Raw genomic sequence first — 144,179 nt, 5'->3', positions numbered from 1 at the left:
GCAGATTCATGAGAACGGAAAAAATTACACATTTATGTCAAGTGACAGCTTCTCTACAAAGGAAGTTGTTCAACAGAAAAAGTTGTCTTAATGTACTTAAAATAAAAACTGATGAAACTTCCTGTAACACGGCTGGGTGTGGACCCACTGCTCCTGGGGCCGGGCTGACCCTGGAGTGGCGTGACTAAGCAACTAACTGGTTTTCACTAGAGTCTCTGGTGGCGAGGATAGTCTTGGCCGCAGGTAGTCGCCAGGTACCACTCCTGATCTCTGCAGGACAAAGCAGGGTTAAATTCCTGCAGAGACCGGCCACGCCCCCTAAGGCCAAATGGAAAACACCATGCTGTTGCAGCTGTGCAGAGGAGAGCTGCAAGAGGCAAACCTCAGCGAGCCGACCTGATGGGAGGAGACGCCGAACGCTGACGATGGAGAGTAGGACGACGCTGAGGAGGCACGTGAGTTACTGCTGTGACAGCACCCCCCTGACGCCCCACTGTTCTCTAGGCCAACCCGACGGAGAAACTGCTCAAAAATCACAGGGGGGAAGAGGGGGGAGAACGATGTTGTCGGCAGGCTCCCAAGACCTTTCCTCAGGACCGAAACCCCTCCAATCAACTAGACAGGCAGGTGTGGAGAAATGCTGCACAGTGAAAATGGTTTAAAAAGTAGAAGTGTCTATTTTTATCAATTAACAAAATACAAAGTGAATGAACACAATACATCATCAAAGCATCAATTCTTCTGGATGCACTTATACAGTTTTGAAGGAACTCGACAGGGAGATTGTTCTCAACATCTTGGAGATCTAACCACAGATCCTATGTAGGCTTTCACAAAACCTTCTGTCTCTTCATGTAATCCCAGACAAACTTGATGTTGAGATCAGGGCTCTGTGGGGACAGATCATCACTTCCAGGACTCCTTTTTCTTCTTTATGCCATTTACAGTTCTTAATGACATTGGCTGTATATTTGTGGTCGTTTTGCTGCTGCAGAATAATGTTGGAGGCAATCAGACGCCTCCCTGATGGAATTGTATGATGGAGTCCTTAATGCTGAAAAATACAGGCAGATAATTAGCCATCAATCCTGACTAAATCCCTAACTCCATTTGCTAAATTGCATGGACCATCCACTGTGCTTCACTTGGCAATCAACCTCTGCCTTAACGAGACACGCGTTCCCACAGTGCAGAGCAAATTCACACCACCTCCATACTGCGCAGCACAGCAATCAGGCAGTCTTCAAATTAATATGCCTTGAAGATCGCAGTCATACAGCTGAAGAGTTGTGGACAGCTCTCCAGGCTCAGTTTCAGCAATAGCTGTCTCCGCTGAACCTGGAGCCAGGGAAGGCCATGTACGATAACGGTGCCAACCTGTTTGCGGCTCTGCGCCAAGGCGAACCCACACACGTGCTTTGCATGGCTCACGTCCTCAACCTGGTGGTACAGCGATTTCTCCGCCACTATCCCGGCCTGGATGAGCTGCTTTAGAAAGTCCGGAAGCTGTGTGCTCACCTCCGCCGTTCGCACCCCTCATGTCATCGACTTGCATTGATACAGAGGTCTTTCTCCATGACAGTTAACAGGTTGATAGTGATGTGCCAACGCGGTGGAATTCCACTCTGCACATGTTGCAGCGACTGTGGCAGCAGCAACGAGCCCTGACGCAGTATGTCATGTCGTATAGCCTGTGCCAACGCAGTACGGACGTGGGGCGTATCACGTTTACGGAGTGGGAACAGATTAAGGACCTCTGCACCCTTCTGCACAGTTTTGAATTGGCTATTATTAACCCCTTTACCCCCAGGGTGGTTTGCACTTTAATGACCAGGCCAATGTTTACAATTCTGACCACTGTCACTTTAGGAGGAAATTACTCTGAAATGCTTCAACGGATCCCGCTGATTATGAGAGACTGTTTTTTCGTGACATATTGTACTTCATGATAGTGGTAAAATTTCTTCAATATCACTTGCGTTTATTTGTGAAAAAATTGGAAATTTGGCGAAAATTTAGAAAATTTCACAATTTTCAAAATTTTAATTTTTATTCCGTTAAATCAGAGAGATATGTTACACAAAATAGTTAATAAATTACATTTCCCACATGTCTACTTTACATCAGCATAATTTTAGAACCAAAATTTTTTTTTATTAGTGCGCTATAAGGGTTAAAATTTGATCAGTGATTTTTTTTAGTTCCACAAGGGTAAGAGGAGAAAATGGAACCTAAAAACTGTTGTGCAATTTCTCCTGAGTGCGCCAATACCCCATATGTGGGGAAAATACACTGTTTGGGCGCACGTCAGGGTTCAGAAGGGAAGGAGCACTGTGTGACTTTTTGAACGCAAAATTGCCTGGAATCAAGAGCGGACGGCATGTCACATTTCGGGAGTCCCCGTCTCATGCTGCACATAACACATCTGCATCTCTGGCTGCTGTGGGCATAAAAGGGGACAAACTTATGGTGTGGCACCCATGCTCCCCTGACCTCAACCCCATTGAGAACCTCTGGAGCATCATCAAAAGGAGTGTCTATGATGGCGGGAGGCAGTTCACATCTAAGCAACAGCTCTGGGAGGGTATTCTGTCCTCATGCAAAACAATTGAAGCAGAAACCATCCAAAACCTGACAAATTCAATGGACGAGAGAGTTCAGAAGCTCCTTTCGAACAAGGGGTCCTATGTGCAAATGTAACATCACCTAGAATAAAGTTTTGAGTTGAAAACTGTTTGATTTTAGTTTGTAATAACCTGCTAATGCTTATAATTTCAAAAATGACCATTTTTTTGTTCTTTATTAAAATGAAAAGGTTGAAAACTCTGCTATGCATAATCATTTGGAACATGCATTTTGAGTGCAGTTTGAGTGTTTTATTTTTTTAAAAATATACTGTTATCATAGGCAGTTTGTACAAAAACCTTTCAATTGTACTCTAATAGTTATTTGACTGGAAAATTACAATGACTGCAATTCATATAGGTAATTTAGGAAAATCTAAGAAAATATTATTTGCATAATAATTTGGAACACAGTGTATTCGGAGAGCTATAACTTTTTTATTTTTCGGACAATGTTGCTGTGTGGTGGCTTGTGTTTTTGCGGGACAAGATGACGTTTTTAGCGGTACCATTTTTATTTACATTCGTCTTTTTGATCGCGTCTTATTTCATTTTTTGTTTGGCGGTATGATGATAAAGCATTATTTTTTGCTTCGTTTTTTTTTTTTTTTTCTATGTTCACTAAAGGGGTTAACTAGTGGGACAGTTTTATAGGTCAGGTCATTCCGGACGCAGCGCTGCCAAATATGTGTACTTTTATTGGTTTATTTTTTTTTTCATAATAAATAAATATTAGGGGTTCAATATATTTTTATTTTTTGGGGATTATTTTTTTCTTTTTCATATTTTTACAATTTTTTTTAATTTTTTTAATTTTTTTCACTTTTCTACTTTTTTTTTTTACTTTTACACATTGTCCCACTATGGGACTTTCACTTTTTGCAGCCTGATCGGCTGCATGGCATAGGGAGCAGCAGCTCTCTTTGTCATGCAGCCTGTCAGCGCTGCACACCGGGGAGACATTACTTTGGTCGCGCACTGCGCATGACCAAAGGAACGTCCTGCCTCCTGGTGACCCGGATGTTGTCATGATGACATCGGATCGTCATGGCAACATCCGGAAGCCGCCGCAGACATCGCTGGACGCCGTCAGGAGAGGCGAGTATATCGATCACCTCCCCCCTTGCCACCGCAATGTGCCGGGTGTCAGCTGTGCACATAGCACCGGGTGTCAGCTGTGACAATCAGCTGACACCCGGCGGCGATCGCCCCGCTTGTGTGCGGGCGCGATCGCAGCGCGCGTAATAATACGTAGCTGGTCCATAAGTCCCAGGGCACAGCTACGTACTATTACTGACAAGGTCGGAAAGGGGTTAAAATAGTTAGCGCTGACGATGCCATCTTCAGCATCACTATTCCGGTCATACACATGCTGGAGCAGAATTTGAATAGTGTGCAGCACGAGGTGGTTGTCCCAGAAGAAGAGGAGGATGCGGAAGGGATAAGAATGTCCCAAAGTTCCAGACTATCGTCACACAGGCGGATGCCAAGTGACGGTGGATTCCGGCGATCGAGGGGTTTGGTGACACCAGACATACTGTTAGTGAAGGTGCAAGAGCCGAGGAACAAATGGAGGAGGAGGAGGAAGAGGTGATGGGCGAGTAGCTGTCAGAGGATGAAGAGGATAATCATCCCCTCTCTGTTGAACGTGGTTTGCAGGAGGGGACTGAGGAAAAAAGCATCAGTGTTACGCAGCCAGCAACAGAGCCTGGCTTTGGACCACCTGGAAGAGCCTGACATACAAGTGCCTTGTTAATGCACTATATGCAACATGATTCCCGTATAGTTAGGATTCGAAATAATGCTGACTACTGGGTTGCCACTCTTGTTAGATCCACGTTATAAGACTAAATTTTGCCAGATGCTTCCCGCCCTGGAAAGGGACCTGCTAATGTTGGAGTTTCGAAACAAGCTTTTAAGCAACCTTAATAGAGCTTTTCCCCAAGATAGGAGTGAGGCACACAGTGTGCGTCGCAGCTGTAGTCTTTCAACCTCCAGCACGTCAGTTTGTCAACGCCAAAACATTAGCAGCAGCAGCGTAAGTGGCAGAAGCAATTTCTGAGTCCTTTCACACATTTTTAGACCAGCTCATGCACTAGCACAACAGAGTACAAGTTTGACACATGGTAAACGACTGGAGAGGATGGTGGAGGAGTATCTAGAGCTCAATATGAATACCATCAGGGAGGATTTTAACCCTTTTACATTTTGGTCTTCAAAAATGGTTCAATGGCCTGAGCTCGCCTGTCACACCTTGGAGGTTTTATCATGCCCGACAGCCAGCATTCCCTCAGAACGTGTCATCAGCGCTGCTGGTCGTGTCCCGACGGATAAGCGCAGCCGGCTGTCCCATGAAAGTGTGGACCGCCTAACTTTCATCAAGATGAACAAGTCATGGATCTCCAAGGACTTTTGCACCATAACTGCAGACTGTACAGAGTAGGCGATATTGTAGTTTTTAGTGTGCTGCATTGATCTTGCGGAATTGCGTCTGTGATGTGGGTTGTGTGCCTGCTCGTGCTGCTGCTGCAGGTTTTAGGCCCTAATTTTTGGAAATGTGGGGAATCCTGATTAGATTTCCATCTACTGGGTTGGCTGGAGGGGAAGAGGTGTCCTTCCTAATTCTACAATTTCTACTGTAGTGAAATTGATGCCACTTCGGAGGTTTTAGGCCCTAATTTAGGGAAATGTGAACACTCCTGATTGGATCTCGATGTGCTGGGTTGGCTGTATTTGAAGAGGTTTTGGTCTCCATTACAATAGTTATACTCTAGTGAAATAATTTTTTTGGTGCAGATATTTTTCTCCACAAAAGGGGTACACAGACCTGATAAACTCAAAATTGGTATATAAAGCAGGCTACATCTCCGCTTAAAATTGTTTGGAAACAAGACAAAAAAACAAGCAATGTGAACTGAGGTCTAAGATGGTAGACATGCAAGAAATAGGAGCATGTTCACACTAGCAAAAAAAAGCAAAACCTACAAAAGACAAAAATATATCTCATACCCTACCATCATTGTATGTAAATGTAAAGCAAAGTTGCATAATAAATATAGGGTACTTAGTGAACTATTTTTGATCAAAAAAAGTATACAAGCCGTCCCACCAGCGGCAAGGTGACCCTAAATTGGGACGGTACCTATACTGTCTATATTAAAAACCTTACTGTATATCAAAGTTGAAGTAATGCATATAAAAGGGCAGACAAATAGGACCGGGTCCCAACTCCAGACCACCCAGGCCCGTGGTAAGCTACATATATACTAATCAGCTCAACAAAGGGGATGCCACACCCTTAAATTGCACAGAATGCAAACAAGACAAAAAACCAAGCAATGTGAACTGAGGTCTAAGATGGTAGACATGCAAGAAATAGGAGCATGTTCACACTAGCAAAAAAAAGCAAAACCTACAAAAGACAAAAATATATCTCATACCCTACCATCATTGTATATAAATGTAAAGCAAAGTTGCATAATAAATATAGGGTACTTAGTGAACTATTTTTGATCAAAAAAAGTATACAAGCCGTCCCACCAGCGGCAAGGTGACCCTAAATTGGGACGGTACCTATACTGTCTATATTAAAAACCTTACTGTATATCAAAGTTGAAGTAATGCATATAAAAGGGCAGACAAATAGGACCGGGTCCCAACTCCAGACCACCCAGGCCCGTGGTAAGCTACATATATACTAATCAGCTCAACAAAGGGGATGCCACACCCTTAAATTGCACAGAATGCAAACAAGACAAAAAACCAAGCAATATGAACTGAGGTCTAAGATGGTAGACATGCAAGAAATAGGAGCATGTTCACACTAGCAAAAAAAAGCAAAACCTACAAAAGACAAAAATATATCTCATACCCTACCATCATTGTATATAAATGTAAAGCAAAGTTGCATAATAAATATAGGGTACTTAGTGAACTATTTTTGATCAAAAAAAGTATACAAGCCGTCCCACCAGCGGCAAGGTGACCCTAAATTGGGACGGTACCTATACTGTTTATATTAAAAACCTTACTGTATATCAAAGTTGAAGTAATGCATATAAAAGGGCAGACAAATAGGACCGGGTCCCAACTCCAGACCACCCAGGCCCGTGGTAAGCTACATATATACTAATCAGCTCAACAAAGGGGATGCCACACCCTTAAATTGCACAGAATGCAAACAAGACAAAAAACCAAGCAATGTGAACTGAGGTCTAAGATGGTAGACATGCAAGAAATAGGAGCATGTTCACACTAGCAAAAAAAAAAGCAAAACCTACAAAAGACAAAAATATATCTCATACCCTACCATCATTATATATAAATGTAAAGCAAAGTTGCATAATAAATATAGGGTACTTAGTGAACTATTTTTGATCAAAAAAAGTATACAAGCCGTCCCACCAGCGGCAAGGTGACCCTAAATTGGGACGGTACCTATACTGCCTATATTAAAAACCTTACTGTATATCAAAGTTGAAGTAATGCATATAAAAGGGTAGACAAATAGGACCGGGTCCCAACTCCAGACCACCCAGGCCCGTGGTAAGCTACATATATACCAGTCAGCTCAACAAAGGGGATGCCACACCCTTAAATAAATCTACCATCTTAGACCTCAGTTCATATTGCTTGGTTTTTTGTCTTGTTTGCATTCTGTGCAATTTAAGGGTGTGGCATCCCCTTTGTTGAGCTGACTGGTATATATGTAGCTTACCACGGGCCTGGGTGGTCTGGAGTTGGGACCCGGTCCTATTTGTCTACCCTTTTAAATGCATTACTTCAACTTTGATATACAGTAAGGTTTTTAATATAGGCAGTATAGGTACCGTCCCAATTTAGGGTCACCTTGCCGCTGGTGGGACGGCTTGTATACTTTTTTTGATCAAAAATAGTTCACTAAGTACCCTATATTTATTATGCAACTTTGCTTTACATTTATATATAATGATGGTAGGGTATGAGATATATTTTTGTCTTTTGTAGGTTTTGTTTCTTTTTGCTAGTGTGAACATGCTCCTATTTCTTGCATGTCTACCATCTTAGACCTCAGTTCACATTGCTTGGTTTTTTGTCTTGTTTGCATTCTGTGCAATTTAAGGGTGTGGCATCCCCTTTGTTGAGCTGACTGGTATATATGTAGCTTACCACGGGCCTGGGTGGTCTGGAGTTGGGACCCGGTCCTATTTGTCTACCCTTTTATATGCATTACTTCAACTTTGATATACAGTAAGGTTTTTAATATAGGCAGTATAGGTACCGTCCCAATTTAGGGTCACCTTGCCGCTGGTGGGACGGCTTGTATACTTTTTTTGATCAAAAATAGTTCACTAAGTACCCTATATTTATTATGCAACTTTGCTTTACATTTATATATAATGATGGTAGGGTATGAGATATATTTTTGTCTTTTGTAGGTTTTGTTTCTTTTTGCTAGTGTGAACATGCTCCTATTTCTTGCATGTCTACCATCTTAGACCTCAGTTCACATTGCTTGGTTTTTTGTCTTGTTTGCATTCTGTGCAATTTAAGGGTGTGGCATCCCCTTTGTTGAGCTGACTGGTATATATGTAGCTTACCACGGGCCTGGGTGGTCTGGAGTTGGGACCCGGTCCTATTTGTCTACCCTTTTATATGCATTACTTCAACTTTGATATACAGTAAGGTTTTTAATATAGGCAGTATAGGTACCGTCCCAATTTAGGGTCACCTTGCCGCTGGTGGGACGGCTTGTATACTTTTTTTGATCAAAAATAGTTCACTAAGTACCCTATATTTATTATGCAACTTTGCTTTACATTTATATATAATGATGGTAGGGTATGAGATATATTTTTGTCTTTTGTCTTTTGTAGGTTTTGTTTCTTTTTGCTAGTGTGAACATGCTCCTATTTCTAGCATGTCTACCATCTTAGACCTCAGTTCACATTGCTTGGTTTTTTGTCTTGTTTGCATTCTGTGCAATTTAAGGGTGTGGCATCCCCTTTGTTGAGCTGACTGGTATATATGTAGCTTACCACGGGCCTGGGTGGGCTGGAGTTGGGACCCGGTCCTATTTGTCTACCCTTTTATATGCATTACTTCAACTTTGATATACAGTAAGGTTTTTAATATAGGCAGTATAGGTACCGTCCCAATTTAGGGTCACCTTGCCGCTGGTGGGACGGCTTGTATACTTTTTTTGATCAAAAATAGTTCACTAAGTACCCTATATTTATTATGCAACTTTGCTTTACATTTATATATAATGATGGTAGGGTATGAGATATATTTTTGTCTTTTGTAGGTTTTGTTTCTTTTTGCTAGTGTGAACATGCTCCTATTTCTTGCATGTCTACCATCTTAGACCTCAGTTCACATTGCTTGGTTTTTTGTCTTGTTTGCATTCTGTGCAATTTAAGGGTGTGGCATCCCCTTTGTTGAGCTGACTGGTATATATGTAGCTTACCACGGGCCTGGGTGGTCTGGAGTTGGGACCCGGTCCTATTTGTCTACCCTTTTATATGCATTACTTCAACTTTGATATACAGTAAGGTTTTTAATATAGGCAGTATAGGTACCGTCCCAATTTAGGGTCACCTTGCCGCTGGTGGGACGGCTTGTATACTTTTTTTGATCAAAAATAGTTCACTAAGTACCCTATATTTATTATGCAACTTTGCTTTACATTTATATATAATGATGGTAGGGTATGAGATATATTTTTGTCTTTTGTAGGTTTTGTTTCTTTTTGCTAGTGTGAACATGCTCCTATTTCTTGCATGTCTACCATCTTAGACCTCAGTTCACATTGCTTGGTTTTTTAAAAAAGAGGGGGCATAAAGGGGGGGGGGTACTGTAGCATCGGCGTCTCTGCCCCCTGACAGGCAGAGACGCCGTCCCTCTTACCGCCGTGATCCCGGCGTCTTCCAGCTCTCCTGCTACTGCTGGCACGCGCAGCTTCCCGGGCACTGTGCTTAGGGCGCGCGTGCCGTCCTAAAGAGTCCCCGGCCAGTGGCCAAAGGACTTCTCATATAAAAAGGCACCTCCTCCAAAATGGAGGTGCCCGTGCAAGATTGTAGCTCTGTGTTCTAAACTCTGCTTCAGCCCTCAGGTCCCGCTGCTAGCCTGACTACCAGTCCAGTCCGCCAGCCTGACTACCAGTCCAGTGCGCCAGCCTGACTACCAGTCCAGTGCGCCAGCCTGACTACCAGTCCAGTCGGCCAGCCTGACTACCAGTCCAGTCGGCCAGCCTGACTACCAGTCCAGTCCGCCAGCCTGTCCAGTCCGCCAGCCTGACTACCAGTCCACCAGCCTGACTACCAGTCCACCAGCCTGACTACCAGTCCGCCAGCCTGATTACCAGTCCGCCAGCCTACCAGTCCAGTCCGCCAGCCAAATACACTCTCCAGCCCGACGGTCTGCCTACGGTCCAAACCCGCCAGTTTGTCTATGGGCCAGGCTTGCCTGCCTACCCGGAGAACGTACCAGTTACCTGCCGTGCCTACCAGCCAGCCTACCTGTATGCTCCTGCCAGTTACCTGTGGTGTCTGCCAGTCCGTCTACCCGGATCACCCGTCAGTCTGCCTGCTGTGCTCATCTGCTGTACCGGTCAGTCCCTGCCTTCTGACCCGTGGGAGTCACCTGCTCTCATACAAGGACTGGCCCAGAGTAGCACCTGGTCCCTCTGCTCGATCCTTCCCTGGTTCACGGAGTCGATTGAGCCTCCGTGCGACCTTGGTCAGTCCGAGTTGATACCTAGTTACGCCCCTCTGGTCCCTCCTTGCACCGCAGCACAGAGGTTCCACCACCCGGATCCCTAACAACCTCCATATAGTGTGAACAGGTGCACGTTGCAATGACTGCATAACATAAAATAAGAAAGAACAGCAGCACTCTCTAAGGGCCAAGAGGTGGTGCTCAGGTTTTTTGTTTTCTTGCAGTTTACCATGGAGGTTTTGACTGCCTCCTTTTCTGACTCTGCACTCCACCCATCAACCCAAGGGTGCTTTTAATTAGTGTTGCTTTCTAACTGCCCACTTAAAATTGTAGGCTTATAGCCCAAGAGAGGCATGTTTCGGAAAATAGTTACCCATCATGCGGAGGTCACCTTGCCGTGGTTGATGGGCACACATGAATTGGCCAATTTATGCGCTAAGAACCTTGATTTTTTCTAAGTACATTTTATTTAGCAATAGTGCAGTTTAGATCTTATTTTCTTAGCGTTTGCATATGTCTTGGCCCTTACAGAGTGCTGCTGTGCTTTCTTATTCTATGTGGGAGAGGCAGTCATGAGTGAAAGGATAACAGGAGTGTGTCCTAGACGAGGAGATGGAAGAGCACCAGACCCAGTCCCCATAAACTGCAATATTACAGAGGAGTCCACATCAGTGTCAGGGCTCAACAGCCGGGACCGCTCCCTATTTATACCACGAGTACAGTTAAAATACTGGAGCCAGATTACTAGTGGGGAACTATATAGTAGCATGAAAGCAACAGCTTTGTGCATGACGACTGGTATAAATGGAGGGGGTATATAAATATCCAGATGGGTAGTAGGACACACAAGTTCCGTACAGTACAAGAATACACACATACCCTCTTTATATAAATTTCAATGTTGTAAAGGGTACAATTTAGGGTGCGAATGACTAGGATAGAAACTCCCCAGGCATATGTGCAAAAGACTGAATAGTAAGCCCACCTGAAGACAGATAACGTGAAAACGCCTCCAGTGGGATTCCAAAGAAGTCAGACTGGTTGTCAGCAATGACCTTCAGGCGAGACAGAGAGAACATGGAGTATATAAGGTTGAGTTCCTTCAGGAATTTGACAGAACTGAGCGAGTATTCTCAAACTACATATGGTCTTTTCGAGACAAGCAAAGAAGAAAGTCTCTGTCCCTACAGTTGAAGAATTTTGCAATGAAGGTGTAAGGTGCAGACCCAAGGGGCAAGGGATGGAGGGATGTGATATGCCCTCTGCAATGTACATAGCCGAGAAACTATCCCGGCCATAGGTGGAGATCAGTACATTCCCTAAAAAGAGCCGTGGATACTTGGGAATTTGTCTGAAATACCCCCACAAAACAAGGTCCAGGAGTATGCGCCAAAGGGGCCATAGACTGTAATGATGCAAACTGAGCGAACGTCCAGTATACGCCTCCCGGAGACAGACACCCAGACCCAGTCTACTATGTCCAGTCAGTGAATACGCCTGGACCCTGTTTTTTGGGGAACTTCGGAAGTATGCCCCGATGGGGACACAGTATGCAAGGTGAAAGCACCCTAACAAGTTGCAGCTTATCTGCTGTTCTGTTGTGAGATGAAGCCCATTTTGGTGGAATCCGTATAAAATGGATCAACTCAGACTCCTAAAATATATAATAAATTGGGTACAGTAGTTTGTGGGGAATATTTTTTTCACAAGAATTTGGTAAAGTTATGAAATGTCCTATAAATGTCTGTCCTATTCCTGATCTAAGGGTCTAGACTTTTAGCTGAGATGAATCTGTGCTACAGTAAATTTATCACTTACACATGAGCCGTGTATGAGGGAGTCAGAGGCCTGGAAATGGAGGAGTCGGAGGTTTGGCTTACTGACTCCACAGCCCGGGTTAGCAATAGCCGGATGCAGGTGAAGCCGAGCAAAGGACGGACACTACATCTCCCCTTCTAATGAGCCGTGTAGTAGGTGGTCTCTGTCACAGAATAAGGTAAGGGTCCGGTGTGCTACCGGGGGTGTACAACTCCAAGAGGGGCAGGAAGAGAAGGATAGAATCCAACGGAAAAGGAGATCGCACAGTTTCCCAAGGAGACCGGATCACTAATGATCTACTCCAGACACACAAACAAGAGGATCTGATGGGGGAGGGGTGACAGACAAATTCATAGAGAACTGTATCCATGTAGCCAAAGTAGAATTAGCAAATGAGCTATAATGAGCCTGAAAAGGATGGACCCCACAAAGCCAGAGTTAATGCTGCAGATGTCACCGGCATCAGACAATGAGAGCGGGGGGCTTTGCACAGCTTAAGATACTGAGAGAGTTCAGTATATAAATTGTAAGCTTGCGAGCAGGGCCCTCACTCCTCCTGTAACGGATAAAATGTGTTACATTGTATTGTTTTTATTGTCTGTACAGGTCCTTACTTAATTGGAAAGTGCTGCAGAATATGTTGGTGCTATGATACAATAATCATTTTTATTTATATGTGCAGAGATGTTTCAGTTTTCACATTCACCACATGAGGGCAGCAGAGTACTATGCTCAGAATAAGGTCAGACATAACAGTACCTGCATATTACATGTGCTGACTAATGAGAGATACTGCCACTTGCACTGGTATGGCTGACATCAGACTGTAAGTGCGCCCGATAATGTCTGTGAGGGCGTATCTGTGCCCTGCTCCTCAGTCTCCTCTCGCTCTCCCTCTGAGCGCTGGTAAATAGGTGATGGTATCAGGGGGAACAATGTCTACCTAGAACTGCACCCTTGGTCTGGGCCAACTTCGCCATCTTGTGGTAAGGGACAGTACCAATTAGTGAAGCGCTGCTAAGGGGCCATGTGTTTCTGAGTCGGGTCTCACAGTCTGGGGCCCATTCGTAACAGGACAATGGCAGACAAGGTCCTCTGGTCTCCCACCTCAGCTCAAGTGAGGCCGCAACTCTGAGCATCGCGTAGGCCATGCTAATGGAGCACAGCCAAACTCATCTGAAAATGGGCCCATAAGCTTCTTGTAACCAAGAGGAGTCACACTGATGGCCCTCCATGCCGGGATGAGCCCTCTGTGTAGCTCGGAGCCCCCTTGGACACATACGCACCCAATGGCTGCCGGACATGCCCCCCCTACACAACACTTATTTTTTAAAGCATTCTGACTTTGCAGCGTTTTCCCACAACACTATATCAGCGCTGGTCCCAGGTGTTGGCAGCTCCATTCCCACATAGGTGTCACTGGCAGAAGGAGATCCTGGACCAATGCAAATATGACAACTTTTCCATACCTTTTTTTTTAACTAGAGCATAATAGTAAGTTTCATCCATTTTTACTTTTAAACATAATAAAGCAACTTTTTCTTCTCAAGTTGGACAAATAATGTTTTCCTATAATGTCTCCAATTCCATTCCCAGCAGTTCTGCGCTCTCCAGCGCTTCTTTGCGCCTCCCCAGACGTAGTAAGCCGCGCGCCTGACTTTCCTGGACGTCGCTCCTCATTGCGGTGTTTGCCAGCGGTATAAGTGCAGAGCAGTCGCTGGACACATTAAACGCCTTCTGAAAGGGAAGAAAGAGAACGGCCATTATCCTTCCTAAAAGAAAGGGATGGTGGCAGAATTCTTTTCAGATGTTTTAGCAAAGTCTTTTGGATTTATGGGCAAAGTCTTTCCTACAAAACTGCAGAACTGATTTCTTGCAATTCTGCGAGTCTGATCATTCTATAAGAAAATCAACTAAGTGACAAATCTATTGTTTTATTATAGTTCTGTCAGTACAAATCATTCCATAACCTTGGGTTCACCCTGGTATTACACACAAAGCAAATGGTTGGCTTGCTGTAAGGCAGGGGTCTCAAACACGCGGCCCGCAGGCACCATAGACCCCGATGGCGGCCCGGTCCAGAAGCTGCCGGCAGCTGCGCTTCAGTTCAGTGTACTGCTCTGCACAGCAATACCAGTGGCAGCCGCCGGCCTATCAGAGGCCAGCAGCTGACATCTGCGTCCCAGCGCAGCAGTGTATGACGTCCCTGACACGCGCAGATGTCAGCTGCTGGCCTCTGATAGGCCGGCGGCTGCCACTGATATTGCTGTGCAGAGAGCCGGTCTCTGCGCGGCAATACACTGAACTGAAGCGCAGCTGCCGGCAGCTCCTGGATCGGGGTCTATGGTGCCTGCGGCCACAGGTGCAGAAAAGACGCCGAGGGAACGGAGGACAGGTGAGAAGAATCTTTTTTTTTCTCTTGTATGTGTAGAACAGCATAAGGGACAGTCCTCCAAGGTGGGTACCAGGCTGGGGACAGTCCTCCAAGATGGGGACCAGGCTGGGGACAGTCCTAAAAAGGTGGGTACCAGGCTGGGGACAGTCCTAAAAAGGTGGGGACCAGGCTGGGGACAGTCCTAAAAAGGTGGGGACCAGGCTGGGGACAGTCCTAAAAAGGTGGGGACCAGGCTGGGGACAGTCCTAAAAAGGTGGGGACCAGGCTGGGGACAGTCCTAAAAAGGTGGGGACCAGGCTGGGGACAGTCCTAAAAAGGTGGGGACCAGGCTGGGGACAGTCCTAACAGATGGGGACCAGGCTGGGGACAGTCCTAACAGATGGGGACCAGGCTGGGGACAGTCCCAAAACATGGAGACCAGGCTGGGGACAGTCCTAAAACATGGAGACCAGGCTGGGGACAGTCCTAAAACATGGAGACCAGGCTGGGGACAGTCCTAAAACATGGAGACCAGGCTGGGGACAGTCCTAAAACATGGGGACCAGGCTGGGGACAGTCCTAAAACATGGGGACCAGGCTGGGGACAGTCCTAAAACATGGGGACCAGGCTGGGGTCAGAACTACAAGAGGGGGACCAGGATGGGGACATTCCTAGAAGATGGGGACATTACAACAAGATGGGGACCAGGATGGGGCATTACTACAAGATGAGGACATATCTACAATATGGGGACCGGCATGTGACATTACGACAATATGGGGCCCAGTATGGAATATTACGACAAGATGGGGACAAAGATGGGGGGCATTACAAGATGCAGGCCAGGGTGGGGCACGTTACTACTAGATTTTGGCAGAAAAACTTCAAAATAAAGCATGAAAAAATATTTTGCCACTAAAAATGCTGCTCTATATACAGTACAGACCAAAAGTTTGGACACACCTTCTCATTTAAAGATTTTTCTGTATTTTCATGACTATGAAAATTGTACATTCACACTGAAGGCATCAAAACTATGAATTAACACATGTGGAATTATATACTTAGCAAAAAAGTGTGAAACAACTGAAAATATGTCTTATACTCTAGGTTCTTCAAAGTAGCCACCTTTTGCTTTGATGACTGCTTTGCACACTCTTGGCATTCTCTTGATGAACTTCAAGAGGTAGTCACCGGAAATGGTCACAGTCACTGCAACATGTGCAGAGTTGAATTCCACCGGGTAGGCACATCGCATTTTAGCCGGTGAAGTGGCAGGCCCAACGACTTCTGTAGAGATGTAAGTTGCTGAGCTGCGGGATGCGAACGGAGGAAGTGAGCACACAGCAACCGTGCCCTCTGCAGAAGGCCATCTAGTCCGGGATAGTGGGCTAAAAATTGCTGAACAACCAGGTTCAACACGTGAGCCATACAAGGCACGTGTGTGACATTGCCCCGGCGAAGTATAGATGGACTAATAGACCAAGTCCCACACACTGCTAGAAGCCCAAATATTTTTTCAGAGCTAGATGCAGAAAAAAATTATATTGAATTTGCAACCTGATGGAGGTCAGTATAGATGGACTAATAGACCAAGTCCCACACACAGCTAGAAGCCCAAATATTTTTTCAGAGCTAGATGCAGAAAAAAATTATATTCAATTTGCAACCTGGTGGAGGTTAGTATAGATGGACTAATAGAATGATGCTATGCCCAAAAGGTTTTACTTCACTAGGTGCAGTAAAAAATATTGGTATTCTATACACAGGTGGTGTAGCTTGCAACACAGATAGGCTACTCCACTGACTAACACACACTGCAAGAGGCCAAAAAGGATTTGCTTTGCTAGATTTAGCAAAATGCTGTGAAAAAAACTTGCACAGACCTGCCTGGCAAAAACTGATAGGAACTGATGTAACTTAGTCCTGAAAAGGACTGCAATTACAATTAGTCTTTACTCCCAACCTATCTATTTAAGAGCACAGACCTGCCTGATAAAAGTCGTAGGAAATGCTGTAACCTAGTCCTTAAAAGGACTGCAATCACAACTCTTCCCTACTCCCAAGCTATCTGTAGATTGGCTTGAAATTAACAAGGTATAGCGCACACAGCAACAGCGGTGCCGTCTAACACGCAGCTGCAGCAGTGAGAAAATGGTGGCGACGGGGAAAATGGCAGGGTCTTATAGGGCAAGGACATGTGACATACACTGCCAATGACACATGCCCTTGCTTGTGTGAAAAAAAGCACTTCGCTCCGTGTGTGCGCTGCTGATAGGCTGACAGATTACACCTCCCCACTGTAAATGCGGGAAAGAGAAAAAAAAATGGAGATCTTCATTATTCCTGCAGAGATCCATCCCCTGCCCCTCCCCCCGCCCCGCTGTACACTCAAACTGCGTATTAACATTAATTTTCATCATTACTGAGAAAAAATCCAGTTATGATTTTGGTGCACAAACAGTTATCGAACATAACCTCGAACAGCTGAATTTTTTTCGTGTTCGCTGAACGGCTCGAACACCGCCCAAAACAGCTCGAATTTGAGATTGGCGAACAGTTCGAGTCGAACAACGCTCATCTCTAATGGGCGAGTTCAGAATCACCCGATCTGTCAAAATATAAAAAGAATTAATCAGATCGGTAATGAGGATAAAAAACAAAAATGTAGAATTTTGTTTGCTGCAACATTGCAATAAAATGAAATAACGGGTGATAAAAACATCGTATCTACCCCAAAATGGCATCAATAAAAATGTCAGCTCAGCGCGCAAGAAATAAGCCCTCACCCGACCCCAGATCCCAAAAAAAGAGATTCCATGCGTCTTGGAAAATGGCTCCTTTATTTTCTTTTTTACAAACTTTGGAATTTTTTTTCACCACTTAAATAAAAAAGAACCTATACATGTTTGGTGTCTACAAACTCGTAATGACACGGAGAATCATAATGGCAGGTCACTTTTAGCATTTAGTGAATATGTTAAAAAAAACAATTGTTGAATTGCACTTTTTTTTGCAATTTCACCACACTTGGAATTTTTTTCCCGTTTTCCAGTAAACAATATGGTAAAATCAATGGTGTCGTTCAAAAGTACAACTCGTCCGCGAGAAACAAGCCCTCACACGGCCATATTGACTGAAAAAAAAAAGTTATGGCTCTGGGTAGAAGGGGATCAAAAAATGAAAATGCAAAAACAAAAAATCCCAAGATGGTAAAGGGGTTAAATGAGAAATGTATATATGTGATTTGTGTTTTGAAATCTATGTCTTAATCCACAGTTTTTAATATACCGTATTTTACAGACCATAAGGTTTTAGAGGAGGAAAATAGGAAAAAAATGTGAAGAAAAAAATGTCATGCCGCATTGTTATGGGGAAGGGTCTCCTGCTGGCACTGTTTATGGCCCCCACACGCCGATGTCAGCTGGCGGAATATTCACTGCTCCCCATGCCCGGGGGTGTGTAGAAAGTTTTAAGAAAATTATACACACAACCTTTTCACCTATCTAAATTAGTGCCCTTATGGGAAAATCCTAGATTTATTCAGGGTAAACAGAACAAGCTTTGTAAGCAATGGAACCAGAAAGGGATTTATTAAATGTTAATGAAGGAAGGCTGCTCACCTGGCAGGAATTCTCAGGGATGTATGATATGGGAGATCATCAATGTCTACAGTACCACCAAACAGTTACTTTCCACAGCTCTGTGGTGAGAGATTTCGGGAAGGTGGAAAGGAGGGGTGATTTTGACATATTGATGTGGTCTAGCTCATGGGTAAATTCCCTATCCACAATATACCAAAGGATTAGGAGACAAATTCTGCACACTGCGGTACCTGATTCATTTATCCATTGGAGTATAGCGCTAAATGACACTTAGATAGATGGTAAACTTTTGACGGGCTTGGATAAAGTAAAAATAGCAATGAACAATGGAGAGAAATGCAGTACAAACTGATTCATAATGCCATTTATGCTTTCAATTTTTCCTACAAAGACGCTTCATCACATTATTTATGAAAATGCCCAAAATGTAACCTAAAACCAATTTGTTTGATAGAATCAGGCGATGCCCTTCCACCCAAATGGTGTGGGAAGAGACCCTTCTCTATTTAGATAATGTTTGGAAAATTAAAGTCCCACAGTTTCCTCGGGCATGTTTATTTCATCATATTGTAACAGAACATCGGGAGGATGGGGACAGAGTTCTGTCTATACAGATAATACATGTCGTTCTTTTGGTGGTTAAAAAATGTCCACTTAGATATTGGTTGAAGAAAGAGACTCCTCAATTATCTGAAATAATCAAAACTCTGAAAACCTTATTAGTTTATGACAAACTTGAGTCAGAAAGACAAAAAGAAAAGTCGACGACAGCGTTTTTTCACAAACTGAGATCTTTTAATGAATATAACAATACACAATCTGATATGTCACAGCTGATGAAAGTATTCTGACACACATCCTGGTATCATACGGAGGAACATAGGGGGCAACAGGATTACTTAAAGTCTAATGGATTCACTTATTTTTTCATCTATTCATATAAGGATTTTGGACAAGTATTTTTTTGCAGTTTTGCATGCGGAGTTAAAAACTGAATCTGTTAAAATTGTGAAAAAAAATGATTGGATGGATTTCACACTTATTTCTAAAGATGTGGTCTGTGTTGGTAAATGTCATGGAGATTCTAGGATTATAACCTGATTTGTTTGTCTATTTTGTCTCATTAAATAAAGTTTGTTTAAAAAAAAAAAAAAAGATGAGAACACTAGATTCCATCATGACATCATAATTAACCATCACTACTTACAGAAGTGTTTACACCCATATAGTCACTTTGACATTCCGGTGTCATTGCTGTCAGTGAGAAGCTACATAGCTAATCATATACTGATTGCGCTTGGATTTACTTTGGATTTACTTGAAATGTCTGAAATTCCTTCAGACAGACTTCAGGTGTTAGCACTGCTCCAGGGGATTCTTACCACCTACGCCCCTAACATTGTGCTACCACTACCCGATGGCGTCCTCAGCTTCACTTACCGGCTGGTTATGAAGCTTGTGAGAGACAGCCTGACCAAATACCACAAAGGTCGTATTAGCTCAGAATATCTTGAGCATTTACAGCAAAACATCTGGACACTCGTACAGCAGGTAAATAGCAGGCAATCTGCACAAATCTTATAATAATAATAATAATAATAGAATATGATAAGGGATTACAAGTTTAAGTTTAACCTGTTCCAAATACTAAGATAAGAATAGCTGGGGACCAAAAATAGGGCATACAGGCTACATGACAAGGGAAATTGAGGTATCTAAAGGGTTAATTGAAATAGGGACAGGAAGGTTGTTACCGTGGGGTGAATGGGATTGGTTAACCTTGTAAGGACCAGGAAATTTGACATTTTTTTGCTGTCATTTTTTCATCACTTTCTTTTAAGAGCCATAACTTTCTTATTTTTCTGTTGGGGTTTGTGAGAAGAGTTGTAGCTTTGAGTGGCTCCATTCTTTTTACCATAAAATATACAGTAGTTTTTGGGGGTTTTGTTTTTACGGCGTTTGTTATGCAGTAAAAATGACCTGGAAAAATGATTTTCCACGTCAGTTCGATTAAGGCGATACCGAATATGCAAAGAAAATTCAGAATATTGCGAAAACATTTTTTTGCTTTGTGTCGCTAAATTCTGAGACCCGTAACATTTCTTATTTTTCTGTTGATGGGGCCCAGTGAAGACTTGTTTTTTACGCTGTAAGAAATGGAGGAGAGGAAGGAGGATTTAAAAGGCGGTACTTGATAGATGGTTTGGGGAGATGTGATTTTTAATTGTCACAGGCCGATTTACACAAGTCGTAAGCAGTCATGTGTCTTACTTACATGCCCTAGGTGTGGAGGGTAGACGTGGAGATATAAAGGGAACCTGTCGCCTAAAATAATGCTATTAATCTGCACCTTAATCTGCAGGTTAACAGCGTTCTGACACCATGGAGCCGCCACACTGAAATAAACTGTATCCCCCTGGCAGCCTCACTCTTTCAGTCATATCGGTGGCGCCGGCAGGCTTTCAGTCACCGTTCTCTGCATAGTGAGCGGCGGCTGTAACCGCACCCGGCACTGACTGACAGCCGGTGCTAATATGGCAGCACAGTGTCAGAATGCTAATAACCTGTATATCAACTCCATATCTGCAGGTTAATAGCATTACTTTACATGACAGGTTCCCTTTAGAGGTTTACAAATGACCGGATCCCTCGTCAGCTGTCATGTAGCATTTGTAGTGGCGATATCAGGAGTAACACGGCGATATAAATGGCGTCCTCCATTCTGCACTTTCTCTCATGATTTTCCTTTCTTGTTTATTTCCATCTCTATAGGCTGAAGAAAAATCCCATAGTGGAGAATTGGCCTTTATTAAACAACTAGCCCAGAATGTCCTGCTTGTACTGGAGTATCCGGCCTACTCCCTGGAGCGCCTGGTAAGGAGCCATCGTCTTCTATATCTCATGTCCTTGTTGTCTGATCCTCTCCAGATTACCGTCATATAGCAGAAGCTCAGATTTATGGTGGTAGAGGCCTCCCTGTCCGCTCCAGGCAGACACAGGACATTTTATGACCGCCTGTCTCTGCGGCTCCATCATCTGTGAGGACAGTCTGATGTTCATTCAGTTGTTTAATGTTGTTGAAAAAAAAGCAGATCACAGACATGGCACAAAACTAAAGTCATTTCAAATGGCAACTTTAGGGCTTTAAGATACACTAAAAGAAATCAAGATTAAAAATGTGGTACTCAGTAAGGGTAATTTTTTTCATACCAAGTAGAGGGAAAAAAATTATGGAATCACTAAATTCTGAAGAAAAAATTATGGAATCACCCTGTAAATTTTCATTTCCAATACTAACACCTGCATGAAAATAGATCTGCTAGTTAGTCTGCATCTAAAAAGGAGTGATCACACCTTGGAGAGCTGTTGCACTAAGTGGACTGACATGACTCATGGCTCCAACACGAGAGATGTCAATTGAAACAAATATGGAATCACTCAATTCTGAGGAAAAATTATGGAATCATGAAAAACAAACACACAAAAGAACACTCCAATACATCACTAGTATTTTGTTGCACCACCTCTGGCTTTAATAACAGCTTGCAGTCTCTGAGGCATGGACTTAATGAGTGACAAACAGTACTCTTCATCAATCTGGCTCCAACTTTCTCTGACTGCTGTTGCCAGATCAGCTTTGCATGTTGGAGCTTTGTCATGCACCATTTTCTTCAACTTCCACCAAAGATTTTCAATTGGATTCAGATCCGGACTATTTGCAGGCCATGACATTGACCTTATGTGTCTTCTTTCAAGGAATGTTTTCACAGTTTTTGCTCTATGGCAGGATGCATTATCATCTTGAAAAATGATGTCATCATCCCCAAACATCGTTTCAATTGATGGGATAAGAAGACTGTCCAAAATATCAATGTAAACTTGGGCATTTATTGAAGATGTAATGACAGCCATCTCCCCAATGCCTTTACCTGACATGCAGCCTCATATCATCAATGACTGTGGAAATTTGCATGTTCTCTTCATGCAGTCATCTTTATAAATCTCATTGGAACGGCACCAAACAAAAGTTCCAGCATCATCACCTTGCCCAATGCAGATTCGCGATTCATCACTGAATATGACTTTCATCCAGTCATCCACAGTCCACAATTGCTTTTCCTTAGCCCATTGTAACCTTGTTTTTTTCTGTTTAGGTGTTAATGATGGCTTATGTTTAGCTTTTCTGTACGTAAATCCCATTTCCTTTAGGCAGTTTCTTACAGTTTGGTCACAGACATTGACTCCAGTTTCCTCCAATTCATTCCTCATTTGTTTTGTTGTGCATTTCCTGTTTTGAAGACATATTGGATTAAGTTTCCGGTCTTGACGCTTTGATGTCTTCCTTGGTCTACCAGTATATTTGCCTTTAACAACCTTCCCATGTTGTTTCTATTTGGTCCATATTTTAGACACAGCTTACTGTGAAAAACCAACATCTTTTGCAACATTGTGTGATGATTTACCTTCTTTTAAGAGTTTGATAATCCTCTAATTTGTTTCAATTGACATCTCTCGTGTTGGAGCCATGAGTCATGTCAGTCCACTTGGTGCAACAGCTCTCCAAGGTGTGATCACTCCTTTTTAGATGCAGACTAACTAGCAGATCTAATTTGATGCAGGTGTTAGTTTTGGAAATGAAAATTTACAGGGTGATTCCATAATTTTTTCTTCAGAATTTAGTGATTCCATAATTTTTTTCCCTCTGCTTGGTCTAAAAAAAATTACCCTTACTGAGTACCACATTTTTAATATTGATTTCTTTTAGTGTTTCTTAAAGCCCTAAAGTTGCCATTGGAAATTACTTTAGTTTTGTGCCATGTCTGTGATCTGCTTTTTTTTCAACATTAAACAACTAAATGAACATCCTCCGAGCCCGGTGATTCCATAATTTTTGCCAGGGGTTGTATATTAATGTGGATTTACTGGGGGGAGCGGCGTTGTACAGTTCGTCCAATACTGAAATTATCCAGGAAATCCAATGTTTAGTCCTTCCTGTCTATTGTATGTGGTAATGTAGTATTTGTGAAATGTTATATTAATTGTATATATTATATCCATCAGGAAACATCTGAAGGCGACTCCAAAGAGGGGCAAAACGGAAATATTGCTGACCCTGATATCAGTCAGCCGGGGCCGAACCCTGATCTGATGGAAGGTAAGCCGGTCATCTAATATTCTACATACAAACATCAAGTTATAGAGAAAGGCAGAGAACATGGAGATTTACTCTTCATCCAATGTATGAGACCGCTGGCGGCTCATGAGCCCCCATGGACTATAATGGAGGGGGTCACAAATGTACAAAGAGGCTCATTGGTCCCCAATCATGTAATTGTTGAGGATTCGGTCAGATCCTGAGCAATGACACGTTCATAATACAGTATATATATATACATATGCCATAAATATATACAGTGTGTGCAGAATATCCTTATATCTAGTATATTCCATGTACAGGGGTCTTATCATTTCCATTATTATATGGATGTGTTATATAAGTGGTGATATAGACTAATACATGTCGTCTCTTCATTATTTTATCATTATTATAGGAATAACTGTGCCGGCAAATACTGATGGTGGAACATCTGAGCCACCAGAAATCATCCAGGAATCAGCCAGTGTAAGTATCATGGGACGTCTGTATATCATCAGATGACCGGTGGGAATTACACATCCCATATTATACCCCATATGACAATGGGATATCTCTGCTCTTATGTAGATCAGACCTATTATGTGTGACGGTGGTGTTATTATTCTGTCTCCTCCGTGTGATGTCCCTTATCCTCCCCTGCAGTACAATGATTTATGTGTATGGGGAATATCCCCCTATAATATAATAGTGTCTGTGGGGGGTCCGGCTTTTATCACGTCCTCTACTTCGGTTGCAGTGTAATCAGGGGGGATATAATATAGACGGGAGATGTTCCTGCATCTGGAGCTTTTATCCTCCTGCAGCTTCGTTGTCTTAATGTCATTTCTTATTCCTTTTTAGGCCTTGATCGGATCAGTGAACCCGGGGAGAAATCCTTGTAAGGACGACTTTAATCCTATCAAACTGATCAGCTGTGGAGGATTTGGGTGAGCTTTACTTTGGTATAATATTCATTTCTCAGGGCTCCTTATGACGATGCCCATGTCTCTACGTCCTGCCCCTGCAATGCTACCATAGAGAAATTATGGTTCCACATCACTGTCCACATCTAATTGTCTCTCTTCAGGTCAGTTAGGATGTGACGTGGATGAGGACTTTCCATAGGTGATCATTTATGGAGTGTTATTTTATGGATTTCTAGTGATGGCCGCACATCTAGTATTAACCATTAGTACAGGAGATCACTTGATCAGGTCTATGGATGGACTGTTAGTAAGAATTCATAATAAATCATGGATTTTCTTCCTCCTCAGATCCGTCCACCTAGTTCGCCATACAGACACTAACAAGATATGTGCTATGAAGAAAATGGACAAGCAGAACCTGAAAAAGCCAAAGACCCTTAAATGGGCCTTTCAGGAGAGGGACATCTCTACATTCGCTGATTGTCCCTTTGTGGCCTCCATGTTCTGCTCCTTTCCTACTAAACTTCATCTGTGTATGGTCATGGAGTATGCACCAGGTAGGACACATCCATTGTATTTATATCCAGCCCACGTCTGCCTAATCCTAGCACCTTATATATAACCTGAACATGTCCACATGGACGGTTACATGTCCACACCGCATTTACTATAATGTTACTAAGATGCCTTGTGTGTCCTCACTGAGCATGGCGGCAATATCTGCTATGGAGGAAAGGAAGATTTCTCTGTATTTGAACAGTTTTTATAGATGAGAACTTTCACAGAGAAATAAATTAGAGGCTTGTAGATGAGGCCTGGCTCTGTCTCTATGTACAGGGTTCCTCTGCAGTATACGCTCTACATTACACAGTGTATCTCTATATATACCATCCTGTCCCAATATCTCCGCTTCTTTCACATTCACACTCATCATGTGTAATTTACTCTGTAACAGACCCTCACCTGTCATATTTGCTTTTTCCTGTAGGAGGAGACTGTGGCAATCTTCTACAGCACAGGGGTCCTTTACCTATCACCTTGGCCCGTCTGTACATTGCAGAAACAGTCCTTGCTGTGGAATATCTGCACAGCTATGGTGTGGTGCACAGAGACCTGAAGCCTGTAAAGTAAGTGACCCTTGAGGTATAATAAAGGGGATGAAAGTTAGTTTGTTATACAGTCTATGGGTTATTACTTGGGGCTGACAACATCTTTTCTTTTACAGCATCCTGATAACATCAACAGGACATATTAAAGTGACTGATTTTGGAGTTTCGAAACTTGGCCTCATGAGACCAACATCAAACATCTATAAGGCTCCAACTAAGGACATCACCAAAGAGTTCTGTGATAAAGAGGTCGGCTTTACTTACAGGATCTTCTACTTTACATATTTCATCTCTTTCTCCTTCTCTGATCATTTCTCATCACATTTCCACTGATGTTATTTGTCGTATGTATTGATCATCATCTCATTCTTCTGTTGTTTTCCAGACTGCTGGCACGTCTAGTTACATGGCCCCAGAAGTTATCCTACAGAAAGGCTATGGAAGACCTGTTGACTGGTGGTCAGTAGGCATCATCCTATATGAATTTCTCTTTGGATATACACCATTTTATAGGGCTTCCCAAAAGGAGAAATTACGCAGTATCCTCAGTGGTAAGTAAAATAATCTGACTGCTTGTCATGTCGCTGTTATTTGGTTTGATTGGTTCCTTGGTTTAGCTTCTAGCTTTTTTAAGGAAAATGCTTTTTTATGTAAATAAATGAAGAGGTTTTATTTCCTGTAATATTTTCTTTTTATATCACAGATGACATTGTTTGGAGATGTAATTACTTTCCTCCACCAAATGCTCGAGGCATCATCACTCAGCTACTCAGAAAAAATCCAGAACAAAGACTTGGGACAGGTAATATGATAATAGTATTAATAATGACTTATTACACCTCTGGACAAATGAAGGTGTCCATGAGGATGAGCACTGAAGGTCTCTACCAACGTGTCCATTCCCCATTCTTCATGCTCTAATGTTCAGTACATTTCCTTCATGTTGGCTCTTTTAAATCTCCAGTTCAGATTAACATAAACTGTATAGATACGGAGTAGTTTCTCTGACAATAACTGTATCGATTTCTTTCTTGTCTTCCTTTTCCAGGAGGGGCACACGAGATCAAAATTCATCCATTTCTGCGTGCCTTAAACTTTAACAACCTTCTAAGTCAGAAGCCTCTGTTCGTTCCTGATCTAAAATCAGATGAGGACACCCGCTACTTTAGCAGTAAGTAAAATGAGACGTTATCAGCAGAAAACTGCTGAGTGCCTTTTCTTTCATTATGTGTGACAATCAGTTCCCATCATAATGAGTAATAACATGGTGACTGTCTGACCGGCTCTTATACTAATAATTTCTCATAACACTTTTACTTTTCAGATCGCTCTGTGCGTTATAAATTTAGGAATTCAGATGATGGGGACACAAGTGAGGACAATGACTGTCCAGAAATCAAAAACTTTGAATCATCTTCTCAAAGGTTTTCCAAAGTAAGTATGTCTAAAGCATGTAGGTCAAAAAAATGAATAAAACCTATAATTAGAAAAAAAGTTTAAAAATATATCTATTTATATTTTATATTTCTTTGTGTTTTTTAGCTATATACCACCAGTACCAAGATGGTGACCATTGAAGAACCTATGTCACCTCCACAGTGTACCCCTGAGAACAGCAAAAAACACCCAGACTGGTGAGTAGATTATTATTATTATTATGAGATTTAGCTCTGATATATGCTCAGACACGAGTAACACAAATCTAAATCCAGCATCCACCACCCCATGATAACTGATTACTGCTCATCTGGCTTGTGATTACACAGCAATATCAGTTGATCATTGCAACCAGCCATTCATTCCCAGCTCTTTATAGGCCAATATTACTAGTTAGACTCCATTCTTGCTGGTAGAATGGGGTCCTGAGCAGAGTATCCCCTTCATGATGTCCCAAATGGCCTTACAGACAAGTGTTCTTCATTTTTGTATTGTTTTCACTTGTAATTTACTTGACTTTCTTCTACCAAACAGGCAGAAAGAATCTCCCCCTTCCAAAACTGATGATGGTGACAATCAGTGTGTCACTGCTAAAAAGTGTGAGTCATCCTCGCCCTCATTGTCAGGTATGTACAGATTTATAGACCACCCTATTATAGACTATGATACAAAAGTGTAATGTGAATCTGCACATCAAGGCTCAGATAATGACTTACTTTATTCCCGCTGCCCCTCAGTATTCAATTTTTTGCTTTGGTAAAATCCACCATACGGTTCCAGAGTTATTGGCAGTTTTATGTAGTGCTAATTTTTATGTTCTTTACAAGGGGGTGGTGCTTACAGGATTATCTGGGGGGGGGGAGCGTCTTCAGCCTCTTCTTCAGTATTATAGTGTGGTAAAGACCATAAAAATGACCACTAAATAAAAAGGCCCCTGTCTGTGGAACTGTAAGGCGATGTGCTCACTATGCGTTTTTAATCGTTTCCGCAGCGGCAATTCCACCGCAGAAACGCTTAAAAAACGCTTGGTAGAAGGTCTGCCATGTTCCCCAATGATAATCCGCATCTGCTGTGCACATGCTGCGGAAATTTCCGCTGCGGATTATCATTGCGGAAAAATCCGCAGCACTACTAATTATCTTGCAGAAGTGCTGCGTTTTCACCGCCATTGACTTGCATTGGAACGCATGGAATCCGCATCACTGCATCTGTACATGCGGAATCCATTTGTTTCAATGTGCGGATGGTACTCGGGTCTGGAGAAGAGGAGACTCTCCTCCAGACCCCCCCCCACCATAGAACCTGTAAAAAAAAAGAATAAAATAAAAAATAAATATTATACTTACCTTCTGATGGCCTCCGGTTCCTTGTCTCGGCTTGCCGGCAGATCGCGGTAGACTAAAGGACCTGCGCTGACGTCATTTAGTCATGTGACGGGTCATGCGACCAATGATGTCGGCAGGTCCTTAAATCTACCGCGAGCTGCCGGCAAGCCAAGACAAGGACTCCGGGGGCCATCAGAAGGCAAGTATATTTATTTTTTATTTTTTACCATTCTTTCGGTCACACTATATAAATCTATGCCAGTTGCATGGATTTATATAGTGTGACCAGGTTGTCAAGCACTTTCCAAGTGATACTAAAATCGCTTGGAAAGCGCTTGACAACCCGCATGCGAAATCGCATGATCAAAACGCTTCACATCCGCATGTCCCTGGCAGGAAAAACGCATGTACAATCCGCATGTACAATCCGCGTGTACAATCCGCGTGTACAATCCGCATGTACAATCCGCATGTACAATCCGCATGCGTTTTTTGTGCCAGGGAGATGCAGAAACGCTCAGGAAAAAATCCGGAGCATTTCTGCATCGTGGGCACATAGCCTAAGGGGGATTTTAATAAAAACCAAAAACAGAGTCCTCAGGGGAGCAGGGGGAATAAAGTAAGAGTGAATTCTGGACACTTAAGACCTGGTGATGAGTCTTCTTTAAACTTACGCTTAAGTGTTATCTGACGGATTATATAAAAACACTTTGGCTTGCTGCAAGTAATGTCATGTTAATAAGGGAGACACCACACGGCCGCACACAGAAAAGCTACAAGTGCATATTAACCAGTTTGAGTAACTCTATAAACATATAAAATTAATCTTTGAGGAGTTTATAATCAACATCTTTTTCTGACTTTTTATTAGAACCTCCAGTTCAGGAGAGAAAGAAATCTGCACTAAATCTGAGAAAACAGCAAAGAACAGATAAAGTGGAAGAGGGGGAAAGTAGTAGGCGAAGTAAGTGTGCCGATAATCTCCATGTTGAATGATGTCAGTGAGATAAGTCATGTGGAGCAGATGTCATCTGTCAGTGGTGGGATTGTCACATGTATGATGGCTGACAATGATCCCGCACCTCTGTATGGAGAAGATTCCTCTACCGGCCTCCCACACAGACACCACAGTAGTGTCCTCTAATATGGAGTCCCATTACTTACTTCGGTTTTACATCTTTTTTATAGGTTCTATCTTCCGCCGGATGATATCATCCTGCCGGCGTGGATTGTCCAGGGCTGCTCGCACTATCAGACAAAGCTGCATTTTTGCCCACTGTCACCAGGGCACCAGAAACATCTCAAGGGCAGAAAACCCTCACATCTAGTGCCCTGAAGAAAGTACAGCACATCCACCATCAATGCTGTACCTGCATGGAAAGAGTTGTACCATCTACTGTACCTGTGGCCGTCTGACCAGCAAGAAATATCTGCAAAAGTCAAAGGCCTCCAAGAACATCTTTTTAACCTTCCATGTAATTCTTAATTAAAAAAAAAAATTAAAATTGATTAATGTCCTTTTGAATTTAATTGAATATTACTGACATTTATGGCATATCAATGCTATACATGTTATATCTGTCCAATGGTTTGGACACCAAACAGAAGATTAAACAAGACTGAAACATACAGTTTGCACAGCAAGTTGTTTTTACATTGCAGTGTATGTTCAATTTAATTTTTATTGAGTGCTTTTCATAAGGGAACCAGGAGGAAACCACCTGAAATAGACATTGTGTGCACAAAAAGTGGCAACCAAGCTAGGGGGAAACATGCCCTGATCCACTGATTTTACAAGAGCTCAGATACTTTTACCTTAGTAGCGCTCTATTTCAGATTCAGGCACAAGAACAAGTTGGATTCTGTGCTGTGCATCCTGGGGGTCCCAGCAGTCACAATCCACCAAAATTGTAGCTAAGACTTCAAGCACAGGGGAGGCGAAACATCCGAGTGGGTCACTAACCGATATTACCACTATTTGGTGACCATATAGTGGTAGATAACAGCACATATTAAGACTATAGATGAGTGAGCACTAAACTGCTCAGATGCTTGTTACTCGAACCGAACAATTCCTAATGCTCGTGAGCTCATTTCAAGTAACAAGTATAATGGAAGTCAATGAGAAATCCGAGCATTTTTCTGGAAGACCCTACAAGGAGGTCTGGGCGGCAGTGAAAATGTTCAAATGGATGGAAAAAGTTCTGAATGGAAGGAGAACAGCATGGGGAAGACCCCTGGAGACATCTCTGACTCCCAGATCGCTGCTGAGAACAATGGTGTGACACTTTTTCTCCACTTTAAGGACTGACAATAAAACATTCCCAATCAATGAGAAATTGCATTTTACAGGAACAAAAATGTTAAAGGGGTTGCCCAGTACTTTAGATTACCCCCACAATGTATCCCCCCTGGGCCCCTAAGGATTTTTGTAATTACCTTACGTTGCAGATAATGCCTGTGAGTGGCGCTATCACTGGCCGCTCACAGGCATCACGTGACCCCCGGCTGCAGCCGGCTCTGATATCCGCTGATGTCACGACAAGTGCTGGCAGCAGCCGGGGGTCTCTCTCTTCCACATTCCAGGCTGTAGGTGGGGTTACCCCCTGCGTCACACCCGGCATCCACCTCGCGCTCTCCCTCTCCCCATTCATTGGGAACGCACGAGGTGAATGCTGGGTGTGACGCGGGGGGTGATCGCGCCCACAATCCAGCTGTCATGCCTCACTTGTCGTGACGTCAGCGCGGGGTCACGTGATGCCTGTGAGCGGCGCTATCCTTGGCTGCAACGTCAGCTAATTACAAAAATCCTTAGGGGCCCCGTGGGGATACATGGGGGGGGGGGGGGGTAATCTAAAGTACTGGACAACTTCTTTAAGAATCATTTTTTTCCTGTATAATGACTTAAACCAAAATTTTATTTTTTATTAACAAATAGGTAATTTCAGTGTAATTTATGAAGGAAGAAAGAACTGCCAAAAATTAGGGATTCTGATACATCCTGTATTAGAATAAAGGAGGGTCTCATACACATTCTGGTCCATTTGACATATAGTAGTACTTCTAGACTCATAAAGGCTATGCACTAAGTGCAAAATGCAAGTAGTTTCATGCTTTGACTACACCTCACAATTTTTTGGCATCTGTTGGCTTTGCCTCAGAAACAGCATTTTTCATGTCACCCCACAAGTGTTCTATCGGATTAAGATACGGGTGTAGCATCGGCGTCTCTGCCTCCTGCCCGGCAGAGACTCCGTCCCCCTTACCGCCGTGGTCCTGTTACGGCGTCTTCTGGCCTCCCTGCAGCTGCTGCTGGTGCACGCAGCTTCCCCGGCTCTGTACTTAGGGCGCGCACACGCTCCCTCCCTCTTAAAGGGGCCGCGCGCGCCGTCCTAAAAAGTCCCCGGCCAATGGCCGGAGGACTTCCCCTATAAAAGGCACCTCCTCCAATATGGAGGTGCCCGTGCAAGGTTGTAGCTTTGTGTGTTAAACTCTGCTTCAGCCCTCAGGTCCCGCTGCTAGCCTGACTACAAGTCCTGCCTGCCCGCCAGCCTGACTACCAGTCCTGTCCGCCAGCTTGACTACCAGTCCTGTCCGCCAGCTTGACTACCAGTCCTGTCCGCCAGCCTGACTACCAGTCCTGTCCGCCAGCTTGTCTACTCTCCAACCAAACAGTCTGCCTACGGTCCAGTCCGCCAGTTTGTCTATGGGCTCAACCCGCCTGCTTGTCTGGAAGCATCTGCCTTTAACCTGCCGTGCCTACCTGTCTGCATGCCAGCCGTGCATGCCAGTGTCCACCTGTCAGCCTACCTGGAGGCTCCTGCTTGTTACCTGCCGTGCCTACCTGTCAGCCTACCTGGAGGCTCCTGCTTGTTACCTGTCGCGCCTGCCTGTCCGTCTGCCTGGATCACCCGTCAGCCTGCCTGCCGTGCTCATCTGCTGCACCGGTCGGTCCCTGCCTTCTGACCCGTGGGAGTCACCTGCTCTCATACAAGGTTGGTACCCAGAGTAGCACCTGGTCCCTCTGCTCGGTCCTTCCCTGGTCACGGAGTCGATTGAACCGCCGTACGACCTTGGTCGGTCCGAGTTGATACCTAGTTACGCCTCTCTGGTCCCCCCTTGCACCGCAGCACAGAGGTTTCACCACCCGGATCCGTAACACCGGGGATTGGGCTGGTCACTCCATAACCTCTATTTTGTTGGACTGGAACCAAGATTTTGATCGTTTACTGGTGTGTTTAGGGTCGTTGTCTTGTTGAAACACCCATTTCAAGGGCATATCCTCTTCAGCGTAAGGCAATATGACCTCTTCAAGTATTTTAATATATGCAAACTGGTCCATAATCCCTGGTATGCGGTAAATAGGTTCGGCACCATAGTAAGAGAAACGTGCCCATATCATAATGCTTGCTCCACCATGCTTCACTGTCTTCAGAGTGTAATGTGGCTTGAATGCAGAGTTTAGGGGTCGTCTGACGAACTGTCTGAGCCCCTTGGACCCAAAAAGAACAATTTTACTTTCATCAGTCCACAAAATGTTTCTCCACTTCTCTTTAGGCTAGTTGATGTGTTCTTTGACAAATTGTATCCGCTTCAGTACATGTCTTTTTTTAACAGTGGGACTTTGCGGGGACTTCTTGCTAAGAGATTAGCTTCACACAGGCATCTTCTAACTGTGACAGTACTCACAGGTAACTTGAGACGGTCTTTGATCATCCTGGAGCTTATCATAGGCTGAATCTTTTCCATTCTGGATATTCTTCGATCCATTCGAATGGTAGTCTTCTGTTTTTTTTCCACGTCTCTCTGGTTTTGCTTTCCATTTTAAAGCATTGGAGATCATTTTAGCTGAACAGCCTATCATAGTCTGCACTTCTATATAAGTTTTACCCTTTCCAAACAACTTTTTAATCAAAGTACGCTGTTCTTCTGAACAATGTCTCGAATGACCCATATTTCTCAGGCTTTCAAGGAGAAATGCATGTACAACATGTGCTGGCTTCATCCTTAAACAAGGGCCACCTGATTCATACCTGTGTCTTCACAGAATGATTGACCTCACTATTGAACTCCACACTGCTATTATTTTGAACACACCCCCTAACAATTAATTATTCAAATACACAGACTCAAAAACATGCAGATCATGAATGCGGAGTCTGTTGGTTTTCTTAGAATCTACTGCACCAACTGGTAAATTGCTTGACATGTGGTAATATAATTTATAAATCATATATAGCAACTATAGTGGATTTAAAACTTAACTTTTACTATTAAGAATAAAAGATTTGGCAATCCTCAATACAAAATTGACAATACACATAACAAATATGTTAAAAACTAGAAAATATGTCCATGTCCCTGTTTAGGATCATACTCTGACAATAGTCAAAAAGGTGGCAACAAGGCATCAGTGAATACCTATATAAATATATAACATGCTACAACAAAACCAGACAATAAAGTCCAGAAATTGTATACAGTAGGGCCAATGGATATAAGGAAAGATCTCACCAAATTCGCTGGTCTCCAAATTCCTCCAACAGGTCCTCATCCATAAAGGCCCAAATCATGGAGTCCAAGGGGTTGATTATCCCTGTCAGTCCCCATAATCTTGACTGACCCTCCAACCCCAAGACTCCCGCCCTTACAAGGGCAGTCAAGAGGTGACCCTGAAAACCTGGACAGCCCTGAACTGACCCTATGCGCCTCCCGACGCGTTTCTTCAAAAATCTTGAGTCATCAGGGGATTGGCACAAAAAACTGTAGAATACAGGGCTGGGAACTGGGCTGGGAACCCTCTATCTGGGTTGTAATTTTAGGCAATGGCAGATTCCATAGAGGCTGCCAGCAATTTATAGCATGTCTAAATCAGGGAGTGTGGACACCTGGAGAGTGGTGCCCCACCCCTTAGTTATGTAGATGTGTCGTAATTGGTAGATTCAAAAATAAACTAATCAAGTGGACCTATCCAAGACATTCTCGCCTTATTTGGGCAAATAGGATTACAAAACCACCCATATCTGTGACCCTGCAATAAACAGAGGGCACGCCCCTATAACCAGATTTAATATTATATCTCATGTTTGTGGACCGCCGGTTGGTTCCGGGATGTATGCGCCACTATGCTATTATGGAACGCTGTATGAGCTCCACAGGATTTCCGGGGGAGCCGCAAACTATGCTGTATGCGCTCCACAGTTTCCCTACTATATTTCCGGGGGAGCTGCAAACTTCGTTTCTGGTACGCCGGCACGTCACTTCCGGTACGCTGGAACGCACCCTGCGTGCCAAGTAGATGGGGCGCACCATTAGCGACACGTATGCACGTCACTTCCGGTGCACTGGAGTGCAGAATACGTTTGAGGGTCAGTCAAGATTATAGGGACTGAAAGGGATAATCAACCCCTTGGACTCCATGATTTGGGCCTTTATGGATGAGGACCTGTTGGAGGAATTTGGAGACCAGCGAATTTGGTGAGATCTTTCCTTATATCCATTGGCCCTACTGTATACAATTTCTGGACTTTATTGTCTGGTTTTGTTGTAACAAGTTATATATTTATATAGGTATTCACTGATGCCTTGTTGCCACTTTTTTGACTATTGTCAGAGTATGATCCTATACAGGGACATGGGCACATTTTCTACTTTTTAACATATTTGTTATGTGTATTGTCAATTATGTATTGAGGATTGCCAAATCTTTCATTCTTAATAGTAAAAGTTAAGTTTTAAATCCCTATAGTTGGTATATACAGTTACTGTAGGTCCATATATATTGGGACAGAGACAACATTTTTCTAATTTTGGTTCTAGATATTACCACAATGAATTTAAAAAAAAAAAATCAGATGCAGTTGAAGTTCAGACTTTCAGCTTTCATTTGAGGGTATCCACATTAAAATTGGATGAAGGGTTTAGGAGTTTCAGCTCCTTAACATGTGCCACCCTGTTTTTAAAGAGACCAAAAGTAATTGGACAATTGACTCCAAGGCTATTTCATGGACAGGTGTGAGCAATCCCTTCGTTATGTCATTCTCAATTAAGCAGATAAAAGGCTTGGAGTTGATTTGAGCTGTGGTGCTTGCATTTGGAAGGTTTTGATGTGAAGTAAACATGCGGTCAAAAGAGCTCTCCATGCAGGTGAAACAAGCCATCCTTAAGCTGCAAAAACAGAAAAAACCCATCCGAGAAATTGCTACAATATTAGGAGTGGCAAAATCTACAGTTTGGTACATCCTGAGAAAGAAAGAAAGCACTGGTGAACTCATCAATGCAAAAAGACCTGGGCGCCCACGGAAGACAACAGTGGTGGATGATAGCAGAATAGTCTCCATGGTGAAGAGAAACCCCTTCACAACAGCCAACCAAGTGAACAACACTCTCCAGGAGGTAGGCGTATCAATATTCAAATCTAGCATAAAGAGAAGACTGCATGAAAGTAAATACAGAGGGTTCACTGCACGGTGCAAGCCACTCATAAGAATCAAGAATAAAAAGGCTAGACTGGACTTTGCTAAAAAAAACATCTAAAAAAGCCAGCACAGTTCTGGAAGAACATTCTTTGGACAGATGAAACCAAGATCAACCTCTACAGCTCATGATCCAAAGCATACCACATCATCTGTAAAACACGGCGGAGGCAGTGTGATGGCTTGGGCATGCATGGCTGCCAGTGGCACTGGGTCACTAGTGTTTATTGATGATGTGACACAGGACAGAAGCAGACGAATGAATTGTGATGTATTCAGAGCCATACTGTGTGCTCAGATCCACCCAAATGCAGCCAAACTGATTGGTCATCGTTTCATACTACAGATGGACAATGATCCAAAACATAAAGCCAAAGCAACCCAGGAGTTTATTAAAGCAAAGAAGTTGAATATTCTTGAATGGCCAAGTCAGTCACCTGATCTCAACCCAATTAAGCATGCATTTCACTTGTTAAAGACTAAACTTCAGACAGAAAGGCCCACAAACAAACAGCAACTGAAAACCACCGCAGTGAAGGCCAGGCATCAAAAAGGAGGAAACACAGCGTCTGGTGATGTCCATGAGTTCAAGACTTCAGGCAGTCATTGCCAACAAAGGGTTTTCAACCAAGTACTAGAAATTAACATTTTATTTACAATTATTTAATCTGTCCAATTACTTTTGGTCCCTTTAAAAACAGGGTGGCACATGTTAAGGAGCTGAAACTCCTAAACCCTTCATCCAATTTTAATGTGGATACCCTCAAATGAAAGCTGAAAGTCTGAACTTCAACTGCATCTGAATTGTTTTGTTTAAAATTCATTGTGGTAATATCTAGAACCAAAATTAGAAAAATATTGTCTCTGTCCAAATATATATGAACCTAACTGTATGATTTTCGAATTATGGACTTGGCAGGAGGGGCAACCCACACATATTGCCTCCCCTTGAATTTTGCTGTTAATGTTTAATATAATTTATACCAAAAACAGTGATCAATCTGGTTAGTCATATTGGACTGCTATTATTTTGAATACTACTGTACATACAGCGCCGGACTGGGGTGTCTGGGGCCCACCTGGGACATTGACTCCAGGGGCCCACCCACCTTTCAGCTATTTGCAAATACCTGTTAGCCGTTATACCCATTATATTGTCGGCTCCTGCACATCACTGTGCGCTCACAAGAACTGCGATGTACAATTACTGTAGTTTGCATTAAAGGGTTATTATTGGTGAAAACAAGTTATCAGCGATGCACAGGTTGGGAAGGTGATCACTTATTTATTGGTGGAATCCGCACTGTCAGAAGATTGTGGCACTTTGAGTATTTGGTGACATTTTTACCTCTGTATTTATAAGACAAAAAACCAGGAGTGGAGCAATCAGAGGTAATGTTTTATGCATTTCTCACCCACTCCTGGTTTTGTCTTATAAACATGTGGCACCCCAGGGGTCTGGTTACCACAGTAATAGAAATATTACGTCTGAGAGCAAGTGGGAGGTTTCCTGGTCAGGAGCCCTTAAACATGCAACACCTCCGGCCCAGTCCTGGGAGGGGAAAATCTGCCCTTATAAACTGGGTCTGGGGCGGGGTTAGGGAGAACAAGCAGACACAGGGAAAGTAACAGCAAGGAGCTCTGTAGGAGCAGGAGCTGAAGACCAGGGGCTGGAGCTGAGCAGAGCTCGCCCTGGCAGAAGAATCTAAGTACCGGACACCGGAGTCCGAGGCTGTAAGGATCTCTAAGTGTCCAACAGCAGAACCCAGCCGGCAGGGGATTCCAGGTCCTCTGGCCATAGAAGCCCGGAGGCTCAGTCACAAGCAAGGGACCAGCACCGCCATCGAGGAGCGGAGGCTAACAGAAGGCCCCAAGTCACCAGCCATACGGGTGAGCACTAAACGGTACACTCAGGGACGTGGGCTATTATCACCCGCTTATAGCAAGGTAGCCAGGAAGAGTGCAGACAGACGGGGAGGCCTACAACTCCACCTGGCCACGGGAGCTCCTGCTTGCTCACAGACTGACCAGGCCTCTTATGCTAGCCAGTACTCCCGGGAGGGTCTGCCTTATTATCATCAGTAAAGACCCTGAACTGCACTGCAAAGACTCTGAGTCGTTCCTGTTACGCTCGTGCACCATCACTCCCATCATCCACACTCATTGCCCTGAGGCTATACTCCTCCCGTGGGGAGTCATCCCATTCTCTGCTGTGCATACAACACCAGCCTCAGCGGTCTGCCTCGCAGCGGCAGTATACCCTGACCGCAATCCACAGGTGGCGTAGTCGGACAATTAACCTAAAACCTTACAAATAGACTGCCACTGGTTTGACCACCCTGAGCCACGGGACCGGGTCACCGCCACGGTGACTACAACCCCCAGCGTCCCACGAAAGGCCCAGTTCCGTGTTCCCCACGCGGCCCAGGGGGCGCGTCAACTTCAGAGGTGAAAATCTCACCAAGTGCCAACTTGCTTTCTCTGGTGAACCTCTGTAACTGCATCTCTGCTGCTGTGTAATAGTCACAGGGCAGGGAGGAGTTAAACATCCAAGTATTTAATATCTATTGGAAATAAAGAGGTTTCCCCTTATTGATATCAGGTAAAACAAATGACCAACCACAATCCACTCTACCAAGATCAATATTACCAGATAGAAGGCAGAAATACCACCACACCGTGACCAGATCACATATTACCACCACATAGTGCCCAAATAATGCCACATACAAGGCACAAATACCGCCACACCATGACCAAAGCACATAATACCACCATATAGTGATCAAATGCTACCAGATACAAGGTATAAATACTGACACACCATGAGACCACATATTACCACCACATAGTGACTGAATAATGCCACATACAAGGGACAAATATCGTCATGTCATGACCAAAGCACATAATGATACCACAAAGTGACAAATAATGCTAAAATAATAAAAATGTAAAAAAGCTCTGTATATTGGGTCAGTGTACAGGTTATACAGTGATCACCAGTGACATTATACACAGGAGCTCTGTATATAGTGTACAGGTTATACAGTCATCACCAGTGACATTATACACAGAAGCTCTGTATATAGTGTCAGTGTGTGTGTATAGGTAATACACATACTCACCAGTGATGTCTCTAGGTGAAGTTCTTTATCTGCAGACCGATATATCACATCTTCTATGCAGGACTTATCTATGCAGAAAATAACATAGTTAGCTATAACTGATCACTTCCAGAGCACAATCCACACTTTTCCCAAGATTTCTACACTGCATGAAATGACAAAAAAGCAACATAGTGCCGCACTACACAGTAACAGTGCTCCAGTGTCATTCTGTGCCTGCTCATCTGTCAGCAGACATATTTGTCTGATGGCAAAGATGTGGCAGAGCTGAAGACAGAAGACCCATGGATTACGTCAGAGCGAGGATTTTTTTTTATATTAAAGATAGAGTCCCTTAGGCTACGTTCCCACGCGGAGTAATAGCTGCATATTCCTGCTTTTATGCGGCGCTTTAGAGCGCTCGCGTAAAAGCAGTGCCAAAGAAAGCTGGAAACGGCTTCCAGCAAAAGCTATGGCTTTTACTGAAAAGCGTTCAGACGCCGCGTTTTGCCACGTATTTTTGCGCGGGCGCTTTCACTGCAAAAGCGGCCGTGCAAAAAGAATTGACATGCCAATTCTTGGCGTTTTTTTCGGCACGATTTCCCTATAGGCTACATGTTAACATGACCTTGGGAAAAGCGCGCTGAGAAAAGCGCAACGTCGGCATGTAGTAGCGATTTTTTGCGCCGCGTATGAAAGTAGCCTAAATGTGTTTTGTGTTTTATTTTTAATAATAAAAAAATTTCTGTGTTTTTTTTCTGTTTACTAGAAATTCATGGTGGCCATATCTAATTTGGCGTGACAACGTGAATATCGGGCTTAGTATCAGCTGATAATACAAGCTGGCCTGGCACTAACCCTATTATTACCCAGGGTACTCACCATCAGGGCCGCTAGAAGAGCCAGCTAAAGCGCCTGGAAATTTTCAAGGGTGGCTGCGGGCTGCGATTTTCAGCGTGGGGGGCCAAGAACACTTGGGCCTTACCATGCTGAGAATCCCAGCCCCCAGCTGCCTTGTTTTATCTGGCTGGTGATCAACATATGGCAGGAGCACACACCTTTTTCTAAAAAAAAATATTTGAAATAAGTTTAAAACAAATATTCGGCTTCTCTGTCTTTTGATCGCCAGCCAAGGTAAAGCCAGGCAGCTGGGGGTGGCAGGCCGTAGCTGTCCGCTTTACCTGCGGTGAGAATCAAAAATTCTGCAGAGTGCTACATCATGTTTTTAAAAATGATTTCTTTTCACACTTCTATATGTCACAGACCCAACAGAAAATCACAGATGCTGTCAAAGAGGATGGGCGTCTGTGATTGGCTGTTCGAGTAATGTACAATCAGCCCATACATTCTAGTATGGTACTATGTATGGGCTGCTTTCAGGTTACTCAAGCAGCCAATCACAGACGCCCATTTTCTGTGTCAGCGTCTGTGATTAGCTGTTGGGCCTGTCACACATATAGAAGTGTGAAAATAAATAAATAATAAAACAAAAATGACATAGCGCTCCGCAGAATTTTGGATTCTCAGCGCAGATAAAGCAGACAGCTACAGGCTGCCACTTCTAGCTGCCTGGCGATCAAAAGTCAGGAAAGCCCAATGTTTTTTTTAAATTATTTAAAAAAAATAATTTAAAAAAAAATGCGTGGGCTCCCGCCATATTTTGATCGCCAGCCTGGTAAAAACCAGGCAGCTGGGGTCTGGGATTCTCAGCATGGTAAGGCCCAAGCATTCTGGGCCCCCCAAGCAGAAAACGGCAGCCCGCAGCCACCCCTGGAATTGGCGCATTCATCGTAGCGCCATTTCCAGGCACTTTATCCGGCTCTTCCAACGGCCCTGGTGGGGGGTGGCACGCTGGGTAATAATGGGGTCAGTACCAGCTTTGTATTATCAGCTGGCACTAAGCCTGAAATTCATGGCGTCACGCCAAACTAGACATGGCCACCATGAATTTCTAGTAAACAGAAAAAAAAAACACAACACAGAATTTTTTTTTTAATAAAAATAAAACACAAAACACATGTAGGGACTCCCATCTTTAATAAATAACAAAATCCTCGCCCTGACGTAATCCACGGATCTTCTGTCTCCAGCTCTGCTACATCTTTGCCATCAGACAAATATGCCTGCTGACAGAGATGAGCAGGCACAGAATGACACTAGAACACAGTTGTCAGAGAAGTGCTCAGCTGGCCTCCAGCCGCCGACCATGTTTTCCTGCTCGTTGCAAATAATGCATACTTTCAAATGCATGCCTATTTTTGCAATGCAAGTCTACGGTACATTGCGTCTGCGCTGATTTACAACGGATCCGTTGTAACGCACAGCATAAACGCAATGTTAACCCAGCCTAACAGCAGCGAGAAGGGGAGACGGAGCCCTGGAGACCGCCTAGTCAGTCTACTGGTGGTACTAGCATGCCCATTGCCCAGTATGTACTGCCAGACTCTGTGGTACTAGCATTCATGCTCACATGGCATGTCCTGCCAGCCAGCCACTGGTGTTAGTACTAGCATGATAGTACCACACCACCAGTGGCTGGGCAAGGGGCATGCATGATGGTACCACCAGTGGCTGGCAGGACAGGACATGCTGGGCATGATAGTACACAGAGGCTGGCAGGACATACTAAGCATGATTCATGCCTAGTATGTCCTGCAAGCCTCTGTGGTACTATCATGCCCACCGGCATGTCCTGCCAGCCAGCCACTGGTGGTAGTAGTACTAGCATGATAGTACCACAAAGGGCCGGATCCAGGTTTTTCTGGGCCCCGGGCGAAAGAGTCTCAGTGGGCCCCTTCAACACATACCACGATTCATGATGCACAGATACTGCAGAGAAATAAAAGTATAGTACAATGCAAAGATTTCACTTCTTATATTATATGAGTGATATCTATTTTAAATTCTACAATAGCTCAGAAACCGGTGAATCGCTCCACACAGTGTACTGGCCCCCAAAAAATGCTCCATACAGGATATTGGCCCCCATATAACGCTCCATACAGGATACTGGCCCCCCAAAAAATCCTCCATACAGGATACTGGTCCCCATATAATGCTCCATACAGGATACTGGCCCTCCAAAAATGCTCCATACAGGATACTGGCCCCCATATAACGCTCCATTCAGGATAATGGCCCCATATAACGCTCCACACAGTATACTAGCCCCCATAAAATGCTCCATACAGGATACTGGCCCCCATATAAGGCTCCATACAGGATACTGGCCCCCATATAAAGCTCCATGCAAGCTGTTCCCCCCACATAATGCCCTATGCAGGCTGTCCCGTCCCCCCCTTATAATGCCCCATGCAGGCTGTCCCCCCCCCCATATAATGTCCCATGCAGGATGTCACCCCCCATATAATGCCCCTTGCAGGATGTCACCCCCCATATAATGCCTCTTGCAGGATGCCACTTCTCCCCCATATAATGCCCCATGCAGGATGTCACTTCCCCCCCATATAATGCCCTATGCAGGATGTCCCTTCCCCCCCCCCCATATAATGACCCATGTAGGATGTCCCTTCCCCTCCATATAATGCCCCATGCAGAATGTCACTCATCATACAATGCACCATGAAAGATGTCACTCCCCCACATATAATGCCCCATGCAGGATATCACTCCCCCCCCATATAATGCCCCATGCAGGATGTCACTTCTCCCCCCCATATAATGCCCCATGCAGGATGTCACCCCGCCATATAAGCCCCATGCAGGATGTCACCCCCCTTATAATGCCTCATGTAGGATGTCCCTTCCCCCCATATAATGCCCCATGCAGGATGTCACCCCCCCATATAATGCCCCATGCATGCTGTCACCCCCCCCAATATAATGCCCCATGCAGGCTGTCCTCCCCCCATATAATGCCCCATGCAGGATGTCCTCCCCCCATATAATGCCCCATGCAGGATGTCACCCCCCCCATATTATGCCCCATGCACGCTGTTACCCCCCCATATAAAGCCCCATGCAGGATGTCACCCGCCCCCAATATAATGCCCCATGCAGGATGTCACCCGCCCCCAATATAATGCCCCATGCAGGCTGTCACCCCCGCCCATATAATGCCCCATGCCTCCATACATAAATAAAAATCAAATATTCACCTCCCTCCTCCTCACCTGCTGCCGCTGCTCAGGTCTATACTCCTGCGTTGCCGGCGTCTTCCCGCTCTGCGCTGCCTGTGATGGCTCAGGGGAGGACGCGGTGGAAAGTCGTCACCGCACCCTCTGACCTGAGACGTCACAGGGAGCGCAGACCAGGAAGACAGCGGATCTGCGAAGGCACGGGGAGAGGTAAGTATCCGGCTGCCGGGGCCCTGAGCAAGCGGGGGAGAAGGGCGGGCGCTGGCTCTGCTCTCCTCTGCCCATAGCCTGGCGGGGAGCCCGACGGCAAGTGGGCCTCCCGCCTGCTCAGGGCCCCGACACTTGCCCGGGAGCTGACGCCAGCCCTGACTACCACGCCACCAGTGGCTGGCAGGACATGCCGGGTGGGCATTATAGCACCACAGAGGCTGGCAAGACACACTAGGCAGGCATGATTCATGCCTAGTATGTCCTGCCAGCCTCCATCATGCCCACAAAGCATGTCCTGCCAGCCCCTGGTGGTAGTACATGCTGCTAGGCATAGTACCAGTAACCAGAGGCTGGAAGCAAGATATGCTAGGCAATGGGCATGATGATAATCATGCCCACTGCCCAGTAGTATTTACTGCCAGCCTCGGCCAGGGGTCCTCCCAGTCACTCCCACCGATCCCTCCCCCCGTCCCGGCCCCTGCTTTTCATACTCACGCGTCGAGATGAGAGGTAGGCCTGCAGCCGCTGCCTGAAGCGACGCCGGGTCCGTCAGCGCGCACAGGAAGCAGTCCCAGGGCGATGACGTCATCACCCTGAGACTGACCTCCTGCGCACGCTTCGGCAGTGTCGCGCTGCGCACAGGAGTCAGAAGGCCACTGCGGCAGCAGGCAGAGCAGGGAGATCGCTCTCCAGAGGGCCCATCACTAATCATATCTGCAGTGCTGCCGACATGATTAGCGAACCGGGGGGGCCCTCTGTTCTCTGTACAGGGGGTGTAGGGGGCGGCACTTGATGGAGACATGAGGGACAGAATGGAGACATTGGGGGCAGAATGGAGGCAAAATGGAGACATGGGGGCATGATGGAGACATGGGGGCCAGGATAGAGACATGGGGGGGCAGAATGGAGGCAAAATGGAGACATAGGGAGCGGGATGGAGACATGGGGGAGAGGATGGGGGCAAGCTTGAGACATGGGGGGCAGAATGGAGGCAAAATGGAGACATGGGGGGCAGGATGGAGACATGGGGGACAGGATGAAGACCTTGTGAGGGGGGTCATGTTACTGTGCAAGGCGACACTAGGTTGCTTTATTTTCTTTATCTTGTGCAGTGTAGAAGCTGGGGAAAAATTGGGGAATGTGCTCTGGAAACTGTTCTTGATAACTGTGTTATCTTATGCAGAGACGAGTCCTGGCTGGAAGAAGTGATGGCAGTCTGCGCTGGATGAAGAGGAAAAGCAAAGATGAAGGACTTCAACTAGAAATGTCACCGGTGAGTCAATGTGTTATCTGTACATTTACACTATACACTGTGTACGTTGTACAGAGCTCCTGTGTATAATGGTACTTATGGTAATATTAGTTTTCTTTTTTTTATTAATATTCAGTATTGTAGTATTCGGTCACTATGTGGTGGTAATATGTGATCTGGTCATAGTGTGGTGGTATTTGTCCCTTGTATGTGGTATTATTCGGTCACTATGTGGTGGTATTATGTGATCTGGTCATGGTGTGATGGTATTTGTCCCTTATACGTGGTATTATTGGTCATTTTAAAAAATATATGTAACACATTCCCATAAATAAAAATATACCTAAAAAGAATATTGGATATTATAAGAAATTTTTAATAGGTTAGCGTAGAATATGGCCCGGCCAGAAGAGTCTCCTTGTCGTGGTGGTGACTTAAAATATCTTTTGGCAAAAACAAAAGCTGCTGGCTATATATGTGATCTGCTGTTCAATGGGAAATGTTAATGTGTGATTGGTGAAGATGTGGTGCAGAAAGTAGAGTTTTTCCAGGAGTGGGCGGTGGGACTGTGGAACGTTTGAGGGATGGAGACAGAGCTGGGGTGGAGGTGGAGCTTGGATGGAGCCTGGCTGGAGTTTCAAGGGGGCCCAAAAATTTTGTCAGTATGGGGCCCCCAAATTACTGGTGGCAGCCCTGCATCTGATGGATGGCTCTAGGTTTGGTGAATACCAGGAGAATGTGACCTGCCTGAATACATTGCAGGGCTGCCTCCAGGAATTTTAGGGCCCCATACAGCCAAAGTTTTTGGGCCCCCCTGAGACTTCACCCCAGGCTCCACACCAGCTCCACCCCTCGAACCTTCCACAGTGCCACCGCTCACTCTTGGAAAAACTCCACTTTCTACACCACGTCCTCACCAATCACATATTAACAGTTCCATCGAATACCAGATCACCTACATAGCCAGCAGCTTTTGTTTTGGCCAAAAGATTTTTTTAAGCTGCCACCACGACAAGGAGATTCTTCTGGCCGGGCCCTACTCTACTCTAACCTATTAAACATTTCTTATTTTTACCTAAAACTCTTTTTAAGTACAGTATATAGGAGCTCTGTGTATAGTATGTAATGCATCGTGTAAATGTACAGGTAACACACTGACTCACCGGTAACGTCTCTAGTTGAAGTCCTTCATCTTCGCTTTTCCTCTTCATCCAGCACAGACTGCCATCACTTCTTCCAGCAAGGACTCGTCTCTGCAGAAAATAACACATAGTTATCTAGAGCAGTTTCCAGAGCACATTCCCTAATTTTTCACCAACTTCTACACTACACCTAATGAAGAAAAAAAGCGACATAGTGCCACCCTGCACAGGAACAGGGCCCCCTCCCCACTGAAAACAGCATTCTCAAAAATAAAATACATCACACTTGTAATAATATCCTTTTATTAGCCCCTACAGTAATAATGTCCCACATCCTGCTTCCATATGTACTCCATTCTGGACCCCATATGTCTTCATCTTGCCCTGATATGTTCTCCCATCCTGGCCCCATGTGACTTCATTCTCCCTGCATATTTCTCCATTCTGGCCCCGCATGTGTCAGTTCCCATTCTGCCCCGCATGTGTCAGTTCCCATTCTGCCCCGCATGTGTCAGCTCCCATTCTGCCCCCCATGTCTCATCTCCCATTTTGCCCCCCATGTCTCAGCTTCCATTCTGAACCCAATTCTCAGCTTCCATTCTGCCCCCCAGGTCTCAGCTCCCATTCTGCAACAATGTGTCATCTCCCATTCTGCCCCCCATTTCTCAGCTTCCATTCTGCCCCCCAATGTGTCAGCTCCCATTCTGCCCCCCAATGTATCAGCTCCCATTCTGCCCCCCAATGTATCAGCTCCCATTCTGCCCCCCAATGTATCAACTCCAATTCTGCCCCCCATGTCTCATCTCCCATTTTGCCCCCCGTGTCTCAGCTTCCATTCTGCCCCCCATGTGTCATTTACCATTCTGCCCCCATGTCTCAGCTTCCATTCTGCCTCCATTTCTCAGCTTCCATTCTGCCTCCCATGTCTCAGCTTCCATTCTGACCCCCATGTGCATGTGTTAGCTCTCATTCTGTCTACCCCCATGTGTTAGCTCTCATTCTGTCTACCCCCATGTGTTAGCTCTCATTCTGTCTACCCCCATGTGTTAGCTCTCATTCTGCCCCCCTTGTCTCATATTCCATTCTGTCCCCCATGTGTCATCTCCCATTCTGTCCCCCATGTGTCATCTCCCATTCTGCCCCCCATGTGTCATCTCCCATTCTGCCCCCCATGTGTCATCTCCCATTCTGCCCCCCATGTGTCATCTCCCATTCTGCCCCCCATATGTCATCTCCCATTCTGCCCCCCATGTGTCATCTCTCATTCTGCCCCCCATGTCTCAGCTTCCATTTTGAACCCAATTCTCACCTTCCATTCTGCCCCCATTTCTCAGCTTCCATTCTGCCCCCCATGTGTCAGCTCCCATTCTGCCCCCCATGTGTCAGCTCCCATTCTGCCCCCCATGTGTCAGCTTCCATTCTGCCCCCCATATGTCAGCTCCCATTCAGCCCCCCATGTCTTATCTCCAATTCTGCCCCCATGTCTCAGCTTCCATTCTGAACCCAATTCTCAGCTTCCATTCTGCCCCCATTTCTCAGCTTCCATTCTGCCCCCATGTCTCAGCTTCCATTCTGCCCCCTATGTGTCTTCTCCCATTCTGCCCCCATGTCTCAGCTCCCATTCTGAACCCAATTCTCAGCTTCCATTCTGCCCCCATGTCTCAGCTCCCATTCTGCCCCCAATGCTCAGCTTCCATTCTGCCCCCAATGCTCAGCTTCCATTCTGCCCCCAATGCTCAGCTTCCATTCTGCCCCCAATGCTCAGCTTCCATTCTGCCCCCATTGCTCAGCTCTCATTCTGCAACCATGTGTCATCTCCCATTCTGCCCCCCTTGTGTTAGCTCTCATTCTGCCCCCATGTGTTAACTCTAATTCTGCCCCCATGTCTCAGATTCCATTTTGTCCCTCATGTCTCAGCTCCCATTCTGCCCCCAATGTTTCAGCTCCCATTCTGCCCCAATGTTTCAGCTCCCATTCTGCCCCCCATGTTTAATCTCCCATTCTGCCCTCATGTCTCAGCTCCCATTCTGCCTCCACGTCTCCTCTACATTCTGCCCCCATTTTTTTGCTCCATCCAGCCCCCATGTGTCTTCTCTCCATTCTGCCCCATGTGTCAGCTCCCATTCTGCCCCATGTGTCATCTCCCATTCTGCCCCCATGTCTCATTTCCCATTCTGCCAACCATGTGTCATCTCCCATTCTGCCCCCCATGTATCATCTCCCATTCTACCCCCCATGTCTCATCTCCCATTCTTCCCCCCATGTATCATCTCCCATTCTGCCCCCCATGTATCATCTCCCATTCTACCCTCCATGAGTCATCTCCCATTCTGACCCCATGTCTCATCTCCCATTCTTCCCCCCTGTCTAAGCTTCCGTTCTGCCCCCCCCATGTGTTAGCTCCCATTCTGAACCCCATGTGTCAGCTCCTATTCTGACCTTCATGTCTCATCTCCCATTCTGCCCCCATGTTTCATCTCCCACTCTGGCTCCCATGTGTTATCTCCCATTCTGCCCCCCATGTATCATCTTCCATTCTGCCCCCATGTGTCATTTCCCATTCTGCTTCCATGTCTCATCTCCCATTCTGACCCTCATGTCTCATCTCCCATTCTTCCCCCTGTCTAATCTTCCATTCTGCCCCCCCATGTGTGAGCTCCCATTCTGCCCCCCCATGTGTCAGCTCCCATTCTGCCTCCACGTCTCCTCTACATTCTGCCCCCATTTTTTTGCTCCATCCAGCCCCCATGTGTTTCTTCTCCATTTTGTCCCATGTGTCAGCTCCCAATCTGCCCCATGTATCATCTCACATTCTGCCCCCCAAATTGACTCCCATTCTGCCCCCATGTCTCATCTCCCATTCTGCCTGCCATGTGTCATCTCTCATTCTGCCCCCCATGTCTCATCTCCCATTCTGCCCCCCATGTCTCATCTCCCATTCTGCCCCCCATGTCTCATCTCCCATTCTGCCCCCCATGTCTCATCTCCCATTCTGCCCCCATGTGTCATTTCCCATTCTTCCCCCCTGTCTAAGCTTCCATTCTGCCCCCCCCACATGTGTGAGCTCCCATTCTGACACCCATGTCTCATCTCCCATTCTTGCTCCCATGTCTCATCTCCCATTTTGCCCCATGTGTCATCTCCCATTCTGCCCCCCATGTCTCATCTACCATTCTGCCCCCATGTCTCAGCTCTCATTCTGCCTCCATGTCTCCTCTACATTCTGCCCCCATTTTTTTGCTCCATCCAGCCCCCATGTGTCTCCTCTCCATTTTTCCCCATGTGTCAGCTCACATTCTGCCCCATGTATCATCTCCCATTCTGCCCCATGTCTCATCTCCCATTCTGCCCCCCATGTCTCATCTCCCATTCTGCCCCATGTCTCATCTCCCATTCTGGCTCCCTTGTCTCATCTCCCATTCTGCCCCATGTGTCATCTCCCATTCTGCTTCCATGTTTCAGCTTCCATTCTGTCCCCCCCACCATGTGTTAGCTCCCATTCTGACCCCCATGTGTGAGCTCCCATTCTGACCCCATGTCTCATCTCCCATTCTGGCTCCCATGTCTCATCTCCCAGATTTCCAGTGTGTAGTCCCAGTCAATGTATAGCAGTCATCACCAGACAATGCAGATCAGGCACTAGAATAGCTTACAGCCGTTGATCTTTGGGGATACAGTATATCACAAAAGTGAGTACACCCCTCACATTTTTGTAAATATTTTATTATATATTTTCATGGGACAACACTGAAGATATGACACTTTGATACAATGTAAAATAGTCAGTGTACAGCTTGTAAATTTGGTGTGCCCTCTAAATAACTCACACAGCCATTAATGTCTAAGCCACTGGCAACAAAAGTGAGTACACCCCTACTTGAAAATGGCCAAATTGTGCTCATAGTGTCAAAACTTTGTGTGGCCACCATTATTTTCGTTTTGATTTAAATTAAAGACAAATCAGAGATACAACAATGGTGGAACAACATCTGGAAATAAGATATTACAGGAAGATCAAAAATTAGAAATCAAACAGAAGTGCCAGTTGAGTAGAGCTAAAGGTGAGGATTAGTTCCGACAAGAGGAAGAGAATTAAATAGATGATTCGTGGCCACCATTATTTTCAAGCAGTGCCTTAACTCTCTTGGGCATGCAGGTCACTAGAGCTTCACAGGTTGCCACTGGAATCCTCTTCCACTCCTCCATGATGACATCACGGAGCTGGTGGATGTTAGAGACTTCACTCCTCCACCTTCTGTTTGAGGATGCCCCACAAATGTTCAACAGGGTTTCGGTCTGGACACATGCTTGGCTAGTCCAGCACCATTTCCAGTGACTACCTCTTGAAGCTCATCAAGAGAATGCCAAGAGTGTGCAAAGCAGTCATCAAAGCAAAAGGTGGCTACTTTGAAGAACCTAGAGTATAAGACATATTTTCAGTTGTTTCACACTTTTTTGTTAAGTATATAATTCCACATGTGTTAATTCATAGTTTTGATGCCTTCAGTGTGAATGTACAATTTTCATACTCATGAAAATACAGAACAATCTTTAAATGAGAAGGTGTGTCCAAACTTTTGGTCTATACTGTATATATACTACTATGTATTCCACAGGTATATTTGTGTACACATACATATTTATATATAGCAAGAGAGAGTGCTATATATACTGTATATAAGCATTCGTGTGTTATATAGACAGAGAGGCTCAGCATAATGTGCAGTTACATAAAGTTGCGCTATATATAAATCTATAGATATAGAGAGAGTCAAAATTGGAACATCACCATATCTTCAAAATATCGGGTGCAAGGCCCCCAAACAGATATCCATAGGTATAGACAGTAGAGCAAAAAAACGGCAGGCAGCGCTCTAAAAGGTCTTTGAAAAAATATGGACTTTATTAGCCCGGCGTGGCGACGTTTCGGTTGCGGTGCAGTGATCAAGCAGTGATGAAGGTTGTCTGCAACTGAAACGTCGCCACACCGGGCTAATAAAGTCTATATTTTTTTTGGAGAGCTGCCTGCCATTTTTTTGCTATAGATATAGAGAGATATATGGAAAAAATATCAGCAACCGGCCAAAAACCTTCAAATTAGGAAAAAATAGAATGGAAGCAGCACTTCACTGAAAATAAGTGATGCGCACTTTATTCCCCCATCTGATCTGGATGGATAATGTCGGCCTTTTTCACTTATTTCCACTGGAGCGCTGCTTCAACTCTTAACTTGCTCCATTTTTAGCCACGAGATGTAAATGTGGATCTTTATTCGCAGATATGGGTGATACATGCTGTGGTCACCCTGTAGCCTTCTCTCTGGCTCTACACACAGTATATATAGACAGGAGACCCTTTATATAGATTGTCCCCCTTTCTATTACAACCATTTGATAAATGAGCTCTTAGGGTCACTACACTGCTGACCAGAGGCGCTGCCTAGCAACCAGCCTCTGGGGGCGCCGTGCCGCCAAACCCAAGATGGCCGCTCCCATAACTGTGATTCTCTTATTTGATAACGCAAGTAATTCTTCCAAAGGTAATTCTTCTGAGGGTTGTAGAGTCCGTCTCATGCTACTACGAGTGTGAAAACACAACCAGCATTCAAAAGTGACCAAAACATCAGCCAGAAAGCATTGGTACTGAGATGTGGTCTGTGGTCCCCGCCTGCAGAACCACTTCTTTATTGAGGGTGTCTTGATAATTGCCAATAATTTCCATCTATTGTCTATTCCATTTGCACAACAGCATGTGAAATTGATTGTCAGTCAGTGTTGCTTCCTAAGTGGACAGTTTGATTTCACAGAAGTTTGATTTACTTGGAGTTATATTCTGTTGTTTAAGTGTTTTGGTTTTTTTTGCGCAGTGTATATTTTTTTAATTACTTTTTATTAGCTTTTTAGGGGCTCGTCATATTGTCAGAGTCCTAGCTTTTTCATTTTTCTGTAAACAGAACTGTATGAGGGCTTGTATTTTTGTAAAATGAGCTGCTGTTTTTATTGGTGCCATTTTGGAATACATATGACTTTTTGATCACTTTTTATCATTATTTTTATTTGGCCTCATGGAGAGATGGAAGTGAGTGATAATTCAGAGTTCGAGGCTGCAGGAAGATGCGCCCCTGACTCAGAACCATAAACCCATAGTTCTAGTAACAATACAACCTTAGTCAGTTAGAGGCACGAGTCAGCTGTGTACCCAACCCACTCCCACCTTGTATGACCCGGTCTCAGCTCCTGAGCCCACTCCATGCACCCACAACCATCACCCGCTGTACATATACAGCTAAGTAAGATTCCCATAACACACGTAGGAACAGAAAACCCGGAGTTCTAGTAACAACCCAACCTCATTCTCAGGAGGAAGCAATAACAACGTATAGGGAGGCTGTAGGAAGGAGCCGGTGAGTTTACGTGTTACATTGTAACTGTGCAGACTACTAGAGTCTCAAAACTTACTTATTGAGAAATTAATGTTTTATGTCACTGTAGACATTATAAGTAATAGGATATGAAAGTCATAACAGAATGTGCAGTGTTACCACCTTTCTATATATCACTTACTGGTAATAAATACAGAAATACACGAGATACATGATGATGATGTTCAATAATTAATAATTTTATTTTTTTCTCCTATCAGTATGTTTTGAGTTGTGGGAGGAAACCGGAGTACCCGGAGGAAACCCACACAGACACGGGGGGAACATACAAACTCAGTGCAGATGGTGTCCCAGATTTACACCCAGGACCACCGTGCTGCTCGCCAACAGCGCTAATCACTGCGCCACCGTGCCGTCCTGTAGTATGATGGTCCTACATCTCCAAGCAGCATGCCACCAGATGAGGTATGGGGCAGCAATAGAGAATGCAGGAGGTCATGGTCTCTGATATGTAACAGAGTAGATGGAAGAACTCCGGACAAGAGACCAATGGTAAAGCTCAGGGGTGGGATTCAAACAGACCCCGCCTGTTTCTTCAGACACCCAGGTCCATGCCTCCCTGACCCAGTAGTCAGGTATTGGGGGAAGGGAACTGCTTTACATTTCCATTGCTGTTATTGCTGCGGCTTTGAATGTTCTTCCACCTGTCGCTGATATAGGAGAAGCCACAGAACAGCCGCTGGTCCTCCGGGGTTATAGGTGGTTTCCGAGCTTCAGTGCGGGACATCACTTGCTGCAATTCAATTTGTTTGCTCATTTGCATCACTGGGATCTATAGAAGAAAAACAAATCAGTCTGGTTAATTCATTAGGTATTTCATTATATTAGTCCCCTCCTTAGGGCACCTGTACAGATTGTGGATGAGCCGTGGTAACCGTGTGCAGATTACCCCTAATCACCACCATCCACCGGTACTTTTAGCTTGAGAACAAGTCAACTACTGGTGGTGCCTGGCAATCTGCGGTATGCACATTGGCTACAACTGCACCACTAGGCTGCGCTCACACGTTACAACCACATTGGTTTCTTTTGCCGCAGTATCGACAAAAATGCATACTTTTGTTGTGGTTTTCCCCAAAAAATAGCAAGAGCATTATGGCGCTTTCACCAAGAAAATGCACAGTGTGAACGCAGCCTAATGGATCCAAGTTTTTAACTAAGTGGCCGTCTGGAGAATTGGGGACAATAATTACACTTTTGAGAAATATGTAAAGGCCTGCCCATCCTGCCCCATGCTGTAATTCCACACCTTTACCAGCAGGGGAGGATAAACACATTCTGGCCTACACTATGTATGATTATTACTCATTATTTGAGTATTTCTTACACATATTGTCACATTACACAGACGAGGAGGTGACATTATAATAAAATAATGCTGTGTACTTACAGGTGTCATTGTAAATGGTGGACGTAACCTTCCTGCCTCCAATTCCTCCCAGTTTATGGGTGAGAAGAATTGATGTCCTTTTAAATTGCTGCAAGCAACCTGTCTCTTCTCTGGTGATTTACACAAGAGCTGCAAATATATAAGAACCATTATTATATCACAAATAATAATATGAATAATCGCAGAAAAACATCAGTGTCACAAATGTATTCTCATTTTCTTATAGAAAGATGAATTTATTATAACAACTATTGCTATAGAGAAGTAGGATAGGACAGAATATTACAGGATATTACAGGATAGTACAGGATAGGACAAGATAGTACAGGTTAGGATAGGATAGGATAGTACAGTACAGGATAGGATAGTACAGTACAGGATAGGATAGGACAGGACAGGACAGTATAGGATAGGACAGGATAGTACAGTACAGGATAGGAAAGAATAGTACAGGATAGGATAGGATAGTACAGCATAGGATAGGAAAGTACATTATAGGATAAGACAGGATAGGATAGGGCAGGACAGGACAGTATAGGATAGGACAGGATAAGACTGGACAAGACAGGACAGGATAGTACAGGACAGGATAAGACAGGACAGGATGGGATACGATAGGACAGGTTAAGATAGGACAGGATAGGCCGTCTGTAGTAGATCAGATGGGGGCCGATGCCCAATGATCATGATGATTAGCTGTTTGAAGAGATTTTGGTGAGCTCCGCGGCCTCTTTATAATATGAATAAGGCTGTACATAAGAACTCTGTACATATAGGAGGGGCTGTGCCGGGGGCTGCAGCTTTGTCCCAATCACTTGTATTGGATAAAGCTGAAATACCCAACACAATGGTGATGAAATATTCAGCGTGTTATCACAACTCATGACAGTCCTATCTGTTCTGTGTCTCCAGATATAAGGGTCTAATTACTCACTCTCTCTATGATGTCCCTGATGTTAGAATCCATGGTGTTCGGATAGCGAGGTTTATCATGCTGCACTGAACGCTTAATCCTTAGTCGATTCCGACCAGTATAGAACGGGTAAGATCCTGTGGCCATTTGGAAGACTGTGATCCCAAAAGAGAACAGGTCGACCGTGTAATTAAAGGGCTGCTGACGATGCATCTGTGGAAAGATCAGATTAAAAGGATAAGTTAGTATATTTTCCATCCTGGGAGACAAAGCAACCGTGGCCAGGTTTACCGGTAGTGTTCCTCCACTCCTAAGCCCCCATATACATTAGATAGATGTTGGCCAAAAGATCGTTGTTAGCTACCTCCCCCATAAACAGGAATGCACGGCTCGGGCGAGAGCTCCTTTGTTCTCGATGAGAAAGAAGCTGCTAGACTTCTCCGAAGAACAAAAGATCGGTCATTGGAAAACCGATGTGCCGTGGTTTTCTCCTCCCGGGTGAAGACTTGAGAGGTCCTCATACACATTAGACCATTGGCTGAACCCTCTGATATTGGCAGGTTTGGCTGACTTTAGTCTTATATGTATGGGGGCCCTTACACAGTCCATCAATTAAACAGCGTTCGTAAATGAGGGCCGCTGTGGTGATGGGTCTGTGATTGCACAAGCTCCACAGTAAATGAAGATCGCAGGTGGATAATAAGATAAGAGATATCAGTAGTCACATAGTCACCTCAGGAGCCATATAGCCGGGAGTGCCGGCAAAGTCACTGATCTTCTGAGAGCCAAATACATTCATTGCAGCAAGGCCGAAATCAGCGATCTTAGCGTGTCCATCGCTGTCCAGAAGGATGTTGTCTGGTTTTAAATCCCTGAAAAAAGAAAGAAAAATAGTTCTGTGAATCAGACGTGGATCAGTTGTAGTGCTTGGGTTGCTGTGGAGGCGGCTGCACAGGACCACTCACTAAACACTGGGGGGCAGAGTTACTAATCCCGTCTTGTGTAGACGTATACCAGACTGTCTGAAAACATACCAAATTTCATCACAGTAAATTTGGAGCACCTTTAGTGACTTTTGTCTGACGTTACACCACGTATTGATCGGATTACTTAGTTCTGGCACATTTCACTATTTTACAAAGTAAACCTTCTATGTATAAAAAAGAAATGACTTATTACCGGTGAATAATCCCCCGGCTGTGGAGAAACTCTAGTCCACTCAAGATTTCTGCTGCAAGGAACCTAAGAAGGAAGAAAAAAAATCCTATCAGCATTAATACTTCTATAGAACCACTAATAACTATGATGGGAGACAGCGGCCACAGATGTCACAGAGCTGCTGTTCTCTTACCTGGTCGTGCAGACATCCAGGGGGGATCTGGAATTGATAAATGCAGTCAAGTCGCCACCACTCAGATATTCCATGGCATAAAATGCATAGTCCTGTGTGAAAGGAGGGAAGATGATGGTAAATAATGTGGGTTTTTTACATCCTGATAACATTTTACCATGGTTCTGGGAACTATACTGTATGTTCAGGAAAAAATGGCCCCATGATCTGCAAACTCTGGAGGCGTACGAGTTCAAGATTCAGTCAAAATCCACTAACGATAGTCATCAGTAATGGCGGCAAGGGCACACAGCAGATCTTTTCATTTGCACTGGCCAAGATTGGATTTGCACTCTAATGTAAGCAACTAAACATGATGGGGGGAAAGGGGGAATTTCTAGAAGGAAAGGAGTCTCTTACCACTGTCTGGAAGGTGCCATAGGCGTGTGTGAAGAATCTGCTCTCTCCAGTGATTTCCAGGACCTCTCTCTCTAAGTGGATGGTGTCTCTAGCGTTCTCCACCAATTCCCTCTTCTTGACCATCTTGATCGCCAGCTGATGTCCGCTGGTTTTATGTGTGGCCAGCATCACCTTGCCAAAGCTGCCCTCTCCAAGCTTCCTGGTAAAGGTGAAACTCTCCAGGGAAATACGGGCAGTCACTGGGTCTGAAACGCTGGTGGTCTGAGCACCAATTACTCCTAGAAAGAAAAACAGATAGATGAACTAACAATTAATTTTACTGTCGCACTCGCATATAATGCTACAATAAATTGACAATTATTTTAACCCAGTCATGAACTTTGAACATGATGAAGCTGGATACCACCATGTTCCGGCCGGAGAGCCCCAAGTATAGAAGGTGGAGAGCTCTGATGTACATGGTAAGATGTACGGGATACGATTATGTCATTAGGTTACATTTTGTAAAATAAATTAACACTATATAAAGCATGGATGTGGTCTGTGACTTAATGACTATAGACTTTACCTTCTGGAGCTTGGTAGATGGCTTTGTCATTCTCACGTCTTCTCTTTGTAGTGGTCTCAGTGTCAGATGTCCTCTTTCTCTTAAGTTGTTCTCTACAACTTAGATCTTCACCACTCTCATGATGTTTTTAAGAGCTCCTGGTTTTAGCTGACCCGCTAAACCTTATTACAGAGGTATCATCCTTTCCACTCTCAGATTCCACCATTCTCCCTCTCTTATTTGGGGTTTCATCTGCCTTCTCAGGAGATGTGTTCCCTCTTTTTTTCCCCTTTTTAAGGGTCTTTTTCTGTAGAGGATGCCCAAAAGATGTTGTACAGGGATCTTCTGTCTTCTCAACAGGTACATCCTGTATAATGTCCTGAGAAGTTTCTCCTCTCTGAGAAAAACTCTCTTCCATGCATCTCTTTTTAGCGCTCCTCTTATTCTCCTCACCACACTTCCTTTTTCTTCCCATGATAAGTTAATATCAATGAAAAAGAATTTGCTAAGTACGCAAAAGTCGTCCTCACTCTTCAACAGTTGAAGGTAAAGTAAGAAAAGAGATAGTGGAATCTTAACTTTACAATTCCATAGTATTGTGATATCAACGCCATTGTGACATCATCAGTCAGAGCGTAAGCGATGATGTCATCAACCGCTGAAGGTCTAAGTTTGACATAATCAGATGACCCAGTATGAGAAAAGGTTTGTTTTGCAGTGTAACATACCTTTTTTAAGATTCTACTGATGGGTCCTAAATGTTGTGCATCTAACTGTCCAAAAAACTATGAGCACCTAGAAAAAAAACAAGAACCGATGCACCAACAAATATAAAGTTTAATAAATAAATGTATCTTTATTAGATATACAAAATTGCTGGACATGATCTGATTAAAAACAACATATGCACAAAGACATATTAAAATAACAATCGGAGATGGAGGAACACAGCAGTGTTACAGAATATAGTAAGGAGGACACCAAATCGCCTAAATATAGCAGCAGAAATAATCAATTGTGACATTAGGGTACACGTAAAGATTGCAGATGGAAGAGGACCAGTGACTTCCCAAATAAATAAGTATAAGAGAAATAGTTCTGTGCTCCAGTATATGATAACACAACACAGGTCAAGACAAGTAAATCCCGGTGTTTTCAGGCCCATATTGCCCACGAGGTGAATGTTTCTGTGTCCTCCCCTCACCGTCCTGTTCACTAAACTAAGGTGAATTTACCAACCTGATATTATGTCCCAGGACTCATCTAAAACTGAGTATCTCCCTTCATGGCAGCCATGTTCCCTACTGGCAGTGGTCCCTTTCATTAGGAGAATGTCCCCTGCTACACGGCAAACATCACTGAGGTCTCCAAAGTACCCAAAATATTAGGCAGGTGGTGTTCATGTTATGGCTGATGGGTGTATATCTGCAGTGATGTACATGAATGAAAATAGGAACTAATCCTTATATTTCACATTCTGCCTCCTACTGCCGCTATCCACAGCCCTGTGTTGTGTAGAGGCCACACTGACATTTCATCTACATACAAGAGTATATAAATCTCTACATTCTCCAGTGGGTTTTATACTGTGGTGTTTTGTCCACAGTGATGTAATACCTGCAGTAGCCACAGGATGACGTAGTTTCATGGCTTTATCTCTCTATGGATGTAATGTTACTGTATTATTACTGCGAGGAAACAAGTAAAAAGAAATGGGCCAGCACTATGGATCACTTGGCTGCACTGGAAGAGCAGCCGTGTCATGTATATAATGGATCTCCCAGGATATACGACCACAAGGTCAGTGCTGGACACTCTGAAAGGTGTAGTCCACATACAGGATCTTCAAAGAAAAGATAAAAGCATGTCAGTCACCCTGGAAGTAAAATGCCCATATACTTTATTTCTGTGCAGCGGTGGATGGGATGTGCACACAGGCAACATGAAAATGTATCGGCCGTTTCGCACTGTGACTAACGCTTCATCTGGCCCGAGTCTATCATGACATCAGTGTATGCCTTATATACGCCCTGCTACAAAGTGTCATGGTAGAAACTTATTCTGCTGCATTCGATAGAGGAAGGTCAAGTGGACAAAATATGAATTAGAAGAACACTCTCATGTCAAATTTAGCATTTAACCCCAGAGGTCCTAATGTGTTAGTATGGAGGATCCATTATGCTTCTTTTCTTAATAGGATCTTATGTCTGTCACCAGCCCCGAGTGGTGGTGGGACCTTTTCTAAACCTGCAAACTGTAATATATTAATTTTCCCTTCTTGGTGTTTATTTATATGTTCGGTTAAATGAGGAGAAAAAGCTCCTGTATTAATTGATTTAAAATGTTCCTTTTGTTTAGACCTGTAGGTTACGTATTGTTCTTCCTATATAAAACGCTCCTCATTCACAGAGCAGGACATAGACTATGATGTTTATTGGCATGAAATAAACTCATTACCCTGATGCGTTATGTTTCACAGTCTGATGTAGTTCGTTTTCGCATTATAATCACATATTGTGCAATTGCCCCATCTGTAATTTCCGTTTGGTGCGGATTTTTCTAACCAGGTGGTTTTCCTATCACTAAAGCGGCTCCTCACTAAAATGTATTTTTTTATTGCAATTGCGTTTCAGGCCACTACTTTATAATCTGGATAATTTTCAATTATATGCCAATAGTTTTATAAATAACTGATTTTATAGACGCAGGTAAGGGACGATGTTTAACAGAAAAGCAAAAGTGATTTTCTATTCTTCTTTCTTCATCTTTAGAATATAAAAGGCAATTGGAGCTTACTCCATTCAGAGCTTCTGGGATTCATTTTTTGGGTACCATCTTTTTGTGACTCTTTCTTTTAATTATGTGTCCTGTTCCATGAAATTCTCCATAATATTATATATACATCGCATTCACAAGAAGTGACTGTATGGATTGGATTTTCTACATGTGGAGCATGTGCACTTTCTTATTGCAGGAAAGACTAGTTTTCTGTAGTTTTTAGTAATGATTTCATTGGTAATTATAGAGGCTGAAATCTCTAATAATTCTATTCTGATATCACTAAACTTGCTAGTAAATTTCATATACATTTTTTCAATATTATTTAAATCATTAACAAACTGGTTAAATTGTGAGTCTGTACCAGAACATATCAGAAAAATGTCATCCACAAAACAGCAAAAAATACAAATAAATCTGATGAACGGATGACTTTAGATTAAAATATAATTATTTTCAAAAACGGTCATAAAATATTGGTGTAAATACATGTGACGAAGAATCCTACCGCGATGCCGAACTGCTGATGATGCCATTTATTATTGAATTTAATAGCATTATCAGTAAGTATGAAATGTAATGCTTCACTCATAAATACAATGAATTGTTCATTTGTATTTGGGTTAATCAGAATGTCTTGGACCGCATGGAGACCCCCGTCCTGGGGAATCCTGGTGTACAGACTTTTAGTATCAATGGAAGCCAAAAGGAAAACGGGTTGCCAAGTGAAGTCTTCCAAAGTGCTCAAGAAATAGTCTGTGTCCATTATATAGGACCGTACATCACTGTACCTAATCATTATTAAGGGCCATAGGATTCTGCTGGCCAGACACATTGGAGAATTTTAGTGTTAACTTTCTGAAAAAGTTTTTTTATATTACATACAGATTCCCAGAGCAGAGTTATTTTGATAACACCCAAAGTCCCAGGAAAATAATTAATGTTTTCTGAATGTTGTTCTGGAATCATTGGATGGTGTTACGGATCCGGGTGGGGGAACCTCTGTGCTGCGGTGCAAGGAGGGGCCAGTGGGGCGTGACTAAGTATCAACTCGGTCCGACCAAGGTCGCACGGCGGCTCAGTCGACTCCGTGAACCAGGGAGGAACCGAGCAGAGGGACCAGGTGCCACTCTGGGACTGACCTTGTATAAGAGCAGGTGAATCCCACGGGTCAGGAGGCAGGAACTGACCGGTACAACAGATGAGCTTCGGCTGGCAGGCTGACGGGTGGTCCGAGTAGACAAGCAGGCAGATAGTCAGGCGTGTGTTCCGGGTAGGCAAACTTGCGGCACAGCAGGTAGCTGGCTGGTGCTTCCAGGTAAGCAGGCAGGCACGGCAGGTAACAGGCAGGTGCTTCCAGGTAAGCGGGCTGGCAGGCACGGCAGGTAACAGGCAGGTGCTTCCAGGTTAGCAGGGGGGCAGAGCCCATAGACAGACTGGCAGAGCCCATAGACAGACTGGCAGACTGAACTGTAGACAGACTGTCGGGCTGGAGAGTAGTTAGGCTGGCGGACTGGACTGAAGATCAGACTGGCGGACAGGACTGACTTGCAGAGGACCTGGGGGCTGAAGCAAAGTAAGAATCATAAAGCCACAATCTTGCACGGGCACCTCCATATTGGAGGAGGTGCCATTTATAGGGGAAGTCCTCCGGCCATTGGCCGGGGACTTTTTAGGACAGCACGCGCGATTCAACAAAATCGATGTAGGTCTTTCTTTTGAGTACCTATTGAAGAAAGGAGAATTGACAAGAGTGCTATTTAGGGAGACCTTGTTACTCTGTTACCTGAGATATGTTGGTAATAGTGTTGAGCGAGCACTAAAATGCTCGGGTGCTCGAAGCTCGGGCCGAGCTCACCGTGATAGTGGAGTGCTCGACCATTTTTGCGGCGGCACCCCCGGCAGTCTGTAGAAAGCCTAAAAAGTGCCCAAAACGATAGTGACAGTGCTCAAAAGACATGGGGACAGCATGGGAATCGCCCCAGGAAGCATTTCTGACCCCCAGGTCACTGCTGTCAACAACGTGGTCAGAGGTATTAAGCCACTTTTACGGGCTCACAATAAAACGTTCAAAAACGAAACTGAAACGCTTTTCCTGTGAAATATGTTAAGGAACTTCCTTTCCAGGATAAAGACTTGTGTATAAGGTAAAATAAATAACCAAAAACAAAAATACTCCACACCTTGGGCTATGTTCACAAGTAGCATTTTTTATGCGTTTTTGCACTTTTGTATTGCTTTCAACCGTGACAAATGCATTCACCGGGAAATGTCATTTTAACATTTTACAATCTTATCTGGCCATGTGCTGTGTGACACATGCATACAGTGCTGAAAAGACATGGGAACATCATGGGGAAGAACCCTGGAAGCATCTCTGACACCCAGGTCACTGCCTAAAAGTGTGCCCATCAGAAGTGATCCTTGCCGCATCAGAAGATGCAGACTTGCAACTATCCCTGTGCAAGTCCTTGTCCCAGGGCAGTGTTCAATTGTACCTCCCCCAATACCATACTGCTAGCTTGCTTGCACTTAAAATTGGGCCTTTTAGGCATGTGGAGGCAGACACCGGCCACCATGTCATGGCATCCCCAGACACCCCACGGCCGGGTGCCCACACACGGTCCCCAGCCGCCTTGGGGCGGCCGGGTGTCCATAAACGGTCCCCAGCTGCCCCTATTTGAAGGACAGCCTAACCACAAACACGTGGACATATGAATGTGGCCAGGGATGGTCCATCTGACTGACGCCGTCACACTGGGTTAATATTGTGGAAGCCGGGACACAGTTGGACACTGGGATGCAACACGTCCTCCAGACATAGAGGATTGCGGGTCCTGGGTCAATCAGGCTTCAACACAAAGTTCAGAAGGTAGACAGCAGCAGTGGTCGGCCTCCTACACAACGAGTAAATAATTCATGATCATGAGGCCATCCATCTCCTTAGCTTTCTGTTCCTTGGAATGCAAGCGCATGTTTGTAGTAGCGGCTAGGCCTGAGGTGGTCAGGGTTGGCATATCCTACCTCCTCCGAGGATTGCTGGATGTTTTCCTGCTACTATCCCAGTTCTATGACTCCCGCTAAAACAAAGCTTCAGGTGATGAATGATGGATGAGGTGGTGGCAAAGGAGAAAGAGCAGGAGGAACAGGGACCATTCACATCAATATCAGGCCAGTCAACCACACATGTCTTGTAGGATATGTTTCTGTACCAAAAGGAGCGGTTCGGCTACACAGTTATAGGGCATACAGTGAGTGCAATGCCTACCAAAAATTTCGAGGCACTCCAGTGCCCCTTGGAAGTTACATGGAGGTAGAGGGCCTTAACTAAACCGTTTTTTCCATTTATAGCAACTGGGTCTCCTGTACACTGTTGGCCTAAGCAGTGAATGGAAGGCTTTCCAAAAACTATGAGGAACTGCAATGCCCCTTGAAGCAGACGTGGATTACAGCGTACTAAATACCTTTTACTCATTATTGGGGAGTGGGTCTCCCTTAGTGTTCGCCTATGCATTGAAAAGCAAAAGCTGACTAAAATTAGGAGGAATTGCAATGTCCATTGGAAGAGTCGTGGAGGTTAGAGTTAATTAAAAACAACATTTCAATGCCCCTTGGAAGAGCTGTGGAGTTCAGAGTGGTTTAACAAGATGCTTTTAATGCCCCTTGGAAGAGTGGTGGAGGTTGTAGTAGCTTAACAAGACGGTTTTAATGCCCTTTGGAACAGTGGTGGAGATCGCAGTAGCTTAACAAGATGGTTTTAATGCCCCTTGGAAGAGTGGTGGAGATCACAGTAGCTTAACAAGACGGTTTTAATGCCCCTTGGAAGAGACGTGGAGTTCAGAGTGGTTTAACAAGACGGTTTTAATGCCCCTTGGAAGAGACGTGGAGGTCACAGTAGCTTAACAAGACGGTTATAATGGCCCTTGGAAGAGACGTGGAGTTCAGAGTGGTTTAACAAGACGGTTTTAATGCCCCTTGGAAGAGTGGTGGAGGTCGCAATAGCTTAACAAGACGGTTTTAATGCCCCTTGGAAGAGTGGTGAAGGTCACAGTAGCTTAACAAGACGGTTTTAATGCCCCTTGGAAGAGACGTGGAGGTCATAGTGGTTTAACAAGATGGTTTTAATGCCCCTTGGAAGAGATGTGGAGGTCAGAGTGGTTTAACAAGATGCTTTTAATGCCCCTTGGGAGAGTGGTGGAGGTCGCAGTAACTTAACAAGGTGGTTTTAATGCCCCTTGGAAGAGACGTGGAGTTCAGATTGGCTTAACAAGACGGTTTTAATGCCCCTTGGAAGAGACGTGGAGGTCAGAGTGGTTTAACAAGACACTTTTAATGCCCCTTGGGAGAGTGGTGGAGGTCACAGTAGCTTAACAAGACTGTTTTAAAGCCCCTTGGAAGAGACGTGGAGGTCACAGTGGAATAAAAAGACAATATCAATGCCTCTTGGAAGAGTGGTGGAGGTCACAGTAGCTTAACAAGACTATTTTAATGCCCCTTACAAGAGCCATGCAGTACAGCATATTCAAAACATTATTCCCATTATTGGGGAGTGGGGCTCCCATAGTCTTTGCCTATGCCTTCCAAGCAAAAGCTGCCAAAAATTAGGACGGAGGAACTTGCAATGCTGGCAAACAAGAGCCATACAGTACAGCATATTCAAAACATTATTCCCATTATTGGGGAGTGGGTCTCCCATAGTCTTTGCCTATGCCTTCCAAGCAAAAGCTGCCAAAAATTAGGACGGAGGAACTTGCAATACTGGCAACATGGACCATGGTCACCCTGGTGGTATAGTGGTGGTAGAGGCTGAGGATAAGGAGAAGAGCAAAATACAGCCGAAATGAGGAAGCGTATACCCATATGTGGGTGTGAAGCGGTGCATGGGAATACACCTCCCGAAATAACACAGTGGATTTGACTTTGTTACTCTGCTGTTATTTGGTGGTGATGAGAAGACTGGCCCAATTCAGCCCTTGTTCATTTTGATAAGGGTCAGCTTGTCAGCATTGTCAGTTGACAGGCGTTTGCGCTTATCAGTTATAATTCCCCCAGCGGCACTAAAAACACGCTCCGATAAAACGCTAGCTGCCGGGCAGGCCAAGACCTCCAAGGCGTACAGAGCGAGTTCATTCCAAGTGTCCAGCTTGGATACCCAATAATTAAAAGGCACAGAGCAATCACGGAGGACGCTGGTAAGGTCGGCAAGGTACTCCCTCACCATCTTTTGAAACTTTCCACTCCTTGTGAGTACCCCGCGCCTCAGGGCCTGTAAGCGGGGCGGGTCTCCGAAAACTGTCCCAGAATGTTGACAGTGTTCCCCTGCCTCTGCTGGATTGCAGTTGCTTCTCTCTCGCCTGTACGCCTTGGTTGGTCAACGAACTGTGACCTCTGCTGCTAGCGTGTTCAGATGGGAATTTTTTTAACAGTTCTGCAGCAAGGGCCTTCTGGTACTGCCACATTTTTGTAGACCCCTCCACCTCAGGAATAAGAGAGTGAAAGTTCTCCTTGTAGCGGGGGTCTAAAAGTGTCACCAACCAGTAATGACTGTCACCCAACATTTTGACAACGTGAGGGTCACGGTTAAGGCAGTGTAACATAAAGTCAGCCATGCGTGCCAGACTGGTAACGGACAAGACTTCCGTGTCCTCACCAAGATGACGACTGACCATGCTCTACTCCTCCTCCTCCCCCCCTGTCCTCAGGCCACCCACGCTGAACCAACGGTATGACAGTTGTACAGGTACTACCATCTACAGCGCATGATACCAGCTCCTGTTCTTCCTCCTCCTCCTCCTCCTCTCCCTCATTGTCCCCCAATGCACGTTGGGATGAGATGAGGCTGGGCTGTGTGTAATCGCCCGTTACGGCTTCTTGATCCATCTCATCATACTCTGGCTGCAATGCCTGCTCTTTAACTCTCTACAGAGAGCATTGCAAAAGACAGACAAGTGGGATGCTGACGCTAATGATGACGTCATCGCCACTCACCATCTTGGTGGACTCCTCAAAGTTTGTCAGGATGGTACATATGTCAGACATCCAGGTCCACTCCTGAGGTCTTATGTGTGGAGTCTGACCTGAATATCAACGGCCTTGTTGCAGCTGGTACTCCACAACTGCTCTCTTCTGCTCACAAATCCTTTGCAACATGTGGAGGGTAGAGTTCCATCGTGTGGGGACATCACATACCAGTCGGTGTGCCAGAAGCTGCAAACGCTGCTGCAACACAGTAAGGGCGGCGGAAGCTGTAGCCGACTTGCGAAAATGAGCTGACAGGCGCCGTACTTTGACGAGCAGATCTGGCAACTCGGGGTATGATTTAAGAAACCGCTGAACCACAAGTTTAAGCACATGAGCCAGGCATGGTACGTGTGTGATCTCGCCTCGCCTCAGAGCCGTCACCAGGTTACGGCCATTGTCACACACGACAATGCCTGGATGCAGGTTCAGCGGTCTCAGCCACAGATCTGCCTGCTTTTTCACAGCTGTCCACAGCTCACAAGCAGTGTGAGGTTTATCACCTAAGCTTATGAGTTTCAGCACAGCCTGTTGCCGCTTGGCAGAGGCAGTACTGCAGTGCTCCTGTGCTGATATCTGAGATGGAGGCTGAACATGAGGAGGAGGAGGATGATGCTTAGGAGCTGTATACTGTGGGGGCAACTCTGACTGACATAGGGCCCGCAATCCTCGGTGTGGGGAGGATGTGTTAAGTCCCAAGGTCCGACTGGGTCCCGACTTGCACTATGTTTACCCAATGTGCCATCAGGGAGATGTACTAGATGTATCTTACATGTGCCATGTACCTCCAGCATAAATGTTACTCCTTGATTGGAGTGTATTTCTGGCGTAAGCTTGGCTATGGTTGGGTCACAATTAACATTGATCTGTATTGGGCTCTCTTCTTTTTAACATATTTATTAATGACCTTTGCAGAGCTTACAGAGTAGAATTTCAATATTTGAAGGCGATTTTTAAAATCTTTCATAATCTGCTTCATCCAATAAGCATTCAAGTTTATATAGCTTGGAGGTTGAAATTCTGCATAAAAATGATGATATGGTCAAAATACTCACTTGCGTTATAATTCTGCACCCAGAGCAGAAGATTTTGTTCAGTAACAAGATGGCGGTCATACTCAGACACTATGTGGTGATAATATATGGCCATTGTGTGGTGCCATTTTTCCCCTTGAAATTGTTTATGATTGGTTAATAAATTTTGGTATAGTGAACTTGTTCAGTAGCAATATGGTGATGATTGTTATTTGGTAACTCTCTGTTTTCTAATGTAGGTAAGATAAACACATACCGTATTTTTCGGACTATAAGGCACACCGGACAATAAGACGCACCCTAAATTTTGGGGTAGAAAATAGGAAAAAAAAAGTTTTTATAAAATGGTGGTCCGTCTTATAGTCTGAATAGGTATATAGGTATCTTACCTGGGGGGTGGTCCCTCAGGAGGTAGGGTCCCTCAAGAAGCCGGCGAAAGTGGAGGAATGCTGTGAACCCGGAGTGTTCCAGCAGCGGGGAGTTGCGGTGGTGGTGAAGCAGGATTGTAGGAAGCAGGAGCCTCCGTTCCCTCTCTCAGGAACCCGGCGGCGGCAGAAGAGGTGAGATGCTCGGGGCCGGTGTCTGGCTGTAGGCAGTGAGGCAAAGCGAGGAGTGTGCGCTGCTTTTACGGTGGGTGCCGCCATCGATCCCACTCCACCACCACCGCAACTCCCCAGACATTCAGACCATAAGACGCACCTCTCATTTTCCTTCCAAATTTTGGGAGGGAAAAAGTGCGTATTCTGGTCCAAAAAATACGGTATGTCTTTATAGGATGTAGAATTCTACAGAAGCCTATACATCAGGCCAACATGCTTTTCTGGTCCAGATCCAAATTTTCATTGGGGGCCCATTATTCCACTACGTATACATCCTAATGAATCAGCCCCATACTGTTTAATCCTTTAAGGACCGAGCAACTTTGTATATTAATGACCGAATCTCAATTTTCTAATCTGACATGCGTCACTTTTTGTGGTAATAACTCTGGAACACTTCAACATATTCCAGTGATTCTGAGGTTATTTTACGTGACACATTGTACTTCAGGATAGTAGTAAATCTAGGTCGATACGATTTGTGCATATGTATGACAATATCTAAAATTTGACAAAAATGTTGAAAATGTGCAATTTACGAACTTTTAATTTTTTCTGCTTTTAAAACAGTCATACCACACAAAATAATTCATAAATAATATTCACCACATTTCTATTTTACATCAACATCATTATTGAAATGTGTTTTTTTTTGCTAAATTATTGAAAAGGTTAAAAGTTTATCAGCAATTTTTCATTGTTTCAATGAAATTTAGAAAACCTTTTATTTTTAAGAACCGCTTCACTTTTGAAGGCGTCTAGATGTGAGAAAACTGGCAAAAAATGCCACATTTTAAAATCTGTACCCCTCTAAGTATTCAAAACCGCATTCAGAAAGTTTGATAACTATTTAGGCGCTTCACAGGAATAAATTCAACTTGGAAAAACCTGGAAAAAAGAAATGAAAACTTACATTTTCTTTACTAAAATGTCTCTTAAGCCCCACATTTTTAATTTTTGCAAATGTAAAAGGTGGAAATGGACACCACAGTTTGTTGTGAAATTTCTCGTGAGTAGAACAATACCCTATATGTGGTGGAAATAAAAAGAATTTTGAGAAAACTACTGTTAGGGCACATGCAGGGCTTGGAAGGGAAGTAGCGCTGTATGATTTTTAGAGCGTAAATTTGTCTGGAATAGATTGCAGACGCCATGCTGCATGTGACCCCAATTTGGAGTCTATACCCCTCAAGGAATATATTGACGAGTGTGATGAACATCTTGAACATACATGTGTTTCATAGAATTTTATAATATTTTTTAGCAGACAAGATAATCTTTTCAGGATTTCATATACAGTTTTTTTAATCTCGTTTTATTCCCCTTTTTGTTTGGCAGCAAAATGCAAAAGTTTTTGCCACATTTCTTACACATTCCTCACATGTAATAAAGCTGTCAAACAGTTGCAAATCATGCACACGGGAGCGATTCAAACATATCACCGAGCAGCTGTAAATACTCGGAGCTCGGCCCGAGCATACTCGGAACAGAACATACTCGCTCAACACCAATAGCAATGCATAAGACCTATCATATTAAACTGGCAGCCTACGGCTGGGTCTAACAGGCCACCGTACCTGGCAGACCAGGAGGTCATTGTTTGACCTCCGGGTGCCATGACAACTTTCAACTCCTGATGATTGTGTCGAGGGGGTGCTGATGGTGGTGAGAGGGGGAGCCCTCTCCCTGTCACAACTTATACACTGTCTTCCAAATTATTATGCAAATAATATTTTCTCAGATTTTCCCAAATTACCTATATGAATTGCAGACATTGTAATTTTCCAGTCAAATAACTATTAGAGTACAATTGAAAGGTTTTTGTACAAACTGCCTATGATAACAGTACATTTTAAAAAAAATAAAACACTCAAACTGCACTCAAAATGCATGTTCCAAATTATTATGCACAGCAGAGTTTTCAACCTTTTCATTTTAATAAAGAACAAAAGAATGGTGATTTTTGAAATTATAAGCATTAGCAGGTTATTACAAACTGAACTCAAACAGTTTTCAACTCAAAACTTTATTCTAGGTGATGTTACATTTGCACATAGGACCCCTTGTTTGAAAGGAGCTTCTGAACTCTCTCATTCATTGAAGTTGTCAGGTTTTGGATGGTTTCTGCTTCAATTGTTTTGCATGAGGACAAAATACCCTTCCAGAGCTGTTGCTTAGATGTGAACTGCCTCCCGCCATCATAGACACTCCTTTTGATGATGCTCCAGAGGTTCTCAATGGGGTTGAGTTCAGGGGAGCATGGAGGCCACACCATAAGTTTGTCCCCTTTTATGCCCACAGCAGCCAGAGATGCAGATGTGTTATGTTTATATAGTTTACTGTTGTACAATTAATACGCTCATGCATAAAAAAAAATGTTCTGATTTTGGGTCATCAAATTCTGAGAGCTATAATTTCGCAATTTTCGGACAACTGAACTGTACGAGGGCTTATTGTTTGTGCTACTAGCTGTAGTTTACATTGGTGCCATTTTGTGGTACATGCGACTTTTTGACATATTTTTCTTTACAGTTTGGATGGAATCAATTCTATAAGTTGATCATGGAATATTTATTCAATATGATCACGACAATATCAAATTTATATACTGTAGGTTTTTTTCTTATTTTTTGCTACTTTTGCAGAAGAACTTACATTAAAAAAATACTTATTTGTCACCATATTCTGATAATCATAACCTTTATTTCCCCACAGATTGGGCTGCATGAGGACTTGTTTTTTTCTGGGACAATTTTGGGGTTTATAAGGTTTTTTTTTATCATCATTTATCATTATTTTGGTAGCAGGCAGGAACAAAAAAGATTAAATCTGTGTTTGGTTTTAAATTTTAGTCTTTACAAAGAATAACTGACATGTGTAAGAAAGTCCTTACTGAGAGCTGGAAGAGCTGGGAAAACAGTGTGGACAATTTCTTCTTTAAAGCAGAAAATGAAGTTTATTCAGAGGTACGCGGCAGAACAGTTCAGAATGCAGGCAGGGAAAATGCACTGGCACTCGCAGGTGTCCAGATCAGCAACACAGCATTGGAATATCTGGTGGTGGTCTGGCCATGGTGTGGATGTGCTGTGGTGATGGACTGGCCCCGAACAACAGTATAAGAGCCTTTTTATACATGGCTTAAACAAAGGAACTACATATTGCGGCAAAAGGCGTATACAGTGGGTACGGAAAGTATTCAGACCCCTTTAAATTTTTCACTCTTTGTTTCATTGCAGCCGTTTGGTAAATTCTAAAATGTTAATTTTTTTTCTCATTAAAGTACACTCTGCACCCCATCTTGACTGAAAAAAAAACAGAAATGTAGAAATTTTTGCAAATTTATTAAAAAAGAAAAACTGAAATATCATATGGTCATAAGTATTCAGACCCTTTGCTCAGACACTCATATTTAAGTCACATGCTGTCCATTTCCTTGTAATCCTTGTGATCCTCCTTGATATGGTTCTACTCCTTCATTGGAGTCCAGCTGTGTTTAATTAAACTGATAGGACTTGATTTGGAAAGGCACACACCTGTCTATTTAAGACCTCACAGCTCACATGTCGGACCAAATGAGAATCATGAGCTCAAAGGAACTGCCCAAGGAGCTCAGAGACAGAATTGTGGCAAGGCACAGATCTGGCCAAGGTTACAAAAGAATTTCTGCATTAGTCAAGGTTCCTAAGAGCACAGTGGCCTCCATAATCCTTCAATGGAAGAAGTTTGGAACCACCAGAAGTCTTCCTAGACCTGGCCGTCCAGCCAAACTGAGCAATCGTGGGAGAAGAGCCTTGGTGAGAGAGGTAAAGAAGAACCACAAGATCACTGTGGCTGAGCTCCAGAGATGCAGTAGGGACATGGGAGAAAGTTCCACGAAGCCTCTCCTCAGTGCAAGACATATGAAAGCCCGCATTGAGTTTGCTCAAAAACACATGAAGGACTCACAGACTATGAGAAATAAGATTCTCTGGTCTGATTAGACGAAGATAGAACTTTTTGGTGATAATTCTAAGCGGTATGTGTGGAGAAAACCAGGCACTGCTCATCACCTGCCTAGTACAATCCCTACAGTGAAACCTGGTGGTGGCAGCATCATGCTATGGGGGTGTTTTTCAGCTGCAGGGACAGGACGACTGGTTGCAATTGAAGGAAACATGAATGTGGCCAAGTACAGAGATATCCTGGATGAAAATCTCTTCCAGAGTGCTCTGGGCCTCAGACTTGGCTGAAGGTTAACCTTCCAACAAGACAATGACCCTAAGCACACAGCTAAAATAACAAAGGAGTGGCTTTAGAACAACTCTGTGACCATTCTTGACTGGCTCAGCCAGAGCCCTGACCTAAACCCAATTGAGCATCTCTGGAGAGACCTGAAAATGACTGTTCACCAATGTTCACCATCCAACCTTATGGAACTGGAGATGCTCTGCAGGGAAGAATGGCAGAGGATTCCCAAATCCAGGTGTGAAAAACTTGTTGCATCGTTCCCAAGAAGACTCATGGTTGTACTAGCTCAAAAGGGTGCTTCTACTCAATACTGAGGAAAGGGTCTAAATACTTATGACCATGTGATATTTCAGTTTTTCTTTTTTAATAAATTTGCAAAAATGTCTACATTTATGTTTTTTTCAGTCAAGATGGGGTGCAGAGTGTACTTTAATGAGAAAAAAATGAACTATTTAGAATCTACCAAATGGCTGCAATGCAACAAAGAGTGAAAAATGTAAAGGGGTCTGAATACTTTCCGTACCCGCTGTACATGATAACCTCATACTGCAGGGAAAACATGCGTCTTAGAACAACAAATAATGCAACATGACAATATTTATGAGTATTTTTGCCAAACACCATTACAATCCATGAATCCCCATGTCCTTCTTAACTAATGATGGTTTCCTCATAATTCATCACATATTGATAACTGTATTGTCCTAATTTCTTTACCACTATTACAATTACACTATTTCTACCCTATAATACCACTTATTTACTTTCACAATGACCTGCAGCTGCTCCAGTTAACCTTTGTGTATGCTAACCATACCTGCTAATGGCACTGACATCATTTCATGGCTCCATTGTGGCTAGAGCCGCAGAACATGCATCTCATTAGCTGCAAAACTCAAACTTTGCAAAAGATGGCTGCTAGGTTTAACATGGCTGTTCAGATTGTTAGGACTTTGTTACGGATCCGGGAGGTGGAACCTCTGTGCTACTGTGCAAGGAGGGACCCAAAGGGGTGTAACTAAGTATCAACTTGGACCGACCCTGGTCGTACGGCGGCTAACGACTCCGTGACCAGGGAGGGACCGAGCATAGGGACCAGGTGCTACTCTGGGGACGACGTTGTAAGGGAACGGGTGACTCCCACGGTACAGATGGCAGGGACTGACTGGAATAGCAGATGGGCACAGCAGGCAGGCTGGCGAGCAGAAGCCTCCAGGTAGGCTATCTGGTAGAAATGGCAAGTGACGGCAGGAGTCTCTAGGTAGGCTGGCTGGTGGTCACGGCAAGTGACGGCAGGAGTCTCTAGGCAGGCTGGCAGGTGGTCACGGCAAGTGACGGCAGGAGTCTCTAGGTGGGCTCGGCAGGTGGTCACGGCAAGTGATAGCGGGTGCTTCCAGGTAAGTGGGCTGGCAGGCTCGGCAGGTTACAGGCAGGTAACAGGCAGGTGCTTCCAGGTAAGCAGGCTGGCAGGCACGGCAGGTTACAGGCAGGTAACAGGCAAGCAGTGGGACCTGAGGCCTGAAGCATAGGTAAGTATACTGTGCGACAACTGTTGCTCGAGCACCTCCATTTTGGAGGAGGTGCCTTATATATGGGAGGTCCTCCGGCTATTGACCGGGGACTACTTAGGACGGCGGGCGCGGCCCCTTTAAGAGAGAGGGAGCAGCAGGAAGAGGAGCGCTGGAGGACGCCGAGCGGGTAGCGCGGGGAGCGAGGAGGTGAGAGGGACGGCGTCTCTGCCTGGCAGGGGGCAGAGACGCCGATGCTACAGACTTCTCATTCTCTTACAACATGTTAACTTTTTTTCAATAAAATTATAGTGATAACAAAATTATATATTTAATTATGTTTTACTGTTTTTTACATGAAAAAAAGATACACTGTTCAAAAAAATGAAGGGAACACTCCAATAACACATCCTAGATCTGAATGAATGAAATATTCTCATTGAATACTTTGTTCTATACAAAATTGAATGTGCTGACAACAAAATCACGCAAAAATAATCAATGGAAATCAAATTTATTAACCAATGGAGGCCTGGATTTGGAGTCACCCCCAAAATTAAAGTAGAAAAACACACTACAGGCTGATCCAACTTTGATGTAATGTCCTTAAAACAAGTCAAAATGAGGCTCAGTATTGTGTGTGGCCTCCACGTGCCTGTATGACCTCCCTACAACGCCTGGGCATGCTCCTGATGAGGTTGCGGATGGTCTCCTGTGGGATCTCCTCCCAGACGTGGACTAAAGCATCCGCCAACTCCTGTACAGTCTGTGGTACAGCGTGACGTTGGTGGATGGAGCGAGACATGATGTCCCAGATGTGCTCAATCGGATTCAGGTCTGGGGAACGGGCGGGCCAGTCCATAGCTTCAATGTCTTCATCTTGCAGGAACTGCTGACACACTCCAGCCACATGAGGTCTGGCATTGTCCTGCATTAGGAGGAACCCAGGGCCAACCGCACCAGCATATGGTTTCACAAGAGGTCTGAGGATCTCATCTCGGTACCTAGTGGGAGTCAGGCTACCTCTGGCGAGCACATGGAGGGCAGTGCGGCCCTCCAAAGAAATGCCACCCCACACCATTACTGACCCACTGCCAAACCGGTCATGCTGAAGGATGTTACCACGGGCCTAGGTGGTCTGGAGTTGGGACCCGGTCCTGTTTGTCTACCCTTTTATATGCATTACTTCAACTTTGATATACAGTAAGGTTTTTAATATAGACAGTATAGGTACCGTCCCAATTTAGGGTCACCTTGCCGCTGGTGGGACGGCTTGTATACTTTTTTTGATCAAAAATAGTTCACTAAGTACCCTATATTTATTATGCAACTTTGCTTTACATTTATATATAATGATGGTAGGGTATGAGATATATTTTTTGTCTTTTGTAGGTTTTGCTTCTTTTTCCTAGTGTGAACATGCTCCTATTTCTTGCATGTCTACCATCTTAGACCTCAGTTCACATTGCTTGGTTTTATGCTGAAGGATGTTGCAGGCAGCAGATCTCTCTCCATGGCGCCTCCAGACTCTGTCACATCTGTCACATGTGCTCAGTGTGAACCTGCTTTCATCTGTGAAGAGCACAGGGCGCCATTGGTGACTTTGCCAATCCTGGTGTTCTGTGGCAAATGCAAAGCGTCCTGCACGGTGTTGGGCTGTCAGCATAACCCCCATCTGTGGACTTCGGACCCTCATACCACCCTCATGGAGTCGGTTTCTAACCGTTTGTGCAGACACATGCACATATGTGGCCTGTTGGAGGTCATTTTGCAGGGCTCTGGCAGTGCTCCTCCTGTTCCTCCTTGCACAAAGGCGGAGGTAGCGGTCCAGCTGCTGGGTTGTTGCCCTCCTACGGCCCCCTCCTCGTCTCCTGGTGTACTGGCCTGTCTCCTGGTAGAGCCTCCAGCCTCTGGACACTACGCTAACAGACAGAGCAAACCTTCTTGCCACAGCTCACATTGATGTGCCATCCTGGATGAGCTGCACTACCTGAGCAACTTCTGAGGGTTGTAGAGTCCGTCTCATGCTACTACGAGTGTGAAATCACAACCTACATTCAAAAGTGACCAAAACATCAGCCAGAAAGCATTGGTACTGAGATGTGGTCTGTGGTCCCCACCTGCAGAAGCACTCCTTTATTGAGGGTGTCTTGATAATTGCCAATAATTTCCATCTATTGTCTATTCCATTTGCACAACAGCATGTGAAATTGATTGTCAGTCAGTGTTGCTTCCTAAGTGGACAGTTTGATTTCACAGAAGTTTGATTTACTTGGAGTTATATTCTGTTGTTTAAGTGTTTTTTTTATTATTGCGCAGTGTATATTTTTTTAATTACTTTTTATTAGCTTTTTAGGGGCTTGTCATATTGTCAGAGTCCTAGCTTTTTCATTTTTCTGTAAACAGAACTGTATGAAGGCTTGTTTTTTTGTAAAATGAGCTGCTGTTTTTATTGGTGTCATTTTGGAATACATATGACTTTTTGATCACTTTTTATCATTATTTTTATTTGGCCTCATGGAGAGATGGAAGTGAGTGATAATTCAGAGTTCGAGGCTGCAGGAAGATGCGCCCCTGACTCAGAACCATAAACCCATAGTTCTAGTAACAATACAACCTCATTCTCAGGAGGAAGCAATAACAACGTATAGGGAGGGCTGTAGGAAGGAGCCGGTGAGTTTACGTGTTACATTGTAACTGTGCAGACTACTAGAGGCTCAAAACTTACTTATTGAGAAATTAATGTTTTATGTCACTGTAGACATTATAAGTAATAGGATATGAAAGTCATGACAGAATGTGCAGTGTTGCCACCTTTCTATATATCACTTACTGGTAATAAATACAGAAATACACGAGGTACATGATGATGATGTTCAATAATTAATAATTTTATTTTTTTCTCCTATCAGTATGTTTTGAGTTGTGGGAGGAAACCGGAGTACCCGGAGGAAACCCACACAGACACTGGGAGAACATACAAACTCATTGCAGATGGTGTCCCAGATTTACACCTAGGACCACCGTGCTGCTCACCAACAGCGCTAATCACTTCGCCACCGTGCCGTCCTGTAGTATGATGGTCCTACATCTCCAAGCAGCATGCCACCAGATGAGGTATGGGGCAGCAATAGAGAATGCAGGAGGTCATGGTCTCTGATATGTAACAGAGTAGATGGAAGAACTCTGGACAAGAGACCAATGGTAAAGCTCAGGGGTGGGATTCAAACAGACCCCACCTGTTTCTTCAGACCACACCCAGGTCCACGCCTCCCTGACCCAGTAGTCAGGTATTGGGGGGAGGGAACTGCTTTACATTTCCATTGCTGTTATTGCTGCGGCTTTGAATGTTCTTCCACCTGTCGCTGATATAGGAGAAGCCACAGAACAGCCGCTGGTCCTCCGGGGTTATAGGTGGTTTCCGAGCTTCAGTGCTGGACATCACTTGCTGCAATTCAATTTGTTTGCTAGTTTGCATCACTGGGATCTATAGAAGAAAGACAAATCAGTCTGGTTAATTCATTAGGTATTTCATTATATCAGTCCCCTCCTTAGGGCACCTGTACAGATTGTGGATGAGCCGTGGTAACCATGTGCAGATTACCCCTAATCACCACCATCCACCGGTACTTTTAGCTTGAGAACAAGTCAACTACTGGTGGTGCCTGGCAATCTGCGGTATGCACATCGGCTACAACTGCACCACTAGGCTGCGCTCACACATTACATCCACATTGGTTTCTTTTGCCGCAGTATCGACAAAAATGCACACTTTTGTTGTGGTTTTCCCAAAAAAATGGCAAGAGCATTATGGCGCTTTCACCAAAAAAATGCACAGTGTGAACACAGCCTAATGGATCCAAGTTATTAAATAAGTGGCCTTCTGAAGAATTGGGGACAATAATTACACTTTTGAGAAATATGTAAAGGCCTGCCCATCCTGCCCCATGCTGTAATTCCACACGTTTACCAGCAGGGGAGGATAAACACATTCTGGCCTACACTATGTATGATTATTACTCATTATTTGAGTATTTCTTACACATATTGTCACATTATACAGATGAGGAGGTGACATTATAATAAAATAATGCTGTGTACTTACAGGTGTCATTGTAAATGGTGGACGTAACCTTCCTGCCTCCAATTCCTCCCAGTTTATGGGCAAGAAGAATGGATGTCCTTTTAAATTGCTGCAAGCAACCTGTCTCTTCTCTGGTGATTTACACAAGAGCTGCAAATATATAAGAACCATTATTATATCACAAGTAATAATATAAATAATCGCAGAAAAACATCAGTGTCACAAATGTATTCTCATTCTCTTATAGAAAGATGAACTTATTATAACAACCATTGCTAGAAAGAAATAGGATAGGATAGTTCAGGATAGGACAGGAGAGGATAGGATAGGACAGGACAGTACAGGATAGTAAAGGATAGAATAGGAAAGGATAGGATAGTACAGTACAGGATAGGATAGGAAAGTACAGGATAGGACAGGATAGTACAGGATAGGATAGAAAAGTACAGGATAGGACAGGATAGTACAGGATAGGACAGTACAGGATAGGACAGGATAGTACAGGATAGGATAGGAAAGTACAGGATAGGACAGGATAGTACAGGATAGGATAGGAAAGTAGAGGATAGTACAGGATAGTACAGGATAGGATAGGAAAGTACAGGATAGGACAGTACAGGATAGGAAAGTACAGGATAGGACATGATAGGATAGTACAGGATAGGACAGTACAGGATAGGATAGGACAGTACAGGATAGTACAGGATAGGATAGGAAAGTACAGGATAGGGTAGGAAAGTACAGGATAAGACAGGACAGGATAGGACAGTACAGGATAGGATAGGATAGGAAAGTACAGGATAGGATAGGAAAGGATAGGATAGGATAGGCCGTCTGTAGTAGATCAGACGGGGGCCGATGCCCAATGATCATGATGATTAGCTGTTTGAAGAGGTTTTGGTGAGCGCCGCGGCCTCTTTATAATAGGAATAAGGCTGTATATAAGAAAGCTGTACATATAGGAGGGGCTGTGCCAGGGGCTGCAGCGTTGTCCCAATCACTTGTATTGGATAAAGCTGAAATACCCAACACAATGGTGATGAAATGTTTGGCGTGTTATCACAACTCATGACAGGCCTATCTGTTCTATGTCTCCAGATATAAGGGTCTAATTACTCACTCTCTCTATGATGTCCCTGATGTTAGAATCCATGGTGTTCGGATAGCGAGGTTTATCATGCTGCACTGAATGCTTAATCCTTAGTCGATTCCGACCAGTATAAAACGGTAAGATCCTGTGGCCATTTGGAAGACTGTGATCCCAAAAGAGAACAGGTCGACCATGTAATTAAAGGGCTGCTGACGATGCATCTGTGGAAAGATCAGATTAAAAGGATAAGTTAGTACATTTTCCATCCTGGGAGACAAAGCTACCGTGGCCAGGTTTACCAGTAGTGTTCCTCCACTCCTAAGCCCCCATATACATTACATAGATGTTGGCCAAAAGATCGTTGTTAGCTACCTCCCCCATAAACAGGAATGCACGGCTCGGGCGAGAGCTCCTTTGTTCTCTATGAGAAAGAAGCTGCTGGACTCCTTCGAAGAACAAAAGATCGGTCATTGGAAATCCGATGTGCCGTGTTTTTCTCCTCCTGGATGAAGACTTGAGAGGTCCTCATACACATTAGACTGTTGGCTGAACCCTGTGATATTGGCAGGTTTGGCTGACTTTAGTCTTATATGTATGGGGGCCCTTACACAGTCCATCTATTAGATAGCGTTAGTAAATGAGGGCCGCTGTGGTGATGGGTCTGTGATTGCACAAGCTCCACAGTAAGTGAAGATCGCAGGTGGATAATAAGATATGAGATATCAGTAGTCACATAGTCACCTCAGGAGCCATATAGCCGGGAGTGCCGGCAAAGTCACTGATCTTCTGAGAGCCAAATACATTCATTGCAGCAAGGCCGAAATCAGCGATCTTAGCGTGTCCATCGTTGTCCAGAAGGATGTTGTCTGGTTTTAAATCCCTGAAAAAAGAAAGAAAAATAGTTCTGTGAATCAGACGTGGATCAGTTGTAGTGCTTGGGTTGCTGTGGGGGCGGCTGCACAGGACCACTCACTAAACACTGGGGGGCAGAGTTACTAATCCCGTCGTGTGAAGACGTATACCAGACTGTCTGAAAACACACCAAATTTCATCACAGTAAATTTGGAGCATCTTTAGTGACTTTTGTCTGACATTACACCACCTATTATGCGGATTACTTAGTTCTGGCACATTTCACTATTTTACCTTCTCCTATGTATAAAAAAGAAATGAATTATTACCGGTGAATAATCCCCCGGCTCTGGAGAAACTCTAGTCCACTCAAGATTTCTGCTGCAAGGAACCTGAGAAGGAAGAAAAAAAATCCTATCAGCATTAATACTTCTATAGAACCACCAATTACTATGATGGGAGACAGCGGCCACAGATATCACAGAGCTGCTTTTCTCTTACCTGGTCGTGCAGACATCCAGGGGGGCTCTGGAATTGATAAATGCAGTCAAGTCGCCACCACTCAGATATTCCATGGCATAAAATGCATAGTCCTGTGTGAAAGGAGGGAAGATGATGGTAAATAATGTGGATTTTTTACATCCTGATAACATTTACCATGGTTCTGGGAACTATACTGTATGTTCAGGAAAAAATGGCCCCATGATCTGCAAACTCTGGAGGCGTACGAGTTCAAGATTCAGTGAAAATCCACTAACGATTGTCATCATTAATGGCGGCAAGGGCACACAGTAGATCTTTTCATTTGCACTGGCAAAGATTGGATTTACACTCTTAATGGAAGAAACCGGACATGATGGGGGGAAAGGGGGAATTTCTAGAAGGAAAGGAGTCTCTTACTGCTGTCTGGAAGGTGCCATAGGCGTGTGTGAAGAATCTGCTCTCTCCAGTGATTTCCAGGACCTCTCTCTCTAAGTGGATGGTGTCTCTAGCATTCTCTACCAATTCCTTCTTCTTGACCATCTTGATCGCCAGCTGATGTCCGCTGGCTTTATGTGTGGCCAGCATCACCTTGCCAAAGCTGCCCTCTCCAAGCTTCCTGGTAAAGGTGAAACTCTCCAGGGAAATACGGGCAGTCACTGGATCTGAAAGGCTGGTGGTCTGCGCACCAATGACTCCTAGAAAGGAAAACAAAAGAACTAACAATTAATCTTACTGTCGCACTCGCATATAATGCTACAATAAATTGACAATTATTTTAACCCAGTCATGAACTTTGAACATGATGAAGCTGGATACCACCATGTTCCGGCCGGAGAGCCTCAAGTATAGAAGGTGGAGAGCTCTGATGTACATGGCAAGATGTACGGGATACGATTATGTCATTAGGTTACATTTTGTAAAATAAATGAACACTATATAAAACATGGATGTGGTCTGTGACTTAATGACTATAGAATTTACCTTCTGGAGCTTGGTAGATGGCTTTGTCATTCTCACGTCTTCTCGTTGTTGTGGTCTCAGTGTCAGATGTCCTTTCTCTTAAGTTGTTCTCTACAACTTTGATCTTCACCTCTCTCTTGATGTTTGTGAGAGCTCCTGGTTTTAGCTGACCCGCTAAACCTTATTTCAGAGGTATCATCCTTTCCACTCTCAGATTCCACCATTCTCCCTCTCTTATTTGGGGCTTCATCTGCCTTCTCAGGAGATGTGTTCCCTCTTCTTTTCCCCTTTTTAAGGGTCTTTTTTTGTAGAGGATGCCCAAAAGATGTTGTACAGGGATCTTCTGTCTTCTCAACAGGTACATCCTGTACAATGTCCTGAGAAGTTTCTCCTCTCTGAGAAAAACTCTCTTCCATGCATCTCTTTTTAGCGCTCCTCTTATTCTCCTCACCACACTTCCTTTTTCTTCCCATGATAAGTTAATATCAATGAAAAAGAATTTGCTAAGTATACAAAAGTCGTCCTCACTCTTCAACAGTTGAAGGTAAAGTAAGAAAAGTGACATTGGAATCTTAACTTTACAATTCCATAGTATTGTGATATCATCGCCATTGTGACATCATCAGTCAGAGCGTAAGCGATGATGTCATCAACCGCTGAAGGTCTAAGTTTGACATAATCAGATAACCCAGTATGAGAAAAGTTTTGTTTTGCAGTGTAACATACCTTTTTTAAGATTCTACTGATGGGTCCTAAATGTTGTGCATCTAACTGTCCAAAAAACTATGAGCACCTAGAAAAAAAACAAGAACCGATGCACCAACAAATATAAAGTTTAATAAATAAATGTATCTTTATTAGATATACAAAATTGCTGGACATGATCTGATTAAAAACAACATATGCACAAAGACATATTAAAATAACAATCGCAGCTGGAGGAACACAGCAGTGTTACAGGATATAGTAAGGAGGACACCAAATCGCCTAAATATAGCAGCAGAAATAATCACTTGTGACATTAGGGTACACGTAAAGATTGCAGAAGGAAGAGGAACAGTGACTTCCCAAATAAATAAGTATAAGAGAAATAGTTCTGTGCTCCAGTATATGACACCACAACACAGGTCAAGACAAGTAAATCCCGGTGTTTTCAGGCCCATATTGCCCACGAGGTGAATGTTTCTGTGTCCTCCCCTCACCGTCCTGTTCACTAAACTAAGGTGAATTTACCAACCTGATATTATGTCCCAGGACTCATCTAAAACTGAGTATCTCCCTTCATGGCAGCCATGTTCCCTACTGGCAGAGGACCCTTTCATTAGGAGAATGCCCCCTGCTACACGGCAAACATCACTGAGGTCTCCAAAGTACCCAAAATATTAGGCAGGTGGTGTTCATGTTATGGCTGATGGGTGTATATCTGCAGTGATGTACATGAATGAAAATAGGAAATAATCCTTATATTTCACATTCTGCCTCCTACTGCCGCTATCCACAGCCCTGTGTTGTGTAGAGGCCACACTGACATTTCATCTACATACAAGAGTATATAAATCTCTACATTCTCCAGTGGGTTTTATACTGCGGTGTTTTGTCCACAGTGATGTAATACCCTGCAGTAGCCACAGGATGACGTAGTTTCATGGCTTTATCTCTCTATGGATGTAATGTTACGGTATTATTACTGTGAGGAAAAAGGTAAAAAGAAATTGGCCAGCACTATGGATCACTTGGCTGCACTGGAAGAGCAGCCATGTCATGTATATAATGGATCTCCCAGGACATTCGACCACAAGGTCAGTGCTGGACACTCTGAAAGGTGTAGTCCACATACAGGATCTTCAGAGAAAAGAGAAAAGCGTGTCAGTCACCCTGGAAGTAAAATGCCCATATACTTTATTTCTGTGCAGTTGTGGATGGGATGTGCACACAGGCAACATGAAAAGGTATCGGCCGTTTCGCACTGTGACTAATGCTTCATCTGGCCCGAGTCTATCATGACATCAGTGTATGTGTAAGGTGCCCCAGCGAGGTAGTCGTGGGCGAGCTGTAGTCCCCACTATGGCACCCTACAGACAATATGTGTCCTCCCTCTGAAGCGTGGCTGTGTATGTGTTGCTCTTCACTTACTTCAAGCCATCCGATCGCGGCTGTCTCCAGGCATTTCTCTTCTGGGACCAGGGCAGCAAGAACTTCAGAGGACACAAGGTTCTTAACCAGAACTTGAACTTTACTTGGGGAAGAGGGATATATACAGTATTTACAGGCAGGTATAATGGATAAGGCCCGACAGGCTATCATCTCTCTCACAGGCACTGACAACATCTTCAGCCCTGGTTCCCTCTTTAAGTGAAGCATCTCTTGTGACTCTATCTCTAGTCCACGAGACTCTTCTGTAACATTAACAGTGACCTGGATCAAATATCTCCCCCACGTCCTAGCCTGGAGTCCTATTTATCTTCTTCTGCTTCCTGCAGACTAGAAGTGCCTCGGGTCCTCACAGCTCTGATGAGTTTCTCCGACCAGCTAACAGGACTCTTGCTCTTGCGTGAGGAGACTTGCACAGTAGTGATCCCACTGTCTGAGGGTGTAGAGCTCCCGTCTACCCTAGCAGCCACTATAGTCAGGCTGCCCGCACGATTCCCCGTACTGTCTCTTAATCGCCTCTGGACACTAAAACCGAGGGTTTTTGCCAATGTGCCCACCCCCTGTGAGCTGTCATCACACAGCATTAACTCATCACTGCCTGCAACCCTGCTAGCAGACTCAACCTGACATCTGCACTCAGAACAGTGGCATCTTGTGGCCGTTTACAGGTACTGCAGCCCACAACGAATTATGCCAGGAACAAGCTCTATATCACTCAAGGCTTGATCCGGGCACTAAGTTCCCCCTTTACCCTACTGACTGGACCAGTAAAGCTAACCCCTCAGCTTGGTCTACCAACAGTTCAGAGAGGTCTGACTTCAGGAACACTCCCTTTAACTATCTCAGTACCAAGGGAAGGCTACGCCCTTCCCCACTATTACATATGCCTTATACTGTATATGCCCTGCTACAAAGTGTCATGGTAGAAACTTATTCTGCTGCATTCGATAGAGGAAGGTCAAGTGGACAAAATATGAATTAGAAGAACACTCTCATGTCAAATTTAGCATTTAACCCCAGAGGTCCTAATGTGTTAGTATGGAGGATCCATTATGCTTCTTTTCTTAGTAGGATCTTATGTCTGTCACCACCCCCGAGTGGTGGTGGGACCTTTTCTAAACCTGCAAACTGTAATATATTAATTTTCCCTTCTTGGTGTTTATATGTTCGATTAAATAAGGAGAAAAAGCTACTGTATTAATTGATTTAAAATGTTCCTTTTGTTTAGACCTGTAGGTTACGTATTGTTCTTCCTATATAAAACGCTCCTCATTCACAGAGCAGGACATAGACTATGATGTTTATTGGCATGAAATAAACTCATTACCCTGATGCGTTATGTTTCACAGTCTGATGTAGTTCGTTTTCGCATTATAATCACATATTGTGCAATTGCCCCATCTGTAATTTCCGTTTGGTGCGGATTTTTCTAACCAGGTGGTTTTCCTATCACTAAAGCGGCTCCTCACTAAAATGTATTTTTTTATTGCAATTGCGTTTCAGGCCACTACTTTATAATCTGGATAATTTTCAATTATATGCCAATAGTTTTATAAATAACTGATTTTATAGACGCAGGTAAGGGACGGTGTTTAACAGAAAAGCAAAAGTGATTTTCTATTCTTCTTTCTTCATCTTTAGAATATAAAAGGCAATTGGAGCTTACTCCATTCAGAGCTTCTGGGATTCATTTTTTGGGTACCATCTTTTTGTGAATCTTTCTTTTAATTATGTGTCCTGTTCCATGAAATTCTCCATAATATTATATATACATCGCATTCTCAAGAAGTGACTGTATGGAATGGATTTTCTACATGTGGAGCATGTGCACTTTCTTAATGCAGGAAAGACTAGTTTTCTGTAGTTTTTAGTAATGATTTCATTGGTAATTATAGAGACTGAAATCTCTAATAATTCTATTCTGATATCACTAAACTTGCTAGTAAATTTCATATACATTTTTTCAATATTATTTAAATCATTAACAAACTGGTTAAATTGTGAGTCTGTACCGGAACATATCAGAAAAATGTCGTCCACAAAACAGCAAAAAATACAAATAAATCTGATGAACGGATGACTTTAGATTAAAATATAATTATTTTCAAAAACGGTCATAAAATATTGGTGTAAATCCATGTGACGAGGAATCCTACCGCGGTGCCGACTTCCTGATGATGCCATTTATTATTGAATTTAATAGCATTATCAGTAAGTATGAAATGTAATGCTTCGCTCATAAATACAATGAATTGTTCATTTGTATTTGGGTTAATCAGAATGTCTTGGACCGCATGGAGACCCCCGTCCTGGGGAATCCTGGTGTACAGACTTTTAATATCAATGGAAGCCAAAAGGAAAACGGGTTGCCAAGTGAAGTCTTCCAAAGTGCTTAAGAAATAGTCCGTGTCCATTATATAGGACGGTACGTCACTGTACCTAATCATTATTAAGGGCCATAGGATTCTGCTGGCCGGGCACATTGGAGAATTTTAATGTTAACTATCTGAAAAAGTTTTTTTATATTACATACAGATTCCCAGAGCAGAGTTATTTTGATAACACCCAAAGTCCCAGGAAAATAATTAATGTTTTCTGAATGTTGTTCTGGAATCACTGGATGGATCATAGGCTAAGTTCACACAAGTGCATAAAAAATCTTCCGATTTTCATCCATTAAAAAAGAATGATTTTTCATCCTTATTGTCATCTGTATGTTATCTGTATATTATCTGTACGTCCTTTTATACATCTGTATGGCATCCGTTTTATAAATCACCAGTTAAAAAAGTTTACAAGACCAACGTGTCTGTATAAATTAGATGCAAAACAGATGATCAGTATGGGATACCGATTCTTTTGCCCAGCCATAGGCCATAGCACTCGGACAATACACTGGTGTGAATGTACACATGGGAAGAGATTTGATTTCTCTACAGTTAATATTCAGGCACTTGTGTTTTATTGAAAGAACTTTACTTGCACCCTCATTTATATTTTTTCATTATAAATTGATTAATTAATACAATAAAAATCATTATTTGTTTTCTTCTCAAAACACAGAGATACAGATTAAACGATTATATAAAATAGTATTTACCTGCTGCTATTATTTGAACCTGCTGGAAAATAGCAATTTACACATGTGCTGCAGTCTAATTGGAAGTGCAGCTACAGGGAGAAAATGACGTTATATTCTCCCTGCAGCTTCTGCTTCCAGTCATTGGGGTAATGAATTGTCAGTGCTCACTACACAGTGAGGTCGCTGTAATCACTCCCTCCTGCTTGACTGATATCCTGCTCTGCACACACCCTGAATCAGGGTCAGACTGTGACACAAACCCCACCAGGCCATAAACTATAACCCCACCCCAAACAAGGGGCAATGAACGGTTCAACAAATTTTGCTTTAGTTGTTCATGCCCCTTACCACTCCCTTGGAGGAGTCATCTGTTAATGATGCGGCAGTGCACATGACTGACCAGGACTCCATTCACACCGGGCCCTTCAGAGCCCTGTCTTTCAGGATCAGTGGGGGTCCCAGTAGTTGGACAGTTATCTTCTACCCCATCGGATAGAGAATTGTTTCCAAAGTTAAAATGACCCTTTATGTTCAATATGTTTTATTAAACATTAATTAAACATTGATTATTGATTGTTAAACATTTTGCAAATCCAAAAATATATTGAATTTGAAGAAAACATAACAATATGGAAAATGTCCACAGTTCCAATGAGATCACCTCTTTCAATATCAATTCACATTGTAATACCTTGAACATCATATTGTTTATGTAATAATCAGCAATAAGAGGTTCTTATGTTGAGGTAACTTCTATATTATGTCTGAAGAAATCATATAAAGAGAAGAAAGAAAAAGAGAGAGAAAAGACATTGGGATGAGGGATGGGAGGGGGAGGAGGTCCTTATGCCCATGTAGCTGATTATGAGTACAATGACATAAATCTGTTCAAACTATTAAAACATAGTATGATAATTATGTGAATCCTGAAACAGAATCCAACCACTCCAAACCCTTCTGAATTTATCATTGGTTCCATTACATTCTGCAGAAAGTTCTTCCATTCTACATAAATTCACCATTTCATTGTACCAATCCAATATACTAGGTGGGTTTTTAAGTTTCCAAAACCGCGGGATTACCGTCCTTGCCATTGTAAAGCAAAATCGAAGTAGGTCTTTCTTTTAAGTACCTATTGAAGAAAGGAGAATTGACAGGAGAGCTATTTAGGGAGACCTTGTTACTCTGTTACCTGTGATACGTTGGTAATTATCGAATACCTTCTCCCAAAATGGTTTCATTCTAGAGCACTCCCACCAGATATGAATCATGGAACCCACTTCACATTCACATCTCCAACACATTTCTGAAACTGTAGGGAATATTGCATGTCATTTAGATGGGTAGTGATACCATTGTGTAAGTATTTTATAGTTCTTCTCTTGTGCACTCCCATCATTAGTGAGCGTGTGTGTGAAGAGGAACCCTTTTGCCCATTCAAGAGGGGACAAACTAATCCCCAAGTCCCTCTCCCATGCTCGCTGATATGCCAGCTTCTCCGTTCCCTCCTCTCTACCCAATCCCTCATAGATCACAGAAATAGAGTGAGTCGGTCCATTTTCCTGAAGGAATATGTTCTCAAAGCAGGTGTAGTTTGGGAGCGAATTTACATTAGGGTTATGTGCTACTAGAAGGGATTGTATTTGCAAGTATTCAAACCATTTGATTTTCACATTTGGAGACTTTGTTTGTAAAGATACAAAAGAAGGTATCATACCATTTTCCAATATTTGAAACAATCAGGTGTCCTCCACTGCCCTCCGACCGAGGAAGGACCCCCGTAGATATCCGGGCAGAAAGGAAGGGTTATAAAATATTGATGTGAGTGGACTAATAGTTTTATCTGGAAACACTTTTTTACCTCAGTGAATGTCATGTTCTAAGTGTTTCCCTAGTCAATTTGCACTTGACCAAGGTCACTGAGTCTTCTTGACACCATGGTAGATGTCATAGAGGGACTTCTAAGCCTTCCTGTTCCACCCCCACCCATTGTTTAGTGTCTGCATAAAAGTGCCAATCTAGGATCCTCAGCAAGGCAGAGGCCTGAAAATATCTCTTGAAATTTGGAAGGCTTGCACCACCCGTTAATTTATGACGAGAGAGTGTCTGTATGTTTATGCGAGGTTTAATCTTACCCCAAATGAATTTAATCATAGCTAATCTTAGTCTACGAAAGAAACTATGGGAGGAGAGATCGGGACTGTTTGAAAAATGTACAAGAAACGAGGTAAAATGTCAATTTTGATGGCGTTCATTCTTCCAAATCAAGATAGCTTCAATTTACCATATTTCAATAGATCTCTATATGTTCTATTCAGTAAAGCTTGATGCTTAAGCGCAAATAATTTATTAGGATCTGAGGGAATATGGACTCCTAAATATTTCAATGATTCTTTCTGCCATTTAAATGGAAATTTAGTCATAAGTTGTGAGACTTCAGTCTGTGGGAGAGATATGTTCAAGGCCTCTAGACTTTAAAATTACTGACTGATCCAAACCTATCAAATTCTTTTAGAGTCATTGGAAATGTTATTTGTGGTTGGGATATATAGAGAAGTAAATCATCTGCATACAGAGCTGCTTTATAAGACTTAGATCTCACCTTGTATCCATGAATATTGGGATTATTTCTGAGAGCATTGGCCAGATGCTCCATTACCACTTCATATAGCAATGGAGATAGGGGGCACCCTTGTCTAGTTCCATTGTTAATTGCAAATGGAGCAGAAATATAATTATTTACTCTCACTCTTGCTGTTGGGCTTTTATATAGTGCCATAATTTTCTGTAGGTAGCAAGGGCCCAAACCTATCTGTCTTAAAGCTTCCTCCATGAACCCCCAGTGAACTCTATCAAAAGCCTTCTCTGCGCCTATAGATAGAAGACTTAGTGGAGTAGACTCAATTCTTGTTATAGAAATAATGAGTAGTGTCTTAATAGTATTGTCCCTAGCTTCTCGTCCTTTGACAAAGCCTACTTGATCATTATTAACTAAAGAGGGGAGTAAAGGAGCTAACCTATCGGCCCAAGATTTTTGAAAATAATTTAATATCTATATTTAATAAAGACATTGGTCTAAAATGAGCAATTATTGAGGGGTCTTTTCCTGGCTTGGGGAGAACATTAATATGTGCCTCTATAGATTGGGGGACAAATCCAGCATTTCCATCAATTGCATTAAATGTTTTAGCCATTATTGGAGAGAGTTGCTCTCTAAACTGTTTGTAAAATGCCGGCGTAAAGCCATCTGGGCCCGGGCATTTACATGATGGGGAGGCCCGTATCGCAGAATCAATTTCTTTTATGGATATCACCTCTTCCAGAGTTTTCGTAAAATAACCCTTTAAACACTTTGTCAATAATTAATTTTTATTTGCCTATGGGATTGCAGACATAGAAAATAATAAACCCACCAATACTGACGCTCCCCAAGTCCAATGCCTCCCAGCCAACGAGCCAGAAGAAGTTGTATTGTGCAATGTATGTACACAGAATAAAAGCATTACCAAACAAAACTTAGGATAAAACAATGAGCAAATACCCTGCAGTAAGTAAAGAAATAATAGTAGTATTAATACATGTATATATGGGGGTCTAGCTAAGTATTTTGGTGAGGGATGAAGTATGTAGATGACTGAGATTAGACCCTTAGTTGAGGATCCCACTCTGCTTATTCTCTCAAACCTAGTTGAAATAGAAACTCGGGTATATTGAAGTAAAGAGGAACCAAAGTGGTGAATTTGAAAGTAGTGATATCTGCTTCAACATGGAAGGAAAATTTAGATGAAAGGTCCTCAAAGGACTGGGAAAATTTGGATAAAAAGTCCTCAAAGGACTGGAGGGATCTAGACCTGTAATGAAATATCTCTACAAAAATATGCAGGATAAGGAGAAAGGATTACCAGCTTCATGAATAGTTCAAAAAATAGGTTTCTTTATTGTGAAAAAAGGTCTTTAAAAACTGATTCCATAGTCACATAGTGTAGCCAGGGCAACGCGTTTCAAACCCTAAAGATGCGTTCTTTGTCAAGACTGGCTTGCAAATGGCATACCCATGGTATATAAACCATTGTTCACCAATCACATACAAAATGGAAGTCACATGATACATAAATTTGCATACAAAAATATAAAACCAATTTGCAGAGTATATGCATAGTAAAAGCAATCACATGACAAAGAAGAAATCACATATGCATAGACAAGTTACTCGCTATAATGGAACAGTAGTTCCCTCCGTAAATTTAGTCCATTTGGTTGGCAAGTGTTCAGATGATACATCCAAAATGCTTCTCGATCGAGTGGGCGTCTCCTATTATCCCCGCCCCGAGGATCAAAGGTAAGTTTTTCAATGCCAAAGACCTGAAATGAGGATGTCTCTCTATTATGCTGCTCAATAAAATGTCAGGAGGCACAAGAAATGTTATGATTAGTGACATTAAAAATATCAGAAAGATGTTCTGCCACTCGCTGATTTCATTTTCTTATGGTGCATCCCACATATAACAGATCGCAGCTGGCACATCTTATGATGTAAACCACATAATTACTGCTGCAATTCAGATAGCTTTTTATATTGTGTGTTTCACTGGAATCAGCATTAGTGAAGTTTTTAGTGATTTTTACATAGCGACAAATGCCGCATCTGGTGTAACCACACTTGTAAAACCCTTTACAATTAAGCCAGGTATGCCGTTTTTGTAGATTATTTGGGCGACTAGATGCTAATAGCCCCCCTATTGTTTGCGCTTTTTTTGCCACCACCAAAACTCCAGAATCAAGAATTTTAGACAATACAGTATCCTCATATAAAATGGGAAGATGTTTCGGTATTATATTTTTAATCAGTTGAAATTGTGAACTATATCTAAAGGAAATAACATTTCGATTTTTATGTGCTGTAATATCATTGCGATTAATCCTTGCCCTAGACAGATCAATTAGATCCAGTCTATTTTTACTGTCCACAATTTTTTCTGCTCTCTTTAAAGACCAATCCGGATAACCCCTAGATTTCAATTTACTTTTACACCTGATGAATTCTTCATCCAATTTATTTGCATTGTTACAGTTACGTTTGATTCTTGTCAGTTCCCCCACAGGTATAACTTTTATAGTATGGCGCGGATGTCCGCTTTTGGCATGTAGAATGGTATTCCCAGATATGGGTCTGGAAAATGTGGAAGTAGTGATGGAACCGTCAAGAATCTCCAATTTTAGATCAAGAAATGATATACACTTAGAATCAAAGGTGTAAGTGAAAGAAAGATTGAATTCATTGTTATTTAAATACTTGATGATTTCCGGTATGGCAGATGCATCCCCACTCCAGATGAAGATCAAATCATCTATGTATCTGCCATACCAGAAAACATCACGAGCCCATGGATTGGCGAAGGTGTACAATGCAACATATTCCCAATGGGACATTACCATATTTGCCAACGATGGGGAATAGCTAGATCCCATGGATACTCCTCTACATTGGAGATAAAATTCCTGATTGTACATAAAAAAATTATTAGTCATAAGATATTGTGTACAAGACAAAATATAATTAATTAAATCCAAGGTATAATTACTATACTTATTAAGATGGAAATCCAATGCTTGCAAAGCGACATCATATGGTATACTTGTGTACAAAGACACTACATCACACCCTAACCATGTATATCCCTCCGGCCATGTGATATTTGTTAATTGGTCCAGAGCGTCTCTTGAATCTTTAAGAAAACCTGCAGATCTCTGCACTAGCGGTTGAAATAATGTATCCATCCAATTACCAAGATGCTCTGTAACAGAATTAATATTAGAAATGATTGGTCTCATTGGGGGGGGATTGATGCCCTTGTGTGTCTTGGGTAGACCATATAAAAGTGGTAACATGGGATGCTCAACAATGAGAAAGTCTTTTTGTTTAGCTGTAATAACCCCTAAAACAAAACCTTCGTTTATTATAGCATGGGTTGTTATTTTGTAATCTGTGGAGGGATTTGATGGAATTTTTGTGTAAGTAGTTGTATCAGACAAAAGCTCCAACATTTGGTTGTGATACATGTCTGCATCCATAACTACTACTAGTCCGCCTTTATCTGACATCTTAATAATGACATCCTCCATCCGTTTTAGTTCCTGTAATGCCTTCATTTGTATTTTGCATAGATTTTTTTCTCAAAGTAATAAAAAGATGAAAGATGTCAATAAATTTGTAAGAAACCTGACGGTAAAAAGACATTTTTTTATCTGCACCTAACAATATAGATCATGACAAAATAACCAATGAATTTCGGACTCTTAATTTTCAGGAACAATCAGCATTAGTACACCTTCAAGATTTGGAAAAGGAAAATCGCTCTCCACAACCTAGCATCAATTCAGCAGAGTTTTTTTCAGGGCAGAATCCTTTTTTTTATCCTATACAATCGAGAACGGGAGCAATGGATAAATTCCAGGAAACTATTCAACGTGAACTAAAAAATCTCCATATGCAGGTGGAAAATAACAGCTCAAAAAGTAATTTGAACAAAAAACAAATGAAGGCATTACAGGAACTAAAACGGATGGAGGATGTCATTATTAAGATGTCAGATAAAGGCGGACTAGTAGTAGTTATGGATGCAGACATGTATCACAACCAAATGTTGGAGCTTTTGTCTGATACAACTACTTACACAAAAATTCCATTCCACAAGAATGTGGTTGTGTATTTGGATGACATTTTGATTTATTCATCAGATCTGGAGTCCCATTGGCAGAGTGTATGTGAAGTTTTGCAGTTATTGCAAAACTCTTTGCTAAGCTGGAGAAATGTGAGTTCGCTGTGCAGAGAATTATTTTTTTGGGCTACATTGTCTCCAGCGAGGGCTTTGAGATGGACCCTGTGAAGGTTCAGGCTGTGCAGGAATGGCCTAGGCCTATTGGTTTGAAATCTATACAGAGGTTTTTGGGTTTTGCCAATTAATACAGGAAATTCATTAAGAATTTTTCTGTAATTGTTAAACCTCTAACCGATCTCACCAGGAAAGGTGCGAATACGACCCAGTGGACTACTGAAGCCATTGAAGCGTTTGTGTATCTCAAGGAGAGGTTCAGTTCTGCCCCTATCCTTATGCAGCCTGATGAGACCAAACCTTTTTTGGTCGACGTCAATGTTTCATCAGTGGGGTCGGAGCAGTTTTGTCTCAGGAGAACAAGGGTGGAGTACATCCTTGTGCCTTCTTTTCGAAAAAAAATTTCGGAAACCGAACTGAATTATGATGTTGGAAATCGGGAGTTGCTGGCTATTAAACTTGCGTTTGAACACTGGCGTCATTTTTTGGAAGGCGCTAGATTTCCTATTCAGGTTTTCACAGATCATAAGAATTTGATCTATCTGGATGCTGCCAAGCGCTTGAATGCCCGTCAAGCTAGCTGGGCACTTTTTTTTCTCGGTTTCATTTTTCTGCTACCTATATCCCTGGTACTAAGAATGTTAAAGCCAATGCTTTATCTCGCAGCTTCTCTCCTACGGTCGGTGCCGAGGAGGAGGAGAGCATTTTGCAGAAAGGAGTTGTGGTGGCGGCATTGGACTCCGATTTGGAGAATGGGATTCTGAATGCTCAAGATGATGCTCCATCTAACACTCCTCATGGGAGGTTGTTTGTGCCTAGAGCCTTTAGGAGAGCTTTGTTTGTGGAGTGTCATGAGTCTCAGTTGGCAGGTCATCCAGGAGTCTCGGAGACCAAGAGACTTATCAGTCGCAGTTTTTGGTGGCCTGGATGGCAGAAGGAAGTCATCAAGTGGGTGCGTCAGTGTACTGTGTGTGCCAGGTCAAAGGCTTCACATACTCCTGCTGCGGGGTTGCTTTGCCCTCTGGAGGTTCCTAGTGCGCCTTGGACGCATCTCTCTATGGATTTTATTACTGATCTTCCTGTGTCCGAGGGTTTTACTGTCATCTGGGTGGTCGTAGACCGTTTTAGTAAGATGTGTCATTTGGTTCCATTCATTAAGTTGCCCTGCGCCAAGACAATCACTAAGGCGTTTGTTAAGGAGATTGTCAAGCTCCATGGCGTTCCCATGGATATTGTTTCTGATAGAGGACCTCAGTTTGTGGCTCACTTTTGGCGTGCTTTTTGTGACTGGTTGGGAGTTCATTTGTCATTTTCGTCTGGTTATCATCCTGAGTCTAATGGACAGACAGAAAGAAAGAACCAGGATGTTGAACAGTTTTTGCGTTGTTTTGTGGCGGACAATCAAGAGGTGTGGTCTGAGTTTCTGCCTCTCGCAGAATTTGCTCTTAACAATCATACATCCTCCTCTGCTGGGTGTTCTCCTTTTTTTTGTTGCACTGGGAGACATCCGTCTTTTGGTTCGTTCTCCAAATTGGGGTCGGCGGTGCCGGAGGAGGAGAATTTTTCCGGTGATTTGGAGAGAGTTTTTACTAATGTACGTTGTAACCTGCAAGAGGCTAACAAGAAGTCTAAGAAGTATTTTGACAGGAAACGTAAAGAGGTTTTGTTTACTGTGGGTGACATGGTTTGGTTGTCCTCAAAGAACTTGCGGTTGATGATTCTCTCTAAAAAACTGGGTCCTAAGTTGGTGGGTCCATTTAAAGTGCTTCAGGTTGTTAACCCATCTGCTGTCAGGTTGGATGTCCCTACTTCCTGGAAGATTAATCCTGTGTTTCATGTTTCCTTGTTGAAAAAGGCTGACGTTTCTAATAGGGACGCCACTGTCACAGTTCCTCCTGTGGTGGAAGACGGTGAATATGAAATTTCTCATATTTTGAATTCAAGATGGGATAGAGAGATATTACAGTATCTTGTGTCCTGGAAGGGTTTCGGTCCCGAAGACAACTCCTGGGTAAGGACGGATGATGTCTCTGCTCCTAGGCTTGTTAAAGCTTTCCATGGGAGGTTTCCTGACTGCTGTACAAAGACGAGGAGATGCCACACAGTGGTAGACATGACCATGGCCTTATTTTGAGTTGTGTTGCTGCAGTCAATTTCTACATTAGGTAAGTTTTTCAAATGAAATGGAAAATGTCTGATGTTCACCCTCTGATCTGTGATCTATGTTCTGTTGTGAATAAAATGTGGCTATAAGAGATTTCCCAATCATTGCATTCTTGTTTTCTTTCCATTTTTACACACGGCCCCAACTTTTTGGGAATTGGGGCTGTAATTTATGGTCATGTTCACAATGTTCACAAAGATAAAACATGGATATATCCATTTTCCATCGGATTTGCAGATAAAACTCGCCCCTTCGAGTGAAAGTTTGTAAGGAAAATGCACAGCACTCGGATGCTATCCACGTCATTTGAGCGATGTCTGTCTTTTAGGGTTTAATGGGCAGGAGACGCTTGAAAACACTAAAGGGACGTCACATAAATGTGTCACATACATTGACATGATGCAGATTTTAATTCTACATTGCAAACAATTTCTGCATGAAATCAGCAGAGACATTTATTTTCAGCGTGCAGATTACATTTTGTAAACTTCCATCCGCTTTCCTGCTGCTATAATACGCTGCGGCTTTTCCACAGACAGAGGACCCTGGTCCACAACATTTTGCTTATTTTGTTGGGAATTGGGCCCTCCGGAGTATGGGAGCTGACACTGATCTGGGAGGTTTTATGCTGTTTGTGCAGTATTTGGGACATTAATCTATCAATTATTCGGCCAGGGTATAACAGTATTTTTAGGTAATGATTTGTATTGTACTAATATTTAAAACTTTAATACAAGAAACTTTACGGTGTGATGTCAGGACTATGGCACAGTTATTTGGCCGGTGTATTTCAGTATTGTACAGCACTATTATTTGGGGACTTTCTGACGTGTATTTATGGACTGTGGGGTAGAATTATTTTGTGCACTGTATTGCACTATTTTCCATAGAACTATGTGGCTATATTATTTGGCCAGCATATGGTAGTAGTTTTTGGCACTATGGATACTATTATTCTGAAACTTTGTGTCATCATTTTGTGGACTGTACAATTCTGTTCATACTAATGTAATTGCTTCTATTTTTATAGTCTATGTAACATTTTGAACACCGTACGTGCGGTATTATTTTATGACAGAATTATTTGACCACTTTATGGAATTATTTTCTTATAGACTGTATGGTGCCATTATTTAGTTATTGTATCGTCGTTTTTAGTAATGTGTTACTATTCTTTAGAGGTTTCATATGGTGGGTATTTAGGGATTGTTTGGTGGAATTAATTTGACCACTGTATGGCAGTATTATTGAGGCATTATAATAGGCCCATTGTGTGAATGGTGAATGTATATCCAGCGGAGCCGTCACCACAGGGAGTCTCACATGTAGACCCAGGTGATGTGTTTGACCTGAGAAAAATACCTCCACTAGCTTTGGGGGGAGGGTGAGAGCAGTTCTGTCCAGATCCCAGTGAAGGAGAAAAGAAGCCACATGGTTAGAGTTGGTGGAATGTCGTTGAAGGGATAGTATCTAGTCTGAGGATCTGGACCATGGATGAATCGATGGCTTATGGCGTAGAGATCAGCTACCACCTGAGCAGAATAAATGTGCTACAGTTGTGGGATCTGTGATCCATTGTCTGGATTTGATACATTTTCTTAAAGGACTGTTGCTACTGGATACCTTTGCTTCTATCGTTTTATGTGTCATATGGAGGATCGTGGACTGTGACTACAGACTATACTTGCTGGAGATACGAAATATGTGGGCCAACCAAAAGTTGGGGGATAGTGAGTATCGCTTGGCACAAAGGCAGTGGAATTACCTCCCCGGGGAGGGGATCTTGTGGACTGAGACAATTGTATTTTGGACATTCACCTGGAATTGCTGTATTACCATGGATGTAAGGAATAAAATAGTGTTGCTTGTAGATGGTAAGCTTAGGAGCAGGGACCTCACTCCTCATGTAACAGTTTAAACTGTCTTACCTTGTATTGAACTTATTGTATGTACATGTCCCCGCTTAATTGTAAAGTGCTGCGGAATATGTTGGCGCTATATAAATAAAAATCATTATTATTATTAACCTGCCTAAGTAATTATTGAAATGCACCATCTCAGATCTTCACAGTATGGACCCCAAAATAGTAAGGATAAAAACTACAGCAAACACTGCAAATAAAAAAAATAAGAAAGTTGGAAAGCAAAGAGGAAGCAATAGGACTATGTGACCCAGGACCTGGTGCAGCCATCTACTAATGTGCAGGACACCCTGGGGACAATGTCCTCCCCATCCATTAGAACTACAAGGTCCAGCAGACAAGCAGCAGAGCACATCACTCCTTCCCTCCATGTTCCGCTGCAAGTCCAGCGCCGACATTACCGCACATGGCCGCTAGATGGCGGGGCACCTCTGCTGTTGCAGCCAATACTAGCGTGCAGGTGAAGTCGCTGGCCACTAGGTGGCGGGGCATCTCTGCTGTTGCTTCCATTACAATTGCTGAGTGCAGTCGCTGGCCACTAGGTGGCGGCACACTTTTCCAGGCTGGAATGTTGCTCTCCTCTGCTCTTGCTGTCATCACGGAGTCTCCAGTCTGATTTAACGCTGTGGATTGTGGGCAGCAGAGATCACAGCCGCCCTGTCTCCTCCACACTCCGCGGAGAGATCCTGTCAGTGAGCCGCCCCTCCTATCAGGGCGCCGGGGAGAGCCTGACCGCTGCCTCCATCCATCACCGGCCGCTGCTGCGGGCACAGGTAAGTAGCAGCCCTGTGACCGCAGCCCTTGTCCCGGGCTGAGAAGCCTCCGGCTGCTGATTGCTGCTGGCAGAGGCGATGGCAGCCGGGACTGGCAGCAGGTGATGGGTCCTGTGTGATGTGGGCACATACTGGTCAGATGGGGGCACAGCAGTGCCAGGGACGCTGGCAGGAGGAGATGCCCATAGCGTGTGGTGTCTGGGGTGATGGGGTGAGACTGGCACCTGCCCTGGTAACGCTGTCAGTGCCCGGGAGACTTGTGCCGCTCACTGTGCCCGGAGAGACTCGATCACCTGCTGATCTGCCAGTATTCTACAGCTGGGATTGGCTGTAAGAAGCGGATTGTAACCAAGTCCTAGTGATTAGCTGCAGCGTCGCTATGTGCCATTGTGATCGTTATATACCAGGGATTAGCTGCAGCATCGCTCTGTGCCATTGTGATCGTTATATACCAGGGATTAGCTGCAGCATCGCTCTGTACCATTGTGATCGTTATATAGCAGGGATTAGCTGCAGCATCGCTCTTTGCCATTGTGATCGTTATATACCAGGGATTAGCTGCAGCGTCGCTCTGTGCCATTGTGATCGTTATATACCAGGGATTAGCTGCAGCGTCGCTATGTGCCATTGTGATCGTTATATACCAGGGATTAGCTGCAGCGTCGCTATGTGCCTTTGTGATCGTTACATTCCGGGTTACAATGTGACCCTATAAGATGTGAGTAGCCCCTGAGTAATAGACACGAGGAGGTGAAGGACCCTCCTGCTGTTCCTCCTGGCCCGGTGGCCGTGGCACATATGGACTTCCACTCCAGTGATGGGTATAAATGTTATTATATTATTTTCTGATAACTGAATATTTTATCAACTGTATTTTCTGCCGTTAATGTTAGTGCGGTCCCAGTGTGCTATGAGATATACCCCAGCACCTTCTCTCCTGCTGATCTCCATCCCCTCAGACCTCCGCCCTGCTGATATCCCCCCCCTCCATTCTTCCGTCCTGCTGGCCGGGTCCCCGCCTGTTTCTTCTCTTCTTCCATTGTTGGCTCGTGCCTGTCCGATCCAAGCAGTGGTGGTAGCAGGTATGGCCACTGACTTGGCTGCAGCAGTCACATGCCAACAGTACTGAGCAAGGAGCCTGGTGGGACCCGACCAGCAGCATGGAGGACTAGGGGGGGATCAGCAGGGGCTGTTCAGTATTTCCATCCCACACTCAGCCCATACCTACATATGGAATGTGATGTCTGCAGCCGATCTATAGCTACTGATTGTCTGCAGCGGTCCTATGATCCACCACCAATAGAGAGGTTATTTCCCTGCCAGAGCGCTCAGCACATTGTGTATGGACTCCATAGAAAGTCTCTGGTCCTCACACCGCACTGTGTGCACGCTCCTGCAGCCGCTCACTGCTTCTGCTGCTCAGGGGTTTCTATAAAGTCTGCTGCATGATTGTTGGGGGTCTGAGGACCCCAACCCCTCAATCTGCAGGACGTTTAATCCCCTGCAACATATAAAGGAATCTTGTGAACTCCTCGGTGCACTTCACTATTGGGGGCGCTGTCCGGGATCGTCCTCACCCACTGGGATTCTGGCAATGATGAGAAGCGATAAATGACGAGTGAGGAAAATCCTGGAGAAAAGCTGCAAAGAGAAACCTTCAGGGTGTTTCCTACTGATTCTATAGAAATCCTTGTCTCCTCCAGTAACATAGTCTATTAGCCCCCATAGTGACCGCCTGGTGGTCAGGGGGTCCGGGGTGTTGTGCCCTGGTGGTCAGGGGGTCCGGGATGTTGTGGTCAGGGGATCTGGTGTGTTGCACCTGTGGCCTCTGTACATTTATAAGGGTGGAGTCGCTAATATCAGCCACAATATAGTGAGACATAAAGATGGAGAAATGCTGGAGATCTCGGATCCACTGTGATCTCCTAGAAGAGATCTGCCGGTGACGCCCCAGAAACGATGACTGTTCGGAGCTCCGCACCTTGGATACGAGTGGGGTCTCATTCACACCTCCGTGATCTTCACGTGTGCAAGAAAAATGCTCCCGTGGTCCTCAGTGTTCTGGATATAAGTATAAGGGTCTGTGCGCACCACGTCTTGTAGATGCCGGCGACCCGCTCAGCTTTACTACAGGAAGAAGCTGCAGAAACCGAGACAGGGAGAACTCCGAGCAGAAACCGCCTGGAGAACGGAGCGGTCACTTCTAACCGTGTGGCCTCTTCATAAACGTGAAACGGTTAAAGGACTGACCATGTGCACAGCGAGGCGGATTACATTGCAGGGTATATGGTCATTCCATCTATTTATTGGGTGGTTGTTCTTCAGACGGGTTGTGGAGCGTACCGGCCTGATAAAGGCGCTGTGTGCGCAGAGCCTAAACCTGCAGCGGGAATCATAGGGTCAGCCATGAATCTCTGCTTGTAGATCACATTGCAAATGCACAAGGGATTTATTAGTGTGAACTCCCGGTAACAATGCTCACACTCACTGGGTGGATGTGGACCAAGCCTGCTCATATTCACCACCTAACATGTATGGTGTTTCTTCATGTCTGGGAAGGAAAGATCAGGCATATTGTATATCAGCATGCCCAATCCTTTTCTTCTGAGAGAAGCTGTCACCAGAGGCGTCTGACAGCGGCTATCTCTCTGGTGAGAATAAATGCCCTCTTGGCTGTGGAGTGTGCATGTGTATAGCGGGGGCAGGAGGAATAGTGACGGCTGGACAAGCTTTCTTATGGCGGCTATCCCATGACTATTTCCCGGAACAAACAGCGGTGGAATAAGTATTCATCACGTTTTGTGTAATGAGAAATGACAATTTCTCAGCTGGAGGACTACGAGGTATCGAGTGATATCATTGCTACTAATGGAGACAAGTGTAGAGAATTCTGGTACTTCTGGGCTTAGGACCATTATGTGCAAAAAGTGTATGGTGTGTGTTAACAAAATAGGAATACCTAAAAAACCAAGCAATGTGAACTGAGGTCTAAGATGGCAGACATGCAAGAAATAGGGGCATGTTCACACTAGCAAAAAGAAGCAAAACCTACAAAAGACAAAAATATATCTCATACCCTACCATCATTATACATAAATGTAAAGCAAAGTTGCATAATAAATATAGGGTACTTAGTGAACTATTTTTGATCAAAAAAAGTATACAAGCCGTCCCACCAGCGGCAAGGTGACCCTAAATTGGGACGGTACCTATACTGTCTATATTAAAAACCTTACTGTATATCAAAGTTGAAGTAATGCATATAAAAGGGTAGACAAATAGGACCGGGCCTGGGTGGTCTGGAGTTGATCAAAAATAGTTCACTAAGTACCCTATATTTATTATGCAACTTTGCTTTACATTTATGTATAATGATGGTAGGGTATGAGATATATTTTTGTCTTTTGTAGGTTTTGTTAAAATAGGAATACCTCTTTAAAGGGGTTGTCCGAGCTTTTATACTTTTCAATGTGTGTGTCTAAGTTGCAGAATGCTGACCCCTTGTAATATACTCACTGTCAGCATTCTGCACCGTTGCCTACATACTATACTTCAGGATGTGACCAGCCTCACTTCTGATTTTGGAGGACCTGGTCACATCCTGACTAGTCTTTTCATGTTCTGTTCGGAGACTAGTCATGAAGTCACAACTAACACCACACCCAGTTTCTGCCAGACCCTCCTCCTTCAGCCTCCTGTGCCTGCACACAGTGCAAGGCGGCAGTGGCATGTCACAGCTGGTTGCACTAACCAGTCCAATCAGCTGCTAGCAGAGACATACAGGTGAACTGAATGGTGGAACAAGGAACTGAAAGCTTCTTCCTCCACTGATCAATCTCAGGAAAGGCTGGAGGTCCTGTCACTGATGATGATGGTAAAACAGTGCTGCTGTAGGTGCAGCGCAAAATCACATTTTGCAAATGGGAAAGTAATCAGACCTAGGTATTTCTAATAGCTGCAGAGCAGGTGACATTACTTTGACCGATGTCCTAATAGACCTTTCTTCAGTCAAGGTCTAATAGGAGCAGTAAGATGTCAGTCATGGGGGTCACTGTTAGGACCCCAACTTCTATAGAAACTCATCAGCACCGTAATCGTATCTCCCTCTCCTTCTGTCCAAACCATCTAGATGCTGTGGTTGCTACTGACGGTAGGGTATAAGGGGTTAAACTGCCAGGATCAGGAATAGCTCCTCCAGCAGCGGGACTGTGTAATACAGCTGTACGACTGCTGCAGATCTCGTAGGTGCCCTGACGACACCTGCCTGATCAAAATGTGCACTATTGAGCGGGTGCTGGATCCTGACTGTGAAGTATATTTTCGATGCTTCTCGGGAACCAGTTATTCTTAATCTTTCAGCAGGTTAAGGGTAGAGAGTCTGATTCCAGTGATGTGTCAATTACTGGGTGTGTTTTGCTGTTTTAATACAATCAGTATTTTATCAGCAGGACGTTATCACTACAAGACTAGGTGTCTCGTGTCTCCTAGTCCAACCACACCGCCATCACTGGTTAGCGGCTTTCTGTCAATATACAGTGTACATAGAAAGCTGCCAATCAATGGTGTGTTCGGGGTTATACAGGGCTCAACATCTGAGCTCTGCTACAGAGAAAAGTGTGATTCTATCACAATTGCTGCACCCAGTAAGTGGCACATCGCTGGAATCATGGTCTCTGTCCCTACATCATGCTGCTCCCAGATTACATAGCAAAAACCTGCTGACAGATTCCCGTTAAGGCCCAGCTATAATATCACTGTAACACTATCATTAGATGTGAGCTCCCTATACCTGTATACCTGCTGCTGTGGTGCTGCACAAAAAGTTATTCACAAAACGAGTGTATACATGTATATCTATATCCCCTGAATGGTATTACTGCTAGATTTACTATAGATATACAGTACAGACCAAAAGTTTAATCTCATCAAGAGAATGCCAAGAGTGTGCACAGCAGTCATCAAAGCAAAAGGTGACTAGTTTGAAGAACCTAGAGTATAAGACATATTTTCAGTTGTTTCACACTTTTTTGTTAAGTATATAATTCCACATGTGTTAATTCATAGTTTTGATGCCTTCAGAGTGAATGTACAATTTTCATAGTCATGAAAATACAGAAAAATCTTTAAATGAGAAGGTGTGTCCAAACTTTTGGTCTGTACTGTAAATATGAGGTTCTTAGCGCACATTTTGAGCAAATTGTGCGAGCCCATCTGCCAACGACAAGGCGACCTCTTCAGATGGGTCCCTACACTAACCTAACACTAATTTATTTACTAACTGGATCTCGGCCTCACAAATATCTTATTATTACTACCATTTTTACGATTTATTAAAAATGTACCTTTTATTATTTACTTTATTTATTAGTTTTATCATTTTTTTATTACTCTTGTGACTCTAATAATGGTATTACTAAAATCCCTATGTCTAAAGCTTTTGATCCAGAAGAAGGCAAAAACCCCAGGACACATTCAGCCAATTTGTGTCACTTGGGAAAAATTCCTTCTTGACCCCGAGAAAAGGCGATCAGTCCTAGGACCCTGGATCAAACCTAATTATGTTATTACTAGTTATCTAATTAATATTGCAGTGCTAATTATACTACTACTATAGTTATTATTATTTTATATATAGGGTTTTGTTCTTTTTATAGATATTATACTATTATTAATATCCCGCTATTTTATTACAGAACTATTCTAACTTTTAGATCAGGTTTTGTTCTTTTTATAGATTTTATATTTATTACTTACGTCCTGCTATCTTATAGTACTATTCTAACTTTTCTATGACTATTTCACTTTACACTACTGATTGAGCTACTACTATAATTATTTTAATTTAGTGTTTTGTTCTTTTCATAGATATAACTATTTTATATTCTTACTATTATTAATACTGCTATTTTATCACTATTATTCTAACGTTTCTATAATCATTAATACTACCCTATTCCTACACTGTTGATCCAGAAGAAGGCAAAAACCCCAGGACACATTCAGCCAATTTGTGTCACAGGGGAAAAATTCCTTCTTGACCCCGAGAAAAGGCGACGAGTCCTAGGACCCCGGATCACACTGCTATTCTACCTACTACTGTACTATTACTACGGATATTTTATTACTACTTTTATGACTTTCTTATTATCACTAATATAATGACTCTTGTTAGTCTAATACTGATCTATTCCCACTATATTACTATTCTCCTGCTATTATTATTACTAGTGTTTTTATACTTACGGGCCGGTAATGCCGCATCTGATGTTATCGGCAGAGAGGTCCCAGCAGGACGGTCCACAGGATGTTCTTCTTTCTTGTCATAGGGAAGACTTGGCTGACTTGGTGGTGGAAGTTGTGCGGCCTGGTCCTGCTTCTTCTTGTGCTGCTTCTCGGGAGCTTAATGTCCAGTTTGATCTTCTTTGCCGCCTTCTGCTCTTCTTTCTTGTCTTCCTCTTCATCCAGATAGTCCAGCATTTCTCTTAGAGCCATTTGTTCTTCTTCTTCCCGTTTCCTTTTCTCCCTGGCTTGGATGCTTATGGGTGGAGCGGGCCGTTCTTCTCTCCTTACAGTATACCTTCTTTGGGCTTCTGGGTTGGTTGGCATGAGGCGCTCCTTCTTGTAGAGGGGAGAAGGGAGAAGCTTCGTACAATACGCCAGTCTTCTCAGTATCTCCTCAGGGGGGACGTATCCGGGGCACATGGTGACTGCTGACATCTTCACTGACAATGTATCCAAATCCTATGAAACATCAGGAATAGTCAGCAGGGGTTTTGACTATAAATTCTGGTGCAGGGGAAGGGCAACATTGGGAAATGTATAGGATACTGACTGTTACATATGTCGGCTCCATTACAGGGGGATTTTCAGTTGGAACCAGTTATCACTTATACCTGGGATAGGTGATGACTTATAGATCAGTGGGGTCCGTCCGCTGGGAACTCCAGCCGTCACCAGAACTTTTATCCCCGTTAGATGGTAGAGGAGGTGCACATGCTCCACCGCCGCTCCATTCACCCTCTCTGGGGCCTACAGGAGCTGTACTCAACGTTCTCTGGCACCCTCGGTGGTTGGGCGAGGGTACTGCCGCTGCCTCCTAACAGGATAACAGGGCCCTGTTCTGGCGATTGGTGGTTCCCAGTGGTCGGACTCTGATCTTATCCCGCAGATAGGTGATAACTTGTTGGGAGCTCCCCTTTAGTATGTGGTATATATGGAGGACGGGGTATCGTGCAGAGTACTAGCAATACTACACTGCGGCCATCCTGTGTGCGCCGGGGCCGTTCCCCATGGAGGAGCAGAGCGGGGGGTAAATATCGGGATCTTGTCGCCGGATCCATCCAGATGGGAGATGTGACGAGTGCGGCCTCACCCCCTGATATCTCATCCTATTGTGTGTTGGGGAATAATAAGTTGGTGCTGAGCAGATTTCTCAGGACGTCTTGGTTGTGGTCTGTGAGTGCGTGTGATGGGATGTGGCTCCTCCGTTATCTTATAGACGTCTTATACCTGGAATCTCGCGCTGACTGCAGGTGTCTGTCTTCACACTCGGATGAGATATAACAGACTGACTTCTTTTTTTCTTTTTTTTCCAAATTCAAACTGAGCAATCCTATTGGTTGTTCAGAAATGCAGTTACCATGGTGACAGAAGTATCTGAAGATTTAAAGGGACAGGATGCTGTTATAGTGCTATAATACATTTTACTATAATGTTCCCCAAATACTGTATATTATGTGGCCCTGTGCAGATAATGTGGGGGCATATATAGCTCTCCATATATAGCTCTTCATATTTTACATAGATTCATTTAGAGGATCTGCAGAGATATTTTGGGGGAAAATAACTTATGGTAACAATTGAACGTGTATAAAGAAGGCTGGTTATCTATTAATGGTCATACGATTGCGGTTTATGTTCAATACAAATCTAAATATTAATCAGAAGTCACTGGGAGAGAATTATCAGCTAAATGACAGAATCCTGTAGTTCTGTGCAGCAAAATCTGTATTTCATGATTTGCTTCACATGTTTTAAACCCTTTCTGTGCCTTGTCTGACAAGAGGCGTGGCTTAGCTGAAAAGGGGTGTGGCTTATATGAGAGGGGAGGGGCCTAACATTCTACTCCAGAAATTACACCAAAATTGTAGCTCCTATTTCTGGCAGAAAATAAGTAACTAACTAACTAGATGGTGTAAATGTGGACAAGACAGTGTAAGAATGTGGCAGATGGATGAAATGGCCGCTGCGGGAGGAATGTGACGCCCCACACTGATTATTACCAGTTCTTGCAGCTGCAGCGCTTACTGAGCGGAGTCACTGGAGGTGACGGGTGGGCGACCCCTGAATAGAATAATGCTCCACATCGCCAGCATGGTCTATTCACTGGGAATCATTCACTATAATATCAGTCAGCATTAAACTGAAGGAAACTTCCCAGCACCTCCTAACAGCTGGAAGTAAGTGCCGGGTGCTGTGACTGCATTATACACCGTGTGCACTGAGGGATCAGCAAACATTGAGGAGCAGATGACAGAATCTTGTAACATTTCAGTTTGCCAGCCATGATGAGTTTTCCACAATAAATTGATTTGTGGCAAAATATTGATGGGAAAATACGTGTATAACACATGGAGGTCTTCTCTAACTTTTTTTATTCTCTTTTGAGTTTTTTAACACAAACTTAGTGTCCAAGTGATTTGACTAGAGGAAAACGGATGGTAACTATTAACTCCACTAACAGACTTTATAGGAAAAATCCAGCTCACCAGCAATGGAAATGCAGGAAATCCAGCTTCACAGTCATACAAAAATTTCTTTAACCCCTTTCTGGCATGAGGCGTAATAAGACATCCCTGTGCCCTGGGCCTTAATGACCAGGTACGTATTATTACGCCTCGGCGATCGCGCCCACACACATGCTGTGCTGGGGCGTTTGGCTCCGAGCGTCAGCTGATTCTGACAGCTGACACCCAGTATTCTGTGCCAGGAGCAGCCCGGCACATTAACCCCCAAAATGCTGCGATTTGAAGTCGATCGCAGCATTTCGGGAGCAGGCAGAGGTAAGACAGCCCCTCCTACCTTGGATCGGAGACCCCTCGCTGTCTCAGTGGGGTGGTCTTGTTTGTTGCCATGGTGACCCTATGTCTTCATGACTACATCCGGGTCACCAGGCACCAGCAAGTTTGTTAGATCATGTGCAGAGCACTATCTATCTGACTTGTGTCAGTGCAGAGCTTACAGCCTGCATAGCTTAGAGATGCTGCTGCATCCCTATGCTATACAAGCAATCAGCCTGCAAAAAAATGAAAGTCCCATAGTAGTACAAAGCAAAAAAGTGTCACAAAGTAAAAAAAAAATTGGAAAAATCTAAAACATATATTAAACCCGAGGACACCTCACCAGAAGCAGACTGGGACACAGAACGACAGCAGCAGTACCGGAAAGTACAGGAGAGCGTGGAGCGAAGTCTGTCTCAAGCCAGAGAGAGGCAAGAGAGGGATTACAACCAGCATGCTCCAGCTGCTCCCCTCGCACCTGGAGAGCAGGTCTTGAAGATAAAGAGATGGCTCCACAAGTTGGATGATGAGTGGGAGAAAGACCCGTACACCGTATTGCCGTCAAGCCATGAGAACCCAAAAGTGTGTGTTATCAGTAAGGATGGAGGAGAGACCACAGCCACTGTCTCTAAAGACCACTTGAAGAAGTGTCCCGAGCAGCTGCAAAGCGCTGATGAAGACCAAGATAGCCCTCAACCCGCAGAGGAAAGGGAAGAAATGGTCAGCATAGTGCTCGGAGACTTTCCCCGGTCCTGGACATAAATCAACAACGCTATAGTGGTACCCGTCCTTACCTTTCTCCAGCCAGCCCCTCAAGCGCCTGCAGAAGAGCAAGTAGTGTTGGAAGAGCCAGTGGCCCCGCAGGCAGAAGAGTCCATACCAGCAGCTCAGGAGAATCAACCCGCTGCTAGTAGTGAACCTGCCATGCCCGTGGTGAGCCAAAGAGTATGCAGAAAGCTTCCCAGCCTACCCGTAACATCTGCAAGTACCTCTAATGCAGCCACTAGCACACACAGTGGGTTACGTAGGTCCACAAGGAGCACTAAAGGTCAGGTACCCGCTCGCTGGAGAATCTAATATGTCATATTTACCTGTATATTGCCAATGTCGAAAATGTTTAATGTTTGTGTTACCTGGACAGTAATAATGTTTTTCCAGTTTTTCCTAGTTCAATGGGCTGACAGGTCATGGACACTGAATGGCCGGAACTGTCTTGTAGATAGTTGCACCTGGTGCCCTCTTTCGGAGATGGCCACGGAAGAAAAACCTGTCCGGCGTGGCCTCCTTGTGGTACAAAGTAGTTAGCTTTTACCTTGCCACCACGCCCAAGGCCAGGAACTTGGGGTTTATAGGGACAGGTCCCCACACCGTGGAAAACTTCACCTTATTGGGTGATATGGACAGCCTGTCACGGAAGCGCCGTGACCTTAAGGACAAAATGTACTTGTATATATGTTTATGTTATTGTTTATACCCTGTATTTGTGTTTTCTAAAATAAAAAAAAATGTTTAGTCCGGAGTACTAAATTTCACTAGGGGGGAATGTGGCACCCCAAGGTCTGGTTGCCACAGTGGCAGCAATGTCATGTCTGAGAGCAGGTGGGAGGTTCCCTGGTTGGGGACAATTAGCATGCAGCACCTCCTGTCTCAGTCCAGGGAGGGGAGAAACCTGCCCTTTATAAACTGGATCTGGGGCGGGGTTAGACAGTCTAGTGAAGCCAGAGACAAGTTCCAGTCTAGTTCCAGAGATAGGGACAGGTCAGCAGCAGGCTGAGGAGTCCCTGTAGGCAGAGGAGGAACACGAGGCCAGGAGGGGAGCTAGAAGAGCTCATCCTGACTAGAGACTTGAAAAGCCGGACACTGGAGTTCGAGGCTGTGAGGGTTATAAGCCCAGCAGCAGAAAACCACCACGCATGGGACTTCAAGTCCTCTGGCCCAAGGAAGCCCGGAGGCTCAGCCACACGAGAGGGATCACTACTGCCGTGGAGGGGTGAGAAGCACGGAAGGCCCGAGTCGCCAGTCATATGGGTGAGAACAACAAGGTACACTCAGAGACGTGGGCTACCACTACACTACAGCATGATAGCCAAGAAAGAGTGAAGTCAGCACGGTAGGCCTACAAACTCCCCCTGACCAGCAGGATTTCCCAGTTGCTCTCAGACTGACCAGGCCTCCATTGTTAACCTGTATTCCGGACGGGTCCCTTAATACCACCAACAGTAAAGACCCTGACTTGCATGACAGACTCCGTGTGATTACTGCTGCTCCCGCGCACCATCATCACCAACATCCCTATACACTGCCCTGAGGCTACACTCCTCCCGTGGGGAGTTGTACTACACTCTGCTGCACCCACAACACCAGTCTCAGCAGTCTGCCCTGCAGCGGCGGTTCACCCTGACCGCAATCCACGGGTGGCGTAGTCGGACATTAGTATATAGACTGCCATTTAGTTTGACCACCCCGAGCCACGGGACCGGGTCACCGCCACGGTGACTACAACCCCCAGCATCTACAAAAAGGCCCTGTTCCGGGTTCCTCACGCGGCCCAGGGGGCGCGTCACTAGGGTCTTGTCTCAGCAGATTTTTAGTGCCAAAGGGGAGTCATAACGGACAGGCACTTTCTCCTGCAACAGAAAAGCTGACTGATAACAATGAACAAAGCATAGATTATATGCTGCTGTCATCAGGTGGTGTGTAAAAGCCGGGTATAAAGTGTTTTTAATGTTCTATATTTGAATGAGGCCTGCCAGTTGTTGCCTTCTAGGGTCTATGGATGACCTTACTTATAATTTGTTCCTGCCTTTGTACTTGTGCAAAGCTTTTATGAGTGTAGGAGTACCACAACTACACTTTGTTCACAATATTTGAATGAGGCACTACAGTTGGTGCCTTCAAGAGTATATGGATAACCCTGCTTGTAATTTTTGGCAGGATTTGCACTTAGTGCATAGCCTTTATGAGTCTAGGAGTACCACTACATGACAATTTGAACAGAATGTGTATGAGACCCTCCTTTATGCCTAATACAGGGTGTATCCGAGTCGATAATTTTTGGCAGTTCGTGCTTCCTTCATAAATTACACTGAAGTTTACTATTTTTTCCTAAAAAAAGCTATTTTGGTTTGCTTAAATTGTAATTTTTTTTAAATGCTTTTTAAATTTTGCCTTATATACAAGTTATTATACAGGAAACATATTTCTTAACATTTTTTTTCATCTAAAATGCAATTTATCGTTGATTTGGAATGTTTTATTGTCAGTGCTTAAAGTGGAGTAAAAGTGTGAAACCATTGTTCTCAGCTGTGATCTGGGAGTCAGCAATGCTTCCAGGGGTCTTCCCCAGGGTTCTCCTTCCATTCAGCACCTTTCTCATCCATTTGAACATTTTCTCTGCCCCCCAGACCTCCTTGTAGGGTCTGCCGGAAAAATGCTTGGATTTCTCATTGACTCCCATTATACTCGTTACTCGAAACGAGCACCCGAGCATTAGGAATTGTTTGGTCTGAGTAATGAGCATTTTAGTTACTCGTGCGTGCGTCCTGCAGTCACCGAGCACTGATCAGTGGCACAAATCACAAATCGGCACTCGTGCTCGCTGTTTTCCAGTACTTTTTTTCCCTCTAATCCCCCACATCCAACCTTCCTTTACACCACTTCCGTGCGTGCGTCCTGCAGTCACCGAGCCGCTGATCAGACGCACATCACTAATTGGCACCAATGCTCACATTTGGCCAGGACTTTTTTCTTTCCTTTCTATTTTTTTTTATCCTCTTTTTGCACCAGATCTGTGCATGCGTCCTACAGCCATTGAGCGCTGATCGGCATCCGATTATTTATTTTTTTTGTGTGTGATAAAAGAATAAAAAAAAATTTGAGTAATTAATAGGACTAGAATAGGGACAGCAAAAATATACATGGTGTGGTAGCCTTTTTATGCATGGTGTGGTAGGTCGACTTGCTCGGCCGCTTCCGGAAGTAGACTCAGGAACCAGGTTTTCTCTGCAGACTTTATTATATGGCATAATGCTGTCACATCAGGTGTTAGTGCAGTACAGAGGGAAAAGGGAAAGGGAGCCCAGACACTAGCGAAAGGGGGAAGTGGAGACCTCCTAATCTGGTCTAACGTCACCCTGTCTTAACTACCATACCTATATTGCCTCTTCAGCAATCACCGCAAGCGTGCCTCTCCCTACTTTGCCTGGTGTACGGCTACAGCTAGGGATGGAAGGAGATGAGAACTAGTCAACCTCCACTAAACACTATAGACAACAAGGGAAGACAAAACAGGGGGAAATTTCTTAGCTTTAGATGATTTCAAATATACACACGGCCTCAAGCTCCAGAAAGGATGAAGTGCTGCTCCTGATAAGCCTCACAAGTAGAAATGAATATAGCCGGCGACTCCCTCTCAGACACACCAGGTATATATACACCCAGGCCAGAGAGCTAATTAGCAAGAGAGAGGTAGCCACTCGGTCCTAAAGACAGCCTCTTATCTAAGAAGCTGTCTGCAATGCCAAACGTAGAGATCTCCTGCAACCCACTGCAGGGCGACTGTCTGTCACCTCTGACACACCTGTGACAAAAGCTCTGCAACTCCAGCAAAGATAAACACAGCCTTACTAGCAAAACAACATAACAAAAGATAAACAATAGCACAGTCCATATGTGTATGTGCCGTTCGCCCACACAGGTTATGTCCACCCTTCAGCTCTGTCCTGAGCTATGGCTGTCCAGTCTGGAGACCTTGCCTCTCCAAACACAACACAAAGAAAAAAAAACAGGACTGAACATTTAAAGCTTGCTCAGCCACACCCTGAGGTGGAGGTATGGGGAATGACTTCCCTCCCATCTCTACGTCATTCCCATAAAACCACACCCTTTAAAAGAGGTAACCCACAGCATATAACATGCTGGCAAAGATTCAGTAGGCCTCAGTTCACACAGTAGAGAATCCTGAGTGACACATACCTCCCCTCGCATATACCAGTGACTCTGTCACATATTCCCCCCCTCTGCCAAAAGCCGGGGGGAACCTTCAGTCACCCAGCAGGGAATTCTGGAGAGGGCAGTAGCATTAGCGTGTAACTTTCCACGTCTATGCTCCATGTGAAAATTAAAGTCTTTCAGACCTAAGAACCACCTAGTTGCTTAGGCATTCTTACCCTTCTTTTCCCTCAACCATCTCAAAGGGGCATAGTCTGACACCAATTTAAACTTTTGGCCAAGTAGGTAATATCTTAGCGTGTGTATGGCTCGTTTTATGGCTAAGCATTCTTTCTTCACCATGGCATAATTTTTCTCACAGGATGAGAGCTTCCGGCTCATATACAGGATGGGATGCTCTTCCCCATTTATCTCCTGTGACAGCACGGCTCCTAGGCCAACTTCTGAGGCATCTGTCTGGAGCACAAACTCTTTAGTAAAGTCTGGTGCAACCAGGACCGGCTGCTTACAGAGTGCCAGCTTCAGCTGTTGGAACGTCATCCGTCCATTTCGCCTTCGTTGATTTTGTGCCTTTCAGAAGGTCCGTCAGTGGTGCGGCAATCATAGAAAAATTTGGGATAAACCGACGGTCATATCCCACGATTCCAAGAAACGCTCTCACATGCTTCTTGGAGAGCGGTTGCAGCCAGTTCTGAATTGCCTCGTTCTTATTGACCTGTGGCTTAATTTCGCCTCTCCCAACTACGTAGCTTAAGTACTTGGCCTCCTTTTTTTGCTATTTTCTGTAAAGTAGTTAAAAATTATATACATTTCTCTTCATGTTTTGAATTAGAAAACAGTGTGTAATATTCCCAATGCATGGAAATAAAAACTAGTAGAAAGATTTTGTGCTTAACTCATGTTTTTGAACACACTGCTATTGTTTTGAACACTACTGTATTAAAACGAAATCTGTGTTCTAAAAGCCAAGCAGCGCTCCTTCCTATCCAACCCCTGCTGTGTGCTCAAACATTAGTGTACAACCACATATGGGATATCACTGTGTTCGGTAAAAATTGCATAACAAATTATGGGGTCCATTTTCTCCTATTACCGCTTGTGTAAATTATAAATTTGGTGCTAAAACAGTATTTTAGTATAAAAAAATAATTTTTTGTTCTCACATCTGGAAGTTATAAAGTTTTGTGAATCACCTGTAAGTTAAAAATACTCAATACATCCCTAGATAAATTCCTTGAGGGCACTAGTTTCCAAAATTGGGTCACTTGTGGTGGCTTCTGCTGTTTTCGCATGTCAGGGGCTTTCCAAATGCGACATGGCATTCACAATATATTCCAGACCAATAGCTCTCTTTCCTTTCCTAGTCCTGCCATGTGCCCAAATAGAAGTTTTTGATCATCGCGTTATTTTTTAACCTATTATTCATTGTGAAAATTATCAATTTGGGGCCAAAACGTCATTTTTATGAAATAAATGACAATTTTCAATATGACGACCTAATGTTATCAAATTATGTGTAGTACCTGTGGTTTAAAAATGCTCACTATACATAACCCTGGATAAAATCCTTGAGGGGTGTAGTTTTCAAAATGGGGTAACTTGTGGGGGGGTTTCCACTGTTTAGGCATATCAGGGGCTCTCCAAACGCGACATGACACCCCATCAAAGTCTGCTTTCCAAAACATCACTCCTTCCTTTCTGAACCCTGCTATGTGCCCAATCAGAAGTTTTATCCCACATATAGGGTATTGGCATACTCAGGACCAATAACACAACAATTTTTGGTGTCCATTTCTCCTGTTACCCTTGTGAAAAAAAAAAAAGAAAACAATAGTTTTCCCCTACATATGGGATATCGGCGTACTCAGGAGCAATTGCACAACAAATTTTGGGGTCCATTTTCTCCCATTACCCTTGTGGGAAAAAATTTGGGGCTAAAAGTATATTTTTGTGGCAAAAAATAGATTTTTTTTATTTTCACGGCTTCTGTGAAGCACCTGGGCGTTCAAGGTGCTCACGAGGCATCTACATGCATTCCTTGAGAGGTCTAGTTTCCAAAATCGTGTCACTTGTAGGGGTTTTCACTGTTTAGGCACATATGGGGCTCTCCAAGCGACATGGCGTCTGCTCTCGATTCCAGCTATTTTTGCATTCAAAAAGACATTATGCTCCTTCCCTTCCGAACCCTGCCGTGTGCCCAACCAGTAGTTTTATCCCACATATAGGGTATGGCATACTCAGGACCAATTACACAACAATTTTTGGTGTCCATTTCTCCTGTTACCCTTGTGAAAATAAAAAAATGGGGCTAAAGTAAATTTTTTGTGGAAAAAATGTTCATTTTTTCCTTGCCATTGCTTTAGTTCCTGTGAAGCACCTGAAAGGTTAATAAACTTCTTGAATGTGGTTTTGAGGAATTAAGGGGAGCAATTTTTAGAATAGTATCCCTCTTGGATATTTTGTGTCATATAGGCCCCCAAAGTCAATTCAAATGTGATGTGGTCCCTAAAAAAAATATTTTGTAAATTTTGTTGTAAAAATGAGAAATCACTGGTCAACTCTTGACCCTTATAACTTCCTAACAGAAAAACTATGTTTCAAAAATGATGCAGATGTATAGTAAACATGTGGGAAATGTTATTTATTAACTATTTTGTGTGACATGACACTCTGATTTAAGGACATAAGAATTAAAAGGTTGAAAATTGTGAAGTTTTAAATTTTTTTGCCAAATTTCCGATATTTTCACAAATAAACGAAAGTCATATTGAAAAAATGTTACCACTATTATAAAGTGCAATATGTCATGAAAAAAACAGTCTCAAATTCAGTGGGATCCGTTGAAGCGTTAAAGAGTTATTACCACATAAATTGACATTGGTCAAACTTCAAAAATTTGGGCAGGTCATTAAGGTCAAAATTGGCTTGGTCACTAAGGAGTTAAGGAAGATTTGGCGGTATGAAACATGTTGTTGTTTTAATAATAATAATCTTTATTCATATAGCGCCAACATATTCCTCAGCGCTTTACAATTCAGGTTCATATACAACAGTCATAAGTAATAGAGCTAAAGATAATACAATAATTAAAGCAAAACTAATGAGGACCCTGCTGGTAAGAGCTTACAATCTATAATGAGGTGGGGGGACACAAAGTACAGGGGCTTAGTTACAATGATGGTCCGCCATCTTGAGGGGATGAGGGAGAGATAAAGGCTGCAGGAGCTGTCACCAGCCTGTATTTGTAGTGGTTTTGGGTGCGGTGGAGTGACTTATGTTTGGAGAAATGATGAATGGGCTATAAATATATAAAAGGACTTTGATGAAGGAATGTGATAGGCCGCCCTAAACAGATGTGGTTTTAGGGAGCACCTATCTTCGAGGAGTTAAGACTAAATGAACAGGTCACCAGCCAATATCTGTACATATGTACAGATATTAAGTGCTACTGAGTGCTGTGGGCAAAACTTAGATTAGTGACATGACTTGATAGTCTTGCTAAAAATTATCTGTTTTTAGTGAAGACTTAAATCCATAGACAGTAGGAATGAACCTGATGCACTCCTGAGAGCTGGAGCAGCACAGAAAAAGTCATGGACGTGAGAGTGGGAGGTCCTGATTATGGAGGATATTAGTCTTTGCTCTTTGGAGTGGAGATATGGTAGTAGACTGACATATGGGAGGAGTTGTAGAACAGTGCAGCACTGTGGAGAGCTTTGTGGGAGAGTGCAATGACTGGTACTGTGGAGGCGCCGGTGTAGCTGCTGGACTGAAATATGAGCCTGGCTGCTGCATTCAGAATAATGACAAATGCATTTAGTGTTAGGAAGCACAATTAGTGAGTTACAATTAGTTGTAAACTCAAGATGAAAAGAAATCAGAGCAACAGTAACAGCTTTTATTTTTATTTTTTTATTATTAATAATAGGATAGAAGGTTAAGACATGAACAAAACCATGAATATTATCAATAGACGAAATCATAGTCATGAACACAGCTGGGGTCAGATACCAGGTGATCAGTAAAAGCCAAGTCAGGCGAGTAGTATGAATACCGCGGAGCCTGATGATAGAGGCAAAACATATCCGGGTAAAGATGTTCCAGTGAGAAGGCTACAGGAAGCTGGTGAAGGTCCTTCTATACAGGTTCAGCAGTGATGGCGGATCTGCTGCATTTCTGGGCGCTAGATGCTGAGGTTTTCGGTCTTTTAGATGATGCTGGGGGAACAGTGACAACATGCACATATCCGAGCAGCCCTGGACAATCCACGCCGGCAGGATGATAAGATCCGGCGGAGGAGGGAACCTATGAGCAGAGAAATAAATATAATGTAAGTAATGGGACTCCGTATTACATGATACCACTGCGTGGACACTGCGGCCAAACGGCAGAGGAATCTTATCATACAGAGGTGCGGGATCATTGTCAGCCATCATACATGTGACAATCCCACCACTGACAGATGACATCTGCTCCACATGAATTATTTTCACTGACATCACACAACATAGAGCTGATTCTCACACTTACCTCGTCTCCTTCCCCTCTTTTCTTCATTTTCTGAGTTTTGTTGCTGTGTACTCAGATTTTTTTCAGATTTCCTTTCTTTCTGAGCTGGAAATTCTGATCAGAAAGTAAAAAAAAACTCAGTAACAATATATTCTTATAGGATCTGCTTTGTATTTATAATGTAAGTAAAGGAGCTGATTCTCACGCTTACCTCGTCTCTTTTGCCCCTTTTCTTTATTTTCTGAGTCTTGTTGCTCTCTAAGCAAATGCAGCGAAGATTTTCTTTTCTTGAAAGCTGGAATTTCTGATCAGAAAGTAGAAAAAAAACCAGTAACAATATATTCTTATAAGATCTGCTTTGTGTCTATAATGTAAGTAAAGGGACGACTTATTACTTGATACTACTGTGCGGTCACTGTGGCTGAACGGCAGAGGAATCTTAATCATAAAGAGGTCAGGGATCATTGTCAGCCATCATATATGTGACGGTCCGTACTGGACACCTAGTGTCTCCCGGAAGTCTGTGATACTGTTCGGGTTCAGCAGTCCGAACAAAGCTTGTTGAAAGGATGCAGCACAGCCAATCAACAAACTTTTCTGGTGTGGGCACTTCAGGCCCCATCACAGCCATGCCAAGTATTGGTATGCCTGTGACTGGCCGGCGCAGTATAAAGGGGACCCCACGTCATTTCTGGGGGTGCCGCCCCCTTTTAATAATCAGTAAAGGCTATGCAGACAGCTGTGAGCTGATATTAATAGCCTGGGAAGCTTCATGGACATTGGCCTCTTCCCAGAATAATAACACCAGTCCCGAGCTGTCTGCTTTCCCTCATCTGGGCATTTTTTTATTTTATTTTTTTAATTATTAGCTAAATACATGTACAGTAAGCTACACACACACTGCACTAAATTATATATCTCACTGACAATACCGTATTTTTCGGACTATAAGACGCACCTAGGTTTTAGAGGAGCAAAATAGAAAAAAAATGTAAGCAAAAAATGTTGTCATGATGCCCTGTTAAGGGGGAGGGGGTCTGCTGCTGACACTGTTATAGGGGTAATGTACCCCACTTCCGTTAATATCCCCCATCCTGGTATATATGGCCCCCTCCTTCCTGTTATATGTGGCCCTCATCCCCATCCTGATATGCAATGGCACCCAAATCCACCATCCTGGTATGCATGGCCCCTCATCCCTCTTCCTGGTATGTATGGCACCCTTCACGATGTAACAGCAGAATAGTGAGTGAAGCTCTGGAGGTGACTGGAGGATAAGACACAATGTAACAGCAGAATAGTGAGTGCAGCTCTGGAGGTGACTGGAGGATAAGACACGATGTAACAGCAGAATAGAGACTGCAGCTCTGGAGGATAAGACATGATGTAACAGCAGAATAGTGAGTGCAGCTCTGGAGGTAACTGGAGGATAAAACATAATGTAACAGCAGAATAGTGACCGCAGCTCTGGAGGTGGCTGGAGGATAAGACATGATGTAACAGTAGAATAGTGACTACAGCTCTGGAGGTGACTGGAGGATAAAACACGATGTAACAGCAGAATAGTGAGTGCAGCTCTGGAAGTGTCTGGAGGATAAGATGTGATGTAACATCAGAATAGTGACTACAGCTCTGGAGGTGACTGGAGGATAAGACACGAAGTAACAGCAGAATATTGACTGCTGCTCTGGAGGTGACTGGAGGATAAGACATGCTGTAACAGCAGAATAGAGACTGCAGCTCTGGAGGTGACTGGAGGATAAGACATGATGTAACAGCAGAATGTAGACTGCAGCTCTGGTGGTGACTGGAGGATAAGACATGATGTAACAGCAGAATAGTGAGTGCAGCTCTGGAGGTGACTGGAGGATAAGACCTGATGTAACAGCAGAATAGTGACTGCAGCTCTGGAGGTAACTGGAGGATAAGACACGATGTAACAGCAGAATAGTGACTACAGCTCTGGAGGTGACTGGAGGATAAGACACGATGTAACAGCAGAATAGTGAGTGCAGCTCTGGAAGTGTCTGGAGGATAAGATGTGATGTAACATCAGAATAGTGAGTGCAGCTCTGGAGGTGACTGGAGGATAAGACACGAAGTAACAGCAGAATATTGACTGCTGCTCTGGAGGTGACTGGAGGATAAGACATGCTGTAACAGCAGAATAGAGACTGCAGCTCTGGAGGTGTCTGGAGGATAAGACATGCTGTAACAGCAGAATAGAGACTGCAGCTCTGGAGGTGACTGGAGGATAAGACATGATGTAACAGCAGAATAGAGACTGCAGCTCTGGAGGTGACTGGAGGATAAGACATGATGTAACAGCAGAATAGTGAGTGCAGCTCTGGAGTTGACTGGAGGATAAGACACGATTTAACAATAGAAAAGTGACTGCAGCTCTGGAGGTGACTGGAGGATAAGACACGATGTAACAGCAGAATAGTGACTGCAGCTCTGGAGGTGACTGGAGGATAAGACATGATGTAGCAGCAGAATAGTGAGTGCAGCTCTGGAGGTGACTGGAGGATAAGATGAGATGTAACATCAGAATAGTGTCTGCAGCTCTGGAGGTGACGGGAGGATAAGACACGATGTAACAGCAGAATAGTGATTGCAGCTCTGGAAGTGACTGGAGGATAAGACACGATGTAACAGCAGAATAGAGACTGCAGCTCTGGAGGTAACTGGAGGATAAGACATAACGTAACAGCAGAATAGTGACCGCAGCTCTGGATGTGGCTGGAGGATAAGACATGATGTAACAGCAGAATAGTGACTACAGCAATGGAGGTGACTGGAGGATAAAACGCAATGTAACAGCCGAATGGTGAGTGCAGCTCTGGAGGTGACTGGAGGATAAGACACGATGTAACAGCAGAATAGTGAGTGCAACTCTAGAGGTGATTGGAGGATAAGACATGATGTAACAGCAGAATAGTGAGCGCAGCTCTGGAGGTGACTGGAGGATAAGACACAATGTAACAGCAGAATAGTGAGTGCAGCTCTGGAGGAAACTGGAGGATAAGACATGATGAAACAGAAGAATAGTGACTTCAGCTCTGGAGGTGGCTGGAGGATAAGACATAATGTAAAAGCAGAATAGTGACCGCAGCTCTGGAGGTGGCTGGAGGATAAGACATGATGTAACAGCAGAATAGTGACTACAGCTCTGGAAGTGACCGGAGGATAAAACGCAACGTAACAGCCGAATGGTGAGTGCAGCTCTGGAGGTGACTGGAGGATAAGACACGATGTAACAGCAGAATAGTGAGTGCAGCTCTGGAGGTGACTGGAGGATAAGACACAATGTAACAGTAGAATAGTGACTGCAGCTCTGGAAGTGACTGGAGGATATGACACGATGTAACAGCAGAATAGAGACTGCAGCTCTGGAGGTGACTGGAAGATAAGACATGATGTAACAGCAGAATGGGGATTGCAGCTCTCGAGGTGACTGGAGGATAAGACACGATGTAACAGCAGAATAGTGAGTGCAGCTCTGGAGGTGACTGGAGGATAAGACATAATGTAACAGCAGAATAGTGAGTGCAGCTCTGGAGGTGACTGGAGGATAAGACACCATGTAACAGCAGAATAGTGGGTGCAGCTCTGGAGGAATCTGAAGGATAAGTCATGATGTAACAGCAGAATAGTGACTGCTGGTCTGGAGGTAACTGGAGGATAAGACATAATGTAACAGCAGAATATTGACAGCAGCTCTGGAGGTGACTTGAGGATAAAACACGATGTAACACAAGAATAGTGAGTGCAGCTCTGGAGGTGACTGGAGGATAAGACACGATGTAACAGCAGAATAGTGATTACAGCTGTGGAGGTGACTGGAGGATAACACACAATGTAACAGCAGAATAGTGAGTGCAGCTCTGGAGGTGACTGGAGGATAAGACCTGATGTAAAAGCAGAATAGTGACTAGAGCACTAGAGATGACTGGAGGATAAGACACAATGTAACAGAAGAATAGTGACTGCAGCTCTGGAGGTGACTGGAGGATAAGACACGATGTAATACCAGAATAGTGAGTGCAGCTCTGGAGGTGACTGGAGGATAAGACACGATGTAGAGGCAGAATAGTGACTGCAGCTCTGGAGGTGAGTGGAGAATAAGACACGATGTAATAGCAGAATAGTGACCGCAGCTCTGGAGGTGGCTGTAGGATAAGACATGATGTAACAGCAGAATAGTGACCACAGCTCTGGAGGTGACTGGAGGATAAGACACGATGTAACAGCAGAATAGTGACTGCAGCTCTGGAGGTGACTGGAGTATAAGACACAATATAACAGCAGAATGGTGAGTGCAGCTCTGGAGGTGACTGGAGGATAAGACACGATGTAACAGCAGAATAGTGACTGCAGCTCTGGAGGTGACTGGAGGATAAGACACAATGTAACAGCCGAATGGTGAGTGTAGTTCTGGCGGTGACTGGAGGATAAGACATGATGTAACAGCAGAATAGTGAGTGCAGCTCTGGAGGTGACTGGAGGATAAGACACGAAGTAACAGCAGAATAGTGAGTGCAGCTCTGGAGGTGTCTGGAGGATAAGATGTGATGTAACATCAGAATAGTGACTGCAGCTCTGGAGGTGACTGGAGGATAAGACATGATGTAACAGCAGAATAGAGACTGCAGCTCTGGAGGTGACTGGAGGATAAGACATGATGTAACAGCAGAATAGTGACTGCAGCTCTGGAGGTGACTGGAGGATAAGACATGATGTAACAGCAGAATAGAGACTGCAGCTCTGGAGGTGACTGGAGGATAAGACATGATGTAACAGCAGAATAGTGAGTGCAGCTCTGGAGGTGACTGGAGGATAAGACATGATGTAACAGCAGAATAGTGACTGCAGCTCTGGAGGTGACTGGAGGATAAGATGTGATATAACATCAGAATAATGTCTGCAGCTCTGGAGGTGACTGGAAGATAAGACACGATGTAACAGCAGAATGGGGATTGCAGCTCTCGAGGTGACTGGAGGATAAGACACGATGTAACAGCAGAATGGTGAGTGCAGCTCTGGAGGTGACTGGAGGATAAGACATAATGTAACAGCAGAATAGTGAGTGCCGCTCTGGATGTGACTGGAGGATAAGACTCAATATAACAACAGAATAGTGGGTGTAGCTCTGGAGGAAACTGAAGGATAAGTCATGATGTAACAGCAGAATAGTGAGTGCAGCTCTGGAGGTGACTGGAGGATAAGACACGAAGTAACAGCAGAATAGTGAGTGCAGCTCTGGAGGTGTCTGGAGGATAAGATGTGATGTAACATCAGAATAGTGACTGCAGCTCTGGAGGTGACTGGAGGATAAGATACGAAGTAACAGCAGAATATTGACTGCTGCTCTGGAGGTGACTGGAGGATAAGACATGCTGTAACAGCAGAATAGAGACTGCAGCTCTGGAGGTGACTGGAGGATAAGACATGATGTAACAGCAGAATAGAGACTGCAGCTCTGGAGGTGACTGGAGGATAAGACATGATGTAACAGCAGAATAGTGAGTGCAGCTCTGGAGGTGACTGGAGGATAAGACATGATGTAACAGCAGAATAGTGACTGCAGCTCTGGAGGTGACTGGAGGATAAGATGTGATATAACATCAGAATAGTGTCTGCAGCTCTGGAGGTGACTGGAGGATAAGACTTGATGTAACAGCAGAATAGTGACTGCCGCTCCGGAGGTGACTGGAGGATAAGACACGATGTAACAGCAGAATAGAGACTGCAGCTCTGGAGGATAAGACATGATGTAACAGCAGAATAGAGACTGCAGCTCGGGAGGTGACTGTAGGATAAGACATGATGTAACAGCAGAATGGTGAGTGCAGCTCTGGAGGTGACTGGAGGATAATACACGATGTAATAGCAGAATGGTGACTGCAGCTCTGGAAGTGACTGGAGGATAAGACCTGATGTAACAGCAGAATAGTGACTGCAGCTTTGGAGGTGACTGGAGGATAAGACACGATGTAACAGCAGAATAGTGACTACAGCTCTGGAGGTGACTGGAGGATAAGACACGATGTAACAGCAGAATAGTGAGTGCAGTTCTGGAGGTGTCTGGAGGCTAAGATGTGATGTAACATCAGAATAGTGACTGCAGCTCTGGAGGTGACTGGAGGACAAGACACGATGTAACAGCAGAATACTGACTGCTGCTCTGGAGGTGACTGGAGGATAATAAATGATGTAACAGCAGAATAGAGACTGCAGCTCTGGAGGTGACTGGAGGATAAGACATGATGTAACAGCAGAATGGTGAGTGCAGCTCTGGAGGTGACTGGAGGACAAGATACGATGTAACAGCAGAATACTGACTGCTGCTCTGGAGGTGACTGGAGGATAATAAATGATGTAACAGCAGAATAGAGACTGCAGCTCTGGAGGTGACTGGAGGATAAGACATGATGTAACAGCAGAATGGTGAGTGCAGCCCTGGAGGTGACTGGAGGATAAAACCTGATGTAAAAGCAGAATAGTGACTGGAGCACTAGAGGTGACTGGAGGATAAGACACAATGTAACAGCAGAATAGTGAGTGCAGGTCTGGAGGTGACTGGAGGATAAGACACGATGTAACAGCAGAATAGTGACTGCAGCTCTGGAGGTGACTGGAGAATAAGACACGATGTAATAGCAGAATAGTGACCGCAGCTCTGGAGGTGACTGTAGGATAAGACACGATGTAACAGCAGAATAGTGACTGCAGCTCTGGCAGTGACTGGAAGATAAGACAAAATGTAACCGCAGCATGGTGAGTGCAGTTCTGGTGGTGACTGGAGGATAAGACACGATGTAACAGCAGAATAGTGAGTGCAGCTCTGGAGGTGATTGGAGGATAAGACCTGATGTAACAGCAGAATAGTGACTGCAGCTCTGGAGGTGACTGGAGGATAAGACACGATGTAACAGCACAATAGTGAGTGCAGCTCTGGAGGTGTCTGGAGGCTAAGATGTGATGTAACAGCAGAATAGTGACTTCAGCTCTGGAGGTGACTGGAGGATAAGACACGATGTAACAGCAGAATATTGACTGCTGCTCTGGAGGTGACTGGAGGATAAGACACGATGTAACAGCAAAAAGAGACTGCAGCTCTGGAGATGACTGGAGGATAAGACATGCTGTAAGAGCAGAATAGAGACTGCAACTCTGGAGGTGACTGGAGGATAAGACATGGTGTAACAGCAGAATAGAGACTGCAGCTCTGGAGGTGACTGGAGGATAAGACACTATGTAACAGCAGAATGGTGAGTGCAGCTCTGGAGGTGACAGGAGGATAAGACACGGTGTAACAGCAGAATAGTGAGTGCAGCTCTGGAGGTGACTGGAGGATAAGACATGGTGTAACAGCAGAATATTGAGTGCAGCTCTGGAGGTGACAGGAGGCTAAGACACGATGTAACAGCAGAATAGTAAGTGCAGCTCTGGAGGTGACTGGAGGATAAGACAAAATGTAACAGCAGAATAGTGACTGCAGCTCTGGAGGTAACTGGAGGATAAAACATAATGTAACAGCAGAATAGTAAGTGCAGCTCTGGAGGTGACTGGAGGATAAGACAAAATGTAACAGCAGAATAGTGACTGCAGCTCTGGAGGTGACTGGAGGATAAGATGTGATATAACATCAGAATAATGTCTGCAGCTCTGGAGGTGACTGGAAGATAAGACACGATGTAACAGCAGAATGGGGATTGCAGCTCTCGAGGTGACTGGAGGATAAGACACGATGTAACAGCAGAATGGTGAGTGCAGCTCTGGAGGTGACTGGAGGATAAGACATAATGTAACAGCAGAATAGTGAGTGCCGCTCTGGATGTGACTGGAGGATAAGACTCAATATAACAACAGAATAGTGGGTGTAGCTCTGGAGGAAACTGAAGGATAAGTCATGATGTAACAGCAGAATAGTGAGTGCAGCTCTGGAGGTGACTGGAGGATAAGACACGAAGTAACAGCAGAATAGTGAGTGCAGCTCTGGAGGTGTCTGGAGGATAAGATGTGATGTAACATCAGAATAGTGACTGCAGCTCTGGAGGTGACTGGAGGATAAGATACGAAGTAACAGCAGAATATTGACTGCTGCTCTGGAGGTGACTGGAGGATAAGACATGCTGTAACAGCAGAATAGAGACTGCAGCTCTGGAGGTGACTGGAGGATAAGACATGATGTAACAGCAGAATAGAGACTGCAGCTCTGGAGGTGACTGGAGGATAAGACATGATGTAACAGCAGAATAGTGAGTGCAGCTCTGGAGGTGACTGGAGGATAAGACATGATGTAACAGCAGAATAGTGACTGCAGCTCTGGAGGTGACTGGAGGATAAGATGTGATATAACATCAGAATAGTGTCTGCAGCTCTGGAGGTGACTGGAGGATAAGACTTGATGTAACAGCAGAATAGTGACTGCCGCTCCGGAGGTGACTGGAGGATAAGACACGATGTAACAGCAGAATAGAGACTGCAGCTCTGGAGGATAAGACATGATGTAACAGCAGAATAGAGACTGCAGCTCGGGAGGTGACTGTAGGATAAGACATGATGTAACAGCAGAATGGTGAGTGCAGCTCTGGAGGTGACTGGAGGATAATACACGATGTAATAGCAGAATGGTGACTGCAGCTCTGGAAGTGACTGGAGGATAAGACCTGATGTAACAGCAGAATAGTGACTGCAGCTTTGGAGGTGACTGGAGGATAAGACACGATGTAACAGCAGAATAGTGACTACAGCTCTGGAGGTGACTGGAGGATAAGACACGATGTAACAGCAGAATACTGACTGCTGCTCTGGAGGTGACTGGAGGATAATAAATGATGTAACAGCAGAATAGAGACTGCAGCTCTGGAGGTGACTGGAGGATAAGACATGATGTAACAGCAGAATGGTGAGTGCAGCTCTGGAGGTGACTGGAGGACAAAATACGATGTAACAGCAGAATACTGACTGCTGCTCTGGAGGTGACTGGAGGATAATAAATGATGTAACAGCAGAATAGAGACTGCAGCTCTGGAGGTGACTGGAGGATAAGACATGATGTAACAGCAGAATGGTGAGTGCAGCCCTGGAGGTGACTGGAGGATAAAACCTGATGTAAAAGCAGAATAGTGACTGGAGCACTAGAGGTGACTGGAGGATAAGACACAATGTAACAGCAGAATAGTGAGTGCAGGTCTGGAGGTGACTGGAGGATAAGACACGATGTAACAGCAGAATAGTGACTGCAGCTCTGGAGGTGACTGGAGAATAAGACACGATGTAATAGCAGAATAGTGACCGCAGCTCTGGAGGTGACTGTAGGATAAGACACGATGTAACAGCAGAATAGTGACTGCAGCTCTGGCAGTGACTGGAAGATAAGACAAAATGTAACCGCAGCATGGTGAGTGCAGTTCTGGTGGTGACTGGAGGATAAGACACGATGTAACAGCAGAATAGTGAGTGCAGCTCTGGAGGTGATTGGAGGATAAGACCTGATGTAACAGCAGAATAGTGACTGCAGCTCTGGAGGTGACTGGAGGATAAGACACGATGTAACAGCACAATAGTGAGTGCAGCTCTGGAGGTGTCTGGAGGCTAAGATGTGATGTAACAGCAGAATAGTGACTTCAGCTCTGGAGGTGACTGGAGGATAAGACACGATGTAACAGCAGAATATTGACTGCTGCTCTGGAGGTGACTGGAGGATAAGACACGATGTAACAGCAAAAAGAGACTGCAGCTCTGGAGATGACTGGAGGATAAGACATGCTGTAAGAGCAGAATAGAGACTGCAACTCTGGAGGTGACTGGAGGATAAGACATGGTGTAACAGCAGAATAGAGACTGCAGCTCTGGAGGTGACTGGAGGATAAGACACTATGTAACAGCAGAATGGTGAGTGCAGCTCTGGAGGTGACAGGAGGATAAGACACGGTGTAACAGCAGAATAGTGAGTGCAGCTCTGGAGGTGACTGGAGGATAAGACATGGTGTAACAGCAGAATATTGAGTGCAGCTCTGGAGGTGACAGGAGGCTAAGACACGATGTAACAGCAGAATAGTAAGTGCAGCTCTGGAGGTGACTGGAGGATAAGACAAAATGTAACAGCAGAATAGTGACTGCAGCTCTGGAGGTAATTGGAGGATAAAACATAATGTAACAGCAGAATAGTAAGTGCAGCTCTGGAGGTGACTGGAGGATAAGACAAAATGTAACAGCAGAATAGTGACTGCAGCTCTGGAGGTAACTGGAGGATAAAACATAATGTAACAGCAGAATAGTGACCGCAGCTCTGGAGGTGGCTGGAGGATAAGACATGATGTAACAGTAGAATAGTGACTACAGCTCTGGAGGTGACTGGAGGATAAGACACGATGTAACAGCAGAATAGTGAGTGCAGCTCTGGAAGTGTCTGGAGGATAAGATGTGATGTAACATCAGAATAGTGAGTGCAGCTCTGGAGGTGACTGGAGGATAAGACACGAAGTAACAGCAGAATATTGACTGCTGCTCTGGAGGTGACTGGAGGATAAGACATGCTGTAACAGCAGAATAGAGACTGCAGCTCTGGAGGTGACTGGAGGATAAGACATGATGTAACAGCAGAATAGTGAGTGCAGCTCTGGAGGTGACTGGAGGTTAAGACCTGATGTAACAGCAGAATAGTGACTGCAGCTCTGGAGGTAACTGGAGGATAAGACACGATGTAACAGCAGAATAGTGACTACAGCTCTGGAGGTGACTGGAGGATAAGACACGATGTAACAGCAGAATAGTGAGTGCAGCTCTGGAAGTGTCTGGAGGATAAGATGTGATGTAACATCAGAATAGTGAGTGCAGCTCTGGAGGTGACTGGAGGATAAGACACGAAGTAACAGCAGAATATTGACTGCTGCTCTGGAGGTGACTGGAGGATAAGACATGCTCTAACAGCAGAATATAGACTGCAGCTATGGTGGTGACTGGAGGATAAGACATGATGTAACAGCAGAATAGTGAGTGCAGCTCTGGAGGTGACTGGAGGTTAAGACCTGATGTAACAGCAGAATAGTGACTGCAGCTCTGGAGGTAACTGGAGGATAAGACACGATGTAACAGCAGAATAGTGACTACAGCTCTGGAGGTGACTGGAGGATAAGACACGATGTAACAGCAGAATAGTGAGTGCAGCTCTGGAAGTGTCTGGAGGATAAGATGTGATGTAACATCAGAATAGTGAGTGCAGCTCTGGAGGTGACTGGAGGATAAGACACGAAGTAACAGCAGAATATTGACTGCTGCTCTGGAGGTGACTGGAGGATAAGACATGCTGTAACAGCAGAATAGAGACTGCAGCTCTGGAGGTGACTGGAGGATAAGACATGCTGTAACAGCAGAATAGAGACTGCAGCTCTGGAGGTGACTGGAGGATAAGACATGATGTAACAGCAGAATAGAGACTGCAGCTCTGGAGGTGACTGGAGGATAAGACATGATGTAACAGCAGAATAGTGAGTGCAGCTCTGGAGTTGACTGGAGGATAAGACACGATTTAACAATAGAAAAGTGACAGCAGCTCTGGAGGTGACTGGAGGATAAGACATGCTGTAACAGCAGAATAGAGACTGCAGCTCTGGAGGTGACTGGAGGATAAGACATGCTGTAACAGCAGAATAGAGACTGCAGCTCTGGAGGTGAATGGAGGATAAGACATGATGTAACAGCAGAATAGAGACTGCAGCTCTGGAGGTGACTGGAGGATAAGACATGATGTAGCAGCAGAATAGTGAGTGCAGCTCTGGAGGTGACTGGAGGATAAGATGAGATGTAACAGCAGAATAGTGTCTGCAGCTCTGGAGGTGACGGGAGGATAAGACACGATGTAACAGCAGAATAGTGATTGCAGCTCTGGAAGTGACTGGAGGATAAGACACGATGTAACAGCAGAATAGAGACTGCAGCTCTGGAGGTAACTGGAGGATAAGACATAACGTAACAGCAGAATAGTGACCGCAGCTCTGGAGGTGGCTGGAGGATAAGACATGATGTAACAGCAGAATAGTGACTACAGCAATGGAGGTGACTGGAGGATAAAACGCAATGTAACAGCCGAATGGTGAGTGCAGCTCTGGAGGTGACTGGAGGATAAGGCACGATGTAACAGCAGAATAGTGAGTGCAACTCTAGAGGTGATTGGAGGATAAGACATGATGTAACAGCAGAATAGTGAGCGCAGCTCTGGAGGTGACTGGAGGATAAGACACAATGTAACAGCAGAATAGTGAGTGCAGCTCTGGAGGAAACTGGAGGATAAGACATGATGAAACAGAAGAACAGTGACTTCAGCTCTGCAGGTAACTGGAGGATAAGACATAATGTAAAAGCAGAATAGTGACCGCAGCTCTGGAGGTGGCTGGAGGATAAGACATGATGTAACAGCAGAATAGTGACTACAGCTCTGGAAGTGACTGGAGGATAAAACGCAACGTAACAGCCGAATGGTGAGTGCAGCTCTGGAGGTGACTGGAGGATAAGACACGATGTAACAGCAGAATAGTGAGTGCAGCTCTGGAGGTGACTGGAGGATAAGACACGATGTAACAGTAGAATAGTGACTGCAGCTCTGGAAGTGACTGGAGGATATGACACGATGTAACAGCAGAATAGAGACTGCAGCTCTGGAGGTGACTGGAAGATAAGACATGATGTAACAGCAGAATGGGGATTGCAGCTCTCGAGGTGACTGGAGGATAAGACACGATGTAACAGCAGAATGGTGAGTGCAGTTCTGGAGGTGACTGGAGGATAAGACATAATGTAACAGCAGAATAGTGAGTGCAGCTCTGGAGGTGACTGGAGGATAAGACACCATGTAACAGCAGAATAGTGGGTGCAGCTCTGGAGGAATCTGAAGGATAAGTCATGATGTAACAGCAGAATAGTGACTGCAGGTCTGGAGGTAACTGGAGGATAAGACATAATGTAACAGCAGAATAGTAACTGCAGCTCTGGAGGTGACTGGAGGATAAGACACGATGTAACAGCAGAATATTGACAGCAGCTCTGGAGGTGACTTGAGGATAAAACACGATGTAACACAAGAATAGTGAGTGCAGCTCTGGAGGAGGCTGGAGGATAAGACACGATGTAACAGCAGAATAGTGATTACAGCTGTGGAGGTGACTGGAGGATAACACACAATGTAACAGCAGAATGGTGAGTGCAGCTCTGGAGGTGACTAGAGGATAAGACACGATGTTACAGCAGAATAGTGAGTGCAGCTCTGGAGGTGACTGGAGGATAAGACCTGATGTAAAAGCAGAATAGTGACTAGAGCACTAGAGATGACTGGAGGATAAGACACAATGTAACAGAAGAATAGTGACTGCAGCTCTGGAGGTGACTGGAGGATAAGACACGATGTAATACCAGAATAGTGAGTGCAGCTCTGGAGGTGACTGGAGGATAAGACACGATGTAACAGCAGAATAGTGACTGCAGCTCTGGAGGTGACTGGAGGATAAGACACGATGTAACAGCAGAATAGTGACTGCAGCTCTGGAGGTGACTGGAGGATAAGACACAATGTAACAGCCGAATGGTGAGTGCAGTTCTGGCGGTGACTGGAGGATAAGACATGATGTAACAGCAGAATAGTGAGTGCAGCTCTGGAGGTGACTGGAGGATAAGACACGAAGTAACAGCAGAATAGTGAGTGCAGCTCTGGAGGTGTCTGGAGGATAAGATGTGATGTAACATCAGAATAGTGACTGCAGCTCTGGAGGTGACTGGAGGATAAGACATGATGTAACAGCAGAATAGAGACTGCAGCTCTGGAGGTGACTGGAGGATAAGACATGATGTAACAGCAGAATAGTGACTGCAGCTCTGGAGGTGACTGGAGGATAAGATGTGATATAACATCAGAATAATGTCTGCAGCTCTGGAGGTGACGGGAGGATAAGACACGATGTAACAGCAGAATAGTGACTGCAGCTCTGGAAGTGACTGGAGGATATGACACGATGTAACAGCAGAATAGAGACTGCAGCTCTGGAGGTGACTGGAAGATAAGACATGATGTAACAGCAGAATGGGGATTGCAGCTCTCGAGGTGACTGGAGGATAAGACACGATGTAACAGCAGAATGGTGAGTGCAGCTCTGGAGGTGACTGGAGGATAAGACATAATGTAACAGCAGAATAGTGAGTGCAGCTCTGGAGGTGACTGGAGGATAAGACACCATGTAACAGCAGAATAGTGGGTGCAGCTCTGGAGGAATCTGAAGGATAAGTCATGATGTAACAGCAGAATAGTGACTGCAGGTCTGGAGGTAACTGGAGGATAAGACATAATGTAACAGCAGAATAGTAACTGCAGCTCTGGAGGTGACTGGAGGATAAGACACGATGTAACAGCAGAATATTGACAGCAGCTCTGGAGGTGACTTGAGGATAAAACACGATGTAACACAAGAATAGTGAGTGCAGCTCTGGAGGTGACTGGAGGATAAGACACGATGTAACAGCAGAATAGTGATTACAGCTGTGGAGGTGACTGGAGGATAACACACAATGTAACAGCAGAATAGTGAGTGCAGCTCTGGAGGTGACTGGAGGATAAGACCTGATGTAAAAGCAGAATAGTGACTAGAGCACTAGAGATGACTGGAGGATAAGACACAATGTAACAGAAGAATAGTGACTGCAGCTCTGGAGGTGACTGGAGGATAAGACACGATGTAATACCAGAATAGTGAGTGCAGCTCTGGAGGTGACTGGAGGATAAGACACGATGTAGAGGCAGAATAGTGACTGCAGCTCTGGAGGTGAGTGGAGAATAAGACACGATGTAATAGCAGAATAGTGACCGCAGCTCTGGAGGTGGCTGTAGGATAAGACATGATGTAACAGCAGAATAGTGACCACAGCTCTGGAGGTGACTGGAGGATAAGACACGATGTAACAGCAGAATAGTGACTACAACTCTGGAGGTGACTGGAGTATAAGACACAATATAACAGCAGAATGGTGAGTGCAGCTCTGGAGGTGACTGGAGGATAAGACACGATGTAACAGCAGAATAGTGACTGCAGCTCTGGAGGTGACTGGAGGATAAGACACAATGTAACAGCCGAATGGTGAGTGTATTTCTGGCGGTGACTGGAGGATAAGACATGATGTAACAGCAGAATAGTGAGTGCAGCTCTGGAGGTGACTGGAGGTTAAGACACGAAGTAACAGCAGAATAGTGAGTGCAGCTCTGGAGGTGTCTGGAGGATAAGATGTGATGTAACATCAGAATAGTGACTGCAGCTCTGGAGGTGACTGGAGGATAAGACACGATGTAATACCAGAATAGTGACTGCAGCTCTGGAGGTGACTGGAGGATAAGACACAATGTAACAGCCGAATGGTGAGTGCAGTTCTGGCGGTGACTGGAGGATAAGACATGATGTAACAGCAGAATAGTGAGTGCAGCTCTGGAGGTGACTGGAGGATAAGACACGAAGTAACAGCAGAATAGTGAGTGCAGCTCTGGAGGTGTCTGGAGGATAAGATGTGATGTAACATCAGAATAGTGACTGCAGCTCTGGAGGTGACTGGAGGATAAGACATTATGTAACAGCAGAATAGAGACTGCAGCTCTGGAGGTGACTGGAGGATAAGACATGATGTAACAGCAGAATAGTGACTGCAGCTCTGGAGGTGACTGGAGGATAAGATGTGATATAACATCAGAATAATGTCTGCAGCTCTGGAGGTGACGGGAGGATAAGACACGATGTAACAGCAGAATAGTGACTGCAGCTCTGGAAGTGACTGGAGGATATGACACGATGTAACAGCAGAATAGAGACTGCAGCTCTGGAGGTGACTGGAAGATAAGACATGATGTAACAGCAGAATGGGGATTGCAGCTCTCGAGGTGACTGGAGGATAAGACACGATGTAACAGCAGAATGGTGAGTGCAGCTCTGGAGGTGACTGGAGGATAAGACATAATGTAACAGCAGAATAGTGAGTGCCGCTCTGGATGTGACTGGAGGATAAGACACATGTAACATCAGAATAGTGGGTGTAGTTCTGGAGGAAACTGAAGGATAAGTCATGATGTAACAGCAGAATAGTGACTGCAGCTCTGGAGGTAACTGGAGGATAAGACATAATGTAACAGCAGAAAAGTGACTGCAGCTCTGGAGGTGACTGGAGGATAAGACTCAATATAACAGCAGAATGGTGAGTGCAGTTCTGGCGGTGACTGGAGGATAAGACATGATGTAACAGCAGAATAGTGAGTGCAGCTCTGGAGGTGACTGGAGGATAAGACACGAAGTAACAGCAGAATAGTGAGTGCAGCTCTGGAGGTGTCTGGAGGATAAGATGTGATGTAACATCAGAATAGTGACTGCAGCTCTGGAGGTGACTGGAGGATAAGATACGAAGTAACAGCAGAATATTGACTGCTGCTCTGGAGGTGACTGGAGGATAAGACATGCTGTAACAGCAGAATAGAGACTGCAGCTCTGGAGGTGACTGGAGGATAAGACATGATGTAACAGCAGAATAGAAACTGCAGCTCTGGAGGTGACTGGAGGATAAGACATGATGTAACAGCAGAATAGTGAGTGCAGCTCTGGAGGTGACTGGAGGATAAGACATGATGTAACAGCAGAATAGTGACTGCAGCTCTGGAGGTGACTGGAGGATAAGATGTGATATAACATCAGAATAATGTCTGCAGCTCTGGAGGTGACGGGAGGATATGACACAATGTAACAGCAGAATAGAGACTGCAGCTCTGGAGGTGACTGGAAGATAAGACATGTTGTAACAGCAGAATGGGGATTGCAGCTCTGGAGGTGACTGGAGGATAAGACACAATGTAACAGCAGAATGGTGAGTGCAGCTCTGGAGGTGACTAGAGGATAAGACACGATGTAACAGCAGAATAGTGAGTGCAGCTCTGGAGGTGACTGGAGGATAAGACCTGATGTAAAAGCAGAATAGTGACTAGAGCACTAGAGATGACTGGAGGATAAGACACGATGTAACGGCAGAATAGTGACTGCAGCTCTGGAGGTGACTGGAGAATAAGACACGATGTAATAGCAGAATAGTGACCGCAGCTCTGGAGGTGGCTGTAGGATAAGACATGATGTAACAGCAGAATAGTGACCACAGCTCTGGAGGTGACTGGAGGATAAGACACGATGTAACAGCAGAATAGTGACTACAACTCTGGAGGTGACTGGAGGATAAGACACAAGGTAACAGCCGAATGGTGAGTGCAGTTCTGGCGGTGACTGGAGGAAAAGACCTGATGTAACAGCAGAATAGTGACTGCAGCTCTGGAGGTGACTGGAGGATAAGACACGATGTAACAGCAGAATAGTGACTACAGCTCTGGAGGTGACTGGAGGATAAGACACGATGTAACAGCAGAATAGTGAGTGCAGCTCTGGAGGTGTCTGGAGGATAAGATGTGATGTAACATCAGAATAGTGACTGCAGCTCTGGAGGTGACTGGAGGATAAGATACGAAGTAAAAGCAGAATATTGACTGCTGCTCTGGAGGTGACTGGAGGATAAGACATGCTGTAACAGCAGAATAGAGACTGCAGCTCTGGAGGTGACTGGAGGATAAGACATGATGTAACAGCAGAATAGATTCTGCAGCTCTGGAGGTGACTGGATGATAAGACATGATATAACAGCAGAATAGTGAGTGCAGCTCTGGAGGTGATAGGAGGATAAGACCTGATGTAACAGCAGAATAGTGACTGCAGCTCTTTAGATGACTGGAGGATAAGAACCGATGTAACAGCAGAATAGTGACTACAGCTCTGGACGTGACTGGAGGATAAGACACGATGTAACAGCAGAATAGTGAGTGCAGCTCTGGAGGTGTCTGGAGGATAAGATGTGATGTAACATCAGAATAGTGACTGCAGCTCTGGAGGTGACTGGAGGATAAGACACGAAGTAACAGCAGAATATTGACTGCTGCTCTGGAGGTGACTGGAGGATAAGACATGCTGTAGCAGCAGAATAGAGACTGCAGCTCTGGAGGTGACTGGAGGATAAGACATGATGTAATAGCAGAATAGTGAGTGCAGCTCTGGAGGTGATTGGAGGATAAGACATGATGTAACAGCAGAATAGTGAGCGCAGCTCTGGAGGTGACTGGAGGATAAGACACAATGTAACAGCAGAATAGTGAGTGCAGCTCTGGAGGAAACTGGAGGATAAGACACGATGTAACAGCAGAATAGTGACTGCAGCTCTGGAGGTGACTGGAGGATAAGAAATGATGTAACAGCAGAATAGTGAGAGCAGCTCTGGAGGTGACTGGAGGATAAGATGTGATGTAACATCAGAATAGTGTCTGCAGCTCTGGAGGTGACTGGAGGATAAGACACGATGTAACAGCAGAATAGAGACTGCAGCTCTGGAGGTAACTGGAGGATAAGACATAATGTAACAGCAGAATAGTGACCGCAGCTCTGGAGGTGGCTGGAGGAGAAGACATGATGTAACAGCAGAATAGTGACTGCAGTTCTGGAGGTGGCTGGAGGATAAAACGCAATGTAACAGCCGAATGGTGAGTGCAGCTCTGGAGGTGACTGGAGGATAAGACACAATGTAACAGCAGAATAGTGAGTGCAACTCTGATGGTGATTGGAGGATAAGACCTGACTTAACAGCAGAATAGTGACTGCAGCTCTGGAGGTGACTGGAGGATAAGACACGATGTAACAGCAGAATAGTGAGTGCAGCTCTGGAGGTGACGGGAGGATAAGACACGATGTAACAGCAGAATAGTGACTGCAGCTCTGGAAGTGACTGGAGGATATGACACGATGTAACAACTGAATAGAGACTGCAGCTCTAGAGGTGACTGGAAGATAAGACATGATGTAACAGCAGAATGGGGATTGCAGCTCTCGAGGTGACTGGAGGATAAGACACGATGTAACAGCAGAATGGTGAGTGCAGCTCTGGAGGTGACTGGAGGATAAGACATAATGTAACAGCAGAATAGTGAGTGCAGCTCTGGAGGTGACTGGAGGATAAGACACCATGTAACAGCAGAATAGTGGGTGCAGCTCTGGAGGAAACTGAAGGATAAGTCATGATGTAACAGCAGAATAGTGACTGCAGCTCTGGAGGTAACTGGAGGATAAGACATAATGTAACACAAGAATAGTGAGTTCAGCTCTGGAGGTGACTGGAGGATAAGACACGATGTAACAGCAGAATATTGACAGCAGCTCTGGAGGTGACTGGAGGATAACACACAATGTAACAGCAAAATGGTGAGTGCAGCTCTGGAGGTGACTAGAGGATAAGACACGATGTAACAGCAAAATAGTGAGTGCAGCTCTGGAGGTGACTGGAGGATAAGACCTGATGTAAAAGCAGAATAGTGACTAGAGCACTAGAGATGACTGGAGGATAAGACACAATGTAACAGAAGAATAGTGACTGCAGCTCTGGAGGTGACTGGAGGATAAGACACGATGTAATAGCAGAATAGTGAGTGCAGCTCTGGAGGTGACTGGAGAATAATACACGATGTAACAGCAGAATAGTGACTACAACTCTGGAGGTGACTGGAGTATAAGACACGATGTAACAGCAGAATGGTGAGAGCAGCTCTGGAGGAGACTGGAGGATAAGACACGATGTAACAGCAGAATAGTGACTGCTGCTCTAGAGGTGATTGGAGGATAAGACCTGATGTAACAGCAGAATAGTGACTGCTGCTCTAGAGGTGATTGGAGGATAAGACCTGACGTAACAGCAGAATAGTGACTGCAGCTGTGGAGGTGACTGGAGGATAAGTCACGATGTAACAGCAGAATAGTGACTACAGCTCTGGAGGTGACAGGAGGATAAGACACGAAGTAACAGCAGAATAGTGAGTGCAGCTCTGGAGGTGTCTGGAGGATAAGATGTGATGTAACATCAGAATAGTGACTGCAGCTCTGGAGGTGACTGGAGGATAAGATACGAAGTAACAGCAGAATATTGACTGCTGCTCTAGAGGTGACTGGAGGATAAGACATGATGTAACAGCAGAATAGTGAGTGCAGCTCTGGAGGTGACTGGAGGATAAGACATGATGTAACAGCAGAATAGTGACTGCAGCTCTGGAGGTGACTGGAGGATAAGATGTGATATAACATCAGAATAGTGTCTGCAGTTCTGGCGGTGACTGGAGGAAAAGACCTGATGTAACAGCAGGATAGTGACTGCAGCTCTGGAGGTGACTGGAGGATAAGACACGATGTAACAGCAGAATAGTGACTACAGCTCTGGAGGTGACTGGAGGATAAGACACGATGTAACAGCAGAATAGTGAGTGCAGCTCTGGAGGTGTCTGGAGGATAAGATGTGATGTAACATCAGAATAGTGACTGCAGCTCTGGAGGTGACTGGAGGATAAGATACGAAGTAAAAGCAGAATATTGACTGCTGCTCTGGAGGTGACTGGAGGATAAGACATGCTGTAACAGCAGAATAGTGAGTGCAGCTCTGGAGGTGATAGGAGGATAAGACCTGATGTAACAGCAGAATAGTGACTGCAGCTCTGGAGGTGACTGGAGGATAAGAACCGATGTAACAGCAGAATAGTGACTACAGCTCTGGACGTGATTGGAGGATAAGACACGATGTAACAGCAGAATAGTGAGTGCAGCTCTGGAGGTGTCTGGAGGATAAGATGTGATGTAACATCAGAATAGTGACTGCAGCTCTGGAGGTGACTGGAGGATAAGACACGAAGTAACAGCAGAATATTGACTGCTGCTCTGGAGGTGACTGGAGGATAAGACATGATGTAATAGCAGAATAGTGAGTGCAGCTCTGGAGGTGATTGGAGGATAAGACATGATGTAACAGCAGAATAGTGAGCGCAGCTCTGGAGGTGACTGGAGGATAAGACACAATGTAACAGCAGAATAGTGAGTGCAGCTCTGGAGGAAACTGGAGGATAAGACACGATGTAACAGCAGAATCGTGACTGCAGCTCTGGAGGTGACTGGAGGATAAGAAATGATGTAACAGCAGAATAGTGAGAGCAGCTCTGGAGGTGACTGGAGGATAAGATGTGATGTAACATCAGAATAGTGTCTGCAGCTCTGGAGGTGACGGGAGGATAAGACACGATGTAACAGCAGAATAGTGACTACAGCTCTGGAAGTGACTGGAGGATAACACACGATGTAACAGCAGAATAGAGACTGCAGCTCTGGAGGTAACTGGAGGATAAGACAAAATGTAACAGCAGAATAGTGACCGCAGCTCTGGAGGTGGCTGGAGGATAAGACATGATGTAACAGCAGAATAGTGACTGCAGTTCTGGAGGTGGCTGGAGGATAAAACGCAATGTAACAGCCGAATGGTGAGTGCAGCTCTGGAGGTGACTGGAGGATAAGACACAATGTAACAGCAGAATAGTGAGTGCAACTCTGATGGTGATTGGAGGATAAGACCTGACTTAACAGCAGAATAGTGACTGCAGCTCTGGAGGTGACTGGAGGATAAGACACGATGTAACAGCAGAATAGTGAGTGCAGCTCTGGAGGTGACGGGAGGATAAGACACGATGTAACAGCAGAATAGTGACTGCAGCTCTGGAAGTGACTGGAGGATATGACACGATGTAACAACTGAATAGAGACTACAGCTCTGGAGGTGACTGGAAGATAAGACATGATGTAACAGCAGAATGGGGATTGCAGCTCTGGAGGTGACTGGAGGATAAGACACGATGTAACAGCAGAATGGTGAGTGCAGCTCTGGAGGTGACTGGAGGATAAGACATAATGTAACAGCAGAATAGTGAGTGCAGCTCTGGAGGTGACTGGAGGATAAGACACCATGTAACAGCAGAATAGTGGGTGCAGCTCTGGAGGAAACTGAAGGATAAGTCATGATGTAACAGCAGAATAGTGACTGCAGCTCTGGAGGTAACTGGAGGATAAGACATAATGTAACACAAGAATAGTGAGTGCAGCTCTGGAGGTGACTGGAGGATAAGACACGATGTAACAGCAGAATATTGACAGCAGCTCTGGAGGTGACTGGAGGATAACACACAATGTAACAGCAAAATGGTGAGTGCAGCTCTGGAGGTGACTAGAGGATAAGACACGATGTAACAGCAGAATAGTGAGTGCAGCTCTGGAGGTGACTGGAGGATAAGACCTGATGTAAAAGCAGAATAGTGACTAGAGCACTAGAGATGACTGGAGGATAAGACACAATGTAACAGAAGAATAGTGACTGCAGCTCTGGAGGTGACTGGAGGATAAGACACGATGTAATACCAGAATAGTGAGAGCAGCTCTGGAGGAGACTGGAGGATAAGACACGATGTAACAGCAGAATAGTGACTGCTGCTCTAGAGGTGATTGGAGGATAAGACCTGATGTAACAGCAGAATAGTGACTGCTGCTCTAGAGGTGATTGGAGGATAAGACCTGACGTAACAGCAGAATAGTGACTGCAGCTGTGGAGGTGACTGGAGGATAAGACACGATGTAACAGCAGAATAGTGACTACAGCTCTGGAGGTGACAGGAGGATAAGACACGAAGTAACAGCAGAATAGTGAGTGCAGCTCTGGAGGTGTCTGGAGGATAAGATGTGATGTAACATCAGAATAGTGACTGCAGCTCTGGAGGTGACTGGAGGATAAGATACGAAGTAACAGCAGAATATTGACTGCTGCTCTAGAGGTGACTGGAGGATAAGACATGATGTAACAGCAGAATAGTGAGTGCAGCTCTGGAGGTGACTGGAGGATAAGACATGATGTAACAGCAGAATAGTGACTGCAGCTCTGGAGGTGACTGGAGGATAAGATGTGATATAACATCAGAATAGTGTCTGCAGCTCTGGAGGTGACGGGAGGATAAGACACGATGTAACAGCAGAATGGTGAGTGCAGCTCTGGAGGTGACTGGAGGATAAGACATGATGTAACAGCAGAATAGTGACCACAGCTCTGGAGGTGACTGGAGGATAAGACACCATGTAACAGCAGAATAGTGGGTGCAGCTCTGGAGGAAACTGAAGGATAAGTCATGATGTAACAGCAGAATAGTGACTGCAGCTCTGGAGGTAACTGGAGGATAAGACATAATGTAACAGCAGAATAGTGACTGCAGCTCTGGAGGTGACTGGAGGATAAGACACGATGTAACAGCAGAATAGTGATTACAGCTCTGGAGGTGACTGGAGGATCACACGCAATGTAACAGCAGAATGATGACTGCAGCTCTGGAGGTGACTAGAGGATAAGACACGATGTAACAGCAGAATAGTGAGTGCAGCTCTGGAGGTGACTGGAGCATAAGACCTGATGTAAAAGCAGAATAGTGACTAGAGCACTAGAGATGACTGGAGGATAAGACACAATGTAACAGAAGAATAGTGACTGCAGCTCTGGAGGTGACTGGAGGAAAAGACACGATGTAATACCAGAATAGTGAGTGCAGCTCTGGAGGTGACTGGAGGATAAGACATGATGTAACAGTAGAATAGTGACCACAGCTCTGGAGGTGACTGGAGGATAAGACACGATGTAACAGCAGAATAGTGACTACAACTCTGGAGGTGACTGGAGTGTAAGACACAATATAACAGCAGAATGGTGAGTGCAGCTCTGGAGGTGACTGGAGGATAAGACACGATGTAATACCAGAATAGTGAGTGCAACTCTGGAGGTGACTGGAGGATAAGACATGATGTAACAGCAGAATAGTGAGTGCAGCTCTGGAGGTGACTGGAGGATAAGACATGATGTAACAGCAGAATAGTGAGCGCAGATCTGGAGGTAACTGGAGGATAAGACATAATGTAACAGCAGAATAGTGACCGCAGCTCTGGAGGTGGCTGGAGGATAAGACATGATGTAACAGCAGAATAGTGACTGCAGCTCTGGAGGTGGCTGGAGGATAAGACATGATGTAACAGCAGAATAGTGACAACAGCTCTGGAGGTGACTAGAGGATAAAACGCAATGTAACAGCCGAATGGTGAGTGCAGCTCTGGAGGTGACTGAAGGATAAGACACGATGTAACAGCAGAATAGTGACTGCAGCTTTGGAGGTGACTGGAGGATAAGACATGATGTAACAGTAGAATAGTGACCACAGCTCTGGAGGTGACTGGAGGATAAGACACGATGTAACAGCAGAATAGTGACTGCAGCTCTGGAAGTGACTGGAGGATTAGACACGATGTAACAGCAGAATAGAGACTGCAGCTCTGGAGGTGACTGGAGGATAAGACATGATGTAACAGCAGAATAGTGATTGCAGCTCTGGAGGTGACTGGAGGATAAGAAACGATGTAACAGCAGAATGGTGAGTGCAGCTGTTGAGGTGACTGGAGGATAAGACATAATGTAACAGCAGAAAAGTGAGTGCAGCTCAGGAGGTGACTGGAGGATAAGACATGATGTAACAGCAGAATAGTGAGTGCAGCTCTGGAGGTGACTGGAGGATAAGACACCATGTAACAGCAGAATAGTGAGTGCAGCTCTGGAGGAAACTGAAGGATAAGACATGATGCAACAGCAGAAAAATGACTGCAGCTCTAGAGATAACTGGAGGATAAGACATAATGTAACAGCAGAATAGTGACTGCAGCTCTGGAGGTGACTGGAGGATAAGACACGATGTAACAGCAGAATGGTGAGTGCAGGTCTGGAGGAGACTGGAGAATAAGACATGATGTAACAGCAGAATAGTGACTGCAGCTCTGGAGGATAAGACACGATGTAACAGCAGAATAGTGACTGCAGCTCTGGAGGTGACTGGAGGATAAGACACGATGTAACACCAGAATATTGACTGCTGCTCTGGAGGTGACTGGTGGATAAGACACGATGTAACAGCAGAAAAGTGACTGCAGCTCTGGAGGTGACTGGAGGATAAGACATGCTGTAACAGCAGAATAGAGACTGCAGATCTGGAGGTGACTGGAAGATAAGACATGATGTAACAGCAGAATAGAGACTGCAGCTCTGGAGGTGACTGGAGGATAAGACATGATGTAACAGCAGAATGGTGAGTGCAGCCCTGGAGGAGACTGGAGGATAAGACACTATGTAACAGCAGGATGGTGAGTGCAGCTCTGAAGGTGACTGGAGGATAAGACATGATGTAACAGCAGAATAGTGAGTGCAGCTCTGGAGGTGACTGGAGGATAAGACATGATGTAACAGCAGAATAGTGAGTGCAGCTCTGGAGGTGACTGGAGGATAAGACACAATGTAACAGCAGAATAGTGAGTGCAGCTCTGGAGGAAACTGGAGGATAAGACATGATGTAACAGCAGAATAGTGAGTGCAGCTCTGGAGGTGCCTGGAGGATAAGACACAATGTAACAGCAGAATAGTGAGTGCAGCTCTGGAGGAAACTGGAGGATAAGACATAATGTAACAGCAGAATAGTGACCGCAGCTCTGGAGGTGGTTGAAGGATAAGATGTGATATAACATCAGAATAGTGTCTGAAGCTCTGGAGGTGACGGGAGGATAAGACACGATGTAACAGCAGAATAGTGAGTGCAGCTCTGGAGGTGACTGGAGGAAAAGATACAATATAACAGCAGAATAGTGAGTGCAGCTCAGGAGGTGACTGGAGGATAAGCAATGATGTAACAGCAGAATAGTGAGTGCAGCTCTGGATGTGACAGGAGGATAAGACACAATATAACAGCAGAATAGTGAGTGCAGCTCTGGAGGAAACTGGAGGATAAGACATGATGTAACAGCAGAATAGTGACTGCAGCTCTGGAGATAACTGGAGGATAAGACATGATGTAACAGCAGAATAGAAACAGCATCTCTGGAGGTGACCTGAGGATAAGATATGAAGTACCAGTAGAATAGTGACAGCTCTGGAAGTGACTGTAGGATAAGACACAATGTAACATCAGAATAGTGAGTGCAGCTCTGGAGGTGACTGGAGGATAAGATGCGATGTAACAGCAGAATAATGAGTGCAGCTCTGGAAGTGACTGGAGGATAAGTTATGATGTAGCTGCAGAATAGTGAGTGCAGCTCTGGAGGTGACTGGAGAATAAGACACAATGTAACAGCAGAATAGTGACCGCAGCTCTGGAGGTGACTGGAGAATAAGACACAATATAGCAGCAGAATGGAGAGTGCAGCTCTGGAGGTGAATGTAGGATAAGATGTGATGTAACATCAGAATAGTGACTGCAGCTTTGGACGTTACTGGAGGATAAGACACGATGTAACAGCAGAATAGAGACTGCAGCTCTGGAGGTGACTGGAGGATAAGACACGATGTAACAGCAGAATAGAGACTGTAGCTCTGGAGGGGACTGGAGGATAAGACATGATGTAACAGCAGAATGAAGACTGCATCTCTGGAGGTGACTGGAGTATAAGACATGGTGTAACAGTAGAATAGTGACTGTAGCTCTGGAGGTGATTGGAGGATAAGACACGATCTAATAGCAGAATAGTGAGTGTAGCTCTGGAGGTGACTGGAGGATAAGATGCGATGTAACAGCAGAATAGTAACTGCTGCTCTGGAGGTGACTGGAGGATAAGACACGATGTAACAGCAGAATAGTGACTGCAGCTCTGAAGGTGACTGGAGGTTAAGACACGATGTAACAGCAGAATAGTGAGTGCAGCTCTGGAGGTCGCTGGAGGATAAGACATGATGTAACAGCAGAATAGTGAGTGCAGCTCTGGAGGTGACTGTGACTCGCCCCCTGGGCCGTGGGGCACGCGGATCCGGGCGATAGGGAGATGCTGGGAGTAGTAGTGGCGGCCCGGTCCCGTGGCTCAGGGTGGTCAGACCAATGGTAGTCTGCTACGTGCTTCAGATAATGTCCGACTACGCCACCCGTGGATTGCGGTTATTAGGAACCGCCGCTGCAAGGCAGTCCGCTGGGGCCGATGACGTGTGCAGCTGGGATGGTGTGACTCCCCACGGGAAGAGTGCGGCCCCAGGGCAGTGTAGTGGATGGTGGGAGTGATGGTGGTGAGAGTCCCAGTACCGGTAGTGCTGGAGGCGCGAAGGAGCACACAGACAACAAGTTACAGTCCAGGGTCTTTACTCACAGTTCATTTGTTCCGGGTCACTTCTGTCAGCAGTGACCGCCCGAGCCGTGCTGCGTCCACCAGGTGTGGGGCTTGGTCAACTCCCAGGCAGTTCAGGAGCATGGCACAGGACCCCCTTTAATCCTTTCTCTGGCCTGCCTCACCAGTGACCCACTTTTGTCCAGCTGCCGCGGACTTGTGCGGTTAAACGTGGGCCCCGTCCTCCGCTGTCCTATATGGTGCCTTCCTAGCAGGTTTGATGAGGTGTCGCACCAATAGATGATCACGACGACCGGTCTTTGGCTGAGGGTAGTTTCTCCTCCACCAACTTGGGATCCGGTACCCTTAATCTGCCTGACCCTGCACTCTGGATTCTCGTGGGTTCTTAGGGTCCCTTCCACCTTCTTGTTCCTGAGCCCTTCTGTTTCTCTGTCTCTCCTTCTCTTTCTCTGTTCCTTTCTGTTCCTTTCTCGTGGAGCTGGGATGAGACTTAATCACAGCTCCCTTTCACCTCCTCTCTCTCTCTTCTCCGGCCTCTCTCTAGGCCCGCTCCTAAGTGGAGCTCCTACAGAGCCTCTACTCCCGGTCCTCTCCTCTGACTGAACGAATGAACGAACCTAGATCTAAGATGGTGCCCACCTTTTATACCTCCCTCTGACCATGAGCCCAGGTGACCAGCAACCAATGGGCTCCTTCCTACGCTCAGGAACCGCCCCCTATCTGCCCCTACAGCACTGGGTGTTCCACCCCCCTCCTCCCCACTCCAGGCAGGGACATAGTCGGTCGTGCCTGCACTTCTGTCTAGTGGGAGCACCGTTGAGCTGTCCCTCGGAAATGGGGTGTGTGTGCTGTATGCAGCTAACTGAGCCCTGGTCCATACTCCATCCTTACCTGGGAGTGGAATATCACACCTCTGGTCTGAGGTGCAATACCCCTGTAGCGGCCGATCCCTCGGGGCGCTATAACTGGAAGATAAGACACGATGTAACAGCAGAATGGTGAGTGCAGCTCTGGAGGTGACTGGAGAATAAAACACGATGTAACAGCAGAATAGTGAGTGCAGCTCTGGAGGTCACTGGAGGATAAGACCTGATGTAACAGTAGAATAGTGACTGCAGCTCTGGAGGTGACTCTAGGATAAGACATGATGTAACAGCAAAATAGAGACTGCAGCTCTGGAGGTGACTGGAAGATAAGACACGATGTAACAGCAGAATGGTGAGTGCAGCTCTGGAGGTGACTGAAGGATAAAACACGATGTAACAGCAGAATAGTGGGTGCAGCACTAGAGGTGACTGGAGAATAAGACAAGATGTAACAGAAGAATAGTGAGTGCAGCTCTGGAGGTGACTGGAGGATAAGACACGATGTAACAACAGAATAGTGACTGCAGCTCTGGAGGTGACTGGAGGATAAGACCTGATGCAACAGCAGAATAGTGACTGCAGCTCTGGAGGTGACTGGGGATAAGACACAAAGTAACACAAGAATAGTTACTCCAGCTCTGGAGGTGACTGGAGGATAAGACTCAATGTAACACCAGAATAGTGAGTGCAGCTCTGGAGGTGACTGGAGGATAAGACACGATGTAACAGCAGAATAGTGACTGCAGCTCTGATGGAGACTTGAGGATAAGAC

The sequence above is a fragment of the Phyllobates terribilis genome, unplaced genomic scaffold (genome assembly GCF_046119375.1).
Source record: "Phyllobates terribilis strain yellow unplaced genomic scaffold, ASM4611937v1 Scaffold_34__1_contigs__length_13252353, whole genome shotgun sequence".
NCBI lineage: Eukaryota > Metazoa > Chordata > Amphibia > Anura > Dendrobatidae > Phyllobates > Phyllobates terribilis.
The sequence above is the reverse complement of the archived record's forward strand: the minus strand, read 5'-3'. Positions refer to the sequence as shown.